The sequence below is a fragment of the Notamacropus eugenii genome, chromosome 3 (genome assembly GCF_028372415.1).
Source record: "Notamacropus eugenii isolate mMacEug1 chromosome 3, mMacEug1.pri_v2, whole genome shotgun sequence".
NCBI lineage: Eukaryota > Metazoa > Chordata > Mammalia > Diprotodontia > Macropodidae > Notamacropus > Notamacropus eugenii.
This window is the reverse complement of record NC_092874.1, coordinates 389,447,794-389,566,782: the sequence shown is the minus strand read 5'-3', so window position 1 is coordinate 389,566,782 and position 118,989 is coordinate 389,447,794. Positions and strand designations below refer to the sequence as shown.

The 118,989-nt window shown below is 39.1% G+C and overlaps 3 protein-coding genes across 6 annotated transcripts; 1 reads left to right on the top strand and 2 right to left on the bottom strand.

The window, feature by feature from the left end:
- Positions 1 to 12,492: 12,492 nt before the first annotated feature.
- LOC140497162 (uncharacterized) lies at positions 12,493 to 14,966 on the bottom strand. The gene has a single exon (XM_072597778.1). The coding sequence runs from the start codon at positions 14,873 to 14,875 to the stop codon at positions 12,932 to 12,934; it is 1,944 nt and encodes a 647-aa protein (XP_072453879.1). The 5' UTR covers positions 14,876 to 14,966; the 3' UTR covers positions 12,493 to 12,931.
- Positions 14,967 to 22,342: 7,376 nt separating this feature from the next.
- Positions 22,343 to 35,344, bottom strand: COX19 (cytochrome c oxidase assembly factor COX19). Its single transcript, XM_072597777.1, has 3 exons — positions 35,100 to 35,344; positions 31,625 to 31,736; positions 22,343 to 23,224 (listed from the first exon to the last, which is right to left on the bottom strand). The coding sequence occupies exons 1-3, from the start codon at positions 35,179 to 35,181 to the stop codon at positions 23,140 to 23,142; spliced, it is 279 nt and encodes a 92-aa protein (XP_072453878.1). The 5' UTR covers positions 35,182 to 35,344; the 3' UTR covers positions 22,343 to 23,139.
- A 258-nt stretch (positions 35,345 to 35,602) lies between these two features.
- On the top strand, positions 35,603 to 89,457 carry LOC140497160 (cytochrome P450 2K1-like). Of its 4 annotated transcripts, XM_072597772.1 has the most exons (11): positions 35,751 to 35,996; positions 51,609 to 51,698; positions 60,822 to 60,903; positions 64,768 to 64,930; positions 65,994 to 66,143; positions 67,849 to 68,009; positions 76,404 to 76,577; positions 78,438 to 78,579; positions 80,196 to 80,383; positions 81,726 to 81,867; positions 88,992 to 89,457. In XM_072597772.1, exons 3-11 carry the CDS (start codon positions 60,889 to 60,891, stop codon positions 89,192 to 89,194), a joined length of 1,338 nt encoding a protein of 445 aa, XP_072453873.1. In that variant the 5' UTR covers positions 35,751 to 35,996; positions 51,609 to 51,698; positions 60,822 to 60,888; the 3' UTR covers positions 89,195 to 89,457. The 4 variants fall into 4 exon arrangements, with proteins under 4 accessions (XP_072453876.1, XP_072453874.1, XP_072453873.1 ...); XM_072597773.1 differs by lacking the exon at positions 60,822 to 60,903 and having other exon boundaries at positions 35,749 to 35,996; XM_072597775.1 differs by lacking the exons at positions 35,751 to 35,996; positions 60,822 to 60,903; positions 64,768 to 64,930 and adding an exon at positions 35,603 to 35,690.
- Positions 89,458 to 118,989: the final 29,532 nt, after the last annotated feature.

Genomic DNA, 118,989 nt, shown 5'->3' with positions numbered 1-118,989 from the left:
TTTATCATCAGTGCAGTAGTTGATCTTAATGCCTATGGTGATCTCAATCACTCTGTGCTGATGGAGCCACAGTGATTAGTGATAAGGACATGATCCTAGAGAGATGGGCTGAACACTTCCATAGTGTTCTCAACAGATCATCATCAATCAACGCTGAGGCCATTGACTATCTCAGGTTGAAGTCAATCCCTCCCTAACTGAAGTTCCAACTGAAGAAGAAGTTTTGAGGGCCATTAGGCTCCTTTCATGTGGCAAAGCACCTAGTGCTGATTCTATTCCAGCTGAGATTTACAAGGTAGGGGGACTATTGCTCATACAAAAGCTGACTGAAATTTTCCAGTTTATATGGCAAGAGGAGGTTATCCCCCAGGAGTTCAAGGATGCCTCCATTGTCCATCACTATAAAGGTAAAGGAAATAGACTGTCCTGTGACAATCACAGGGGGATCTCTCTCTCTTAGCCATTGCCGGCAAAATTCTTGGCAGAGTCCTCCTTAATAGGCTGATCCCTCACCTGGAAGATGGGCCAGTGTGGCTTCAGGAAGAGGAACAGTTGATATGGTGCTTGCTGCCTGACACCTCCAGGAGAAATGCCAGGAGCAGAACAGAGGTCTGTATACAAAGTTTATAGATCTGACCAAGGTCTTTGATATTGTTAGTCATGAGGGCTTATGGAAAATTATGTCAAAATTTGGTTGCCCGGAGAAGTTCATCAGTATTGTACATCAATTTCATGATGACATGCTGGCCCGGGTTCTGGATAATGTACAATGCTCTCATGTCTACCCAGTCATAAATGGAGTGAAACAAGGCTGTGTGCTTGCTCTCCTGCTTTTTAGCATGACAGTTTCAGCCATGTTGTCAAATATCATTACTAGGGTAGTTTGAAAAAGCATACATAAAAAGAAGGCTTGGGGTTAAGTTGAATATAATGGGATGATCCTAAAAAATAAAATTAGGTAAGGAGAGGCAAAATGGAGCAATTATCTCATACAAATGAGATGTAAATGCAAGAACTGTTATAGTGGAGAGCAGGAGAGGGTGGAGGGCTGGTAGTGCTAGAACCTTGTTCTTATCAGAACTGCTTTAAAGAGGGACTAACATACACATCTAAAAAGGCATAAAAGTCTTCTTAATTTACAGAGAAATATGAGGGTGAGGGGATAGGATAAGGGAGGGACTTAGAAGGGTGTGCAGATTAAGAAATTAGAGTGCAAGGGGATAAGATAAAAGAGGGTAAGGGGGAGGCTTTCTTTAAAACGGTGAAGATTAGGGAGGCCATAGTCAGTAGCATCTCAGACCTTTGAGGACGGATAGGGTAAAAAAGAGAAGGGAAGGATAAACAGTGAGAAAAAAAGGGAGGTACATATACAAGTAATTATACCTTTGAATGTGAATGTCATGAACTTACCCATAAAACAGAAGCTAATAGCAGAGTAGATTAAAATCCAGAATCTGACAATAAGTTGTTTACAAAAACCACATTTTTAAAAATGAGAGATACACATAAAGTAAAAAATGAAGGGCTGGAGTAGAATTTATTATGCTTCAGTTGATGCAAAAAAAAAGCAAGGGTAGCAAATCATGATTTCAGACAAAATTAAAGCTAAACTAGATTTAGTTAAGAGGCAAACAAGGAAACTACATTATTATAAAAGATGCCATAGATAATGAAGTAGTACCAATATCTGTACCAAGTGCTAAAGCATCCAGATTTTTGAAGGAAAAGCTAGATGAATTATAGGTGGAAATAGATAACAAAACTATAGTAGTGGGGAACTTCAACCTTCCCCTCTCAAAACCAGATAAATCTAACCCAAAAATAAATAAGAAAGAAGACAAGGAGATAAATAGAATCTTAGATAAGCTAGATATGATGGCTATCTGGAGAGAACTGAATGGGAATAGAAAAGAATACACTTTTTCTCAGTGGTACATGGTACTTTTCACAAAAATTGACCATATACAGAGCACATAAACTTTATAGTTAAATGCAGAAAAGCAGAAATTTTAATTCATTTTTTTCAGATCATAATGCAATAAAAATTATATTTAATAAGGGACTTTGGAAACACACATTAAAAATTAATTGTAGGCTAAATAATCTAATTTTAAAGAACAAGGAGGTTAAAGAACAAATCATAGAAATAATAGTTTTATTAAAGATAATGGTAATAATAAGATAACATACCAAAATCTATAGGATGCAGCAAAAGCAGTGATCAGAGGAAAATATATGTCTAAGTGCTTACATTAATAAAATAGAGAAAGAGCAGACCAATGAATTGAATATGCAATTAAAAAACTAGTACAAGAACAAATTTTAAACACCAATTAAACATCGAACTAGAAATCCTAAAAATTAAAGGGGATATTAACAAAATTAAATGCAAAAAAAAATTGAATAAATAAAACTAGAAGTTTGTCTTTATGAAAAAACAATAAAATAGATAATAAACCATTGGTTAATATGATTTTTAAAAATGAAAAGAAAACCAAATCACTAGTATCAAAAATGAAAAGGGTGACTATACCATTAATACAGATGAAATCAAAGTAATTATTAGGAGTTATTTTGCCCAATTATGTGCCAATAAATTTAATAACTTAGATGAAATGGAAGAATACTTACAAAAACAGAAACTGCCTAGATTAACAGAAGAGGAAATAGAATATCTAAACAAACCTATTTTAGAAAAAAGAAATTGAACAGGCCATAAATGAGCTTCTTAATAAAAACACATTAGAACCAGATGGATTTAAAAGTGAATATTAGCAAACATTTAAAGACCAACTAATTCCAATATTAAATAAATTATGTGGAATAATAGGCAAAGAAGGAGTCCTACAAAACTACTACTATGGTGCTGACACCTAAACCAGAAAGAGAAAAGAACAGAGAAAAAAATTATAGAACAATGTCATTAACGAATGTGAATGCAAAAATTCTAAATAAAATACCTAGCAAGGAGACTATGACAATATACTGCAAAGATTATACATTGTGACCAAGTGAGACTAATACCAGAAAGGCAGAGATAGGTTAACATAAAGAAAACTATTAACATGATTGATTATATCGATAACAAAAGTAACAAAACTCATATGGCTATATCAATATGTGCAGGAAAAGCTTCGAAAGCATAGGTATAAATTGATTTTTTTCTTAAAATATTAAGACGCATCTACTTAAAACCATCAGCAAGCATTGTTTGTAATGGGAATAAACTAGAAGCATTCCCAATAAGATTAGGAGTGAAATAAGGATGCCCATTATCACCAATATTATTCAGTATCATGTTAGAAATCCTAGCAATAACAATAAGAGAAGAAAAAGAAACTGACGGAATCAGAATCAGCAATGAGGTAATAAAATTATCTCTTTTTGAAGATGTTCTAATGACATACTTAGAAAATCCTAGTCATTCAACTAAAAAGCTAGTTGAAATAATTAATAATTTAATCAAAATAACAGGACAAAAAATAAACCTACATAAATTATTAGCATTTCTGTATGTCACCAACAAAACTCTGAAAGAAGAGATAATAAGAGATACCTAATTTAAAATAATTGTAGACCACATGAAATACCTGGGAGCATACCTGCCAAGACAACCCCTGGATGGTATAATTATAAATTATACAAATAATGCTAGATTTAAATAACTGGAGAAATATTGTTTATGGGTGGGCAGAGTCAATATGATAAAATGACAATTCTACCTAAACTAATTTACTTATTCAATACCATCCCAGTTGTATTACCCCCGCCCCCAAAATGTATTGAGCTAGAAAAAAGAACAAAAGGTCAAGAATATAAAAAGAATTAATGAAAAAAAGTGTAAAGGAAGGAGGTTAACAGTACCAGATCTTAAACTATATTATAAGGTGGTTAACAATAAAAACTATCTGGTGCTGGTCAAGAAATACAAAGGTAGATCAGTGGAACTGAGTAGACATATGATATACAGTAGTAATTGATTATAATAACTTTTTGTTTGACAAATGGAAAAATTTAAGGTTTTTGGATAAGAATTCACTATTTGGTAAAAATTGTTGGGAAAACTGGAAAGCAGTCTGGCAGAAACTGGCTATAATCTAATATCTTACACCATTTACCAAGATAAGGTCAAAATGGGTACATGACCTAGATATAAAGGGAGATATCATAAGTAAATTAAAAGAGCATGGAACATATTACCTATAAGACTTATGGGTAAGAGAAGAATTTGTGAATAAAAAAGAGACAGAGAATATTGTAAGATGTAAAATGGAGGATTTTGCTTACATAAAAATAAAAAATTTTTGTGTGAATAAAAATCAATGTAGCCAAGATCAGAAGGAAAGCAGAAAATTGGGGGTGGGGGAATTTTACTAAATAGTTTCTCGGATAAAAGTCTCATATCTCAAATATGAGAGCACTTTGTCAAATTTATAAGAATGTGAGTCATTCCTCCATTGAAAAATGATCAAAGAATATGAAAAAGCAGTTTTTGGATGAAGAAATCAAAGCTAGATGTAATCATATGAAAAAATCCTCTAAATAATTATTGATTTGGGAAATGCAAATTAAAATAACTGAGATATCATCTCACACCTATCAGATTGGCTAAAATGATAGAAGGGGAAAATGACAAACGTTAGAGGGGATGTGAGAAAATTGGGACACTAATACATTGTTGGTAGAACTGTGAACCGATTCAGCTATTTTGGAGAGCAATCTGGAATTATGCCCAAAGAGTTATAAAACTGTATACCTAGCAATGTGTGGACTCAGCAATAACACTATTAAGTCTGTTTCTCAAGCTGATTAGGGAAAAAGGAAAAGAACCTATATTTTCTAAAATCTTTATAGCGGCTCTCTTTGTGGTGGCAAAGAACTAGGCACTGAGGGGATACCCATCGATTGGGGACTGGATGAACAAGTTGTGGCACATGATTGAGATGGAATATTACTATGCTGTAAGAAGTGACAAACTGGTTGATTTTAGAAAAACAATGGAAAGACTTGCGTGAAATAATGAAGAGTTAAATGAGCATAACCAAGAGAAAGTTGCAAACAGTAATAGCAATATTGTTTGAAGAAAAACTGTGAATGGCTGAGTTATTCTGCATATTACAAATGGTCAAACTAAAAGACCTATGATGGAAGATTCTGTCTACTTCCAGAGAAAGAACTAATAGAAGCATGCATAATATGGTTTTATATGTATATGTGTGTGTGCATACACATATGTACATACACTTTACATATGCATGCATTTGTGTGTGTGTCTGTGTTTATCTCTGTTAAATGGTGGCCTTTTCTAGTGCAGTGTGGGTAGGGAGAAAGTTTGGAACTTAAAATATAACAAAAAAATTAAATAAAAAAAGAAAATGAATTTACAGGGTATGGATTAGAGTAGTTACACATTTAGCAACCCTCCTACACACTCATCAGAATGATTCACAATTTCAAAGATTCTTATCAGGTATGAAAGACTACATTATATTTGCCATAATGTTCTTACTAAGTCAGGAAAGTAAATTAAACCATTTAAGAGGTGAAACAGAGTTTTCTTCATTAGCATAAATTAACAAGAAGATGCCCAAGCATTTAGGTAAATCAAGATAAAATACAGGAATTTAATTATATAACTGTGCTTCCAGAAGTCCAGTTGAATACATCTTTCAGCCCACTTTGAACCCTGTTCTACTCAAGTCTATTTTTTAAAGTTAGGACATTTTTGTAATTGGTTTTCTTTTTTTAAAGAAGTGCTTTAGTATTCTATGAGAGGGACTGTTCATTTGGATAGTGCAACAGATAGAAAAGGGATGATAGGATTCCAAATTTAAGAATTAGACATGACCCTAATGGCCGCTAGGTGGCACAAAGGATGGAACACTGGACCTGGAGTTAGAAAAATGCTACTTCAAATTTGACCTCAGGTACTTATAGCTGTGTGACCCTGGGTAAGTCACTCAACCTCTCTATGTCTCAGCTTCCTGAACTGCAAAACTGTGATAATAATAGCACCTACCTCCCCAGGATTCTTGTGAGGTGCAAATGGGATATTATCTGTAAAGTGTTTAGCACAGTAGCTGGCATATCAGTTTATTAAACACTTTCTATATGCCAGGCACATAGGAAACTAAGAAATCAAGGCAGACAAGTCACTTAAACTTTGTCTGCCTCAGTGTCCTCAGCTGTAAAATGGGGATAATAGCATGTACCTCCCAGGATTGTTATAAGGAAAAAATTATGTAATATTTGTAAAACACATAAGACAGCATCTGGCATATAATGGGAATTTCACAAATCTTTGTTCCTCAGCCTCCCCTCCCCCCCAGTCCTCGATTACTCACATCATTTGCCTCCCTTGTTCCTACACATACATATGAATGAAATGGGAGGAGATCGTGAAACCCAGCTGTTTGCATCCACTATAAATTTATGCTACATAATCCAACTGGACACTTACTACATTGCAAGGCAATTCTACAATTCCTCCTTAATTTATTCCCTGTCAGCTGTAAGTGGCTGTTCCAAACGTCTTCCCTCTTTAAGCCTTTCATGTCTGTCTGTCTGTCTCTCTCTCTCTCTTCCTCTCTCTCTCTCTCTCTCTCTCACACACACACACACACACACACACACACACACACACATTTGAGAATCTCCCATCATACTTCACCAAAAAAAGGTGAAGTCTTTCCCCTCAAACTTGCTCTTATCTCACATCCCTCTAACACATTTCTTCCTTCATTCCAATCTCTGATGATTAGCTATCCCTTCTGCTTGCCAAAGTTCACCCTTCTACATGCTCTCTTGATGCCATCCCTTCCTGTCTTCCCCAACAGATTGCCCCACCACCATCCCCATTCTCCTTCTACTCTTCAGCCTCTCCCTATCTATTGGCTCCTTCCCAGGTACCTGAAAATAGGTCCATGTCTCCCTTACCTTAAAACAACAACAAACCCCTAACTAGACCCCGCCATGCCTGAAAGCTATCATCCCCTTCCAATAAAATCTTGAAAAAACCATCTAGCCCTGGTGCCTCCATTCCCTCTCCTCTTACTCTCCTCTAAACCATTGTATTCTGGCTTCCCAGCTCACCATCAAAGTTACCAATGATGTCTTAATCATCAAATCGAATAGCTTTCTTACTTGACTTCTTGGCAGCATCTGATGCTACTGACCCATCTTCTTCTCTTCAGTAAATACTGTCTCTTCTCTGGGTTTTAATGCCTCTGTTTCTCAGTTCTTTTACCCGTCTGAGCCCTCTTAGTTTCTTTTCTGGATCTTCATTCATTTCATACCCACTGACTGTGGATGTCCCCTAAGGCTATCTTGTATTTTTTCTTTTGGTGATTTCTTTTTTAACTTTTTAAAATTTATTTTTTGTTTTCAACATTCACTTCCACAAGATCTTGAGTTCCAATTTTTCTCCCCATCTCTCTCCTCCCCTCAACCCAAGACTGTATGCATTCTGATTACTTCTTCCCCCAATCTGCCCTCCCTTCTATCATCCCCCCTCCCTTCTCCTATCCCCTTCCCCTCTATTTTCTTGTAGGGCAAGATAGATTTCTATACTCCATTGACTGTATATCTTATTTCCCAGTTGCATGTAAAAATAATTTTTAACATTCATTTTTAAAACTTTGAGTTCCACATTCTCTCCCTTCCTCCTTCCCCACCCCCACCGGCACTGAGAAGGCATTACTTGGTGATCCAATCAGTTTCCACAGCTTCACTTGTCATATCGATAGACTTGATGGCCACATCTATTTATCTTTTTCTTGTCTCTCTCCTGATCTCCAGTACCTCATCACCAACTGCCTAATGAGTTTTTCTTTTTTTTTTTAAATTTATTTATTTAACTTTTTTAACATTCATTTTCACAGAATTTTGGGTTCCAAATTTTCTCCCCCCTTATCCCCTCCCCCCACCCCAAAACACCGAGCATTCCAATTGCCCCCATCACCAATCTGCTCTCCTCTATCATCCCTCTCTGCCCTTGTCTCCATCCTCTCCTCTGTCCTGTAGGGCCAAATAACTTTCTAAACCCCTTTACCTGTATTTCTTTTTTCCTAGCGGCAAGAACAGTACTCGACAGTTGTTCCTAAAACTTTAAGTTCCAACTTCTTTTCCTCCCTCCCTCCTCACCCCCTCTCTTTGGAAGGCAAGCAATTCAATATAGGCCAAATCTGTGTAGTTTTGCAAATGACTTCCATAATAGTCGTGTTGTATAAGACTAACTATATTTCCCTCCATCCTATCCTGCCCCCAATTATTTCTATTCTCTCTTTTGATCCTGTCCTTCCCCATGAGTGTTGACTGCAAATTGCTCCCTCCTCCCCATGCCCTCCCTTCCATTGTCCCCCCCACCCTGTTTATCCCCTTATCTCCTACTTTCCTGTATTGTAAGATAGGTTTTCATACCAAAATGAGTGTGCATTTTATTCCTTCCCTTAGTGGAATGTGATGAGGGTAAACTTCATGTTTTTCTCTCACCTCCCTTCTTTTTCCCTAAACTAAAAAAGTCTTTTGCTTGCCTCTTTTATGATAATTTGCCCCATTCCATTTCTCCCTTTCTCCTCCCATATATTTCTCCCTCCTGTTTGATTTCATTTTTTTTTAAGATATGATCCCATCCTCTTCAATTCACTCTGCGTACTCTGTCTCTATGTGTGTGTGTGTGTGTAATCCCACCCAGTACCCAGATACTGAATAGTTTCAAGAGTTACAAATATTGTCTTTCTATGTAGGTATGTAAACAGTTCAACTTTTATAAGTCCCTTATGACTTCTCTTTGCTGTTTACCTTTTCACGCTTCTCTTCATTCTTGTGTTTGAAAGTCAAATTTTCTTTTCAGCTTTGGTCTTTTCATCAAGAATGCTTGAAAGTCCTCTATTTCATTGAAAGACCATTTTTTCCCCTGAAGTATTATACTCAGTTTTGCTGGGTAGGTGATTCTTGGTTTTAGTCCTAGTTCCTTTGCCTTCTGGAATATCCTATTCCACGCCCTTCGATCCCTTAATGTAGAAGCTGCTAGATCTTGTGTTATCCTGATTGTATTTCCACAATACTTGAATTGTTTCTTTCCAGCTGCTTGTAACATTTTCTCCTTGACCTGGGAATTCTGGAATTTGGCCACAATGTTCCTAGGAGTTTCTCTTTTTGGATCTTTTTCAGGTGGTGATCGGTGGATTCTTTCAATATTTATTTTGCCCTCTGGTTCTAGAATATTAGGGCAGTTTTCCTTGATAATTTCATGAAAGATGATGTCTAGGCTCTTTTTTTGATCATGGCTTTCAGGTAGTCCCATAATTTTTAAATTGTCTCTCCTGGATCTATTTTCCAGGTCAGTTGTTTTTCCAATGAGATATTTCACATTATCTTCCATTTTTTCATTCTTTTGGTTTTGTTTTGTGATTTCTTGGTTTCTCATAAAGTCATTAGCCTCCATCTGTTCCATTCTAATTTTGAAAGAACTATTTTCTTCAGTGAGCTTTTGAATCTCCTTTTCCATTTGGCTAATTCTGCTTTTGAAAGCATTCTTCTCCTCATTGGCTTTTTGAACCTCTTTTGCCAATTGAGTTAGCCTATTTTTCAGGGTGTTATTTTCTTCAGCATTTTTTGGGGTCTCCTTTAGCAGGGTGCTGACCTGCTGTTCATGCTTTGCTTGCATATCTCTCATTGCTCTTCCCAGTTTTTCCTCCATCTCTCTAACTTGATTTTCAAAATTTTTTGAGCTCTTTTTGAGCTCTTCCATGGTCTGAGCCCATTGAGTGGGCTGGGATACAGAAGCCTTGACTTCTGTGTCTTTCCCTGATGGTGAGCATTGTTCTTCCTCATCAGAAAGGGAGGGAGGAAATACCTGTTCACCAAGAAAGTAACCTTCTATAGTCTTGGTTTTTTTTCCTTTTCTGGGCATTTTCCCAGCCAGTGACTTGACTTCTGAATATCCTCTTCACACCCACTTCACCTCCAGATCCACCCAGCCAGTGCTTGGGGTCTGAGATTCAAATGCTGCTCCCCAGCCTCAGGGCTTTTGGTGGGGGCAGGGCTGCTAGTCAGTGTGAGATTAAGTTCAGCTGCTCAGGTGGGGCCAGGGCCACCTCCCGGGCTCAGTTCCCTCAGGGGGTTTATGCAGAAACCTTCAACAATGGATCCAGGCTCCTGGCTGCTTGGGGAGCCCAGGTCTGCTCCCACCTCTGCTGCTGCCTCCCAAGGGAGCCTGAGTTATGGGGGCACCCCACTCCCCTCTCGACCTGCCAAAGAGACCCTCTCACCGACCCTTGTCCCCTGTGGGTGGAGGGACCCACGTGGCTGTTGGAGATTCTGTCCCTGAAGCCTGCTCGGATCTGCTCCCTGCTCGGATCTGCTCCTCTTGGTGCTGCGCGGCCAATGCAGGGCTGGGCTCTGCTCCACGTCCGCGGCGCGAAGAACCTTTTGCGAGAGGTTTTCAGGCTCTCTGGAACAGAAATCTTGTCCGCTCCGCTGTTCTGTGGCTTCTGCTGCTCCAGAATTTATTGGCAGTTCTTTTTTACAGATGTTTTATGGGCTGTGGGTTCGGAGCTAGCGTATGTGTGTGTTTCTACTCCGCCATCTTGGCTCCGCCCCCCTAATGAGTTTTTCAGATGAGATACCCTACAGGTATCTCAAACTCAGCTTGTCCAAAACTGAACTCATCATCTTTTCCCCCAAACCTTCTGTCTTCCCAAATTTCCTGTTACTCTCAGGGTGCCACCATCCTCCTAGTCACCCAGGCTCCTAATCTCAGTGCCATCTTTGATTCTTAGTCTCTTGATCAACTTACATATTTAATCAGTTGCCAAATCTTGTAATTTATTTCCCTATAACACTTCTGTATTATGGAGATATATATATATATATATATATATATATATATATATATATATATATATATATACACACATATATATATATGCATGTGTATGTGCATCAGATATATACAGAATATGTGAGATATAGGAAATACATATGAACTATATGATACATATTAAAAAACTCACAGAATTACCACACTAGCTCAGGCCCCAATCATCTCCCACTGGGACTATTGCAACAGTCTTCTAATTGGTTTCCCTGATTGAAGTGTCTGCCTAATTCAATCTACTCAGCTGCCAAAATAATTGTCTTTCTTTCTTTTTGACTAATTAAAAATGATTTTTTTACCTATTCAATACTCATTTTTTAAAAATTTGAGTTCCCAATTTTCTCCTTCTCCTGTCCCTTCTGCACCCATTGAACAATGTGATATCAGTTATACATGTGAAGTCATGCCAAATAAATTTCCACATTAGTCAAAAAAAAAAAAGCAAAGACAAAGTCAAGAAATAAAAGTGAAAAAAGTATGCTGCAATCTGTACTTCAGCCTGAGTCCATCAGTTCTCTCTCTGTCTAGCATTTTTCACCATAGATCCTTTGTAATTATCTTAGGTTACTATCTTGATCAGAGTAGCTAAGTCAAAGTAATTTTCTTAAAGCAGAGGTCTGATCATATCACCCTCTCCCCCTGAATAAACTCCAATTGCTCCATATTACTCTAGGATTAAATATTTCACTTTGGTATTTGATTCTAATCACAACCTGGTCTCTTTCTACCAGTCCAGTCTTCTTACATTATTCTACCACCCATGTATCCTATAATTTAGCCATAGTGGCCTACTCGTTCCTCACACATGTTCCTCACACTCGTTCCTCACAATGTCATGACATGATATTTTCCATACCTATGCCCTAACACTGGCTATTACCCATGTCTGGAGTATTCTGTTCTCCTTCCTCACCTTCATCTCTTTGTTTCCCAGACTTTTTTCAAGACTTAGCCCAAATCCCACTTTCTGCAGGAGTCCTCAGCCCTCCTATGTCCCATCCCCTTAGGTTACCTTCTGTCTGCTCTTTTTGTATTTATCTTGGATCTTTTGGTTCTACTTGTTGTCTCTCCAAGTATTCTCTAAGCTCCTAAAGAGCAGATTATTTTTGCCTTTCCTTTTTTTATGCATCATAAATATTTTGTATTACAGTGAAAACAACTCTAACAAGATGAAATTTTGTAGTGAATAGTAAGAGGGCTAATCCTTATACTTTTCATTAGTAGGAAGATTCATGATATACTTCATACCATCCTCATGTTTCTGTTTCACATATGAACTGTTTAACCACTGTGGGATATCACAAATGAATGAACTTTTTCAAGATTTCTAGGTCTTTTTTCTGATTATACATGAAATAAGCTTGCTGAAATCACCCATGGGGTTGTAAATTTCCCAAAGCTTTCTTTCAACCATTTGTTAAACTCTAATAATTACCACTTTATAATATAATATGAGATCTGGTATGGCTAAGTCACTTTGCTTCACACTTTTTTTCATCAATTCCCTTGATATCCTTAACCTTTTGTTCTTCCAGATAAATTTTGTTATTATTTTTCCTATCTCTATAAAATAATTTTTGGTAGTTTGGTATGCCATGGAATAAATAGATTAATTTAGGTAGAATTGTCATTTTTATTGCATTGGCTCAGCTTACCCATGAGCAATTGATGTTTTCCCAGTTGTTTAGATCTGATTTTGTTCGTGTGAAGGGGTTTGCAGCTGTGTTCATACTGTTCCTGAGTTTGTTTTGGCAGGTAGACTCCCAAGTATTCCATATTGTTGACAGTTATTTTAAATGGAATTTCTTTTCCCACCTTTTGCTGCTGGACTTCGTTGGTAATATAGAGCAATGTTGATGACTTATGTGGGTCTATTCATTTGTTAAACTCGGGAGCAGTATTTGGTCTTGCAAGGTTTTTAAATGGGTATTGGTTATCATCTGGGCTTCTTTCCAGGTCCAACCTAGCTTTTTGCTTTTGCCTTTTCGAGATACTTAAATGAAGTCAAATGCAAATCTTCTTTATTATTTGAAGAGTCCTGGCTGGTGTCTACTAGGTGCTCCACCAAGTCCAAGTGCCAGGTATGCCATAGTAGTTGGTGTCCTCAGTCTTTTCTTCTTCTGCTTTATTCTTCTCACCTAATCCTTCCTTATACTTTTTCTTTTCCTCATACTTGTCTTTAGCTTCATCCAAGTTAGTATCTTCTTCAAACTTAGCTGTTTTTAGCAGATCTGCACTTGAGTGAAATTCTGTGGCTTCCTGCAAAATATTAAAGGAAACATGTGGGGAAAGATGCATCCTTGCGACTGCTTCAATGTCTTCTTTTAACTCCTGAAGAAATTCTGGGCTAATTTTGTTTTCATGTTTTAAAGTTTGCCTTTTTGTTTCTAATTCCAGTTGATCTGTGCTTTTCTTTTTTTTAAATGGACTTAAAACAATACTTTTCAACTTTGTTTCTGATTGAATTAAGTTTATTCTTCCTGGGCTTGGATGGCTTTGTGTTAGCTTTACATCTGGAGAAGCTGAGTTTATGTTCCATCTTCCTAACATTTCTCCTTTAGGTCCAGTGTTTTCAAATTCATCATCTCTTCCATCTATAGATTCTACCCAGGTTTCTTTTTCTCTTAATGAAACAGGAGGTAAAGGAGTACTTCGCTCAGGAGGAAAGCTTTCATTTTTTGTGTCAGCACCTTCTTGAACAATTAAACATGAATCTAGAAACCCTTCTCTCATTTCTGCCAGTGGCAGGCATTTCTTAGTTTCAAGTGTTTTGACGGGAAACTCGGACGGAAGAGGTTTATCCTCTTGCTTTTTTAGTGAGAATTCTGGTGACTGAGAGAAACTTGCTAGAGGTGGAGAATCACGCTTTAGAAATATGGCATCATTGCCATCAATATCGTTAGAGTTAGGAAATTCTTTCAGTTCTGATTTCACACGAAGAATTTGTTCCAAGTAATTAGATTTTTCTTCCCATGTTTTCAAATTTCTGTATTCTTTCTTCATTCTGTCAAGCCTATCTCGAGGTTGTTGCTGAAGTTTTTCAAGTCGTATGGGAGATGATGAATGAGTCTGTTTTTGTTGCGTTCCAACAGTAACATTCAAGTCTGGGGATAGGAACGCTGGATATTCTATTAGTTGTGGCGTGATAACATTTGTTAGAGGGTCTGTTCTTTCTACAGGTGGGGGGACATGCATAAACATGGATGGCTGAATCAACTTCTGAAGTGGTTTTAACTGATGTGAAAAGCCATAACCGAAGTTTCCATAGGAAAACATAAATTCCACTTCAACCTTGCAGACAACCAGGTTTCTAATCTTCATTAAAAATTCTTCTATGAAGCATCCCTTCTGAATTACTTCATAAAGATGTAAGCTAAAACTTCCCAGCACTACAGGGTATGCTTCCAAATGATCAAATTTCATTAGTTCCAAATAAATCAAATTCCTTCCATCATCTTGACGTCTTGGAACCTGCACAGAGAAGTATTTCACTTCTTCAAACTTAATTCCAGATCTCTTCTCATTATTCTTACAATTCAAGGAATGAGCTTTAGTGTATTTCATGATCTTGTTCACAGTGATGCGAATAAACACATTTGTGAAATGCTGTAAATTGATCCTAGGTGAAAAATGTCTGCATCTCCTTATATGAACAGCTAGGCAGCCGACCACATCACCAAATGGAACCAAAGCTGGCACGTCCTGTACTACATCCATTTCTTTAGTCTCACCTCCTTTAAGAGTTTTCCTCAGCATGTTCAACAGTTTTCGGCCTGTCCCCTCCTTGCTGCCTTCCCTAGACTGATCAATCGTCGCCGAGGGCTGCCGAGTGGAGGACGCCTGAGAGAGAGAGTCCAAGTTTCTTGTTTCAGCCGCATTGTCGTTAGCCCGGGTGTCGCTCGTGGGAAGAAAAGAAACTGCGGACAGCGAATGAACTTTGCTTCGCTGAGACTGATTAAGGTCCGAAACCTTCTTTTCCATATGGCTTGGCTCCATCCCGTCCCCCCCCCACCCCGGTCCCCTCAACCAACCGCTGTGGCTCGGGCCACCCTTGGCTGGGGAGCTCGCGCTGGGGACGCGGAGGGGAGGAGAAGGGGGAGCGGGGTGTCCTGGGAGCGACGCCCGCTCGCTGCTCCTAAGATCTTACTGGGGTGGGGGCTGGAGTTGGGGTGAACGAGTAGGTAGGCGCTTGTTGCTCTGAAGCAACAAAACTCTTTTCTTTTTACACTTAGCACTTTTGATTTTTTTTTTTAATTAAAGGGGCCACCCCTTGAGGAACTGCTTAAAAAAGCCTATTCACTGAATGGGTGTATCTCACTTAAAGTGAGAATGTGTTAAGACCTTAAGCCTGAAAGGGCTAGGGTCTCGCTTTGCATCCTGGGCCATCTCCAGCCCTCCTGATGAATATCAGGCCACTGGTCCCAGATAGCTCAGGAGAAGAAAGTGAGGTTGGTGACCTTGCACAACCCTCCTTCCTTCAAATCAAAGTCAACTGCAAGTCATGTCATCATTTTGATGTCATAATCCTTGTCAAGAAGGAAAGACAAACACAACAATATGTCTTATTAGTCTATAAGGCCCATGGGGAAAGGGCTCTTGTCTTATCCTTTTTAATTTCCCCAATGCCTTGGACATAAAAAATATTCCATAAATTTCTATAAATTAATGACCCTAGACAAGTGTATATCCTTGTATTTTTTTTTAATCTTGTTTCCTAGCCTGTATAAGAGGAGAGTTGGTCTCCGTCACAGATGATGAGGTATTAATGTGTTAAGAAAGTGTAAACATTCTACTATAAATTTAATATGTAATTTTCAAAACTATTTTAATCATATTTTCCTCATTCTTCCCGTTGTTCACTTTCATAACAATCACATAATGTATATGTTAACTTTTTTAGTAGAGGGAGGTAGGTGGTGCAGTGGATGGAGTGTTAGCCCTGGAGTAAAGAAGACCTGAGTTCAAAACTAGCCTCAGATACTTACTAGCTATATGACCCCAAACGAATCACTTAAAGCTCTGTCTCTCTCAGCTGTCTTATGTGTAAAATGGAGATAATTAATAGCATCTACCTTTCAGGGTTTTTATGAGGATAAATATTTAAATTTAAGAATATTTTAAGAGATATATGAAGATATTTGCATAGCATTTTGCCAATCTTAAAATGCTATATAAATGCTTTGTATCTTATTCAGCCCATCCATCCTGGCTTTCAGAATGGTCCCTCTGGGATTTATTCACTTCTTTAAAGCTGATACTTCTTCAGTGTGATGAATATATTTCCCAATGGATGGCCAGCATTTCTGGAAGATTCGTTAGGAGGAACTGCTCCCTGTCCAGAATCACCATCTATCACTCCACCTCTTGCTCTGCTCCATCAGATAAGTGCTCTGGGAGTTCAGAGAAGGGAGTGAGTTTTGCAAATCAGAATGATCTGGGAAGGCCTCACAGAGCAGCTAAAAAATTAATAAACTTTGGATATGGGTATGTAATGCCTCTTCTAAAGAGGGTGAGAATGGTCTGGACCTGCAAAGTGTTCTTGAGATTTGGAGATATTTACTCATCTCCTGAGGGGATGCTTTGGGATTGGGGTGGGACTAACAGGTGAGTCCCAGTTAAAGAAGGAGGGAGAACACCTGGAGAGGACTCCTGAACTTGGCAACTCATTGGGTTAGAATTAGTGTTTCTTTCTGAGAATATGATCATGAGCCATTCATATGTTTCATACACTAGTCTTCTTGATGTTCAAGATACCCAATACTCCATCTCCTGACTTGATGCTTCTTTACTGTTTCCATTGTCTACAATTCTCTCTCTGTCTCACTGTCTCTGACTTCTTTTCCCTCTCCCTCTCTCTCTTCCTCCCTCCCTCCTCCTTACCTCTTCTTCCTGGCCTCCTTCAAAACTTAACTTGTCTCAACTTCTGCCAGAGACCTTTCCCTATCCCCCTCAATGCCAGCACCTCTGAGATTGCCTCCAAGTTAATGTTTATGTATCTTGTGTGTGTGTGTGTGTGTGTGTGTGTGTGTGTGTATGTATAGGCACATATACATATATGTATGTTGTTTACTTGTTGTCAGCTCTATTAGAATCTGATGAACTCCTTGTTGGCAGTTCTGCTTTTGCCTTTCTTTGTATTCCCAGTGTGTTTAGCATAGTGCCTGGCACGTCATAATAAAGTTTAATATGTTAACTTATTTTAATAAATGCTTCTTCATCTTATTTTATTTGACAACTCTGAGAAAGATACCTCCAACTGTTGAATTATTTCTAACTTGAGCCTTTAAATCTTTCCCAGAAGACCAAAATCTTGTAGCGATCCCTAGTAAGTGCAGGTGTAACATGCCTCAGATTTTAAGCTTAGATAAACTATTCACAAAATTCAGAAACTCTTTAAGTCATTATCATCCTCCTCCCTCAAGGAGTTTACTTTGGACAAACCTCTGTTAGGTTTCCAAAAATATTGGATACAGGGCCCTCAACTCCCATATAAGCATTCAGAATGACAGTGCAAATGTCAGATTTAATACAATCTTTGTTTCACACCATTGGAAATGTAAAAGATCTATAAGCAAAGCAGAAAACCCATAAAGGCTTTACAAGAGTCCCCAAATAATCCATACGATTTTCCTCTCACTCCAGTTAGATCCCATTTCCGCCAAGGTACTTTGAACTCTTCCTGGAAGAAAAGCATACTTTTTTGCCACTACAAGGGCAAACTCTTTCTCCTCTGACTGACTGTATCAGAATAACAAAGAGCCATGAGACAGAGTGCCAGACCCTAACCTCATCTGTCTGTAATCACGGAACAGAATATCTATCACAGAACCTTAGAATAATAATAAATCTAATAACAATAGCAAGGCTGTTGGGAAGCTTAAAGGAGATAATGTATGTAAAATGCTCTGTAAATTTAAAGCATTCTTTAAATGTCAGTTATTGTTATTACTGAAAGGCAACAGAACATAGTAGAGAGAAAGTTGGCTTTAGAGACTAGAAAACCTGGGGTTCTAGTTCACCTCTGACACATAGTGGCTATGTGATCCTAGGCAAGTCACCTATCCTTTCAGTGATCTAGGCAAATCTCTAAGACAAGAAGTTGCAGAGAAGGTGCTGACCTGTATTGGTAGAGGGAATGTACTCCTCTGGGAGCTCCCTATATCAGTGAAATCACAGGTTAATTATCATCATCATCATCATTATGTAATTCCTATTTGAAGGCCTCTGGGTTAATATTTGTAAGAAAGTAGCTCTAGAAAAACCCACATTGGCATGTGTGAGTTTGCAAGAGAGTGCTTTTCTAGGCCTAGAACTAAGTAAAAGGTTTTGACTCTGGAGCTAAAATTATATTAACAGATGTTTTATCAACAACAACAAAAAATATTAACATTGTCCTGAATGATAAAGTCCTAAAAATTCACCACAATGCAAGCATTCCAGAAGGCTGGATTTTCTAGATTCTTTGACAAGAGATTGGAAAAGTTCTATATCTAAAGATGTTTTCGAATCTTAATGAAATTATGATGATCCTTTCTTTACTTTTTGCTTGTTTTATGACTTTAAATTATAATTTCCTTTTTTTAACATACTCATTTTTGCTTCAGAATAAAAATCTAAATATAGATGTAAAAATAGATGGCATCATGGAAAGTTTGGCGTTCTTACAATGGCCCCACATGTCTTTTACATAGCACATAAAGAATTTGACAAAAAAGATTTCTCTAATACAGATTGATTATGGATAAAAAGCTAAAATATACCAGGAACTAGGCAGTGTCATGCTTAATAAAATACATGTAAGCACCTAGTAGAATGTATAGGACATTGAACTTAAGAGTCAGAAACCTCTGAGTTCAAAGTATCCCTAGGACACTTCATAGATGTGTGACCCTGGGCAAGTTACTTAACCTAACAAACAGTGCATATAGGAGGTGCTTAAGAAATTTAAGTGACTATGACAACCTCTCAGTTCCTCAGTTTCCTTATTGGACTTGGTGGCCCCTAAGGCCCCTTTCAGGTCTGAAACCCATGATCCTCTATCTGTTCATGAAAGCTATGTGTTCCTGTCATGAAAGATGACCCACAGAAAGCCCAGATTGATGAGGGATTCCCATCAGGTGAGGTCATCCTGATACTGCTGTTCTCAGAAGATGCAATCCTGAGTGCATCAAAGCCCAGAATAGCACAGGGCCTCTTCAATGAGATATATGATAATTTGAAATGGTTGACCTAACAGTGCATATGGGACAAACTCAAATGGCTAAAAAATATGCTCACCATCCAGACTATGATATACAACTGGACAGGCAAAGCCCATCCATACATGGAGCTGAGGTAGACCGTTCAGACAGAAAATTTAATGAATTCAGAATTCAGTAGGGAGAAGAGAGTAGGCTTGATTGCATCTGGGAAAGTGTAAAACATTTTCAATATTCCCTGATACAAAACCCCATCTTTTTAAAACCAATATTTTTCTGTGATATGTGGTTGTGATATGTGTGGGTAAGAGGTGATGGAACCTGACTCACCTGGGTTTGACCCCAAGCACCCAGGATGTGTGTATGCTAAGGCTTACTGACTTGGAGACCAAGCATTCTGTCCAAGCCCATTCCTCCCCACACATGTTAAGCTTCTTGACTCCTTGCCCCTCATTCTTTATTAGGTGATTGGGAAAATACTCTCATTTTGGTGGTCCATTACCCCAAATGCCTCATCCTACTGGTAATGGGGCAGACTTGCATAAGTGACAAGGCAGCTGAGTCCTGAGAGGCTTTAGGTCTTCAATTAGAGTGGCTATCCAATCACTAACGTGGAAGGGACAATGGGGCCAGCACCTACCTCCTAAATATGCAGTTTAACTCAATTCAACCTAACAAACATATATTAAATATCTACTACGTAAGGAGCAATGCTAAATACTAGGGACACAAAGACAGAAGAAAAAAGACATTGCTCTCATAGAACTTACATCTCTGGAGTACAGGGGACTATACCATGTATACAAGATAGTGAATTCAAAGTAGATACAATGGAATTTCAAGAGGGAGAGCTCTAAAAAAGTCATCTATCGATTTAACCATCTGTCCAGCTATATTATAATCAGGGAGACTCCGCTACCATTGCTTTAGCCATCACCATGCTTACTTTCAACTTCCAATTTCTTGACTGGTAAACAGCAGGAGAGAAACCCAAGATTTTGTGCCACATTAAACTAGAAGGACCAGAAATTTAATAATACCTTCAAGTACCAAGCTGCATCAACTGATAGAAGTAGATATTTTTTTTTAAGTCCTTAGGATGAAACTTTTTATTTCAAAGTAAAATTGTAATATCTGATTGGAATTATTTGTAAAGTACATCTGCACTGAAAGGATAAGTTATACTAAATTATAAAAAAACCAAAATTTCATCAATTGACCTGCCTTGTCCTTTGTTTTCTTGATTGTTAGTTGATTGAGTGACATACCAAAGTGTCAAAGACTTGAAACTTGCAGACCAGGACACTAAAGATTTTCTAAGATTTTCATGCTCTCATCAGATATAAAGGACATATTTTAAGGTTTAAGCTGCCTGGGAGCCACAGAAACCTTATTTTATTGCACAATATCATTAAGAAACAGAATTTGTATTGGTCGTTTGTTTTTGAAGACCATGACATCAGAGAAATGATGACATGACTTGCACTTGACTTTGTTTTGAGTGAGGGAGGGTTGTGCAAGGTCACCAGCCTTACTTTCTCCTCCTGAGCCATCTGGATCCAGTGACCAGATTGTTCATCAGGATGACTGGAGATGGCCAGGAAACTCTAGAATGGGGTATTCCAAACTCCAGTTACCATTTGAGAAATAGAGACTTTATAGCTGAGAATAAATAAAAAAATTTCAAGCATCTCCATCTTCTTCTTGAGGCCATTCCTGATTCTCTTTCCCTTTCCTCCCTCACTCCCAATAATTAATTATCGCTTCTCCCTTTATTTTCTATTTATGTACTATACTTTGTATACAGTGTCTACTTTCTTTGGATTCCAGGGAATAAGATGGCCCCAGAACAAGCTGATCACCTGAAATCTTGTCATCATACTGATTAACTCAGGTTTGTATACTTAACATCTCCTCAACTTCCTCAGCCTTCTCTCCTCTCTGACTGGAGGGTAGAGCACCAAACTTCTACCAAAGCTTTCCTTTACGGAGGGCAGGGATCTGGACTTTGCAGTTAACTCTCCATCGGTAATTTTGCTGTGGTTTGGATTCCATGCAACATGATCCCCCTGGTCCTCCCCTACTCCCTCCAGCTTCCTCCAGATAGATAGCTCCTTAAGGGCAGGGATTGTTTTTCTTTTCTTTTACATTCCTAGCACTTAGCCCAGTCAGTGGATGGCATACCATAGACACTTAATAAATGTTTTCTGAATTGAGCTGAATGTGTGTGTATGTAGATTAGGAAATCTCTGATCAAGACTGTTCAACTTGATGAAAGTTCAGAATGCAAAGAAAAATGAAGTGTTATGGTAGTTGAGGCTGTCTCTTGTAAAGGGTGCACTGCTTTTGGTTTTTGAGTGGATCATTTTGTGGCTTGTAAAATGTGTAATTTTACAATTAATTCTCTCAATGTGAATAAATAATTCACATTGAGCAGCCTCTGTGCAGATAGTGAAGTGAAATGCAAAGAAGGTATTATACTTTGCTATGCCTCAATCCATTGGATAGAACTGTATGGTCAAAAGTCATTGGAAGGCTGAAGGATCTGTCAGCTTGTTTCTGTCTAAAATGCCAGTCAGTTTTGTGGAAAGGACATGGAGTCTGCTGCTGGGGCTAACATCTGCCAGTGGAGAAGAGAGCCAGCTATAGAAGAGCCCAGGTCTTTGAAGAGAATTGCTTTTCACCTTTTCTCTTGCAACTCTTCTGGAATTTTGTTTAGGGAGGTGGGAGAGGGGTGGAGGGATTGTTCTCTTCTCCTTCCACCATAAGTAAGGCACCACTGACACGATGAGCAGGGAGGAGAAAAAGTCCCTTCCCCTTCACCACTAGTACAGTATGCACTAAATTTAGGTACAGAAATAAACAAAGATTTCATCCAGTATTTCATGCAAAGTATATTTCATACAGCCTAAAACTGTTCAAATTCTAAGTCTATTCCCAAATTCCCATTCTTAGAGAAGGAGCATCTAGAAGTAGACCAATCAGTTAATGGGGCAAAATACTGCAATTAATCAAGTGCCATGGATATGTTGCCATGCATACTATATATGCTCATATGTACTGGTGAGGAGAAACATGAAAAGATGTTATCACTATTATAACATTTTGTCCTTGACAGAGAACTTGGATGTAACAATGCTGAAATATCAAGATTTACAGAAGTTTCTATAAAAAGTAAAACAATATGATTTATGGGTAATGAAAAGGCAGCTTGTGTTGATGAAATCCCAGATGTTCTGCTTTTCAAGAAGTGAAAACAGACAAGTTTTAAAATATTTGTCCAATTTTATAAAGGCCAAGACAAACAATAAGCTGAACTATTTAGAAACATACTTGGAATCTGCAAAGACCTGATTTGAAAAACATGGAGACACAAATATATCAGAAGTTACATTATTTCTCAATCGTTTTGTATTTTTTCATTTTATCATAAAAAGAAATTTAAGATACATATTTCTGAACTGTGAAGAAAATATTTTGTTGCTGAACAGCACTTTTATTTTTTGATAACACTGTATAAATAGACAACTTTATAGGCACTTAGTTAACTCAAAAATATTCATAGTACTCTATTAAAATTACACATTTACAGAAGATAAAAGCCATCTATTTACAAATATTTCTATCAAATTACATATAACATTCTTATTTCACATTATGGGTCTATAAATGAAATGAAGAAAAGCACACATATTGGCAAAAAAAAAAAATCCCTCAAACCCCATACACTTTTTAGGAAGGTCTCTAAAAAGAGATAATTACCAAATGATAACCCTGAAAGGTTAAATTTACTTTATAAAAGTAAGCATTTTCCCTAACTTTGGTTCATGTCAGGATTAGTCTCGTGGTAACAACATTTTTGATTTCTTGCTTCTTACTTCATTAAGGTGAATGTTGAAAAAAGGGAATCCTCCAAACAAAGTACCTTTCCTAAGTACGATTTTAATATCAATCAGGGTCAAATATTAATTTCTTACAAATGATGGAAACAATTAAAGGCTTATACAATATGTACCACTACAGAGGATTACTGTAAGAAACAATTCAATAGTCTTCTTCCCATTACAAGTTCTTTTTTGTTTCCGATTTTTCACTCATTAGATCTTTAAATCCCAGCTTTTCCAGTGATTCTTGTGCCATTAGCTGCCTAAAAAACAAACAAAAAGAGATTTTAAAAAAGCATCTTAAAAACTTTATTTATTTTTAGCTTACAGCATTCAGTTCTACAAGCTTTTGAGTTCCAAATTTTCTCCCCCTCCCTCCCTTCTCCCCTCCAAAAACTTTTTTAACGTAGGGATACACTGGTGTGTATTTGCTGGATGTAGTTCAAAATAATTTTATAAGGCCTGATAAATGATGAGTGCTGGGTTACGGCCAAGTAAAACTCATGTTTCCTCCCATTTTATGTTACTCAACCTACAGGAAATCTGGCAAATTAATTTGCAAGTAGTAGTTTTAGTCAGCTACCTAAACTTCTCTAAATGTCTCTGGAGTCTAAAGTGTGAGTTTGTTAATTTTTTTGTGTTGTTCAGTTGTTTCAGTCATGTCTGACCCTTCATGACCCCAACTGGGGCTTTCCTGGCAAAGGTACTGGAATGGTTTGTCATTTTCTTCTCCACCTCATCTTACAGATGAGGAAACTGAGCCAAACAGGGTTAAGTAACTTGCCCAGGGTCACACAGCTAGCAAGAGTATGAATCCAGGGCCAGCATTCTATCCACTCTGCCACCTAGCTGCCCTGTTATTCTTTAGGAGAAATATAGAAAGTGAAGGGGGTGGGGGGGGAGAGCCCAGATGGTGGAGTATTAGCACATACTTTCTAGAGTGCTGATCCCAAGCCCAGCCAAATACCTATAAAAAATGGCTCTATTAAAAAAGTTATGGAGCTGTAGAACCCACAGAATGATGGAGTGAAACAAATCTCCAGCCCAAGACAGCCTGGAAGGTCACTGGGAAGTGTCTATCATGCCATGCTTGGAGTAGAGTGTAGTCCAGTGTGGGGTGCACAAGCCCAGATAGGACATGAGCAGGCCTTGGGGAGACTGAATCTCTCACACCTGTGGTAGTTTCCAGACTTCATGACCCCAAAACACTGAGGAAAAATTGGAAGGTCAGTGGGAAAAGCCTGTGGGACCAGTGTAAGAGAGTGGAATGGTCTGGCCCCAGCCCCAGGGTGGCTGAGGGGGAAGAGGGCTGAGGAACCTGGCAGTCATAGCAGCAGCAGGGGCAGCTGCAGCCACTGTTTCTGGGGCTCTAGGCCCACATATTGTGGAGGGATCGGACAGCTGGCAGTATACCCCCAACCCCCACTGGAAGCAGAGAACTACCTTGACAAAGAGCTCAAAAGTCAAGTAAATGGCTGGGGAAATGAGCAAAAACTGGAAAAAGAATCAGGACTATAAAATCTTACTTTGGTGACAAGGAAGACAAAAGCATGTAAACAGAAAAAAACAAAGTCAAAGCTTCTTCATCAAAAGGCTTCAAGAAAAATATGAATTCATTTCAGGCCAAAGAAGAGCTCAAAAAGGATTTTGAAAATCACGTAAGAGAAGTAGAGCAAAAACTGGGAAGAGAAATGAGGGTGATGCAAGAAAATCATGAAAAATGAGTCAACTGCTTGCTAAAGGAAACCCAAAAAATGCTGAAGAAAATAACACTTTAAAAAATAGACTAACCCAAATGACAAAAGAGATCCAAAAGGCCAATGAGGAGAAGAATGTTGTAAAAAGCAGAATTGGCCAGATAGAAAAGGAGATCCGAAAGCTCACTGAAGAAAATAATTTCTTAAAGATAAAAATGGAGCAGATGGAAGCTAATGACTTTATGAAAAATCAAGAAATTATGAAACAAAACCAAAAGAGTGAAAAAAAATAGCAGACAATGAGAAATATCTCATTGGAAAAACAACTGACCTGGGAAACAGATCCAAGAGAGACAATTTAAAAATTATGGGACTACCTGAGAGTCATGATCAAAAAAAGAGCCTGGACATCATCTTTCATGAAATTATCAAGGAAAACTGCCCTAATATTCTAGAACTAGAAAGTAAAATAAATATTGAAAGAATCCACCAATTCCCTCCTGAAAGAGAACCGAAAAGAAAAACTCCTAGGAATATTGTAGCCAAATTCCAGAGTTCTTCTTGACCTGAGGGTCAAGGAGAAAATATTGCAAGCAGTCAGAAAGAAACAATACAAGTACTGTGGAAATACAATCAGGATAACACAAGATCTAGCAGCTTCTACATTAAGGGATTGAAGGGCTTGGAATATGATATTCCAGAAGTCAAAGGAGCTAGGATTAAAACCAAGAATCACCTACCCAGCAAAACTGAGTATAACACTTGAGGCGCAAAAATGGTCATTCAATGAAATAGAGGACTTTCAAGTATTCTTGATGACAAGACCAGAGTTGAATAGAAAATCTGATTTTCAAACACAAGAATTAAGAGAAGCATGAAAAGGTAAACAGGAAAAAGAAATCATAAGGGACTTACTAAAATTGAACTGTTTACATTCCCACATGAAAAGAAAATATATGTAACTCTTGAGACTTTTCTCAGTATTTGGGTAGTTGGAGGGATTATATACATATAGATAGAGGGCACAGGGTGAGTTGAATAGGACGGGATGATATCTAAAAAAATAAAATTAAGGGGTGAAAGAGGAATATATTGGGAGGAGAAAGGGAGAAATGGAATGGGGCCAATTATCTCTCATAAAAGAGTCAAGAAAAAACTTTTTCAATGGAGGGGAAAACGGGAGAGGTGAGACGGAAAAAGTAAAGCTTACTCTCATCAAATTTGGCTTAAAGAGGGAATAACATGGACACTCAATTTGGTATGAAAATCTATCTTACACTACAGGAAAGTAGAGGAGAAGGGAATAAGTGGGGCGAGGGGGGAATGATAGAAGGGAGGGCAAATGGGAGGAGGTGGTAATTAGAAGTAAACACTTTTGTGGAAGGACAAGGCCAAATAGAGAATAGAATGGGGGGCAGGATAGGATGGAGGGAAATATAGTTAGTCTTTCACAACATTACTTTTATGGAAGTTTTTTGCATAACTATACGTGTATAATCTCTATTGAATTGCTTGCCTTCTCAGTGGGGATGGGTGGGAAAGGAGGAAGGGAGAGAAGTTGGAACTCAAAGTTTTCTGCCTCTCTTGAGACCTGCGTTTGAAGACTGAATTTTCTATTGAGCTCTGCCTTTTCATCAGGAAGGTCTGGAAATCCTGTGTTTCACTGAATGTTCATCTCCTTGCCTGAAATATTATTCTCAACTTTGCTGGGTAATTGATCGTTGGTTATAGTCCCAGCTCCTTTGCCTTACAGAATATCATATTTCAATCCTTCCAATCTTTTAATGTAGAATCTGCAAGGTCCTGTGTGGTCCTGATTGTAGCTCCTCAATATCTGAATCATTTCTTTCTGGCTGCTTGCAGTATTTTCTCTTCAGTTGATAGCTGTGGAATTTGGCAACAATATTCCTTGTGTTTTTAGTTTGGGATCCCTTTCAGGAGGTGAATGGTGTATTCTTTCGATGACTATTTTGCCCTCTGGATTTAGGACTTCTGGGCAATTTTCTTTGATGATTTCTTGGAAGATATCATCCAGGTTCTTTTTTTCATCATGGCTTTCTGATAAGATCAATAATCCTTATATTTTTCTCTTCTGGATCTATTTTCCAGGTCAGTTGTTTTTTCAATTAGATATTTTAAATTTTCTTCTATTTTTTCACTCTTTAGATTCTGTTTGATTGATTCTTGATGTCTCATGGAGTCATTAGCTTCTACTTGCCTGATTCTAATTTTTACCAAATTGTTTTCTTCAATTAACTTTTGCATCTCCTTTTCCATCTGTCCAAATGTTCCTTTTAAGGAGTTATTTTCTCCAGTTAGGTTTTGTACTTCCTTTTCCATCTTTCCAATTTTCCTTTTAAATTCTTCTGTGATTTCTTTTTTCATATTTTAAAAGTCATTGGTCAGTTTTTCTTCTGTTTCTCTAATTTGGCTTTTAAAATCCTTCCTGAGCTCTGCCAAGAATGCTCTTTGTGCTTCAGATCATGAATCCCTTCTGAAGTTTCAGATGGCAGTACAGTCTTAATGCTGACCTTTTTAGTATTCATGTTTTGGTCCTTGCCCCCACAGAAAGATTCTATGGTTTTTTCTTTTCTGCTTTGCTTCTTACTCATGATGATCACTCTTTTCCTGGCTTTTAAAGTAGATCTCTGCTTCTGGGGCACAAGGGGCTCTGTCCCACAGTTCTTACACCTTGAACTTGAGGTTTAGTGTTTTGTGGCCTCTGGTTTGTTCAGCTAGAAGATAAAATGCTGCAGCTTACCCTGGTAGTGAGCAGGCTGGTATTAGAAAGCAGAGGCCAGGTGAAGTCTTTTGGGGTTTCCCTGGAGTTAGCTGTGTTAAGTGTGAGGCAGCGGTGGTCTGGCCACAGGAGGTCTCCTCTGCTGAGCTAGAGCATAGGTAAGTTCAGAGGTTGGTGATCTCGTCTGCACTCGTGTCTTCCTGATTTCCCTGGGGTGCTGAGGCATATCTGGGGTCCTGGTGATGGCGGTTGCAGGCTTCACTCCCATGGGGCTCAGGATCTTCTCTTGGTTTGCTGAGGTGGGGCTGTCTGGGACAGCTCTGGTCTTGTACTGGTCCCCTTCAGGCACAGGAAGAGGTACCCTCCTTAGAGATTTTCCTAGCTTCATGGGCTAACAGACTATTTACTCCTTCTGCTGCTCCCACTGTTCCAGGATTTTTCCTGGGGAGATATTCTCTGAGCTCTTCAGAGTCATCAAGGGGAAGGAGACAGCAATTACCCATCACACCACCATCTTGGCTCCCAGAAGTCCGGAACTCAAAGTTTTAAAAACAAATGTTAAAAATTGTTTTTGCATGCAACTGGGAAATAAGAAATACAGGTAGGAGTATAGAAATCTATCTTGCCCTATAAGAAAATAGAAGAGATAGGGATAAAAAAAGGGAGGGGTGTGATAGAATGGAGGGCAGATGGGGTAATCAGAATGCATGGTGTCTTGGGTTGGGGGAGGGGAGAGATGGGGAGAAAATTTGGAACTCAAAAACTTGTGGAAATGAATGCTGAAAACTAAAAATATATTAATTAATTAAAATATATATATATATATATATATATATATATATATATATATATATATATATATATATATATATATATATATATATATATATATATATATATATAAACTGAGACAGGTGATTAGTGTTGTGGAGAGAACTGGATTTGGAGTCAGAGGACTTCAAACCCCACCTTTGCTACCCCAGCTATGGTACCTGAGAAAGGAAAGAAAGAGTAGACTGGATATAATGACCTTTGAGATCCTTTCCATCCCTGAGTCTATGACTCTATGACATTGGGAAACTGGTTTATAATTGTGATTTACTCTGCAAAAATTGTAGTTCAATTTCTCAAACACAGAATTTACAATGTTGTGAGCCTCATCAAAGAAGTTTTCTTGGTAAAGATACTGAAATGGTTTATCATTTCCTTCTCTAGTTCATTTTACAGATAAGGAAACTAAGGCAGTCAGGGTTAAGTGATTTGCCTAAGGTCACGTAGCTAGGAAGTGTCTGAGGCCAAATTCGAACTGAGTCTTCCTGACTCCAGGAAGCTCTATCTACTGCGCCACCTAGCTGCCCATATTTAAAATTCCTACCAAGCTAGGTAAGTCAGCCAGTTAGTCAATAAACATGTATTAAGTGCCTATGATGTACCAGGCCGCTCAGCAACAGTGTTGTGTACCAGGACAGCCCAGCTAAGCTCAGAAGGCCTCATTAATAGGCTATTTATTTATTTTTGGCTGCAGCAACTCTATAGGACGGTTAAGCTAAACGTAGAGGGGCTGTGATTTATTTGGCATTCACACCAATGAAGGGATCCTAGAAGTCTCAAAGAACTACATCTAGGGATGTCACTTCGGAGCCCTGTATATTTACTGTGTTTAATACATTTAGTAGTAACAACATGCACTTACATAATGCTGGAAAGTTTACAAAGCACGCTCCTTGTAACAAAACTTTGAGGAAGGCAGTATAAGCATTATTAGCCCTACTCAACTGCTGAGAAAACAGATTCTCAGAAGTGAAATGACTTGCCCAGGATCACACAGTCCATAAGTACTCAGGTCAGGATTCAAACCCAGATCTCTTTACTCTCAGTCAGGTGCTCTCCTATACCACTCCATTTGCAGCATAATTTTCTTTTTAGTGATCACAGAGATTTATAATTGTGGACATATAGAGCACAGTCTGAAGCCCTGTGTCTAAATCCTATCTCTGCCACTTCCTAGCTTTGTGACCCAAGACAAGCCACTACACTGTCTCTCAGCTCGGTGCAAGCTTCTGAGATGATCCATGTAAGTAATCAGAGTCTGTGTAAATATAAGCTATTATCCTTGGTTAGGAACACAGTCCTTCATTTTAACACCACTCCTATGAGAAAGGACTCTGCAATTAACTGCTTTATGATATGGTTTCTATGTATGCAATAAGATAAAAGGTTAGGAGTGCCTAGTTCCCCAGACCAAAGTAATATGGCATGAGTTCTCAATGAAACAACTTTAAAAATTCAGGTGAGCCAGTGAAAAAATAAATTAAGCCATATGATCACAGATAACAAATCAAACTACTTAGCATCAAGTGGATAAAAAAGTCAAGTAAAATTAAATTTTTAAAATTTAAAAAAATTTTTCAACTGCTTAAAAATTTTCAACTGATGAACCATTTTTTCAACTGGCTGCTGTGGTGCTTCAGAAGCTTACATTATTTTAAAACTTCCATTTGAAAATGACAAGAATGAAGCCCAGGTACGCAAGCCAAGTATAAACACTCAGCTGGGTAGCATTTCCTTTATTACCCATTAGCACTTCCTGGCTGGTTTGAGGGAAAAAACCCCAACCTATTATGAGCTCACTTACATATAGTAATTTTACAGTTTGCAAAGAGCTTTTCTCATAAGAACTCTGAGGAGAAAGGTGATATAAAATATTATTATCTCCATATTACAGATGAGAAAGAGAGATTAAGTGACTTGGTTAAAATTCACCCGTGATAAGTAGGTAGAGCCTGAGCTGTAATTTACATCTTCTGGTGCCAAGTTCAATGCTCTTTCCATTAAACCACACTGACTAGGAAACATGGAAAAGCTCAGCAGTGAACCCACCACTGCAGTGGGGGAATGGATACTTGAAATATCGACTTTAGGTCATTCCTAAGAGTAAATGACTTTAGGAAAAAAGAAGAAAGCAACTTGATAGAAGATGGCCCCTCTGTACTATCTCCAGAGGCAAACAGATTACTATAAGATCCAGTATAATCTTTTGAGCAGTAATGAAATAGTTTATACTGGAAATATATCTATGTTGTGTGTATATAAAAATTTTAAAAAATGCAGCTTTGACCAAAAACATGCTATTTTTAAGAATGGCAGCAAAATTTGAGACATTTACATGACAGTTAATACACTTTTAATAATTTAAAATTATTAAAGCATTAATTAATTATTAAGCCAGATCTTTTCAAATTCAAGTTCTTTTGTTCATTTTGAGGACTAAAATCTACCGAAAGTTTAAAGTACAAAAAAAAAAAAATTTTAAAAGGTCTTCCAACTTTTAAAATCACCTAAAAGTCTTAAACTGTTTTGCTGACATTTCTTTCAAACACTTGTGTGAGGCCTGAAGAGAAATGTAATATATTTTAACCCTAAAGGAAATTTCTGAGTTTGTTATGGGAAACTGAAAAATAGGGTTTACAATGGATCGGCTTATATCACACTGTCACTGGCAGAGACAACCAAGTTTGAAGGCTGAATTCTTCAAGGAACTAATGGTGGGCTCAGGTTCAGTTAAAAAGCATAACTAAGTGTTGTTTTGGGGTTTTTTTAAACTAGCTGTTATAATTAGTAGCTGCATACTTTCCTTTCTCACTTTAGAGAGCCTAAAAGTAGCTCCTGTTTAAGTTAAAGCTCTAAGGATCATCTTTGGGTGGGAGGTTTGTTTTAAAAGCAAATTCTAGTGTATTTTGGTCAAGACAGAAAGAATCTCTCATCTTTCATCTCTTTCAAAATAAGCTATTGTCTTCTTCCTCACATACCAAAGAGCGCTAACTCTCAGTAGATCAAAACAATGGAATGTGTATTTTTACACTATGGGAATAAGACAAAAACTCTGTACCCACAATTTGCAAATCTTTCTGTGCTGTCAGCATTTTTTTAAAAAAGTACAATTTTAAAACCTGAATGACTAGTTAATAGCACTGTCCAAGTTTGGAAAGCAAACACAGTAAAGGAATGCAACCCCAAACCCCACATAATTCTATCATTCAATAAAATAGTCTCAGGATTGTTAAATATCCTTCAGTACAATTTAATACGATAATCCTCAATTTCATGGACAAACAATTCTATAGCTGTGGAATACTGTGAATACTGCCAAAGGCCTGGATTAGGTTCATTGCAATGAACTCCCAGAAAAAAAACATCCATGTGTAGAGAAAGTCGACTGTACTTACCTCTCCATTCTGCATTCTAAATATTCTTTTGATTCATTTCTGCACAAAGCATTTTCAAAATTATTATCATGAAGACACTTCATGAATTTTTCTTTAAAAGCTTTACATTCACCTAGAATAAAAAAAAAAATCGTTTAAAAAATGAAAACCTGTCACTATAAAATGAAATTATTCCTTGTGAAAAATTTCTCCCAGGAATAAATATACACAATGCTGAAAAAATTACTTACAAATGTATTTGTGAAGATTAAAATTCTATTCTTACCCACCCATTATTGAATACTCAAATTAGAACTCTAATCACAAACGTGTTTATTTTGGTAACATTTTTAAAGCTCGACTAAGTATATTGGAAGACTTCATTTTTCAGTCAGTCATTGTCCTATGAATTTTTTCATAATTAACAAAAATAATTATGTGTATGTCATTTCTCCAAAGAACTCAAGTTCCTAATTTAATTACCATTTCTAGGCAAGAAATCCCAGAATTCAGTCAACATAAAAATGACTAGAAGTCTGTACAAAGATGGGCTGTATGCTAGGCAATTATGACACATAGTAATTTGAAAAGATTATTCACAAAAAAGAAGCAAATATCACAAAATGAAGCAATGCCAAAATGAAAAGAGAGGCATGTATCCACTTTAAAGAAACCAATATGCAAAACTGATTAAAAAAAAGAGGCTGCCTGCATTATAAAATGATTCACAGCAAGTTTCCTTAACCACTAAGACTTAGTACATATTTGAATTATCTGATTTGTATACAGCTTTATGGTAATATATTATTAAAATATTAATATTCTTCAAATAAGATGCCCATACAAAAATTTTTCATAACTGTCCAATAAACTGTAAAAGAACTTCATAAACTTGATTATCCTATTCTATTTTTGTTAAATTTAATCTTGGGGAACTTGAAAAAAATTTCTAAGTATTAAAAGTTTAGTACTAGTTTATGCAAATGCTTTCCTAATTCACCCTAAGAGACTGACTAAAAAAAATTTGTGTCAATGCCCTAAATAATGAATAATTGTTTTACTACCTGTATCGATCTCAAAATATTTGCTGAAAATTCTAAAAATCCATTTTTTTTAGACTTTCTACATTACATTAGCTGTTCTTAAGGTCCTCTGTATGCTTGTACCTCTACACCATAAACATGTATACATAGGAGGACAAAGGATGAGAGATGGGTCACAGTCCCTGTAAATATCAAAGTTTCAAAATATTTCTTGAAGGGAAGTTTGGCTGTTTTTCTAAGATGGATTAGTAATTTAAAAAAATTTTTTGTATTAGTCTACATACTGTAGGTTCATTAAATCAAATTCCTGCTCATTTTATTCTTTCCTTCAACAAACACTTTACTGCTGTACACCATTCGAAAGCACAGCACTTCTAACACCAAGATTTTGAAAATTAAGGGTCAGGCTTTTAAAACCTGTTTCTCTTCCCCCCTCCCCCGTATTTTTGGCCTAACTATTAGGTAATAAACTGAACAACGTTCTTTTCAAAGGAACTGCAGACAGTATGTATTTTTCCTTTTCTGTTTAGAGGAAAAGACTTAAAAATAACTATAAGCAGACATTTAAAGTATTATATTATATAACAGTTGAGCCATGATATATGTGCCTCTGGTATCTTTTGATGACAAGGATAGATGTCTACCTTCCTAATTATGTTAAGAGGAAAAAGTATCATTTAAGGAAAGAATGTTGCCTTTAAGAGGGAAGATGTGTCTATTTTAAAGCTGAAACTTTGGTAAAATCACAATAGCATTAACAACCTATCATAAATACTTGCTGTATAGAGTATCCCAAAAGTCTTCGTATTCTAAGATTTTTGATCACCCTGTATTTTTCTCCTTATATGATTACACAAGTTTGTAAAGTATATTATTAAAAGATTCACTGATTACATCTTCTCCATAATCTAAAGCAGCATTTAAACTGTGGAACTCTGGGTTGTGTAGTAAAAGGAACAGGGATTCTGTGAGCATATACTGACATGGGTGACATTTTTCTAAAACATTAACTATAAAATTGTGTGAAAAGTACTTATTATAACATTTTCCTCCACCATCACTGAGAAGAAATGAAACCTACTTTAATCCAAGATTTTTCCCACCCCCATCTACCTAGGTACTCGTGAGGACATTTATGGGTTTTGTTAACATACTATAAGCCTGAAAGTGTTCTCTGGACAAAATAGTTTGGGATATACTTTTTCAATGCACTTAATATTAAAAACTGGATGTAGGGAGAAAAAGATGTAAAAAGAATCAGGAAACTAAAATTGTAACTACTCTTCACTGGGTTAAGGGGGAAAAAGAGCCTAAATTCTAACACCAGCCTTGGGTGGAGTACCTTTCAATCACCTTTACATCTGTTCATTTTAAGCCAATCACTCTTTGGAAATGGGTAAGAAACAAAATTGAAGCAAGATAACAATGGCCAAAGATCTAGTTGAAAATTAAAAGAGGATGTGAATCTTTGTGTTTGTCCTTTATTCTGGAAGAGGACCAGGGCATCAAGGTGATGGCATGACTTGCACTTGACTTTGGTTTGAGTGAGGGAGAGCTGTGCAGGTCAGCAGCCTCACTTCTCCTCCTGGGACATCTGGGTCCAGAGGCCTGAGGTGCCTCAGAATGACTGGAGGTGGCCAGAGATGGCCCAGGAGGCCATGGGAGACCCTGGTCTTTTCAGGCTTCATATGCTCACTTTGAGGGAGATACACCCATTCAATGAACGGACTTCTTTAAGTACTTACAGAAGGGATGGACCCTTTAATCAAATAAAAAGCCCCTCAGGGTTCCTGGATAAAAGAGAAACAGTTACTATTTAGTTATTAAGGGAAAGAAGAGAAGAGGGTGGTCATGAGAGAAGGGAGGGAAGGAAAGACTAGGACAAAGGAGGGAAGAGGGGGAGCAGAGGAAGAGAAGGGTTCAATGGTGGGAACAGGAGAAAGGAGAGGAAGAAGAGGGGGGCACAGAAGGGGAGGGAAGCAGGGGGTTGGGGGAGGGCATGGGCTGGAGGGGAATGGGGAGGGATAAAGGAGGAGGAGAGGGGGTCAGAGGAGGAAAGGGGCAGGGGACAGAGAAGTATTAAAGGGGGAGACTGAGGGAGGTGACGGGGAGGAGGGGGGAAGGAAAGGGAAAAGGGGAGGAAGAGGGGAGAGGGAACGGGGAGGAGGAAGAGAGAGGGGACAGGAGTGGGGGGAGGGGACTGAGAAAGGGGGGCGGGGAAAGGGAGGAGGAGGAGCTGCAGGAGGGGAGGGAGGGGGGAAAGGAGGGAGGGAGGAAAGGGAGGGGGAGGAGCTGCAGGAGGGGAGGGGAGGGAGGAGGGGGAGGGGAAGAAGGAGGGGGAGGGGAGGGAGAGGGGGCTCCCCACACTCACGCCCCGCTCCACAGATCCCTCCTTCCTCCACCCCACACCCTCCCCTCCCCGGCGGCAGCTGGCCACAAGGGCCGCTGCTCACCGAAGTGGTCCAGCGGGAAGCTGCCCTTATCTGGGGGCCGCGGCTGGAAGCTCTTGGTCCCGAAGTTCATGGCGGTAGACATGGCGGTGACGGGCTTCTAAGGCCAGGTCGGGAACGCCGTCAAACCGGCAGTGGAGCGCCGAGCCCCGAGCGGCCGGGCAGGCAGCCTCGGCCGAGCGCGGAGATGATCGAGCGGGGCCAATCCACGCCCGCCGCCCGTCCCCACCTTCTTCAGGCTCCGCCCCCACCTTCTTCAGGCTCCGCCCCTTTCGCCTCCCTCCCCTCCCCCACCCCTGAGCATTACTATTATTTTTTAGCTCCCCGGAGCGCTAGCGGGGCAGGCGAGGCCGCCCTCGGGTTCGGAGAAGCTCCCCCAAGTGCACTCCTCCTTCCCCTCTCCTCAGAGCAAGCCAAGAAACCATCCAAGCTGTGCTTGCAGTAATAGTCGGAGGAGGAGGCCAAGCCTCGCAGGTGGTGCCACTAGCCGGGGGGGTCCCACACCTGCCAAGTGTCCGAAGGGAGATTTGAACTCGAGCCTTCGTGACTCCGGGCTCCAATGAAAGCCCTCCGGCCCAGGGCCCTCCCTTCCAGGTACGCTCCACGTGGCTTCTGCGCGTGGTCCGAGCTTCTTGAGCGCAGGCACCTTGTGTGGGCCTTCCTGGGACTCCTGGCTTAGCCCAGGCTGACTTCCAGGCTGAAGCAGCAGGCCGCCTTAGGCAGTCCGCCCCCAAGGGGCGGGCCCTGAAGACAGAAAGACCAAAGGGTTACGGGGACCCCCAGAATTTCAGAAGATACCTACACAATAAATGTGAAGGGGTGGGGGGAGGAGAAGAAAAGTGAAGAGTGATCGTGGTGGAATAAAAAAGGCCTCTTGAGATAAGCGTCCTCCCCCAGTTGGTAAGTGGTCCAAGGATGAGAACACGCAGTTTTCAGGGGAAGAGATAAAAGCTATCTGTAGTCATATGAGGAATTGCTCTAAATCGCTTCTGATTAGAGAAATATAAATTAAAACAACTCCAAGGTACTGCCTCATACCTATCAGATGACAAAATATGGCAAATTGATTGATAAATTGATGATTGGCATAATATGACAAAAAAGGAAAATGATAAATGTTGGAGAAGATGTGAGAAAACTGGAACACTAATGTATTGTTGGTGAAGTTATGAACGGATCCAACCCCTTCTGGAGAACAATTTGGAACTATACGGGAAGGGCAATCAAACTGTCCATACTGTTTGATCCAGCAATACCACTAGTAGTTCTGTTTCCCAAAGAGATCATAAAAAAAGAGAAAAGGACTATGTGCAGAATTATTTATAGCAGTTCAATTAGGAAATGGCTGTACAAGTTGTGGTATATGAAAATAATGGAATATTATTGTGCTATAAGAAATGATGAGCAGATGGATTTCAGAAAAACCTAGATAGACATCTATGAATTGATGCAAAGTGAAATGAACAGAACCAGGAAAACTTTGTATACAGTAACAGCAACATTGTACGCTGATGAACTATGAATCATGTAGCTCTTCTCAGTGATACAAAGTTCCAAGACAATTACAAAGGACTCATGTTGGAAAATGCTTTCCACAACTAGAGAAAGAACTATGGTGGCAATGCAAATCGAAGCATAGTATTTTCACTTACTTTATTTTTTTCGTGGTTCTTTTTTTTTGTTCTATTTTTTCTTCCACATCTGTGACTAATATGGAAACATATTTTGCTTAATTACACACACACACATATATACATATATGTGTGTGTGTGTGTGTGTGTGTGTGTGTGTGTATATATATATATATATATATATATATATATATATATATATATATATATATATAAAACCTATATCAAATTGCTTACCTTTTTAGGAAGAGAAGAAGGGAGGAAGAAAAATTTGGAACTCAAAAGTCTTGGAAAAATGAATACTAAAAATTATCTTTACAAGTAATTGAAAAAATAGTGTTAAAAAAGGGGAAAAAAGGCCTCTTGAAGGTATTTGAACTGAGCTCTGAGAAGAACTAGGGGATTCTAAGAGGCTTAAATGAGGAGGGAATCCCATGATGGACAGGTACACAAAAGGAGGTTAGGAGGGCTGGAACAGTAAAAAGTTACATGTGTAAATAGCATGGAACAAAAGGCTAGAGCCAGATTTTGAGGGACTTTAAATACCAGGAAAAGGAATTTGTATCTTATCCTAGAGGCAACAGAACATTGCAGTTTCTTGAGACAGGGAGTAACAAGGTCAGACCTTCCCCCATCCCCAACCCCATCTCTCACCTTTAGGTCAACGTAATGACTTAGGATCATAGGTTTGTAGCTGGAAGGGCAATTATTTCCACTCCCTCTCCATTTTGCTGATGAGGAAACTGAGGCACAGAGAAGTTTAATGATTTACCCTGGAGTCTACTCTATGAATCTCTCAGTGTTTGCAAAAGTATTGTAAACCATAGACCTAGCTCCTCCTTCTCCTCTCCTCAAAACAAACAAATACAAAAACTTAATCAAAGTTGTGTTTCAAATAATAATGCTATAAGTAATAATGCATGCTAACTCTTGCCTAATCTGTTTCCATTGGGATAATTGTTCCAAGAGGAGGATGGGGAAGTGGTCCTGTGGCACTGGAAGGTCAGTAGTGACTCCAGGAGACCAATCAGGGAAAGAGGAGCAGAGTGAATTAGTCCTGAAGCAGTGTAGTATATTATGGAAACATCAACGGATTCAGTTAGAGAACCTGCCTTTAAATCCTTACACAGCTAAGTGAAACAAATTATTGCATTCTGGGCCTTTATTTTCTCATCTAAAAAATGAGGTAACTGGATACCTTTCCATATCTAAATTCTATGATTGTATATATATTATATAGTCAGTATATATATATATACATATATATATAACTCATATTCAGTGTATTATGTATGACATTTATAATATATATTATATTCAATATGGCAGCTAGGTGGTATAGTGGATAAATCGCTGGGCCTGAAGTCAGGAAAACTCATTTTCCTGAGCTCAAATCAGGCCTTACTAATTGTGTGACCCTGGGCAAGTCACTTAACCCTGTTTGCCTCAGTTTCCTCATCTGTAAAATGAGCTGGGAAAGGAAATGGCAAATCCCTACAGTATCTTTGCCAAGAAAACCCCTAATGGGGTCATGAAAAGTCTGAAATGACTGAGGAACAAGAATCAACATATATGATATGTAACATATTATATATATTTAGTGTACATAATATATAAAATATACTGATGCTGGGAGAACCTCAATGCGTGGACACTAGTTAGAAAGCTGTTACAATTATCTAGATAAGAGGTGATGAGGGTCTGAACTAAGGAGGTAGGTGAGAGACGAGATCAGACACAAGAAGTGTGAAGGTAGAAATAATGAAATTTGATCTCTGACTGGATATGTGGGGTGAATGAGAGTGAAGGCAACACCAAGGTTCCAAAAGGAAGAGTGAGTGGTGCCTTCAGCAAAAGTATGGAAGTTTGGAGGAAGGCTCCATTATTTGGGGAAGGGGGCAAGGAGATAATGAGTTCTTTTTCTGACCACCAAGCCATATCTTGCTAGGTATGTGTTAGGTGCCGGATTTTTACATCATGCAGTGACCCCTTGCACAATGTCTACCATTTCCTCTCATTTTCTACCTGTGTGGCTAAGTCTGGACTCCTTAAAGTTACTCCTTCTTTAATTTCATGCAGCAATGACCTGATCCTGAATTATCCACACAGAACCCTCCTGCATCCACAAAGACATCCTCATCATGACTCAGTCTTTTATTGCTTCTTTGTCAATGTGCTGTTGACCAAGCTCTTGCTGATGTCCTCCAGAGTTGGGGGTAAACAGTTCCTAATGATAGCAAACATGAAATATTAAAACTGAAGAGGCCCTTAAGAAATCTTTGTCCCCTCCTCTAGGCAGCATCCCATCTAAAACATTTCAAGCAACTAAGGACTTATTTCAAGAATATTCAAGATAGTGATTAGAAAACCTTCTTTAGGCACCTTTTTCTTTGTAACTGATAGAAAATTCTTCTTCCTATCTGAATTTTCTATTCTTCTATCAATCTGAATCCTGTAAATCATATATAAGAATTTACGTATATTTATATAAATTAAATAACATTATGTCACAAAATATTGATCATATACTAATGTACAGTAACAATATTAACAATGAATATGCTATGATATGTATAAACAATATTGATGCTGTATTATAATATATTAATGACATAATTAAATAATATTATATAAATATGTATTTGTGCTGTATCTGCAATTTCATCAATATGGTGAACTCCTAGCACAGAAGCTCTTTCCAATGATGTAGATCAACAACTTGTGTATAATTTATAATAATAACTATCTTTTATATAATGTTTTAATATTAACAAAACATTTTAAAAATCGTATCTCACATGATCCTCAAAACAACCCTGGGAGGTAGATTCTATTATTATCCTTATTTTACCGATGAAGAACTAAAGGCAAATAGCGGTTAAGTGACTTCCCTTGGGTCTCTCTCACATACATACCTCCTTTCTGGGTTCAAATCTGAATTTAGGCCTTCTCGACTGCAGGACAAGTGCTGTATTCTTTGTGCCACCTACCTGTTTTCTAGTCTCAGAGAGTCTCTCTGAGAAGTATCAGAGAGCCTAATTGCTGATATTTGTAAAGCTTGAACACTTGGTAAACTGAGGGACCTTCATGTGATCCTGACTGGTTGTGCAATCTACTTACTCCCTGTGTCTTTGGATCATTTTAATGTTCTGAGTCTTTAGTTTCTTTCTTTGTAAGGTGAGGGGGCTGGATTAAATGAACTCCAAGGTGATCCCCTGCTTTAATCCACGATCCTATGATCCTGAGTAGTTTGTAATTAAATAAATCACTTAATTTCCTAAGGTCTCTATTTCCTTCTCTGTAAAGTGAGAAGATTAGGCTAGAATAGATGATCTTTAAGATTGTGGAAAATGGTCTTAGTCCATACAAATAAAAGAATAATTCTGGCCTTGGGCAGCTTATGAGCTGGGTTGTCTGGAAAATAACCTTATGTGGAACAACTCGCTTTTTGCTGATGTGTGCCAATGTGATGTTGCTTTGGTATAAATAGGAGAGGGAGCAGTGAGATCCAGGGCAAGGGAGTAATTAGAGAGATAGTTAGCAAGGTAGGACCGTTGGAAACGTATGCAGGTCTCTTTAGGGTTAGGGACTATTTCATTTTTGTCTTTATAACTTCAGTGTCTAGCACTGTACCCAATACATAGTAGGTGTTTAATAAAGTCTTGTTGACTGAATTTGGAAGACACTGATCCTGGATTTGAGAGACAGAGAGATGCTTTACAATTTTAGTTTTTATTGCCATCTTTTGTTTTCATACCACCTTTATTTCCCACTCTCATCTTCTGCCAAGTAGTCCATCCCTTAAGAAAAAATTAAAAAATCAAGTCAATAAAATTAACCAACAGATCAACCTAAGCTAACAGTATATGTAATATTTCAGGTCCATAGGCCCACACGATCTTCAAAGAAGGGCCTGAGATTAGTACTGTGTAGATGTCCTAACTCAGGCAACTTTCTAAGGCCTCACAGGAGTGGGTCTGGAAAGAGAAGGGATGTATTGCTTTCTGTTCAGAGAATGAATTTGCAGGACCCATTTACAACCACAAATGGAAAATGATACCTTGTCTTTATTATATAAACAACTGTTTTACACAGCTTGAAATAAGAGTGTGAGCATCCTCTGTTTTATTCATTAATCTGTTTCCAGGGCTGTGAACAATAGATGTTTTATTATCAGGCAAATAAAATTTTTCCACTTGACTTCATTATACCACTTAGTAATAAAAACCACAAACCTCTTCCCCAAGAGGACGTATATACCAAACCCAGCTCCTCCTCCTCTGCCTCTTCCTCCTTCTCACCCTTAGAGGTGATGAATGATGAATTCAAGATCAAACAATGAAATAGGCCAGCTTTATCCGCATTGTTTTAGTGGAAACATCTGCTTCTATCCAAAGCACTTCAGTTTATTTGGTGCCTAGGACTGAATTTTAATCTGCATTTTACAGATGAAGAAACCTAGAAGGTGGGTAAAGGAATGAAGCCAAATGCATATAAACAACTATGGATCTAGAAATAAAATAGCTTGTCTCCCAAAACTCTCTAGTTTCCACTATATTTCTGTCCATGTAAAAAAATTTGCTCTTTTTTAATATCACAAACACAGAGACATATAGATACAGACACAGATATAGACACAGAAATAGACACCTACACCCACACCCCTCTACCCCAACAGCCACTTTAGACTATATATGTGCAACATCCCATACCCATTATCCCCACCTTTCCACTAAAGCAGGAAAATGCAATTTCTCATCTCTTCTCAGGGTCAACATTGGCTATTATAACTTCTCAGGGAAACATTATTGATATTATTAGGCATGTTGCTTTTTATTTATATATCTTGAGTAGTTTTGGTGATGATTTGGACTCAAGAAGATCTGAGCTCCAATCCTGCATGGAAAACTTGCTAGCTGTGTGCCAGTGGGACAAGTCCCTTAATTTCTCTTTGCCTCAGTTTCTTCCTTTGTAAAATAGAGATTGTAAAATAGCAACTACTTCCTAGGTTATTGTCAAAATCAAATGAGATAATGCTTGTAAAGTGCTTTGCAAATCTAAATTCATATTATATAAATGCTAGATATTATTACTCCTAGCTCTGAGAATCCCCTATCTTTGGTGAAGTATTCAGTAAATAATTTTTCATCTAGGCTACAATGGCCTGTGCTTTATTACATAACTCAATCAGTAAGTAAAACTGGTAAAAGATTAAATTGTTTGATTTTGACTCTTACTGACTCCATTTGGGGTTTTCTTGGCAAAGATATTGGAGTAGTTTGCCATTTCCTTCTTCAACTCATTTTATAGATGAAGGAAACTGAAGCACACAGGGCTAGATGACTTTGCTTAGGGTCACATAGATACTAAGTGTCAGAGATCAGATTTGAACTCATAGTATTTCACCCTAATCTCTATGGAATTATTTTTTTCTTTTGCACTTTGGACACCATTTAAACAAATTTGGTTATATCGCTGGAAAAGAAAATATTTATTTGGCTTTCCATGTCAAATCAGATTAAAGAATTAGGGAAGGGAGAAAATGATGAAGGGTGGGGCATCTGGGTCTTTGTTTCAGGTGAAAACATTGATATTGACCTTTTTTTTTTCCCCTTGGGGATACAATACCCAGTACTTGGTGAATTGTGCCCCCCATACACACAAGCCTCCCCCCGCATCTCGGACTAGTCATACTCTCCTCTTTGAAGTTCACTCAAAAGGCCAAAGTGCCCTCCCCTGAGGCAACCCCACTGGTGGAGAGAAGTACCTCCCACTGGCTAGAGACCCAGTCCTGTCACCAGACCTCCTCTTTAGGACCTTCTCCCACAGGGAGGAGTGAGGTCAGGAGAACAGTCCAGTTTCTGTTCTGGGAGGGGCTGTACCTTCATTCTATGAGAGGTATGGAGCTGGAAAGGACCTTTTTTTAGTCAGTCAGTAAACATTAATTTCACTCCTACTATGTGACAGGCACTGTGCTAAGGGCTGGAGATACAATTATAAAAAGAGAAAGACAGTTCTTGACCTCAAGAAGCTTATAATCTAATAGAGGAAGAAAAAACAAAAAGAAGCTGAACAGAGGGGAAGGAAAAGATAACTAAATTGGGGGATGGGGGTGGAAAGTCAGTTAGAGAAGTCCCCAAATAGTGCAACCAGGTGAGAAATAGATTTCTGAGTTGGGCTCTCTCCTTAAATGGAGGTTTGGAGCTCATGGCCCTATCCTCTAATTAGAGAAGCATGGGGGTGGGGGTTGGGGTGGGTTTGGGTGATGATGAGGTGGAGGAAATATGAAGAAATTGAGGATTGAGGAATGGAGATGAGGAATTGAGGGTAAGGAAAATGAGGATATTATAGATGAGGAAATTAAGACCCAAGGAATTAAAAAAGATTTCCTCATAGTCACAGAGGTAATAACCATCAGGGGCAGAATCTGAACCCAGGCTGACTCCAGAGTCTCTGTCTGTGTTCTTTCTCTTTTGTCTTCTAGTGTCTCTGTCTTTGTATGTCCCTTTCTGTCTTTCTCTCTGTCTCTGTCTTCCTCCTTTTCTATCTCTGTCCATGTTTGCCTTTGTCTATTTGACTTTTTCAATATCTGTACATATCTTTCCCTGTGTCTCTGTCTTGCCTTTGTCTGCCTACCTGTCTCCATCTGTCCCTTTTTATTGCTCTCTGTATCTTGGCATCCCCATCTCTGGTTTTCTATCTTTATCTCTGTAGGTCTTTCTCTTTTTTCCCTTCCCCTCCTCCTTCAGACTGTTTTTGCCCTAGGTTAAAAAAAAAATTTCTTCTTAAGCCTCTATGAGAAGGGTGGCTTTCTTTAGTGGGAGGACTTGTTTATCCTTGTTCTACTGGTAACTTGAAGCCAAAGCATTACACTTTTTCAGAGTCATAGACTGTTAGAACTGAGAGAGACCCTGGAGATCAGCTAGTCTGGCCCCCTTCATTTTGCCCATTAGAAACCTGAAGTCCATAGAGATAAAGAGTCACGTTAGGATTTAATGGCTGAGCAGGGACCAGAAGCCAAGTCTTGTGATTCTCTGTTCAGTGTTCTTAATTCTCCACTTTGTGAAACAAGCAAAATTTTCTTTTAAAAAAGAACATTTAAAAGAAAAACAATGCTAGGTTCTCTGCCTCTAGCAACCCCTATCTCCCTGCACTGCCCACACCAGAGGTGTCAAACTTGTAGAGAGTAGGGTGAGGAGTTGGAGGGGCACTGCTGCCAGCAATACTTACTGAGTGGGGTGTAGGGAGTGTTCAGAAAAAACTAGTACCCCTAGTGTGAGGACTGCTTTCCACCTTTGGTGTCCACCTGATCCACCTAGCTCTCACCTGTGGCTCCAAGAAGCTGTAGATGCACAGTGACTACATCCTAATAAACTATTTCAGCAGACAGGCTAAACCAGATTGAGAGTGAAGGGTCTCAAACTCATCCTCAAGTTTAGGAGGGGTATCACCCCAAGCATGTGCAGATTTCCCCGGGTGGAATGGACGGATGAGAACAGTTTGTTCCAATTGCCATGAAGGCAGCCGAAGCAAGGCACTGTGGAGTGCTTAGAGCTTGGTTAGACACTGAAGACACCAAAGTCATCCACTGCATCTTGAGCCATCACCAGTCACCTTGAGTCTGACTGTTCACCTTGAGTATGGCCTGCCACTGGACTGTGATGCCTCTGGAAGAGAGTGACTGATGACATCATGAAACTGTGCCTCACTTAAATCCAATTTATTCACGAATCAGAAGACATCACCCATAACATTTTACCACTTTACCTATCTCAAAATCCTGTGGTGACAAGCAAGTGATGAAGCAGCAGGTGCAAATACACTGGGAGCCATAGTCACAATCCTACACACAGGCGGCTTAGGCCATAGAGTTGTTTCTCACTGGAAGCAGTAGTGGGATTTGGCAGTCCCTGGGTGTCTGAGCAACCTTTTAAGGATCTCCCTACTCACCTCCTGGTGTGAGGAAGGGGCTAGAAAAATTGTCTGCTTACCCAGCCCTGGCCTGATTACCATGGCAGGTGGGGATTGAACCCTGTGGCTGAAACACACACACAAAAGTACAAAATTTTCTACAGAGGATTCCACTCATCATTGGAACATGCAGTGTGTGCACACTTACAGACAACACAAAATCCAGTAGACCTGAAAGATCTCAGCAAGTATCACATCCAAATAACAGCCCTGAGTCAAACAAGGCTGGCAAATGAAGGCCAGCTTATTGAAGTCGGAGTTGGATATACATACTTCAGGAGTGGTTGCAGTGAAGGGGAGCACTATGAAGTTGGTTTTTATAAACCTTTACAAAGGTTTTACACTCAAAACTAATCTAGTCAAGAAGCTGGCATGCCTACCAAAAGGAGTGAATGACAGGCTCATGACAATGCGATTGCCACTTGCAGGAAAAATGTCATGCCACCATCATCAGTGCCTATGCTCCCACCATGACAAACCCTGATGGGGTCAAAGAAAAGTTTTATGAAGACCTAGAGACCCTTATCATCAGTATGTCAAAAGAGGACAAGCTTATCATTCTGGGTGACTTTAATGCTAGAGTAGGCTCAGACTATCAGACTTGGCAGGGAGTCCTAGGGAGAAATGGAGTTGGAAACAGCAACGGCAATGGTCATTTATTGCCGAAGACTTGTGCATCTCATGACTAACATTGTTTAGCTAAATGCAATAAAACTTTGTGAATGCACCTTTGCAGCAATTATTGGTGTTTAATAGACTGTGATTGTAAGGAGAAGAGACAGACAGGACGTAAAAGCAATGAAGGCAATGTGTGGTATAGAGTGCTGGACTGATCATAGACTTATCCATTCCAACCTAAATATTTGCATTCAACAAAAGCAGCATCCCCAAGGCAAAATGACTACTAGAAGAATTAAAATCCCTTTTCTGAGAAGGAACAATTTGTTGCTAACTTGGAGGGAAAGTTGAGCTAACACACAGTTGGCAACAGTGAAGCAGAAAAGGAGTGGGCAGCTTCAGAGATTTAGTGTAGAGCACTGCATTGGCTCATCTGGACCAGAATGTTCACAAATACCAAGACTGGTTTGTCGAAAATGATGGGGAAATTCAGAAGCTGTTAAACGAAAAATGAGAACTCCACAGGATTTACCACCAGGAATGTTCATCCATCTCTCAGAAGGTATTTAATTCTATCAATAGTAAACTACAAACAAAGCTTAGAGAGATGCAGGATTTTTGGCTCAGTAAGAAGGCAGATGAAATTCAATTTTATGTTCATGGTAACTATCCAAAGTGCTTTTATGATGCACTGAAGGCGATTTATGGACCAAAGATGTATGATGTAACTCAACTACTCAGTGCTGATGGAGACACGTTGATTAGTGACAAGGACATGATCCTAGACAGATGGGCTGGACATTTCCATAGTGTTCTCAACAGATCATTATCAATCAATTCTGAAGCCATTGACTATTTACTTGAAGTCAACATAAAGTCAGTCCCTCCCTAGCTGAAGTTCTAACTGAAGAACACATTTTGAATGCCATTAGACTCCTTTCATGTGTCAAAGCACCTGGTGCTGATTCTATTACAGCTGAGAATTACAAGGTGGGGGATCCACTGCTCATATAAAAGTTGACTGAAATTTTCCAGGTTTTGTGAGAAGAGGAGGTTGAAGAATACCTCCATTGTTCATCTCTATAAAGGTAAAGGAAATAGATTGTCCAGGGACAATCACAGGGAGATTCTCACCAGAGTCCTCCTTAATAGGCTGATCCTTCACCTGGAAGATGGTCATCTATCTGAGAGCCAGTGTGGTTTCAGAAAGGGCCCAGGAACAGTCAATGTGGTGTTTGCTGCCCCACAACTCCAGGAGAAATGCCAAGAACAGAACAGAGGTTTCTATAAGGTGTTTGTAGATCTGACCAAGGCCTTTGATGTGAAGGCTTATGTAAAATTATGTCAAAATTTGGTTGCCCAAAGAAGCGATGGCATGTTTGCCAATGTTCTGGATAATGGATGATGCTCTCAAGCTTTCCCAGTCACCAGTGGAGTGAAACAAAGCTATGTGCGTGTTTCCAGCCACATCATCAAACATCTTCATCGAGGACAAATACACTACCAAGGTCAGCTATTGCACTGATGGTAAATTCTTTAACTTGAAAAGGTTACAAGCCAATATCAAAGTGGAGGGAGTGTTGGTGCATGATTTTCTGTTTGCAGATGATTGTGTACTCAGTGCAACCTCTGAAGCTGAGATGCAACAAAGTATGGATCAATTCTCTGCTGCTTTGCTAATTTGGCCTAACAATTAAACGCCAAGAAAACACAGGTAATCAGTCAGTACCACAACACCCACGAAGGACAGCAACCAACCAACTTACTGAGAACAGGCCAAACCACATTAAAATGTAACTGAGAAATATTTAAGAAAATAAATAAAATACAGTAAAACATAGATAATATTGATTTGTGGTTTTCTAAGTCAATATGCGGCTGGCAGAAATCTATACTTGTAGTTGAGTGGTCCCCAGCTTCTATTAGTTTGACACTACTGTTATATATCAGATAAATATATACTGTGGTATACAGATAGTACACTTCAGATAAAATCATCAGGGCTCAAAACTAACTACCCTGCTCTTTCCTTGAGGAGGAGGTAGTGGCTGCTTTCCTACTGAAAGGGAAAGATCATAGATTTAGAACTAGAAGGAATCCTGGAAGTCATCTAGCCCAATTCTCTCTTACATGGATGAGAAAATAGAGGCTCCGAGAGATAAAGTGTTTTTTTTCCCCTAAAGCAACATAGTAAAGATGTTGCAGAGCTAGATTTGAATGCAAGCCCTCTGATTCCAAATCCAGTCCTGTTCACTGAACTACACAGCTTGGCCACCTGAGTATGAAACTTTCAGCAGAGTCACAGTAGGGGCAACCTGATGTCTTCAGAGGATGCATGTGTTCTGTATAACAAATCAAATTCCTTCTTTCCTTCTTTCCTTTCTCCCTCCCTCTCTCTCTTTCTCTCTTCCTTCCTTCCTTTCTTTTTTCTTTCCTTCTCTTTCTTTCTCTTTCTTCATCTCTTCCTCCCTCCCTTCCCCTCTCCTTCCTTCCTTTCCTCCCTTCCTCCTTTCTTCTATTCCTCCCTCTTTCCTTTCTTCCTCTCTCCCTTCTCTTCTCCTTTCTTCCCTTTCTCCCTTTCTTTCATCCTTCTTTCCTTTTTTCTTTTCTATTTTTACACCAATATTACAGTTGAGGAAACTGAGGTTGACAGAAGCTACATGACTTGCCCAGGATCACATAGCCAATAAATGTCTGAGGCTGGATTTGAACTCAGGTCTCCCAGCTTGATGATAATATGGGGGTGGTGGGTAGCCCAGAACCAAGTGAGGAAGTGACTGTGGTTGCTCAGTCAAGGAAAAGGAGTGCTCAGCATATGCCTAGCAGGTCTCATGACTGTTGAGAGAAGGAAGTTTGCCCTCCCAGATACTGGTACCTTAGGACAAAGCCACCATCATCCTGCCCTAGTTATGACTCAGCCGTTCCTTCTCTTTCATTGTATTTGCTGCATTCAGTGCAGAATTTATAGTAGTAGGTGCCTAAACAATGGTTGTGGATGATTTTTTTTATAGTAAATTTGTTTCTTCTGGGATCTCAGTTCAAGCAAATCCTATAAAGAATCTAGAATTTCACTAAAATGGCAGTCCTGTTGTCAGGACTAAATTGTTATCCACAGTGTAACTGAACAATTGAGCCTAAGGGTTAGAATTTGTATTATCTTCGGAAGCACTTTACAATCTGATCGTTTATTGTTTGGATAGGATTTGGATTGCAGATTTCCTAATGACAGTGAAATAATATCTCAGCCCTCAATGTTCCATCAAGCTGTATCAATAGCATTGTGAGTGTTTTTGAAAATTTTTAAATGTTAACATAAAAGATCAGCCTACAATGACCAAGCGAATGGAGGGCTGAGTAATTAGGTGATGGATGGAGACAGCCCAAATGGCTACTTTTGGATAATTTGGATCCAAATCATTCTTGTCCAGTGCTTAGGAGAACCTACATTTATTGGGTAATTGGATGAATCATTTGCTTCACTTTAACTGCAGAGCCACCCTCTTTAAATTCCCAATTTAACTAACATCAGTTTACAAAAGTAAAGGTTAGAGTTAGAAATGGAAACAGAATTCGAAAGAAAATTAGAACTGGAACCAGGCTAGTCTGTTTACCACCTGCAGAACACTGACATGAAATAACATGCGTTATGATTGAAAGACAAATTCCATGGAAGAGACATCATTGCACCCCAGTTCAAACTAAACCAGGAGTCTCCTGTTTCTCTTTTGTTCTAAACTACCTGGTTCCACCTTGGACAGCAGAATTCCCAGTGAAATATCAAGGATTATTCCCAACCTCAGTCAATATACCTGTTTCTTGATCCCTTCTTCTGTAACAGCTTCTTTCTCCTAGAGGCCAAGTTGTTTTTCTCCAAGCTTCTATGGAGGCCTCACAGAGTTACAGATAAGAATTCTGAGCTAGAAAGCAAGGACAAGCAGGTCCTGCTGCTAACTTACTGCGTGATCTTTGGCAAAGTTGTTTACCTTCTTTGGGTCTCAGTTTCTTCCTCTGGAAAGTGAAAGGGTTGAAATAAATGATCTCTGAAATCCCTTCTGGCCTGTGATCCTTCAAGCAGAACTGTGGCAGCTCAATGAGAATACTTTCAGCCATGTGCTTCGTTTGTTTTTTTCGAAATGTGATACCTTGGGATGTGGCCTAAAATCATCCAAAAGGCCACAAAACTGAGTAGACAGCTCAAAAACCTAATGTCTCCTTTCATGGCCTCAGGTGATACTCAGCAAAGCAGTGCAGGTTTCTGGAAGAGGCTGGCATTTCTGCTAAATAGATCAGCCTATTACAAAGTCCGGAATTTATGGGCTTCAAAAGTCTGCCTGGCCCTGAAGGCTCTTGGTATTTTCAGCTACATCAGGCCTATAATGATCACATGGCAGTGTACAGGGCAGGAGGTTATGATAAATGGCTATTTCCCTATCCCATTTGTTTTTCTTACAATCACATCCATGCACCACCAGGTAGAACCATGATTGCAAATGCCTGTTACTGTGGTGTCAGGCTAGGGCTGTAAAATGCATGATTTATTCCTTTGATTTTTACTCCTTAAGAGAAAAAAAATTCTTTAAAGAGACTTATTTTACTTTTAAAATTAGAGGTTATGAGTGGCAGGTCCTGAAAGAGTTAGGGAGGCAAGGAAATATATATCCTCATCTTATGTTGGACTCCAGTGATCATAAATACTGAGATACAAAAGCAAGAGAACAGAGAAAGGAAGGGGAATGTTAAAAGCTATCCAGATTCATTGTCAGAGGCCCAGCTAGTGCTACAGAAGAGATGGGCTACAAACCCATTAGGGAACCCAATCCCTAATTTTACCAAACTGGATTAGTCAAATTTGGTGTTACAGGTTTTGGGAACTTTTTGGGAAAAGGGTAGAAACAGAGAAAATATATCTCTTTAGACACTAAATGAATCACTTCCATAAGACTGCATAGGCAAAATCATATGTAAATGAACACCTGCAGCTTTGGTACTATAAGAATGCAGATTAAGAACTGCATGGGACCTCAGAGGGACCTCATCTAGTTCAACCCCTTTACTTTACAGATGAGGGAACAGAGGCTCAGGGAGGCTAAGTGGTTCAGTCATAGAGATTGCACAGCTGGGAGAGGAACCCAGTCCTTCCACCTCCAAGTTCAGTCATCCTGTTTGACTAAAATGTAGTATAGCATGAGATTAGTGTAGAAAGATAAGATGGAGTCAGAATAAGAAGTTTTTACTTTATTCATCAGGCAGTGGGTTTTCCCTGAAGGTTTTTTAATAGATGGGATTTGTTTTTATATAGGAGTTAGACTAGTTTACCCTCTGAGGTCTATTACAACTCTGAGGTGCTATGATTCTAGAAGTAGTGGAATTAGATCAGTACATTAGGAAGACTTTGAAGGAAGCAGTGAGAAGGATAGATTGGGGAAGGGATAGACCAGAAATAGATAAGTTACTTGGGAAACTATTGTATTAGACTAACCAAGAAGAGATAGTAAAGGAAGCTAGTGAAAAGAGTAAAAAAAGAAAAAAGGTAATAAGGGTAATTAGTGAAAAAAGACAGAAGTGATAAGAAAGGAAATATTTCTAAAATAAAATCAAAAGGACTTAATGTTGAGGAGAGGGACATGTCCAAGATGACTAGGAGGTTCTGAGCTTACAAGACCAGAATAATCATGGCTCCTTCAGCAGAAGTAGAGGTGTTCAGAGGAGGTGGAGAAGGAGCAAGTTTTGGAGGGAAGGTAATGAGTTCAGAGGGTTACAGATTTAGAGCTGAAAGGAACCTTGGGTACCACCAAGTCCAACCATTCACTTTAAAGTTGAGGAAACTGAGGTCCAGAGAGGTTAAATGACTTATGTGATTAGTTTCTTCATCTATAAAGTGAGGTTAATGAGTGAGTATCACACAGGATGAAAAGGCACAGAGGGGTTGTAGAGGAAGTGATCACACACAGGAGCACCTGCCTCACTTGCCCAGAATTACATAGTTAGTAGATAGTCTGAGGCAGGATTGAAATCCAGGTCATCTTTGCACTATGTCTAGCACTCTACACTACCTCTGTTTAGTAAATATTGAGCTTGTTATGCCAACAAAACATCCAGACAAATATGCCCATCAGGCATTTGGAAATACAGGACCAGAACTATGGGGAGAGATTGGGGAAAGAGACATAAATATGGATGTAATTCAGTCAATAAACGGTTATCATTATATATTATTGTTATATTATTGTTTTCTATTTTCCCCTTATGTAGCTTGTTTGTACTTATTTGTTTGCTCATTGTCTCCCCTCAGTAGAAGAAGAGTTGGACATAACTGAAACTACTCAACCACAACAACAAAAGATCATAGTGCTCCAAGAGTCACTGTCACATGGCCTCACTGGTGAGTACTGGTATTAATATTAGTGTTAATGAGATGAGCTTTTGTAGCGACATTCAGGCAATAAGGCAATCAACAAGCATTTATAAGGACTGACTATATACTGGCCGCTATTCTAGGTACTAGGGAATACAAAGACAAAAATAAAGAATGAAATAGTCTTTGCTCTCAAGGAAATTAATTTTTTTCTTTTTTTTCTTTTCTTTTCTTTTTCATTTTTAACACAGTTCATCTTGCATAAAACAATTCTAACTTTTGGGCAGTTGATACTTCTTTTTAAAGCATTTACAATATAGACCACAAAAGAATATTTCTTTTAGACATTAACCAACTGAGACACAAATAATACTTATGTATTCTAACTTCACAAGCCCTTGACCTAATTGTCTCCACAGTAATACTAAGAGTTAAAGGACCCTAACTTACTGTTGTTGGTCTAAAGTCCTAAGCCTAATAGCTTAATTTTAGACTTAACCTTGGATGTTCCCCTACCAACAATCTATAATTTAATAGATCTTGTATTAAGCTTACAAACTTTTTGACTATAGAAAATTGCCACTAAGAGGAGGGACATTGCAGGGAACCAATATGTCCCCAACTTCATGTCAATTCCAGGTAGGAGTAGATTGTCAACTTGCATTCAGTCAGGCTTGAAGTCTGCCAGGTGTCAGTGGGGAAATTGAGTTGGGAGAATCCTACCTCAGCCCAGGCTGAACAGCTGCTCTCCCACCCTTCCCATGAGATCAGCTTTTGCAGTTCATACCAGCATCTCACAGGCTTACTGGCATCATGGATTGGAGACTCAGAGTGCCTTTCTTGCTTTTCATACCTGGAGTTAGACTCAGAAGAACAATCACTTAATAGTCCCATAGCATCTTAAAATAGCAAGTTCCCATAACCAGGTTTCAAATATGACTATAATTTCACTTTGGCTAAGGAACACCTTTTGAGGCAAGTCTTAAGTGGCTTATATGCATTTCTATACATCTTCTAGTTCCTGATTAAATAGCAATCATAAAATCAAATTCACCAGTAAAACCTTAACTTTTCCATCAATGCCAAATTTTACCTGAGGTTACCTTCCTCAAGGAAATTTAGACTAAAATTCTTCTCCCCAAACTAAAGATGTCTTTGATTTATTCTCAGTAATTAATTCAGTCAATTGTTTTAATACTAATTGCTTTTACATCACTTTGTAACATGTCCAATTTTTCTCCCCATCACTCCTCTCCCCCTGGTTCCTAATACCTTGCATTCTGATTACTCCTTCCCTCAATGTACCCTCCCTTCTATCACACCCCACCCTTCCCTTATTCCCATCTTCTCTCTTTTTCTTGTAGGGCAAGATAAATTTCTATATCCCATTCCCTGTATTTCTTATTTCCTGGTTATATTCAATAAAAATTCTCAATATTCATTATTAATACTTAGAATTCCAACTTCTCTCCCTCCCTCCCTCCCTACCCATCCCCACTGAGAAGGCAAGCAATTCAATACAGACTAAATATGTGTCATTTTGCAAGACTTCCATAATAATCATGTTGTATAATACTAACTATATTGCCCTCTATCCTACTCTATACCCCCTTATTTTTTTAATTTTTTTATTCCCTCATTTGACCTTGTCCCTTCCCAAAAGTGTTTATTTCTAGTTACTCCCTTCTCCCATTTGCCCTCCCTTCTATCATTCCTCTCACCCCACTTGTCGCCTCCTCCCCTGCTTTCCTTTAGTGTAAGATACATTTTCATATCAAATTTAGTGAGCATGTTATTTCCTCCTTAAGCCATATGTGGAGAGAATAGCTTCACTTTTCCCCTCTCCCCTTCTCCCTTTTCTTCTCCATTGAACAAGATTTTTCTTATCTCTTTTATGAGTTATAGTCTGCTCCATTCCATTTCTCCCTTTCTCCTCCCAGTATTTTCCTCCCTCACCCCTCAATTTTTATTTTATATTTTTGTGTGTGGATATCATCTCTTCTGATTCAACACAACCTGTATTCTCTGTCTATACGTGTGTGTGTGTGTGTGTGTATGTACAATCCCTCCACCTACCCAAATACTGAGAAAAGATTCAAGAGTTATAAATATTTTCGTTCCATGTAGGAATGTAAACAGTTCAGCTTTAGAAAGTCTTTTATGATTTTTCTTTCCTGTTTATCTTTTCATGCTTCTCTTGATTCTTGTATTGGAAAGTCAAATTTTCTATACAGTTCTGGTCTTTTCCTCAATATGAATACTTCAAAGTCTTTTATGTCATTGAATGACCATTTATTCCCTTGAAGTATTATACTCAGTTTTGCTGGGTAGGTGATTATTGGTTTTAATTCCAGTTTCTTTGACTTCTGGAATATCCTATTCCAAGCCTTTCGATCCCTTAGTGTTGAAGGTGCCAGATCCTATGTTATCCTGATTGTATTTCCACAGTTCTTGAATTGTTTCTTTCTAGCTGCTTGTAGCATTTTCTCCTTGATCTGGAAACTCTGAAATTTGGCCACAATATTCCTAGGAGTTTCTCTGTTCAGGTCTCTTTCAGGAGATGATAGGTGGATTCTTTCAATATTTATTTTGCCCTCTGGTTCTAGAATATCAGGGCAATTTTCCTTGATAATTTCATGGAAGATATTGTTCAGGCTCTTTTTTTTTATCATGGCTCTCAGGTAGTCTCATAATTTTTAAATTGTTTCCCCTGGATCTATTTTCCAGGTCACTTGTTCTTCCAATGAGATATTTCACATTATCTTCCATTTTTTCATTCTTTTGGTTTTGTTTTGTGATTTCTTGGTTTCTCATAAAGTCATTAGCCTCCATCTATTCCATTCTAATTTTGAAAGAAGTATTTTCTTTGGTGAGCTTTTGAACCTCCTTTTCCATTTGGCTAATTCTGTTTTTTAAAGCTTTCTTCTCCTCATTGGCTTTTTGGACCTCTTTTTCCAATTGAGTTAGCCTCTTTTTAAAGGTGTTATTTTCCTCAGCATTTTTTTGGTTCTCCTTTAATAAGCTGCTAACTCACTTTTCAAGTTCTTTTATTGTCTGAGCCCAATTTAAGTTCCCTTTGGAGGCCCTGGAGGCAGGGTTCGTGACTTCCTGTGACAGTATGCCTTGTTCTTTCTCATCTGAAAGGATGGGAGGAGACACCTGTTCACCAAGAAAATAACCTTCTATGGTCTTATTTTTTTCTCCCTTTTTGGGGATTTTCTCAGCAAGTTACTTGACTTCTGAGTTTCCTCTCCACAACCACCTCGCCTCCAGTTCTGCCAAGCCAGCACTGGGGGCTGAGATTCAGATGAGCTGCTCCGATCCCCTAGGGGCTTTAGGCAGGGGCTGGGGCTCTATTCAGTGTGAGACTAAGATCAGCTGCTCAGGTTGGGGCAGGGCCACCACACAGGGCTCAGTTCCCTCAAGGGCTTTACAATGAGGCCTTCAAAAATGGATGTGGGCTATTGCCTGCCTTGTGAGTCCCGGTCCATTGCTGCCTCTGCTGCTGCCACCTGAGGAGGCCTAAGTTATGGGCACACCCTGCTCCCTTCTCTGCCCACTGAAAAAAACCCCTCACTGACCTTTAGTGCCTGTGGGTTGAGGGATCTGCGCTGCTGCTGGAGATTCTGTCCCTGAAACCTGCTCAGTCCTGCTCCTCCCGGTGCAGTGCCCAAACTTGGGCTGGGCTCTGCACCGAGTCCAGTGTGATAGACCTTTCCCGTTGGTAGTTCAGGTCACTCTGGGCTTGAAATCTCCTCCACTCCATTGTTCTGTGGCTTCTGCTGCTCTAGAATTTGTTGAGAGTCCTTTTTCACAGGTATTTTAAGGGCTATGGGGGAAGAACTACTGTATGTGTGTCTTCTACCCCACCATCTTGGCTCCACCCCTGGAAATTATTTTTTAAAATAACTTTTAAAAATTTTGAAAATGTGTATACACATACACATATATATCTATATCTATATCTATATGTAGAATTAATTCATCAGGTCACTTTCAAGGTAGGTCTGTCTATTTTCTTTTAACCTTCTTTCTGTTTTCTTCTATGCATCTGAACAAATGTTTTGATGATTTTCTTCTCTTTTTCTTTTTGGTAACCCTTAGGTAACTCCCTCAGCTTCCCATGATCCTGTCACATTAAAATAAAAGAAAAATAATATGTAGAAGTTGCAGAAGGGGAGATTTAAGCACAAAGTAGGAAAAAGCTGGCAAAAAGAGTTCCCCAAAAGTGGGATGAACTATCTTGATTTGCTGAATTTCTCATTCGAATTCACGTGAGAGCTGAATGACTCTTCCTTGGGAATGTTATAGTAGGAATTCTTGGTCAGCTAAAGGTTGGAGTAGATAGTCACTAAGGTGCCTTTCAGTTCTCTGATTCTGTGAAGTCCTTTCATCCCCAGGAATCTGGGAGGGTTATCCAATGCTTCTCATTATCAGAAACAGAATAACCTAGGAGACAGGACCAACCATTCAACATCAATGGCAGTCATTATACTCCACCTAAAAGACTTCAGCTTTTCATCTGAAAAATGAGGAAATTGGCTTAGATAATCTTCAAGGTCCCTTTAGACACTAATATTGGATGATTCTAAGTCAGTAAATGGGAGTCTTCACAATGATGTCACTCATGCATTTATTTTCCTTTCCAATGAAACCTTGGTTAATAATCACATATCATAATCTTGGGAATAGTTAGTCCCAGAAATGTTCTTACCGTGTATTTCAGAGGGAAGGAGAGGTGTTAAGACAGGAGAGCTTTGATTCCCCAAATATGGCATGATAGGCATGTCTATAACCCAAGACATCTAAAGATTAACCCTTTACCAGGGAATTGAATCATGGGATGTTAAATAGAAGGAGACAACAATGTTTGAGATCTGGTCAGGCCTGGGATTTGCCTATAATAATAATGCTTGGTCATGAAATTGGCATTGAATGGCAATTTGGTTTTCTTTATTTGAAGGAGAGAGGCACTTTGCTGAAGTGTATATCAGCTTTTGAAACAGACAGCTTCCTGGTGGAAATAAAGGTCTTAAAATACTGGGAAACAAATCTGCTGAATTGATTACCTTCTTATGAACACTTTCTGTTTTCTTACAACAGTGGCCTCCAAATTTATTTTGTTTGTGCACCCTTAATAGTAACACATTTTTTGAGCACAAATCTCCAATATACAAATATTTATTTTTTTATAAATGATCCTACTTAGAATCAGGAAGACCTCAGTTCAAATCCCACTTCAGACACTTACTGACTGTATGATCCTGGTCAAGCCACCTCACCTCTCTGGGCCTCTGCTTCTTCATCTCGAAAATTAGGGGGTTGGACTCAATGTCTTCTAAGGTCTGTTCTAGCTCTCAGTCTCTGATCCTACCCGTGTATTACCATGGAAAAAGATGTCTTCCCCAAATTTATCAGTCACTGACATTGTAGAATTGGAGGAGGGGTTTTTAACCTTCTCTCAGTCATGGATCCATTTGACAGTCTGGTGAAGTCTGTGGATGGTCCCCTTCTCAGAAGCACGCTTTTAAGTGAATACAATAAAACACATAGAATTACAAAGGAAACCAATTATATTGAAATATTTTTATCAAAATATGAAAAAAGGAAAACAAGCTGACATACCTCAGGTTAAGAACCTAGAGGATGAAGTATCTGGGATTGTTTACAAAGAATGTGGAGAGAAAGATACTGGAAAGGAAGCAGTAAAGATATAGGTTAGGAGTGTGTGAAGTGGCCTTCATCTTGGCACCATATGGGAGACTCTAGGGACCTAGGTATTTTGACCCTTTCAGTCTTACATGTGGGTGTTCTTTTCTAAGGAATATAAATTTTGATCTCTTATAAATTGCAAGGTATCTTCAGATTTAGGGGCTATGTACTTTTCTTCCCTACTTATTTATCCTATCATTTTTTTTTTCATACTGGGGCAATTAACTCTTTTGTCTCACGTAGTTTTCATTATGATTTCTTGAAATAAAGCTCTGTAAAACCAGATTTTGATAAAGCCCATTGGGATTCAAATGGAGCTTCCTGATTAGTCTTTAAATCCAAATTGCTCTAGCCCTCACTGATTGGCCAGTTATAGACTCCAGACCAAGCTTACTTTCTCATTGTTTGAGTTTTTACACTCAGAGTGAGCGTAAACAGCAATTGTTTCTGTTCTAGCCAGAAATTCTGAGGGTCTTCCTCTCCCAGACTGATTCTTTATGAAGGCAAATGAGGCCATATTTTGCCTCAATTCTTACTTAGCCTTTAACTACTTAATGGGCGTTTCCTCAGACAAACTGAGACCTGGTAAAGACCTTAGCTTAAAAAGACCACTGCATCTTGGACCATCACCAGTCGTTCTGACCTATGTCTTGCCATTACATTCTGATGACTCTAGAGGACAGAGTAAGGCTGGTGATTCTGCACAGCTCTGCCTCACTTAAATCCAATTCACTTGCAAGTCATGGCACCACCCTCCTGACATCATTGGTCCTCTTCCAGAATGAAAGATGAATGACAACAATCCCCAATTCCCAGCTCTTTCCTTCAAAGAGAATAGGATGGGTTGTAACACTAATAAAGGCAATGATTGATGAGCCAGCTTAAGTGTTCTTCACAGACATAATTGTCTGTCTAATTCCCAGTAGGAAAAAGACATCACCTCTCTAATTGAGAAATTCGTCTGAGATTTATTTCACCCTCCTGGCATGGGCAATGGGGTGGGGAGAAGAAATATAATTAGAAAATCAGTTTTTGTTCAGTACCTGCTGGCTGCTGTATAGCTAACAAATTACCTCACTTTCATGCTTTTATCCTCTTCCCTGCTACTACATTGTAGTCTATACCCTGTAAAAAAAAATTAGTGATTTCTGACCTTCACTTGGAATTTGATGTAAGTCAAGTGAGTAGATGTTGGAGGAGGGATTGAGGAGAGAGGGCACTGGTCCATCTGAAATCGTCTCCACTTCAGGAAACAATGAAAGACAAAAGAAAGTTATTACCTTCAAAGAGGTCACATTCCAAAGCAAACATGCAATAATTTGCATGAAACAATACAAATAACTATGTACAACTAAGATACATATAGGAGAGGTTTGGAAATCATCTTAGAGGGTAGTCAGTGACATTAGGAAGATTCTGGAAAGTCTTCTTGCAGAAGGTGGGATTTTCACTGAGATTTGAAAGAAGCCAGGGAAGCCAGTAGATGGAGAGGAGGAGGGAGATGGGGTGGGGAAGGACTGAAAACAGCAGGGTGTTAATAATATTGTCCATGCTGGGAGTAGAAATCACAAGCTCTTGGGCTCTGCTCTGCTCTAGCCTTCCTAAGCCAGTTCAAGGTGATAAAGAGTAGTAAGTAGAGGCAGAGAGATTTCTAATCTGAAGTACCACAAACCACTAAGCTACAGTTGAATCAGACCTCTACAGGAGATGGGGTGGAGTTCTATTAGATCCTCTTACCTGATACACACCTGAATCTTCCGTATTATACCTACCTCCCCTGGAATTCTTATGTTGTCTCTCTAGGAGACCAGTTCATGCAAACTTTACAGGTGGAGGAAGTGGAAGTGGAGCTGGGGAGGTAATAGAGACCAAAACCTAATCTTTTAATCTTCCATTTTGTTTTACACATGGGAAATCAGATCCTACTTATCCCTTAATTCTTTTTTTAAAATATATTTTATTTCCCCCCCAATTACATGTAAAAGACTATTCCTTAATTCTTATCACATAGGTACAACTGTGCAACTCACTCTGTCCAACCCAAAACAGAAACTTGCAGGTGTCCCATGGGTCTCTTGTCCATATTCTCTGCCCCAAGAATGCTGAAAGGAATTTGGCAGCCATCCCCCTGGAGCTGCTGCTGTGGATGCTTGGAGACTAGTCAGGTTATAACTGTCCTGAGGGGCTGACAACTGACTCAGAAAGGGGTAGTTTGGGAGCTTATACCAGAGGAGGAGAGGACCTAATGGGGGAGCGTGAGGGTAATGGGGCATTGATAGGTATGATCAAGGGGCAACTAGGTGGGACAGTGGAGAGAGTGCCTGGCCTGGAGTCAGGAAGACTTTGTGAAACTCTGCCTCACTTAAATCCAATTCATGCTCCAGTAAATACAGAACCTTGTGTTATTGCTGATCCAGTTGAAGGACAAAAACATAACAGCAGAAGCAGCAAGTGCAGGGAAACTGAATATGAGCAAAAAGGAAGAAGTCCCTGATCTCAAAGTACTTATTTACAATCAGAGGAAGATAACACATAAACAGAGGAGCTGAAAAGTGGGGCAGATATCCATGGAGGTTTGGTGGTAAAATCCAGAGAATGCAGAATGGTTGGTCTGGGGCCATTGATCAACATGGAGATTCTGGGACGAAGTCACCAATGAGAAAAGGCAGCTGAAGCATGGTAGCCAACAATGAACAGGGAATCATGGAAGGTCTGAGACTTTTCTCCAAATGGTTATAACTAACCAACTGAGAAGAGTGTCGGGGTGGAGAGAGAAATGGAAGGTAAGTTGTTGGTGTTATCATTATCATTACGCAGAACAAAAGACTAAGAATTGGTGACCATGAATTTTAGTTGACTTTGACTCTAGGTTGATGTTTTCTCTCCTTTTATCAGAAATGGAAGATCATGGACTGAAAAACAATTGAAATAGCAATCTACTGAGGATAACTAAATAAATCACATATTGAATCCTTAGCTCTTAATTCTCCACTTAGAATTCAGTTTTCTGGACCAGTAGTTTTCCAGCTGTTTCTACCTCAAAAAAAAATGCCTTTAAAATATCAAAACAAAACTATTCTAGTGCAAATATATATGCTAGACAATATCTTGGGAAGATCTAGGGGTTTCCAGGGCCCATCCTAATTGGTACAGGTGAGGTACAGGGCAAATTACAGTTAATATCAATTGTCTTTCACATCATAAGTGTCTAGAAAAATTTCTTCCTTGGGGGTTAGTAGTGGTTTCTCTCCCTCCTGCCTCTGATGCCCACTTTTGCATAACTTGCTATTTGATTCCAATTGAACTCTTATGAGATTAGATTTAGTTTTCTGGTGGGTAGTCACCTTGATGATTAAAGAAACAAACACATTAAGAAATTAGATCTCCAGTTAAAAGACACCAATATAATCCGCACTTTCTGTACTGGAAATGTTTCAGCTGGTTGTTTTCCAAAGCCATGGATATGGATACCAGCTGAAGGCACCAGAGACAAGGGGATTTGAACATGCCTCCAGGAGAGGTGAGAATCTTTCTATAAAGGCAGCGCCTTTGGCTCTCTCCACCTCCAGATGCTACTGTGTAGGGAAAGCTAACTGAAGGAAGATGACAGCATACAAAGTTTTGCTACAGGGCCTGACGGTCTCATCTTTGGTCTATGGGGCACTGGGTTTGGTGGCTATTTTTTATTTGATAACTTTGCTTGAGAGGTACACGAGCAAGTTGCCTCCTGGACCCCTTCCCATGCCCCTTATAGGCAACCTGAATTTGGTGGATCTGAACCAGCAGTACATATCCCTGACAAAGGTAGGGTTTTGTATTTGTAAGGGGTTGGTGGTGGTAGTACGTTGATTGATGAGGATACAGTCCTGAAGTGTGCATGTTTGGTGAGTTGGTGAGTTGGCTTCTGTACCTTCACTATGTTTGTGGGCCCATGGCCTTTTGGGGTAGGTGGGCTGATATTCTCAAATACCATGAACTTAAAACAGAAGAGAGAAGGCCACAGTTAAACATGCAATAGGAGTCCAGAAAAGATCCACTCATGGTTAAGAAACATCTGCTTTCGAAAGATATTGGTCAAATTACTTAGATTCAAAATTAGTTAAACTAATTGGGCAGGTCTAGAATCAGAACTAAAATTCCCTGTCCTTTTAGGGAAAGTTCCTTTCCACTGCATGGTGAGGAGGCTTATGCTTATTCTGAGTTTAGAGAAACGTGTTCAATTGGAACTTCTTGGATTCAGAACCTCATTTTCTTTTCTTTTCTTTGCATATAGCTTTTCTACCTCTTCTCCCTGCTGCTAATAGAAATGAGGGTCAAAAAAGTCATTTCTTCAGTTGGTTTTCTAGATTTCTGAAGACTTTGTTCATGTGCCAGGTTATTTCTTTGCTTGCTAGTCTCCTAGAGGATGAGGATAAAGGGAGAAGAGAAAGGAATGAGTGCTAGAAACCACACGACAGTCTCCATGGTATATGGTTAGTAAATGTTTTGTAACTCACATAGAAGAGTAATTCGAAAAAAACATGAGTAGTTGGATGGTAAAAAGGAGTCATGATGACCTATAAAAAATCAAGGGTAGGGACAGTTAGGTGATACAGCAGATAGAGCACTATCTCTGGAGTCAGGAGAACCTGAGTTCAAGTCTGATCTCAGACATTTGACACTTATTAGCATGCGTGAACTTGGGTAAGTCACCAAACCCTGACTGTTCCCTAAAACCAAAACATAAAAATCATTAAGGCTAAAATGAGTGAATCTTGTTGGTATAAAAAAATTTTCAGGTGCAGAACACAAGTTCAGAACATCACTTGGAGGCAGAACATACTTAAAATGTGTTGTTAAAAAGATGATTGTCCCATCCTGGTATTCTCTTGTTTATTCCAACTTTAATTCCTCTAATCATCCTTAGGCCTGGGGATAAAAAGGAAGGCGGGAAACCTAGAACCAACAAAAGACAAAATATGAGTGGCTTGTAGAACCCTTACTGTTTAGAGGAAGAAAAGGTTGTGATACTTTATCTTTAGTGTAGGAACCAAGCCTCATAAAAAAAAAATGGGTCTGGGAGGGACGACCCTCAGGGTTTCTGACCAAAGGAGACACAATTGAAAAGTTCAAGGTCCCCCACTGCATCCTGGGCCATCTCCAGTTGTCCTGATCTATATCAGGCCACTGGACCCAGATGACTCCTGAGGAGAGAATGAGTCTAGTGACTTTGCATAGCTCTCCCTCACTTAAATCCAATTCACTTGCATGTCATGATATCATCTCCCTGATGTCATGGTCCTCTTTGAGAGGAGAAGCCGAGCAGAACTCTAAGAATTTTTGTGCCAGGATATGAGTGAGGATAAAGGAGGAGAGTTCACTTGGAATGGGGACGCTGAAAGAGTTTCTATGCTGCTGAAGAAATGGCTATTAACAGTAGGAGGAATGGGTAGATGTGGTTGGGGTACTGAGGAAGCATGAAACAGGACAAGGTTACCAACCTGTAGGAGAGGGCCAGGAAGGGAGGAACTCATGTGGTATGTGTGTGTGTACATGTGTACGTGTGTGAGTGTGTATGATATAGAAATCACATCCCCAAAAATATGCTGTCGGCATATTCTAATTTTCAACACCCTTGGACAAAACCCCAGGCACCTTATTATGGTTAAAACTCTGGGGTCCAGGGTTATATCCCTCGGTGGGCATGGGGCCAAGGCAAATCACTTTTGAATTTCAAAAGGACATTTTTCATGTTCCTTTGGGGCTGGACTCAACTTTAGGCAGTCAGTTATTGTCTACAGTGTGATCAGCGAAACTTTAGGAAGTGTCCCTAACCAAAAGCCCTTCCCCCACAGGTTTAGTGCAGATACCTGAAATTCCTTATTAGTGATTCTATCCCTTTGGAAATTGAATTATCCTCCACTATTCCATCCTAAAAATGTAAATGTATCTGGAATAATAACACATTAGGCCATTATCTACTATTGATGACTTAGTTCAAACCAGTTCATGGAGATTTCCAAAGAGCCTGTTTTCATGAGAGACAAGGTGAAAATTAGATCATTGGGACACTACTTTTTTCTTTTCCCTTCAATTCAACAGACATTTATTGAGCATATTCTGTGTGTCAGATACTGAATTGGACATAGGCAAAATGGAATGGTTACCACATAAACAATTTTCTTTTCCTCTTGAGATTGTTTTTTTTTTCAATTAACAAGCATTTATTTTTTCTTCTTCCCATGTTCCCCACTAGGGGAAAAACAAACAAACCAAACCTCTTGTAACAAATGTGCATAATCAAAGAAAACAAATTCCCACATTAGTCATGTCCAAAAATGTATTTCTCATTCTGTGTCTTGAATCTATCACCTCTCTATCAGGGGGTGCAAGTAATATGCTTCATCAATGGTCCTTGAAATCATGGTTGGTCATTGCATTGATTAGAGTTCTTAAATCTTTCAAGGTTACCTTTGCAATGTCATTGCTATAATGTAAGTCATTCTCTGGTTCTGCTCTCTTCACCCTGTATCAGCTCATACAAGTCTTCTCAGGTTTCTCTGAAATCATACTTTCATTTCTTTCATTATATTCATATGTCATAATTTGTTCAGTCATTCCTCAACTGATAGGTATCTTTTAGGTTTCTAGTTCTTTGCTGCTACAAAAAGAGCTTCTATAAAGGCTTTGCATATGTATACACACATATACTTATGTGTACCTTTCCTCTTTCTTTGTTTTCTTAGTAGTGCTATCATTGGGTCAAAAGGTATATGCAGTTTAGTGACTTTTAGGGCATAGTTCTCAATTGTTTTCCACTATAACCATACCAGTTCACAGCTTCAGCAGTGCCTTAATATACATGAATTCCTACAACCTCTCAAACATTTGCCATTTTCCTTTTTTTGGTCATATTTGCCAGTCTGATTTGTATGAGATGGAAACTCATACTCAAATTAAAATTTTACATTTCTTGACTTACTAGTGTTTTGAAGCAGTTTTTTGGGTTTTTTTTAGTATGGCTAGTGATAATTCAGATGTCTTCCTCTGAGAACTGACTATTCATATCCCTTGACCATTTGCCAATGGGGGAATGGTTCTTTTTCTGATATGTTTGAATCAATGCCATACATATTTTAGAAATGGAACCTTTATCAGAGAAACTTGTTGAAAAGACTTTTTCCCTTGTAAAACTATCTCATAAGAACATCCCTTAGGACAGGGGTCTTGTGGAAAGTAGAAGGTGATATCTGCTGTGCCACTGGGAAGCACTGGAGACAGTCTATCTCAATGCTAAAAACATCATCGGGAAAGGAGGTGGGAGGGCAGCAAAAACCAGGAACTGCTTAGTTTTGTCTTGCGTACTCTCCTTGTTAATGTTTTTTTCCCTCTATATACTTTATAGCTGTCCAAGATTTATGGGGAGATGTTCACCGTATGGCTGGGTCCCAAGAAAAAAGTGGTACTTGTGGGTTATGATGTCATAAAAGAAGCCCTTTTAAACCACAGCGAAGAGTTTGGAAACAGGCCAGAAACACCAATATTTAAAAAGATAGGGGATGGACATGGTAATTCATTTTTTTTCCTTCCATATCCTGGGTCCCTTCCAAAGGGAACCACTTTTTCGTGTGTGTGCATGTGTGTATGTATCTATATGTATATATGTACATATGTATATATGTGAGTGTGTGTATGTATGCGTGTGGAGAGAGAGAGAGAGAGAGTATTCTACTGCCTGGTTAAAGGTTCCCCATCATTTACCTGTGTAACTTTTAGAAAATTTCCTCACTTTTCCTGTGCTTCAAAATTCTCAAAATATAAAATCATAGAACATTGAATTCTTTCCCTGACAGGAATCTCACAGGTCACCTAGACCAACTCTTAATTGTACCATAACACCTGAAAGCTCGTTATGGATCCATAGGTTATGGAGATTCACAGTTTACAAACTGGTTTCCTCATAATAGCTCCTGGGGTAATTGTATATTATTACTGCCATTTAAAAATGAGGAAAGTGATGTTCAGAAAAATTAAGTGACTTTGCTGCAGTCACATACCTAATGAATGGGGGAATGACATTTAACCTCAGGTTAAGTGAGATTTCTGTCATTGGGCCATATGAATTTCTTTTGAGTCTCCAATGGTGAAGGGCACATTTTATCATGACTACAAGATCTTCCCACTGTGAATTTCACTTGCAAGAATATCATAATCATTTAGAGCTGGGAGGAACCTCAGAGATCATCCAACTCCTTCATTTTTTAAGGGAGGAAATTTGGAGAGAAAGGGAGAGAAGGGGAGTGACTTGATTAAGGTCTCAAAGCTAGGGCTAAGATTGAGGTCCTCTAATTCATGGTCGTGTATTCTTTCCATTATGCTACTCTACTTCCCTTCCTAATTTCCACCCTAGCTTCCCCCTTCTCCCTCCACTATTTACACCTTCTCCCACCCCGACTCCTACCCCTCCTCCCCCCACAATGAATCAAGACTCCCTGAGTTCTGTTCCATTGATAGAAATGCTTTCTGGAAGACTAGCTCATATAAGCAGTTGGGATTTATTAAGCATTGAGACTGAATCAGGGGTTACATTTGGGGACATAATTCTAACTCTTAGTTATGCTTTTTTATTAGGTGTTATTTTTAGTAATGGAGAAAAATGGAAAATAATGAGAAGATTTGCTTTACATAATCTCCGTGATTTTGGAATGGGGAAAAAACTCATAGAACTCAAGATTCAAGATGAACTACATTACCTTATTATGTATTTTGGATCTCACAAAGGTTAGTACTGGGGGCTCTAATGATGAAATTAATAGCAACTATAAATTGGACAAATGAGCAATGTAGCACCAGGTTTTCCTCAACATCAAACTCAGCTCCCAAATGACAGCATTTTTTTTTTTTTAGAGTTGAGAGTTTCTACCCCATGGGGATGCCCTCCACCAACACAGATCATAGCTTCGAATACTGCCTTTTCAAGTTGTGGTTAGAAAAAAATCATCACATCATGCCCAGTCTCCTGGGAATATAATAACTAGGATGGTCCTTGGATCACAAAGCCAGAGTACATTGCTGAGCGAATTCTCAGAACCTTTCTGGTTGGTGGTGGGATCATCCTATAGATGCTACTTGCAAAATGGTTTCCCAAACAGGGCACACAGTTTTCTGTTTTGTTTGGTCTTTTAATTGATCAGTCCTGTGGATTCAATGGGTTTATACTACTCTACCTAACTTCGCAGGAAGGATGGGCTACTCTGAGCAGTCACATCTTGCTGATTCGCCTTTGTTACCAGCTGCATAATAAGATAATATGAAATGGCTAGGGTTCTAGCTGACCTTCATCAAGTAGAACTTGGGTGGCAGCATCTGAATACTCAGAGGCTCTCAAGCATCTTAGAAATAGATGGGGCCCTAGGGGGTCATCTAGTCAATCATAGATTTAGACCTGGAAGAAAGGTCATCTAACTCAAGATCACATCCAAGACATTTCAGACATATTCATGAGATAGCAGAACAATAGATTTGGACCTATAGGTATTGAACTTGCAGCCCTGGATTACAAGGAACCTACAAAACTCCCTAGTGGCTCCCAAACCACATTAATATATAATTGAGAAATGTTGAACAAAATAAGTAGAAATACAATGCAGCATACAATGTTAATTTGTGGTTTTCTAAGTCTATGTATGGCCTTGGGGTGGAGGGGATCCATTTGTATTTGAGTTTGACGTCACTGAGTCCAGTGTTCTCATTTTACAGAAGAGGAAACTGAAGTCAGGAGAGGGAAGGTGACTTGCCCAAGGTCATACATTTAGTGAGAGGCAAGGCCAGGACTCAAAACCAAGTCTTTTGACCCTCAGTTCAAAAGGGCTTAGGGGATATTTGGTAAATATTTATACTATCCTACTGACATATTCTAAAAGTCATAGTGGTCATGAAAATACATGTGAATAAGCTGATACCATCTTTCACAGTATTACAATAAGTATAGCAGATCAAGGAAATTCTCTGTTAGACCCTTCTGCCTATTTTTTGTATTGGTATTGAATTCTTAGTGCCTGATCCCTGTCCCTAGCACTTGATTAATCCCTTTATCTTGGTACTGATCTGGCGCAACTAGAAAAAGAAATTCATTGAGATCTTCAGGGCCATGAAGACATAATCACACACATTATCCCAAATCTTGACATACTGTGTGACAATTATGTGCCTTTGGTGACCAAGAGGTGGTGGAGACTAGTGGTGAAGAAGTGATAGAAATCAGTGAAAATTCATCCTTAGTTTTGGAGAAACCATGTAAAGCCCGTGACCTATGGTGGGGTGTAACTAATTCATCATTTCTGACCATATGGACTGGAGGATCCCTGTTGGGTGTGCTAGAGTGGGAATTGGCTGCTACCAATGTCCCTTCCAACTCTCCAGTTTTGTAACTTCATTCTTCCAATCATGACATCTTTGTTTTTCTCTTTAATGACTTGGGATATAGGTAAACCCTTTGACACATCACTCATCTTTAAACATGCTAGTTCAAATATCATCTGCTCCATACTTTTTGGCAACAGATATGAATATGATGATTCTGAATTTCAGCATTTGTTGAAGCTCTTGGAAGAAAATGTCAAACTAAGTGGCTCTGCCATGGTTGAGGTAATGTTGTGTTATCTCTCATCCTTTCTTTTCTCACTATTCTTGTCTGATGCTCAGTTTCCTAACTGTCCAGTTAATGTAACTCATGTAGAGTGCTCTTATGGGATTCTAGGAAAGGCACCATGGTAAAGTGGGAAGATTGCTAGACTTGGAATCCAAAGAAACTTGAGGCTAAATCCTCCTTCTGACTTAGCCTTAGGACCTGAAAAGTCACTTAACCTTCTCTGCTTGCTGATATGTGAATTGAGAATAATACCTGCAAGGACAGCTTAGATGGTGCAGTGGATAGAGTGCTAGGTCTGGAGTCAGGACTCTCTTCATGAGTTCCAATCTGGCCTTAGACACTAGCTGCGTGACCCTGGGCAAGTCACTTAACCTTGTTTGCCTCAGTTTCCTCATTGTAAAATGAGCTGGAGAAGAAAATGGCAAATCACTCCAATATTTTTGCTAGAAAAATCCCAAATGGGGTGAGGATGAGTTGGACATGACTGGACACCATAATAGTAACACCAATGAGACAGGATGATGTAGCTTTTTTCCCCACATACCCCAATCATTTGTGTATTTCATGTACTCCTCAACATTGACCAGGAGAGTCCCTGCTAGCACTGGTCTATATAGATGTTCAGAAATATTTTTGTGTGGCAAGATGGAAAAAGAACAGTGACAGACAATTTTGGACTGTAGGGCTTTGATGGGGGTGGGGGGTGAAAGGGGGAGAGACACTTTGGAGAGAGGTAGGAGAAGTGGAGTGACAGAACTGGGAACAAAACAGAATTAAAGAAAGGGATAGAGATTAAGTAAATTTTCCTAAAGCCATATTCTAGCAATTAGAAAGTTTGGAGAGAGATGTGTGTTTGTGGGGAAATAATCACTGACAAGTCCTTTAAAACAGACTTATCTCAGTGGAGCCTCATAATTATGTGAAGGGGCTTTTAGCTATTATTCCAGATAAGGAAACCAGGAGTCAGAGGAGTTAGGTCCTTGATCATGCTTCTCGTATATGTTAGAGCTGAGATTTGAGCGCAGGTTTCCTTGACTCAAACCCAGTGTTCTGTTAGCCTCTCAACTGCCTTTGGGTACTGGGAAAGCTGCCTAGACTCTCTCTTCAACCTGAATCTGGGAATTGTGTTTGGAGATCCATGCAGAAAAGACCTTTTACCTGTGGTGTAAAAGAGTTCTGATTGGCCTTTAGTTACCAATGGGCAGAAAGTGTGTGTGTGTGTGTGTGTGTGTGTGTGTGTGTGTGTGTGTATGTGTGTGTGTGAGTGTGTATGTACTAGAGTTCCTGCACACACTCCAAACATCAGCAGTTTTATGCATGGAGCAAAACTCTTCCCACCAATAGACCTTGTCGAATCCATCTCCCGTTGTACTGGTTCCCCAGCTAGTCTCACCATGGTACATGGAAACTAATTGTCCCTATTAGCTCATCTCTTTTCTAGTTGGTTCTTCTCTCTAGAGCCACTCTTACCATGTCCTTTTTATGCATGTTTACAAATTCTTACTATTTTCTCAACAACTTTTCAACTAACATTCATTCTACCTCCTTACTGTTTAACTGAAACCTGGCTTTTCCTGGAGGTCACCATCTCTCTTGGCATTTAGGTAGCACAGTGGATAGAGCCCAGAACCTGGAATCAGGAAGACCCTGAGTTCAAATCCAGCTTCAGACACTAACAAGTGTCTAATTCTTTACCTCCTTTTCCTCATCTGTAAAATGAGCTGGAGGAAACGGCAAACCACTTCAGCTGCCAAGAAAATGACTGAAAAACAACAAATACCACAAAATTTCTTGCAAGTGTTTCTGCTAAAGGCCACTCTTCCCAACTCACAAGGAACAAGAGGAGGAATTAGTATAATCCTTGGTTTCCACTGCATTGTTGTTGTTCAGTTGTTTTGGTTGTGCCTCCATTTGGGATTTTCTTTTTTTTTAATAGTATTTTATTTTTTTTCCAATTACATGTAAAGATAGTTTCCAACATTCATTTTTTTAAATAAGATTCTGAGTTCCAAATTTTTCCCTCTGTCCCCTTCCCTCTCCTCAAGACAGCAAGCAATACACATGCGATCATGTTAAGCACATTCCACATTAGTCATGTTGTGAAAGAAGAAACACAACAAAAGGGAAAAGCCATGAAAAAAACAAAGAGAGAATATGTGAAAATAGTCTGCTTGGATCTGCATACAGACTTCATAGTTCTCTCTCTAGATATAGACAGAATTCTCCATCATGAGCTCTTTGTATTGTCTTGGATCATTGTATTGCTGAGAAAAGCTAAGCCAGTCATAGCTGATCATCACACAATGTTGCTGTGTACAGTATTCTCCTGGTTCTGTTTACTTCACCCAGCATTAATTCATGTAAATCTTCCCAGGTTTTTCTAAAGTCCTCCTGTTCATCATTTCTTATAACACAAAGCATTTCATTCCATTCATATACCACGACTTGTTCAGCCCTTCCTCAAATGATGGGCATTCATTCAATTTCCATCTCTTTGCCTCCACCAAAAAAGCTACTATAAATATTTTTGTACATGTGTTTCCTTTCCCCCTTTTCATGATCTCTTTGGGATGTAGACCTAGTAGTGGTATTGCTGGATCAAAAAGAATGCAGTTTTATAGCCCTTTGGGCATAGTTTCAAATTGCTCCAGAATGGTTGGATCAGTTCACAATTCCATCAGCAATGCATTAGCTTCCATTTGGGATTTTCTTGACAAAGATACTGGAATGATTTGCCATTTCCTTTTCCAGCTCATCTTACAGATGAGGAAACTGAGGGAAACAGGGTTAAGTGACTTGCTCGGGGTCACACAGCTAACAAGTTTCTTGCGCTGGATTTGGACTCAGGAAGATGAGTCTTCCTGACTCCAGACCAGACATTTTATCCATTATACCACTTAACTGCCCATCACAACACTCCTAAGAGGGAAGCTATTATTATCTGCATTTACAGATGAGGAAGCTGAGCATAATATCAGTTGGGGGAGTAAGTAGATGATAGATAGCCAAAGATAGAAGGATCTAGGTTATGAAGGGGCTGAATGTAGTATATACTTACATTGTAACTGTAATATTTCTACCTGTATGGTTCTGGCAGGCAGTTGGGTGGGCCCCCCAATGTGTTTTTAAATAGTTAATATTGTGATCAGCATTTTATGTCAATTTCTATTCTGTTTGTAAGGATATTTCTTAACTGAAAGAATATCTGAAATTGTTGCTAGGAGCAACCTGGCAAAGCAGGTTGTTAAAAAAAAAAAAGTTAAGGTCAGTTTCAGTATGCAAATTAAGTTAAAATTAACTAAGTTAAAATTTTTTTTACAGTGAAAAATTGCCTGAAGTGAGAAAGAAGGGTATTATTCAATTCATCTTCTAGATAAAAACCTCCTACTATGGGGGGATATTAGAGGATCAGATGACTAGAAGCAAGATGAGACCTGTCCCAAAAGGACTACCTATATATTAAATTCTTTATTATTTTGAAATAAATTAATTTCATATGAATTTATAATATCTTTTTTATTTCTTCTACCCCCTGAAAACACACATACACACAACCCTAAAAGCAAAATGTAATCATAAACATATATTATTGTTCAGTCACATCTAATTCTTTGTGGCCCTATTTGGGGTTTTTTTGGCAAAGATGCTGGAGGGGTTTGCCATTTCCTTCTTCATCTCATTTTACAGATGAAGAAACTGAGGCAAACAAGGTTAAGTGGCTTGCCCAGCATCACATGGCAAGTAAGTGTCAGAGGTGGGATTTGATCTAGGGTTTTCCTGACTCCAGGCATGGTACTCTATCTATGCGCCATCTTGCTACCCTGATAAAGATGCATGTAATCTAGTAAAACAAATTCCCACATTGTCCAGGCCCCAAAATGTATGTCTCTCCCTCTGACCTTGAAGCTCCTCACCTTTCTGGCAAGAGTGAATGGTGCATGCACATGGTTTCTTAGAGAGAAGATAGGCACATTTAAATGACAGGCAGCAAAGAAAACTCTAGACTGAAAGTGGGGAGTCGTGTGCCCTTGAAAGTGCTGGTTCTGCTACTTCTACTAGCAGGATTTTCAGTCAAAAGACCTGAATTCAAATCCCATGTAACTTTGAGCAAGTCACTTAAACGTTCTGGGCCTCAGTTTCCTCGTCTGTAAAATGAGGGGGTTGATCTCGATCATTTTTACAGCCCTACACAACTAAATCTGTGATCTGTTTCAAAGGTTTCATCGTTGTTATTTCTTCCTACTCTAAAGGGAAAGGAATGATAATGATAGCACTTATATAACACCTACTGTGTGCTTTATATGTGCATCATTTTATTTATATATTTCATTATTATTTACATATAATTTGTATTCTATTTTATTATTATGACTAATTTATTATTATCTGGTTTTTATCCTCACAATGACCCTGGAAGATAGGTGATAGTATTGCCATTTTATAGATGAAGAAACTCAGGCAAACAGGGTCAAGTGACTTGCCCAGGATCACACAGCTACTAAGTCTCTGAGGTCGGATCTGAACTCAGGTCTTCCAGACTCCAGGCCCAGTTCTCCATCTACTGTACCATTTAGGCATGGGAGATATTTATTGTCTTATCCTAAATATTTGTTGTCTTATTCTAATTTCTAAATGAATTCGTATTCTAAATAAATTCTTATTCTAAACATTATCTTATTCTAAATATTTATTATCTTATTCTAAATAAACTCACAATTGCTCTGAAGAGGGAAAAAGAGTGACCAAAGCTTAATGACCCTGGTTTGCTGCCTTCCTCAGGCATCAGTGCTGGTTTTTGCTGACTGAAGCAAACCCTTTGTGAAGAAGCGATATATTACAGTGGGTAGAATATTGGAGCTAAAATCAAGTAGATCTGGGTTCAAATCAAATCAAAGATACTTGATGGCTGTGTGACCATGGGCAAGTTGCTTGGCCTCTCTAAGCTTCAGTTTCTTTGTCAGTACTGGGAGAGATTATAGTAGCCCTCAACTCATAGGGTTGTTGTAAGGTTAATGAACTCATATATGTAAAGTACCTTACAAATCTTACAATGCTAAATAAATACAAGCACCTTTCATTACACCACATTATTGTCAGCCTAGATGGCTTGGAGGACAGAGTGATGCTGACTAGAAAGAGAGGCTGCCTGAGGGTTGGTAGTTAATACCATCTCATCTGGAGCATCTATGGGCCCTGGTTTGGAACTTAAGGTTGGTGGGCTTGAGAATGCTAACTAGATTGCCTTAGAAGGTAAAGGAACTTGAAGGAATAACAGCAGGGGACCCAAGAAATGCCTCAGTTATCCAGCTGGTGACCAGGCTGACATATGGCATCATCAGAAGGATGGGTATTGATATAGCCAGGAACAACCTTTGAGGTAGAATGGCACCTCGCTAATTGAGTGTATGAATGAAAGATACTAGGACTCAATGCCAAATGTTATATGGTATGTACCTTCATGGCAGTTAGGTAGCGTCATAGTGCACAGCATGCCAAGTCTGAAGTCAGGAAGACTCAATCTCCCTGAATTGAAATTTGGCCTCAGACACCTCCTAGCTGTGTGACCTTGGGCAAGTCACTTAACTCTGTTTGCCTCAGTTTCCTCCTCTGTAAAATGATCTGGAAAAGGAAATGGTAAACCATTCCAATACCTTTGCCAAGAAAACCTTAAATGGAGTCATGAAATGTTGAACACAACCGAAATGACTCAACCACAATAATGTAGCTCTATATGATTTATTTATTTGGTCTACTCTGAGTAATTAATATTTGCTGTTGTATAGTATATACTTGCATAGCCTACTATACATGATCCTATTATATCATGTTGAAAAATATGTATGTTGCATATCACTATGTATGTAATGTGTTTGTGAACTTGTTAGAATTTGCAAGTCCTACAATTTCTTTAACTTGGCAGACAAGGTAGAAGGCCTGTGAGGTATCATAGATTTAGTGCTGGAAGGAACCTTCCAGATCATTGAGTCCAACCTCCTTGTTGTATAGATCAGGAAACTGAGACCCTTGAGACAGTAAATGACTTAAGTGAAGGTCATGCAGATTATAAAATTATAAGACAATTTTACCAGGTTCTCTAACTTCCAAACAATTGCTCCGAACTTTTCCTCCTTTCCTTCTTTTCTCTTTGGAAGAGAAGGGTGATTGTTGATTGGAGGGAAACAAATACTGCATTTCCTAGAATGCTGTGCGCTCAGCGTCCATGGAAGAATGCAGATAGCTGGCACTGAGTAGAGACTTCTGGGAGCAAGAAGGCCATTGGAGAACAGAGTCTGAAAATAATGGCAGCCACTGGCTGAGGTACTGTTGGGTCAGGGTCAGATGCAGGATCTCTGGATATCACTGTGATGTGTTTGGAGTGTGCAGATGTTCAAGACCTGACAAATGCTGACCCAGCCTTTGGAAATGCAATGAAGCAAGACTCAGGACTCTAAGGGGAAACAATAGGCAGGAGGGGACTTGGTGGTGGTCTTCACTGGAGACATTTCTAACTCCTCCCATTTAGCAGTGGTTTCTTTATTGATATTGTGAGTTTGCTCCTTGCTTCAGGACTTGGGTCTAAGTCTTATTTATGTCTCTTTATGTTTTGGAATATGCACCATAATTAAATGTCCCTAAGTAGCCTTGGTTGCTTATGGGTGTCATGATAGTTAATATCCCCAGGAAAGAGCTCACATTAGTTAGATTCTGATGTTCTCAGATTTGTCTGGATGAGGGTCAGAACACAAGACAAACAGTGTATTTCTTATTGAAAAGCTTCTGAGATAGGAAATCTCAGGTCTGTGTGAGTCCAGATCTGTACTGGGCCACAGGCTACCCAACAAGAAGCTGTAGCATAACCATTGGTCACAGCCTGGTAAACCATTTCAGCAGATGGGCTAACCCAGGTTGAGGGTAACTGACAGGTCTCAAACCCATTGGTGAGTTACGAGAGTGTCTTCCCCTGGTAGAATGGGTGGATGAGAACAATATGTTCTGATGACCAAGAAGGTGGTGTAGGGCTTGGACCTCAGTCAGATATTAAAGATGCCGAGGTCATCCATTGTATCCTGGGACATCACTAGTCATCTTGACTTTTGTCCTGCCACTGGACTTTGATGACTCTGGAAGAGAGGGTGAGGCTGCCAATTTTGTGCAGTTCTGTCTCACTTAAATCCAATTCATGGTCAAGTCAAGATATCATCTTGTGATGTCATTGGTCCACTTTGAAAATTAAGGATGAACAACAGCACGCAACGATACAAGAGATGTCACAAGTCAGTTCATCATTTCTTACCAAAAGAGTGGTATAAATAGGGAATGCTATGTAAGGGCAAAGGAGAGAGAAATCCCTTTGGGTTGGAGTTGGTCCATGTAAGCTTCATACAGAAGAAGGTATTTGAGTAGTAGGATGGGTAAGATTTGCATTAATCAGTCCATCAACAAGCATTCATAAATACCAACCACATTCCAGGTGCTGTGCTGGGCTTTGGAGAGGAATGGAATGGCCCCTGCTCTCAATGAAGGATAGGGGTGGGAAGTAGGGAAGCGACAACACACCCACAGTTAAGTACATACAAAATATGGGATGTCTCAAAAGTCTTAATGGATTTTAAAGCTTTAAGGGCTTTAAATTTGCAAAGACTTTTGGGACACTCTATACAGAAAATGAAAGGAAGTTAATTTGTTGAGGGGTAGATATTGGTGGGGAGGCACTAGCAACCAGTCTGATCAGGAAAGACTTCATCTGGAAGGTGATGGTTGAATGGGGATTTGAAAGAAACTGGGGATACATGAGGAGAAGTGTGGGCAGTATTTCAGGAGGAGAAAGCCCCATGCTCCCAGGTAGGTAAAAAGCATGGGGCATGATTAGAAATAGCAGATACTAGGCCTTTGATAGGGCAGCAGATTCCCTTGGAACAATAAAAGGTGTGCATCTGAGAAACTTGAATTTGTGTAAACTTGAATACATACTTTGGAAAGCATATTTCAGCATGCCCAAGCATATTTTATTAGTCACTATCAAGGCCATCACTTCAAACACATATTGGTCTAATGAGATTCAAGTGAGCATTTTTTTAAGGAGAACATTAGCAGATATTCATTCTCAATTCTTTCAAAAATTCTTCGTAACAAAAAAAAAAGGAGCATTAATAAGGGCTCATGTGGCTGGGTCCTGTAAGTGGTGGGGAGGGGAAGGGGGAAGGAAAGAGACACATAATAAAATGTGTTAAGGTAGGATCGTGAGGATTGTCAGCCCTTCTGTGAAGAGGAAGTACTTTATGCAAAAAATATAAGCAGGTTTCATTCTGTTCTCCCAGATGGCAGCTATTAATCTATAGTCATCAGTATGTTTGCAATAACTACCTTTTTTCTCATTTTTTTCTGCCTAGATATATAATTACTATCCTTTTCTGGGATTCATGATTGGAGCCCACAAGACGATACTACGGAATGTTCAGAAGATAAGCAATTTCTTAGGCAAGATATTTGAGGAGCATGCCCTTCATCTTAATGTCAGTCATTTAACTGGCTTTGTGGATTCCTTTTTGTTAAAACAGCAGCAGGTAAACAGAGTCTCTATGTTAACTGCAAAGTCCCTCCATGACCCTCCACTACTTTGAGCTCCGTCAATTTTCTTGGAAAATTTTCATACCGAGTTTTATAATGTCAATGTTGTGAATTCCACAAAAATAACAGCTCCCACTTATATAGCAGTTTGATGTTTTCAAAGTACTGTGCACACATTCAACTTTCCTATGAGGTAGACACTATTGTTATCTGCATCTTACAGGTAAAGGAACTGAGTTTCAGAGAAGTCAAATGATTTGCTCAGTCACACAGCTAGTAAGTATCCAAGGCTGGAATTGGATGCAAGACTTTTCACATGGTGATTACATGATCGCATGATGATGGAGTCATCACGGAGTCTGAGTTAGAAGGATTTTCCGAAGTCATCTAGTTCAATTTGGAGAAGCAATCCCTTCTACGAAATTCTCTATAGCTAGTCATCCAGCCTCAGTGACTAGGGAGCTCTCTACCAAGGCTTTCCATCCCATCTTTACACAGCTCTCAGTGTTCAGAAGTCTCTTTTATTATTGCCTCCCTGTAATTTCCACTTACTCATTCAATTATTAATGAATGTTAGACACTATACTGTGAGAGATACAAACAGAGTTGTAAGAGATACAAATAGAACAATTCTTCACCCTCAAGGAGTACATTTTAGTTAGGTCAGAGAATCTCAGCATTTAGAGCTAGAAAATTCTATAGAGCTCATCTTGTCCAATTCCTCAATTCATTCTATGGGTCTTTAAATTCTTCAAGTCACTGTCACATGGGTTATGTCTTTTGACCCTCTTAAGAAATCCATATGATGGACCCAATATTATTATCTCTATTTATCAGATAAGGAAACTGTTCCCAGGGTTTGAGTTATTGAAGTTTTCTGAGCCTGGATCCAGGAATCAGGAAGACTCCTCTTCCTGAGTTCAAATCTGGGTTAGGACACTTACTAGCTGTGTCACCCTGGGCAAGTCACTTACCCCTGATTGCCTCATTTTCTTGCTTGTGAAATGAACTGGAGAAGGAAATGGCAAACTAGTTTAGCATCTTTGACAAGAAAACCCCAAATGAGGTCATGGAGAGCTGGATGTGACTGGAGTGACTGAACAATAGTAGCAACCTGGAGGAAGCTAGGTGGTGCAGAGGATAGAGAACTAGGCCTGGAGTTAGGAAGACCTAAGTTCAGATCCAGCCTCAGGTACTTGCTAGCTATGTGATCCTGAGCAAGTCAACTTCTGTCTGACTCAGTTTCCTCAGCTGTAAAATGGGGATAATAAAAGCACCAACCTACCAGAGTTATTGTAAAGCCCAAATGAGATAATATTTGTAAAGCAGTTAGAATAGCACACAGCAAGTCTTTAATGAATGCTTATTTCCTATCTCTTTCCTTCATCTTTCTAATACCCAGGCACTTCTACTAAATATAATAGCACTAAGCCAAGTCTTCTTGCCATAGAAATCTATGGAATCTCTATCATGAGCATTCTACTGGAATTTTTGTCCCTTGATGGCAAGCCTGAAAAATCTATTTTTTGCTACTGGACCTCAGAGAAGTAGCATCCATTTTCCTTAAAGGTCAGAACCACAAAATCAGAGGTGTCCTGGAGCCAGCCCATCTGGGCTTGCAAGCCAAAGTGTCCAATTTTCAACGTGAGCATTTTCATTTTGGAAATCCGTGGATGCTGTAACTTAGATAGCAGTGTTTTGTTGATTGTCTAGATTTAAGAAGGTGATGGAGAATGCATATTAATGCCTATTAAAATTTAAAGTGTGTCCTATGTACACTCCCCACCCCCCTCCCTAGCACTCATTGTTAAATATTTGCCAACAGAGCAACAGTGAACATGATGTATGTATTGTAGGAAACTCAAAATCCAAAGACTGAATTCCACAAGAAAAACTTACTCTTTAGCACAATGGATTTGTTTAGTGCTGGGACAGAGACCACGTCAACAACACTTTGCTGGGGCCTTCTTCTGATGATGAAATATCCTGAGGTTCAAAGTAAGAATCTTTAAATGTTACAGCTTGAAAGAATCTTGAAATTCATCTAGTCAAACTCTTCATTTTATAGATTGATCAATCAATCAGCAATCATTCAATTACTTAATTTGTGGTTTATTTATGTATTTCTGGAGGCTGGGTCTCTCTGTCCTGCCCAAGCTGTAAGTGCAGTGGTCATTCACAGACCCATACCAATATTAATCAGCATGGTAGCTTTAATCTGCTCCATTTTTCCAACCTGGGTTGGTCTGTCCCTCCTTTGGCAGCCTGGTATCCTCCCAGCGCTAAGGGCTCACACTAATTGACTCAGTACTGCTACTGCTCAGAACTCCTGTGCTCAAGCAATCTACCAGACTCAGTCTTCCCCAGAAGCAGGATTATAACAGGTGTCACCACACCCTAAATAATAAATATTTTTAGTGCCTACAATGTGTCAGGTATTGTACTAGATATTGAAATACAGTAGTACAAATGGAATAATCCCTGACTTCAAGGATTTCATGTTCTATTGGGGGTGTGGTGGAAGAGGATACACCATGTACACTTATAAGCTTTTATAAAATATATACAAATAATAAGGAAACAGGCTCAGAGTGACCTAAGGTTACAGAGTTCATTAGTAGCAGAGCTGGGCAGTATGGTACAGTGGCTAGAGTGCTGGACTTGAAGTTGGGAAGTCCTGTGTTTGAATCCCACCTCAGATAACTTATTACCCGTGTGATTGTGGTCAACCTCTCTGAGCCTCAGTTTATTCATTTGTAAATTGAAGGGGTTCAATTCAATGACCTCAAAGTTCCTTTCCAGTTTTAAATTTATGATTCAATCAATCCTGGTGTCCTGACCCTACACAGTCACCCTTCTGATACATCCCCACTGTCTCAACAGTTTCCTATTCACCACAAAATCCATAGCCAATTAATCAATCAATATTTAATAAATACCTACTATGTTCCAGGGACTGTGCCAAACTCTGGGGATACAAAAACAAGTAAGATAGTCCCTGCCCTCATAGTATTAAACACTAACCAACAAAATAATTACATAGTAAAAATGTAGCATCTGAATAAAGAGCTTGACCAAGAATAAGGAGGTCTTTAGTCATGTCTGACTTTTCATGACCCCATTTGGGTTTTTCTTGGCAGAGATACTGGAATGGTTTTCCATTTCCTTGTCCAGTTCATTTTTACAGATGAAGAGACTGAGGCAAACTGGGTTAAGTGACTTGCCCAGGGTCACACAGCTAGTAAGTGCCTCAGGTCAGATTTAAACTTGGGTTAATGAGTTTTCCTGACTCCAGGCCTGGTGCCTATTCACTTCCTCATCCAATTGCCCTAAGAAAGAACAGGGTAAAGAATCCTAAACAAGTACAGTAATTTACTTTAAAAAAAAAGGCTACTTTCCCAAATTTTCAGGCTAATTAATCACTGAGTTATGCAATTCAATTGTTTCTAATTCTTCTTTGTGTAGTCTAAGCCATGGATCTACTTTATTTTTTTTTTAAACTAGTACTAGTAGTTTTAATGAAGACTACTTTATGATATAATTTGATATCTACATGTTCTACCTTCCTTTCATTCTCTTCACTTTTTTTGGTTGGTTGTTACGTTTTTTTCAAGGAAAGGTCCAAGCTGAAATCAATAAAGCCATTAGTTTCGGACGAGACCCTCGGATGCAAGATCAAAAAAACATGCCATACACAGAAGCAGTGATACACGAAATTCAGAGATTTTCCAACATTGTGCCGATGGGTGTGTCCCGAAGTGTTCATGCTGATACAAAATTTCGGGGATACATAATTCCTAAGGTGCATATTGTTAGAATAAAATTATGGAATTTGGTTCTTTGAAAATGAAACCTTCTCTCCTTGGATTCCTGATGTTGAAGTTGTCAGTGGGAGACATTGATGTGGCCACAGGAGGGTTTTCAGTCTGTCAATGTTTTACATTTTATCAAGGTGTTTGGGCCTCAGGAAACTTCCTAGGGCTGCCTTGTTACTGCTGTTTATGCTTTGATCTCAAAGAGGACATCAGCATAAGTGTAACTTCTTGACTTGTGCAAAGTCATCAGCCTCACTCTCTCCTCCAGAGTTATCAAAGTCCAGCGGCAAAGGCAAAGGTTAAGATGACTGATGATGGCCCTGGGTGCAGTGGTGGCCTAGGATTAGAAGTGAGCTTAGGGAGCTTCTGACTCCAGAATCTCAGTTAGAAAGGACCCAAGAGGTCACCTAATTCAAGGTTGGCTTGACAAAAAAATCCCTTTTTTGACACCTTGGCAAGTCTCTGTCCAACATACACTTGGTAACAAGATTTCTTACCCCTCCCCCAAACTCCCAAAGTTGGGGAAAACTTACTGCCTGTCTCTGGAGGCAGCCCATCCTAATTGTGAGCAGTGCTAATAGTTAGGGAGTTCTACCTTATATTGAACTGTCATCAGACTTGTGGCAATTTTAATTTAATTTAGTTCCTATTTATGCCTTTCGGAGTCAAATAGAATAAGTTCTTTTTGTTGTCATTATTCAGACCTTTCAGTTATCTCTGAGTCTTCATGATCCCCATTAGGGTTTTCTTGGCAAAGATGCTGGAGTAGTTTGCTTTTTCTTCTCCAGATAATTTTACAGACGAGGCAGATAGATTTAAGTGACTTGCCCAAGGTCACATGGCTAGTCCATGTCTGAGGCTAGATTTGAACTCAGGAAGATGAGTCTTCCTGACTCCAGACCCAGCACTCTATCCACTGCACCACCTAGCTGCCCTTGTTATTTTTACATCCCCTTCATTTAAAACTATATCTCCCATCTCCTACCCAGCAAGCCATCTCTTGTAATAAAGAATTTTAAAAGATAAAAATAAAGCAGTTTGGCAAAACCAGGCAACATATCATATGATAAACTTTTAAAAAATGTTTTTAAAAGTTTTGTTGCTATCTTTTGTTTTTAAATAATAGTCATTTCTGGATCTATTACCCCCACTATCCCTACTACCCAATGAGCTTTCCCTTGCAACAAAGGAAAATAGTAAAGCAAAGCCAATTGCCATAGTGACCACCTCTGACAGCGAGTACAATGTTCCATCCTACTGGTCTATCACATCTTCAGGGAAAAGGAGGGAGGGAAGTGTGTTTGAAAGAAATATTTTCTCTCCTTTCAGGGAACAGAGGTGATTCCCCTGTTATCCTCTGTCTTCAAGGATGAAACACTGTGGGAGACACCTCACCAATTCAACCCTGCTCACTTCCTTGATGCCAATGGAAACTTTGTCAAGAAAGATTGCTTCATTCCGTTTGGCCTAGGTAAAAAAAAAATTAAAGAGATTCCAGGAACGTTTTTTAATAGTTGTCACAAATTATGATATAGGTGTTTAAAAAGAAACAGATTATGGATCTCGGATTGAGAGCTAGAAGTGACCTCAGAGTACTTTGCCTAATCAAAGTGATTTGCCTAAGGTCCCATGGGCAATATGTGGCAGGGCTAGACTTGTCTCCAAAGGAAGACCTTTCATCTATTCTATCATGTTATCTTCATCTTTATTCTTTCTGGCTTAGGCTTAAAAAGCGGGGGAGGGAATTCTATTAACGTCTATAATTATTGCCACAGATTGTAGGATAGATATTAAGAGCACAGTGCCTAGCACATAGTAGGTGCTTAATAAATGTTTATTGATTGATTAACTGAAGAGGGCACCTTTTCCTAAGGTAGAGGCCACCCTCTTAGAACTAGTTTACTTCTGCCCCTTTATCATAGAAGTAGAATTAGGAGCTGAAGGATTCATTAGGAATTCTCTAAACCAGTCCCCTCATTTTACAGATGGAGGGAACACATTGATTGAAGCTGGTGATGGTAAAGGTTGCCAGCTGCACATGGCCTTTTTCAGTCTTGTTCCCAAACTAATTTACATCTGCACTAAAGGCATTCTGGGTGGGGAGAGATGAAAAGAATTTCTTTTGCTGTAGGGGCTCCCAGACGTTTTGAAGTTTTTCTAAGTAGATTCCCTGGGATGATTTGAATGGGATGCAGGCAAGCAAATCACTAAGGAGAAATCAAGGTGGAAAGGTTGAAGGAAGGGAATATGCATTTATTAAGTGCCTACTATATTCCAGGAACTGTCCTTGGGGCTTTACAAATATTATCTCATCTGATCTAATTTGATCCTCACAACGACACTAGAAATTGGGTGCTATTATTATCATTTTACAGTTGAGGAAACTGAGGCAAAGAGAGGTTAAGTGATTCACCCAGAGTCATATAGTAAGTATCTGAGGTAAAATTTAGACTTGGGTCTTCCTGACACCAAGTCCAGAGCTCCACCCACCGTACCACCTTGCTGCCTGGGTGAAAGGACCTAAGGCGAACAAGTGGAATAACTTTTGTCCAGCAACCAACATGCAAGCAAACAAATGTTCCAAGCAAACAAAAGCTCAGCATAGCTTAATTAGGTGATGCCGACCTTTTTCTAACCTCTGAAATCATTTCCAGTAGTAGTAGTATCAGCAGTAATAGCAGCAGTAGTAGTAGTAGTAGTAGTAGTAGTATCAGCAGTAGTAGCAGTAGTAGTAGTAGTAGTAGTAGCAGTAGGAGTAATGGTGATGATGATAGTGATAACTGTAAAGTAAGAAGCAAAGGATGGAAGGGAATAAGCATTTATTAAATTCATTAAATTATTTAATTTCTTAAATGCCTATTATATAGCAGGCAGCGTGCTAAGGGCTTTACAAATATTATCTCATTTAATCCTCAGAATAACCCTGAGAGGCCAGTGCTAATGTTATCTTCCTCTTAAAGTTGAGGAAACCGAGGCAGATAGAGGTTAGGTAACTTACCCAGGGGAACACAGCTGGGAAGTGCTTGAGACCTATCATGTCTTCCTGATGCCAGGCCCAGCACTGTGTTCACTGCACCACCTAAGCAGCTTCTCAGAAGTATAAGAATTATTATCCTCATTTTATAGATGTGGAAACTAAGGGTCAGAAATATTAAGTCATTTCTCCAGGGTCACCCAGTACAAAAGTGTCAAGACCAGGCTCAGAACCTCGGTCAGTGGACTCCCAGGCCAATGCTTCTGCCACTATATCCCATTAGTTAGCCATATTGAATATGCTCTGAGTTCCAACACACTTTTTTTTAACCAACATTCTTATTACTATAACCTAGTATACTGAATTGCAATTCCTTTGCCTCTGTTAAAGACGCTTGTTACTGTAGCTTTTGTAGTCTTTTATTTAGAGTAGATTCTAGTAATAAGCATGTTGGTTAAAAAAATGAGGATAATAATTCTTATACTTCTGAGAAGCTGCTTAGGTGGAATATGGGGAGGTAGAATTAGTGTCACCTCAGTTCCTCCCCATTATAGCATCATTGAGAGATGGAATGAGCTCTCAGGTCATGGGAGTAGCCCACAGGAGATGGAAGTAGTCTGCAGGAGAGGGATTAATCCTAAAGGGACTTTACCCTCTCCTATAGGCTGACTGAGCACAGTACTCAAAGGTTCAGCAAGGTTAAAACATGGAGGGTCCCTCAGGCTGACTGTCCCAATGGCTGACTTTGCACAGTTCCCACTTTGGGGCTCACCATTCTCATAGTGCAGTGCCACATTCAGTCTATGTCATTCTTCTGTCTTCAGCTGCATCATCCTAATCTCTGCTGCTGCTGCCGAATCAATTTGAGTAAGCATTAGTGGCAATAAACTAGGGGATTTAAATTTACAACAGGAAACAATTGTACTGCGGCTATGAATATTACAAGAATCATAATCCTATGCTTTCTTCAAAGTCATAAAAGTTAAACTTAGTTTAACAGAGTTATATATATATATATATATCCTTAAGGAGACAAACCTTGTGAAATAGGCTGTATAGGTTAACTAAGTCAAATTATGAATTAAAGCACATAGAGGGCTCACCATGTACTAATTTGAGAGGAGAGGTTTACATATCACCAAGGTCACCAAGAAAACTCAGTAAATATGAAACAAAATCATGAAACAAACAAACAAGAAGTTGAAGAAATACAATTGTTGTTGAATCATTTCTTTTTTCAGTCATTTTCCATTCTTCTTGATCCTCTTTGGAGATTTCTTGGCAAAGATATTGGAATGGTCTGCCAGTTCCTTTTCCAGCTCATTTTTTACAGATGAGAAACTTAGGCAAACAGTTAAATGACTTACACAGGGTCACACAGCTTGTTAGTGTCTGAGGGTGGATTTGAACTCATGTAGATGAGCCTTCCTGATTCTAAATCCAGTGCTCTATCCACTGCATCATCTAGCTGCCCTTGAAGTAATGCAGTAATGATCATTAGTATTAAATGACACGAAATCTCCTTATAACTTGGTAACCTAATCTTGATGTTCATTTAAACAGCACATTTCATCTTGAGTCCCAGATGTGTCCATGTAGTCATCTGGTCCCTAGAAACATCTTCTCTTGGACGTTGTAGAATCAGCCTGGTTCTCAGGGCAGATCTGAAGGGAGCTCCTCCTAGTAGATCTGCTTTTATGGTTTCAAGTCACTTTTAGATATTCCTAAGTAATTTAGCTAAAACTTGTTAGTAACTCATATATACACCCATGCACACACACATGTACATGTGTCTATATACATATAAGATGTATAAGCACACACATCTATGCATGTATATGTGTGTATACATACATGCATATAGATACACATATGTGTGTGTTTGTGTATGTTCCTCATTTGAAGGAATGAGATACTTTAAAGATTTATTCTTATACACAAATATATAACTATTAGCAAGGGGATGATAAGCCTAAGAACTCATTTACTTAGTCACTTATGATATGGATTTGACCATAAATTCAGATTAAAATGGAAAGAGCTTTCATAATAGCATCCTATTATAGTAACTCAGATGTTCCAGTATTAATCTATTAGTTAATAGGTTTAGTAGAGCAATAACAAAACTTCTACTTTCCACCTGCCTTGAGTATAGAAATTTGTTATAAAAAGAAAAAGGAGGGATATGATTAGGACAATATCAGGATTGTCCCTTCAAGCACAAAAACTGGCCAGGCTGGAGATTGCAGAGATAAATGACAGACAAGAAAAGGCAGGAAATCTTTTCCCTGGTTTGTAGAAATTTATGGCATTACAAATTAATTAGAGACAAAAATTATAACTAATACATATAATTTTCACTATAAATTTCCAAATTAGGTAACTGCTGAAACCCTTTAGTGGATTTCGGAAGTTTGTAGGTAGGATCAAGATTAAGTGCAAATAGCACTTTCTCCTTGGAGGGTGATACATTTTTCACCCATCTCCAGAATAAGCAGAACTGAAGATAGTATGAAATGATTCCACAGAATTCAATTGTTTAGCTAAATTAGTAACAAAGTAACCTAGACTGAAATAGACCAAGCAGTGAAATAACTAGAGTGTAATTTCTAGAGCATAATTAAGGAATAAGATTAAAATGGACTTAAGAAAATAGTGAAGGTAAAAGGAAGTGAGAAATCAGCTTATGTTAAAAAAAAATTATCTCACATGGAAAATCTAAATCGTGAGAGTAAATCCCTGCTTAATAGTAGGGATAGCTGGGAGAGATGTTTGTAGGCTTCATCAGTCTTCCCTTCCCTTCTGAGCACCCTTTATATGCTGTCTCACTTCAGCTTATTGTGGGTGACAAAGTATTCCCCTTCTCTAAGTAAAGCTGGAATTCTCCAAGGTAAAATGACCTTGTACGTACAAACCCCACCAAGCCTACTTCATTGCTTTCAAAGCTGCCTTCCTGGGGCCTGCCAAAATATTTGCTTTCTTCTTCTGATTTTTCCCTAGAAAAGTGGTTTCTTAAGGGTACCATTGTCTTTGAGAAATCCAGGTTTTATGGAGGTTCTTTGTGGACTGGCACCTCTAGTGGACATGGTAATGAGAGGCAGTCTTGGTTAGAAAATTCAATCCTACAGCATCAATTTACCTGGGATCTAATTCTTCAGTTTTGTTTTGTTTTGTTTTTTTAGCACACACAGCTGAAAATAATCAAAGGTTCTGTTTTTATCTGGCCAAATTTGCTTTTATGTACCCATTCCAGTTTGAACTGAACTCTACTGCTCCAATTTTGGACATTCTCAGTTGAATGGGCAGTTTTCTTTTGCCGTGTGTTAGCCTAGGGTACCTAGTATTGGACAAGACATCTACAAAGTCTTTTTTTTTCTGTGTATGCTGTTCCTTTTCTCTGTGCACAAATGAGAAAGAATCAGTTTTTGACTCAGGACTTATTTCTTCTTGCCTTTGGGGAGTTTAATTCTCCAACTACTTCACAGCTGACTAAACACTGAGAAAGTCCCCTCCAATACACAATCAGACAAAAGTCTGAGTGCCAGCTGCAAGTTAGACAGTGGACTCTCCCAGTGATAAGCAAAGGATCCCTTCATGATCTCCATGACTGTTAAAAGAAATCTTGGTTTGGGCATTGCTCTGGTCGATTAAAGCAAACTCAGGAAATAAGACCAAGGCATCAACCAGTTGGTGTGGAGTTGCCTTCCTCCATCCCAACCTCCACTGCCTTTCAGTGACTATAATAATAATGCACATTTATATAATGCTCTTAACTCATCAAAATGGTCCAAGCTAGGCTGGCAGGGAGCTCATACTATGCTCTAACTTTTGCAGCGGGCATAGGGTAACTGGGGTCAATCAACTACAACAGACACAAATGCAGATTATTTTGACATAAAACTAGAGCTGGGCTTAAAAAGGTGGATGGAAATGCCCCCTGAAAGTCAAAGGCTTATTCTAGAAGCCTCTCTCAGGGAAGTGGGTGGGGTTAAATCCTATCTTCTAGGACCAATCATAGATCTACCCAAAATCTTGTGTGTTTCTCCTTTATTCCATGCCTAGAGTATAGCCTGGTGAATACCCAGGACACTTAGGTAATAGGCATCTATGAACTAAAGACCCATTGTACTTTGAAACTTACATGGCACAAAATTTTCACCTGAGTGGACTGCATAGCCTATCAGAAAAATGACTAGGTTTTAGCTCTGTCTCTATTCTAAATTGACTGTGTAAACTTAGCTAAGTCAATTAATCTCTTCATGTGTTAGTCATTATTCCATCTGTGAAACTGGGACAGAAAAAAATTTTGTATATCATGATTACATTTGATATAGGTATTCCCAGTGAGGAAATTCTCTCCATTGATACAACTGTTCTGCAATAAATAGTCTTAAAAAAATTGCCCAGGGCACTAAAAGGCTTCAAGGTTTCCATGGCACCTTCTTCATAACAATCCTTTGAAAAAAGTACTGCAAGCATTATTATTCCCATTTTTTGCGGTTGTTCGGTTTTATCTGATTCTTTGTGACCCCATTTGGGGTTTTCTTTGCACAAAATGGTTTTCCATTTCTTTCTCCAGTTTATTTTACAGATGAGAGAACTGAGGCAAGCAGGGCTAAGTGACTTGCCCAGGGTCACACAGCTACTAAGTATCTGGGGTCAAATTTGAACTCAGGTTGATGAGTCTTCCCATCTGCAGGCCCATCCCTCTATTCACTGCACCACCTAGTAGCCTTCAGGACATGTTATCCTCAAGGATCTTACAATTTAATAAATGCCCTTCTTCACTCCATTTTATCTGGGATCCATCAATCAATTAATCAGCAAATATTTATGTTTAGGTACTGTGCTAGGCTCTGGGGATACAAATTCATAAGTGAAACAATCCCTGCCCTCAAGGAGTTTATGTTCTATTAAAGGAAATCTTGTATGCAAGTAAGTATATACAAAATACAGGGTGCCTCAAAAGTATTAATGTGGTTGTAAACTCATTAATGATCGTACTCTACTAAAACTTGGGGGACATCTTGTGTATACAACATCCATGCAAGCTAATTTTTTGAGGAGGATGGTAGGCAGTAGCAAGTGGGGAAATCTGGAAAGGTCTCAAGTAAGAAGCGATATCTGGGGGGCAGTTAGGTGGCGCAGTGTATACAGCACTGGCCCTGGAGTCAGGAGGATCTGAGTTCAAATTTAGCCTCAGATACTTACTAGCTGTGTGACCCTGGGCAAGTCACTTAACTTCAATTGCCATATTATATATCTATATGTACTCACACCCATACATATGTATGTGTGTATACATGTATGTATATATGTGTGTGGTATGTGTATTGTCTGAAATGAGAATTGAAGATGACTAAGGGCAGAAAATAGAACACTGAGTCTGGCATCAGGAACAACTGGGTTCATATCCCACCCCAGACACTACGTGTGTGACCAGGGCAGGTCACTTAATTTTAGCTTCCACATCTATAAAATGGAAATAACAGCACCTATAATGAGATAATTGTAAAGTGCTTTGCAGGACTTAAAAGCTATAGAAATACTAGTTTTTGTTATTTCAAAACCCATCGGTATAACTGCTCACTACAGAGTTTCTTGCTTTCTTCCTTATCCAGGGCGCCGGGTTTGTATTGGAGAGTCTCTAGCCAGGATGGAGCTCTTTCTGATCTTTGTAGGCTTACTGCAGAAATTTACATTTAAGCCTGCTCCAGGGATGGAGCCAGCAGACCTTGACCTCACGGCTGAAGTCGGCTTCACATTGACCCCAGTGCCTCACCTGGTGTGTGCAGTTCCCCGGGAGGAAGTCCATGACTCTTAATGTGGGAGAGCTGCACTCAGACTACCACATCCAAGATGGTAGCAAAAGAAATCAGGCTTTTGACCATATGTACACATTTCCTCCCTGGTGAAGATCCAGGTGGTCTGCAGGAGCACACCTATCACAGTTACATTTATTAAGCATTCATATCTTGTTACATGCTCGACCAAACAGATAATCTACCCATTTTCTGATCTTGAGAAATAGATATTATTATACAAATGTAATATTTAGCTTGCATAGTAAATAGTTGTCTTAGCTCAGTGTTCTGCAGAAAAGTTGTTATTGTTCAGTTGTGTCTGATTCATTGTGACCCCATTTGAGATTTTCTTAGCAAAGATACTGGAGTGCTTTGCCATGTCCTTTTCCAGCTCATTTTATAGATGAAGAAACTGAGGCAAACAGGTGACTTGCCCAGGGTCACAGAGCTAGTAAGTGCCTCCGGGAGACATGAGCTCTGATCCTCCTGACTTCAGGGCCATTGTTCTATCCACCGTGTCACCTTGCTCCCCGCTTGCTGAGTTAGGGCAAAGTAAACTTGTTAATGGTTGATTATTTGCAAGTGCCTCATTTCACCCATCTCCAAATCAAACCTGAATTAAGGAAACAGCACCTCTAATGTTACCCTGTGGGGAGAAGACAGACCCCAAGACATCCCTGCATCTGAGGTCATTAATATATTAATTGTGTCCTCAGCACTTAGTACAATGCCTGGCACATAGTAGGCACTTAATAAGTGTTGATTGGATTGGATTGAATCAGGTTATTACTGTGAGGATCAATCTGATCCTCTTCTGGGATGGAGCCAAGTAAGGGAGGAAAAAATTGACTCTCTGGGACTTTCCTGCCTTAATCAGTTGTTCTTACTAACCAGGTGCTTAACTCAATTGTTTCTACCAACCAAAGGAATAAATGTAAGTGTTGTCAGAGCCCTCTAGGTTTCAGTGCTTTGGCAAAAGCCCCAGTCTCTCTACCTTAGTTACATCTCTAGATCTGGCCCTGGAACCCAAGTCTCCTGATTTCTTGATCAGCACTCTTTTGACATTCTGCCTTTTCATTTTTTAATTTAATTCATTTTATTTTCATTTGCTTAAAGTGAAGCCTTTTGTTTAGCACAGTGCCTAGTAAATAATAAATGCTTAATAAATGCTTTTTTCTTTCTTTGCATTAGCATTTATTAGAACCTATAGGACAGGTAGGTGGTGCAATGGATAGTGCACTGAACTTGGAATCAGGAAGACTCCTCTTTATGTGTTCAAATCCAGTCTCAGAGACTTACTAGCTGTATGACCCTTGACAAGGTACTTAACCCTATTTGCCTCAGCATCCTCATCCGTAAAATGAGTTGGAGAGGGAAGTGGCAAACCACTCCAGTATCTTTGCCAAGGAAATCCCACATGGAGTCATGGTTGGACACAACTAAAAAGACACAAATAGCAACAGGACCTTCTGGTAAATAATAATATACTTGAATTCTCACAATTGTGTTTGAAATTTTCAAAATAAGGACAGCAAGTCAACTACAGTTTTCACAGGATACTATATACACATACATACACACACGAAAGCACCAAAGACAAAATAAAAAAATGTGCTTCAGTCTGTACTCAGATTTCATTAGTTTTGTCTTTGGAAATGAAGAGCGTTTTTTATCATAAGACCTTTGGAACTTTCATGGATCCTTGCCTTGATGATCAGAGTAGCTAAGTCTTTTACAGTGGATCATCTTTACAATTTTGCTGTTACTGTGTACAAGGTGCTTTTAGTTCTCCTGTTCTCCTAGATACAAAATTCATTTTATATTAGTGCATAGAAATCTTTCCAGATTTTTCTAAAACTGTCATGTTTGTCCTTTAGCACTTAGTAAATACTTAAATAAATGATTATGTTTCACAGCAGAACTTGACTAGACCTCACCACTCCACTCTTCACAGCAAATAGAATTCAGTAGCTTTGTATAGAGTTAGGCTGTATATGAGGCAGTTAGGTGAAGTAGGGAACACAGTACAAATGCAATTCTATAATTTAGAACAGGCTATAAAATATGGTGCTACCACTGAGCCTTCCCAAGCCTTTTATAAAATGGTGATGAAAGAAATTCTCCCTTTTTCAGGTAACCCATTGTCCAGAACCAGAGCTTTGGAGTCTACATGGACTCTGTTCAATCTGAGAGACTTCTTTCTCACTGAGTCACTCCCTTTTCGTTTTCCCCATCCAAAACTTTCCCAGAGTACATCAGAATTTGGTTTATGCTCCATCCATTCCAAAAAAAAGAAAAGGAAAAAAGAGAGACCATATCTCCCACGCAAGCATTCAAGCTAACAATATAGAACAAAAAGATAAAGGACCTACTGATAAGTCACTAATACATAAAGATAATTCTCCTTTCCTCTCTGGTGATGCCTCCCTCCCCCAGGGACCTATATTGTCTAGTCTTACCCTATTTTACCCTGTGTAGGACTCTTCACCAAGGACAAAATACTTGAGGTTGAGAACAAATCAAGTACTCCATCCTCTTTGCTACGCCCTGACTCCTAAGCCCTTCAGACTTAAAGTACAACGTTGGGTTTTTCCTTCACTGTGCAAAAGAAGAAAGAACTGAGGATGCTAAAAAGAAATTCAAACATCTAACTGCAACCTCATTGAAATAAACTCTTAACACTTCTCTTTTGTGGTGGTTCCAGTGTGGAACCTGCTTGAGATGAAGAGTCACTGTAGCTGACTTGGGCATTTCTAGACTTGAAAGCACTTTGCCAAAAAGACCTTATAAATGACCTTCTACTGCGTTTAATCTCACATGGCTAGTTAATGCTCAGTTCTTACTAACCAAGTAATTTCTCTCTGCTTTTATGGGTCAGTCAGCCAGTGAACATTTACATTTATCAAACATTTACCAAGCACATACTATATATCAGGCATGTGCTAAATACTGGGGAGTCAAAGAATGGCAAAAAACCAGAACCTGCCCTCCAGGAGATGACAGTCTAATGAGGGGAGACAATACATGAACAATTATGTTTTAACAGACTGTATATGGCACAAAAATGAAGTAATCCACAGATGGAAGGCACTGGAATTAAAGAAGATCAAAAAAGGTTTTTCTATAGATAGTGGGATTTTAGCTGGGATTTGAAGGAAGCCAGGAGGCAGACATGAGAAGAGAGAGCAGCTCAGGCTTGGGAGACTGTCAGAGAAAATGCCCAGAGTGGAGAGACTGAATGTCTTCCTTGAAGAAAAGCAAGGAATCCAGTGTCCCCAGACTGAAGAGTATGTGGGGGTGGCAGCAGGGGTGTGTACATGGACAGTGTAAGTTGTAAGAAGACAGAGTCGAGGGGAGACCCTGCAGCTAGGTTTTGAAAGGCTTTGAATATCAAACAGAGGATTTTATATTTGATCCTGGAGGCAATAGAGAGCCTCTACAGTTTATTGTCCCAGGGGATAGCACCATAGGCTTGGAATCAGGAAGATTCATCTTTGTGTGGTGGGGATGAGTTATAAGAAGACAATGACAAATCTTGCATTAGGAAAATCATTTTTGGAGGCTGAATGGAGTTGGGAGAGACTTGTGAGTAAAGAGGATCAACTTTCTGCATCTTTCCTTTTCCTGTATCAGGAAAGAGAAAAGGAATAAAAAAAAATCAGTTATGTGTGTGCTTTGTTTCCCTATCATGGCTCTTTTTCCATTCGAGATTTTTTTTTCTTCCTCTGACCTGATTCTCCTGCTTAATTTTTTACCCTTTGATGGCATCATTGGAAAACCAATTTCCATGGAATACTAAAAATTACCTATTAACTACCCCCAGAAGACCATCAGTTCCCTCTCAGCCTGCTTCTAATTGTTCTAAAGGGATAAGACCCCTTTTCCAGAACACATGATTTTTAAAAACATGATCAGAATAGTTCTTAGTTTCTAAAGACAGTTGCAACGTGGTTTCTTTCACAATACATGAAGGAGTTAAAGGGAACGATCATTTCAAAGAAAGTAGCAGTACTTTGTATCTAAATACAAAATAACACAGCTGAATAAATTGTTGGAAATTTCCTATAAGCACATCTGCTGATAAAACCATAGCTAGAGGCTGGTGGAAAATGCCTTGTTAAACTGTGTCTGATCATAAGATGAGGTTGAAAGCTTATGATCTAATCACTGGTATCTGAATTAGAAGTAAGGCATATACACACATGCAGATACATTTTGTATGCACACATATACACATGCAAGTATATACACAATACACATACATTCATGCATATACACAGCTAGGAAATATGCAGAATTGTACACATATACATGTATGTACACACATGCACCTGCATAACACAATATGTACATGTATACCTACACACATGTGTGTATATGTATACACATATGCATATATATATACATGGAAAGGAGGACAGAGGGGAGGGGAGAAGGAAGGGAGGAAACAAGGAAGAAAAGAAAGATAAAAGGAAAAAAGGAAAGAAGGAAGGAAAGAAGAAAGTGAGGAAGAAAAAAGGAAGGAAAGGAGGAAAGAAAGAAGGAAAGAAGGAATAAAAGGCAGTTATAAAATAGTCTCTGCTCTTAGGAACTCACACTCTAATAGGGAGAGACCAACTACATCTGATGAAAGGACCCCAAGCTCTAGGGCATAGCTTTATATGGTAATATATCTTTATGTTCTTTAACGCCACTTCCATTAATAAAACCACATCACTTTCTGATGTTGAACGTCTCACAGGGCCGGCAGCTCTGGTGGCCAGAACTTTCTTGGGTCTGTTGTAACTGTGCTGAGTCTGTACCAGGTCACATCTCCACCAGGAGAACTTCCCTTGATTGTGGTTGTGGCTGCTGGACACAGGGCATGTGGCACAGGCAGTACTGCTGTTTCCAGGACTTGGGTTCAGCTGCCCATCAGTAACGGTTGGCTTTGGTGGTGGTCTTCCTCTTCCAGGAGGCGGATCTCTTGTCCATGAGGACATCCATCAGTGATATAAGTATTTCCTAATTCTTGCTTCAAAACCTGGAAGACTTGGGTTCAAATCCTGTCCTTATCACATATCAGCTTTGTGGCCTTGGACAAGTTATTTTTAATAGTTGAGTCAGTTCTCTAAGATTATAAATTGCATGAAAGGTGGAGATCTGCATTGGTACAGGGAGTTTCCTCACCTGGGAATTCCCTCTAACACTAAAATTACAGTTCTAGTTCATATTTTATTTACATATATTTTCCTATTATGTATAATAGTTCCTGTTATATCTATTTATATAATATAAATGTGTATCACACACATACACACACATATACGTATTTCTTGTTGTTCAGTCATTTTCAGTCACGTTCAATTCTTTGTGACCCCATTGTGGGGTTTTCTTGGCAAAGATATTGGAGTGGTTTGTCATCTCCTCAGCTAGCTTATTTTACAGGCAAGGAAACTGAGGCAAACAGGGTTCATTGGTTTGCCCACAGTCCCACAGATTGAACTCAGGAAGATGAGTCTTCCTGACTCCAAGACTGCCACTCTATCCACTGTGCCCATCTAAATATAAAATTTGGTTTGGCTTGCAGGTGCAATGAATAGATATCTGATCTGGGGTCTGGTCCACCCCTCCTTCAAGGAAGATTACTATGTCTATCTTTGTGGGGAACAGGAAGAGAGTTCCATCTGGGCACCAGCTCCTTTCCTCACCTGTCTACAAGAAGGGTCTGAGGCTAGAATTCACTCTATCCACCACACCTCAAATATTGATACACTTGGGGTGTAATATTCTGAGGGGGCAGGGGAGGATCAATGCTATTTTCTCTTAAATTATCAGTTTAGCTCACTCCTACCAATACTGGTGGCACAAAAGATCGTCATGGCTATCTAGTATACCTATTACAGTAAATAACAAACAGAAGTTAGGGAAGTTACACAGATTAGAACAGACCAAAAATTACATGAGTAACGAACCCCAACCAGTCCCAATCTAATTGTACATTTTTCTTTTTTTCTTACCTAGCCTTTATCACTGAATGGGTGTTACCTCAATCAAACTGAAACCTGGAAAAGACCTTAGCTTCAAAAGGCCAAGGTCTCCCACTGCATCCTAGGCCATCTCTAGTTGTACTGGATACTGGACCCAGATGGTTCTGGAGGAGAAAGTGAAGTGACGACTTTGCACAGCCCTCCCTCACTTATATCCAATTCACTTGCATGTCATGGCATCACCTCCTGATGTCATGGTCCTCTCTGAGAATGAAGGACAATCAACAAACAAACAAACAAACAACAAATGAGAAGAGAGATAAAACACCTCAGCTAAAGATGAGAGAATTATCACACTGGGGGAAGTCATTTACTTTCAGTGGTCTCAAGGATTACAAGTTGGGGCAGCTAGGTTTCACAGTGTATAGAGTGCCAAGCCTGGAGTCAGGAGGACTCATCTTCCTGAGTTCAAATCTGGCCTCAGACACTTACTAGCTCTGTGACCCTGGGCAAGTCACTTTACCCTGCTGGCCTCAGTTTCCTCATCTGTAAAATGAGCTAGAGAAGGAATCCTTGCCAAGAAAATCCTAAATGGGGTCATGGAGAGTTGGATATGACTGAAAAATGACTCAGCGTCAAGAAGGGTTACACACATTGGAAGTCAAGAGACAGGTTAGGGTTCCAGCTCCAGGGGCTTCTGTTGGGCGTTCAGAAGTCTGTGCTGTTCTCTCACAGAAGCTTCTCTCTAAGGCTTTTAACGATCTCTACAGAAGAAAATCCTTCTCTACCCATGCAGTGTCTTGGCTCAGCATTCTCTCAAGCAGGAGTAATCTTCTACTGCTTAGCAGAATTCCAGACATAAGGCTGTCCTTGCCAAAAATACTTCAGGCTTAAGTGGCAGTAGGGTAACATATGTGTGTGTCCTCACTCCTTCCTGTCTCCATCCTGTAACATATAGACATACACACAAATATGAAGATATATGCATGTACTTATAAACACACATAAGTATACACACTATGTGTGTATATACATATGTACACATTTGCACATTTATACATCTTTCCCAGTATACATATACAGTCATCCCTTCCATATTGCAAGGATTGCAGTGCCCCCAAGATCTGGAAAATTCATGTAAAATCTTTTGGCCCTCCCTTCACTCCAGAGGAGAAGTCTAAATTTTTTTCTTTTTCTTTTATGAGGTGTTTACAGTACTTTAAAAGGTAAAATATGTTGATATTATGTAATACTATATACATACATATATATATTATGCAGTTCTGAGTTTCTAAACGTTTTCTGTGTCATTGACTGGCCCTGACATGTCATCTGCAACTTTCGCAAAACTTCCCCCAAATTCCCATTTAATTTCTTATGCCAACCTACAATTTATCAAAACTGTGATGGGGAAAATTGTAATGTAGAAGAGATAACTGTATACATACACACATACACATATACATACATATATTACACATACACACACATAACTAACTAGAAGGAAATGAGCCACAAACTTTGTTCCTTCTAGTGATATGAGGGACCACCAGACTTAAGTATGTGCTCTACCACTGCTTCCTAAGATCCACAATCTTACCATTTGCTCTGTCTCTGTGCCCTGTAGATCCTAGGCATTGTCATCTGACCTTTGGATGTAGCCCAAAGGATCCCTGGACTTTGCCATCTGTCTGAACCCTTAGGACTTTCTGGCCTGCCCACTTTCTTTGATATGTCTCTTCCAATGAAATGTCAGCTTCTTGAGAACAGCTTTAATCTCACCTTTTCCATTTATATCCCCATAGTGCTTAGCACTTTTAAGTGCTTCATTTATTTCTTCACTATTACAAAACACTTTTAGAATACAGCTCACCATTTGGTGCTCACAGCATCAACCCTATGACGTTGGTTGTTCAAATATTATCATTCCCATTTTACAAAAGAGAACTAAGGCCCGGAGAGTAAAAGTGTAAGTATTGTTCAAGCAAGTTCACTATTGAATAGGGCTTCTGTCTTCCAGTTTGATTGATGGCAGAACCAATATTTCCATAAAGAGAACCCAAGTTGGATAGAGGGATATGTACTACAGCTAGATGAAAATGGACAGAAGAAGGAAGGATTTGGATTTCAAGGCTTGTCTTAGCAACTGGGGAGTATCTTCTGAAGCTCATAGATCTGGCTGTCCCTATGGCTTCCGAGTTCAACCTGAAGCGATCTGTCAGGTAAATGATCTCGGGGCCAGTGTAGCTCTGTTCATTGAGTCTTAGAAGTGTGACGTTTCCAAGTATTCAGGCCAACTTGATGGATAGGTGAAGATTGTGTCTATAAGATGATTTCAGGGATCCCAGTCAAGCCTTGATCTCCATCATAAAAGTAAAGTCAGATCGAGACATGGTAGCTCTTTTCCAGTATTTGAAGGATTGTCATGTGGAGGAACAACTAGACATATTCTACCTAACCTCAGATGGCAGATCCAGAAGCAATGGATGGAAGCTGTAACGGGAAATTTAGACTCAATTTTGGGGAAAGCTTCTTAACAATTAACTGTTCAAAAGTGTTGTCTGGAGAGTCAGGGGCTTCTCTCCTCCTTGGAAAACTTTAAGAAAAAGTTTGACAACCATTTACCGAGTATATTATAATGAAGATGTTTTTGCGGGGAGGCATCCTAATCAACTTTCTTTTCAATGAACAAAAATTGATCTTTTTCTTCTACTATTACCCCATTGGAGAAAAGGAAAGGAAAGGAAAACCCTTGTAACAAATATACATAGTAATGCAAAACAAATTCTTATACTGGCCACATTCAAAAAAAAAAGTATATTTTATTCTATAGGCTAAGTCTATTATCTTTCTATCAGAAGGCAGGTAACATGCTATATCATTAATCCTCTGGAATCATAGTTAGCTATTGCATTGATCAGAGTTGTTAAATCTTTCAAAGTTGTTTATTTTTACATTGCTATTGTTTTTGTATAACAAACTGTATAAATTGTTCTTGTTTTGCTGACTCCACTCTGCATCAGTTGATACAAATCTTTCCAGGCTTCACTGAAACCTTGTGGGAATTCCTTTTCATGCATGGGTTGAACTTGAAGTTGTTGAAATCCCTCTCAACTCTTCAATTCTGTGATTCTGGAAGGGACTTTATCAACCATCTAGCCCAACCTTACTCTTTTTTTAATTGAGGAAACTGAGACCAGGAGATGCATACTGGGCCAGGTCTGACTCAGGCTAGCCCCCTGGTAGATTAAGTCCAATACTGGAATGAAATGAAGCATTCATACATCACTCAACATTAGTGAAAGGGGATTTACTTAGCCATTGCTGGGGAAGGATATTTAATAAGTATTTGCATGGAGTTGATTTAGTTGGGTGCAATTCCCCTGCTTCTGAGTTGCCTCTAGTAGTCCACTGGTCAAGCATCAGAGAGTGGCAGGAGCTCCTCATGTATGGTTTTATACTCAAGTGATGTCAGGTGATGTTTTGTACTCAAGCAAGTGATGTCAACAGCTCAAGCCTTTAGGTCTCCTTAGTCAACCAAGTCTTCAAGATGGTTTCAAAACCTTTTAAGGAAAAACCAACCTAACTTTCGAGGGGGTAGGGTTTAGGTTTTTGCTGCGTCCACAGAGGTTAAGTAACTTGTCCAAAGTTACACAGATAGTGTCGAAGGTAGGATATCAGCCCAACTGAGCTGACCCTTTTGTCAATCTGGTGGCTACAGAATCAGTTCACTTTTCACTGAACCATGCTGCCTGCTTAAGAGTTGTATCTTAGAAAACTTAAAGCCTAAAGCATTGCACCCCTGTGAAAATACAATTTACCTCTATCTGGGCAAGTATTATCAGTTCTTTACATTTGAGTGACAGCACCAAGGTACTGATGCATGCTTAGTAACTTAGCTAGAGACATGGTGTGAATAAGGGATTTAAGAACAGTTTTGGTAGACAAGGGGGATGAAGAGAGAGCATGTAAACACTATGGGTCAGCAAAGCTGAGGGTACCCCCGGGGCACTGTGGGTGGGAGAGGGTAAGAGAAACGAAAGGGTTGGTAGAGAGAAGAGAAAGTCTCAGAATAGGGAAGATAGAGGCTCTGAAGTTAAATGTCATAGATCTAGAGCTGTAGGAACTCTAGGAGTCAGATAGTCTATCACCTTCATTTTGCTGATAGGGAAACTGAGGCTCATAGAGATTAAGGGACTTGCCTAAGGTCACACAGATAGTAAGTGTCAAAGGCAGGGTATAAACTTCAGTAACTTCCCTCTTTTGCAGAAGGCTGCTTTTTCCAAGGTCCAAGGAGGCAACCCCAGGGTTTCCCTCAACTGTACATGCTACATTATCTTCTATTTTTTTTTAAAATGATGCTTTTTGCTTTGACATCATCCTCATGATGTCATGGGTCCTTTCAGAGAACAAGGACAAACAACGACATTCATTCCAAATATTTTGCGTTCCCTTTTTCTACCCAGAGAGCAAAACCAAGATGTGCAATAAGAAATGACTAAGTGAACAGCATTTTCTGATGCAGGAAAGAGATGTGGGGGAAACTCCCAGGAGAAACCTGGCCAATTCAAAATTTTCTCAAGGGCTACTATTTGTTAGAGGGAAGACTTGAACACAGGTTACCTTGACCCTGAGGCCAGTTTATCCACTGAGTCATGTTGCCTCATATTATTGTTACTGCCATTATTCTGCATTTTAAAAATACTTTAGAGTTTGCGAAGCACATGACATACATTATCTCATCTGATCCTCACAACTACCCTGGCTGGCAGATATGATAATCATCTCCATTTTATAGATGACAAGGGGCTCAGAGTGATTCATTGATTTGCCTGGGTTCATATGGCAAGTAAGAGAGTGACATGGAATTTCAAGGCAGGTCATCTCAAATGCGAGTCCAGAACTTGGTGGTTGGATTTTTAAAAGGTTTACATGGGGGACAGATTGATACATTCCTGGTGAGGCATGTGTTTACTACTGGTGAATTCACAGAAGTCAAGAACAGAGTGCCTGATCATCCTGCACAAAAAGCAAGGTTATAGAAAGGCTCTGCTCTGAAAATTGAGAAGTCTGATTTGAAAATTTAGAACACTCATAGAGGATAGTTGAGAAAATTTGCTACCACTCCCCACCCCCTGCCTGAGGTGGGCAACTATGAGTGTGGAATTTGGCAAATGCACTTGATGTGTTGACAGGTTTTGCTGAATTACTTTCTTCTCTCTTTTTTTAAAATTTGGCTCAGGGAGGGAAGAGTGATAAATTAAAAAAATAAAAATGATTCTACCTCCAGATTGAGAACTAATAGATTCAGAGTACAGATTTTTTTCCTCTTTCTTTTTTTTCCTTTTTTTTGGGGGGGGCGTAGCTAATGTGAAAATTTGTTTTCCATGACTTCATATTTGTAATGGGCTTGTATTTCTTGCCTTTTCAATAGGTGGAGGAAGGGAAAGAATTTGGAACTAAAAATAAAATGATATTGAGTTTAAAAAATGATGGTGATATGAAAAGAAAGTAATAAAAATCTGAGTTAAAGAAAATTAATAGCACAAGGAAATGTTACATAGGGTCTCACCCTTTTAGAGATGATTGTTGGTGGGCACTGAAGTCATGGGAGGTCAACCTGCTTTCAGAAGAAAAGCCTCCCTCACATAAATGGGCACAGTTCCTCTTACAGCAGAGAAGCAAGACCAGGTTTCTGTCTTTCAAAAGACATATGGTCGCCTCTTTAAAGGAAAATGTTCTGACAAATTTTGAATTAGCAAAGTTTCTTCTTGGAGTTTTCCTGCATTCCTTTCTTGCCCCAATTTCAGCCACTTAGTGCAATGTTATCTACATTTTACAAATGAGTAAACTGAGTCTCATAGAAGTTAGATGGCTTGCTCAAAGTCCCACAAATAGGCAATGGCTTGTGTGTAGTGCTTTCCCCCACAAAACCATGCTTTGCTTTTGTGTAAAATAATGTCTAGTCAATGTCTAATCTAACCATTGCATGAAATTGCATCTGTATAGATTATCTCCCTTTTTGCAGTTAGCTTTTCTCTTCTGGACTTTTTAATTACCATGTTAATACAAAATTATTTGATTCTTTCCTTCTAACTCCTATTGGAAGAAACTTTGAAGGAGATAAGAAAGCCTTAAGGTTCTCAAGTCCAAAGTAGTCAAAGTCTCCCACCTGTGGACATCCATTGAAAGTTTCCCTTGGAAATCTGTCTTTGGACTTGTTAGAGACTCAGGCTGAGTCATCTAAGACTATCCAGGTCCCGACTATATTTATCATTCATGCCACACAAAGCCTTCTGCATAAGGAAAAATTCCTTTAGAGTTCAATTAATGGGTTGATAAGATTTTGGTGAATTGCCTTTTTTCCCCCTTTCTTTTTAGTTTTTGTTATAAGGTTTAAATATTTGCCAAATATTTGTTTTAGAAAAGGAAATGCCAGATGATGAAAGTCCTTTGTTAGCAAAGAACCTCTTTTAACAAATGCTGGAAAACAGCTACAGAGCAGGGAGAGAAATTTAAACGGGGGGTCAGGAGAGCTGAGTTAGTTCTCTTATCATTCAATAACTGGGACTTTGGAAAGGCCACTTCCCGCTCTAGGATTTAATCCCTCCCTTCTCAATGGAGGTGGAGGTAGGGGTGGGGGAAGATGGGACTAGATCAGAGAGAGGGATACTTAGCCTTTGTATATGTGCCAAGGCAGAGGGCAGCTATGTGGTGCAGTCGATAGAATGCTTAGCCTGGAATCAGACTCATCTTCCTGAATTCAAATCCAGTCTCAAAACACTTGGTAGCTATATGAGCCTGGGCAAGTCACTTAATCCTATTGGAGAAGGAAATGGCAAAAAACTCTTAAGATCTGTCAGGAAAACCCCAAATGGAGTCATGACTGAATGACAGCAAAATACGTCATAGACCACTTTGGCAATGTGGTGAAACCTACAGACTCCTTCTGAGAATGTTTTAAACGAACAAATAAAACACTAAGATTACAAAGACAACGATTATATTGAAATACAGTTATCAAAATATGAAAATTAAAAAACCAAATTCCTGCTCAGAAACCTTGGACTAGAGGTAAACATTATCTCTATACCGGATCGGGGTTGGGGGGCGGGGGTGGGGAGGAGTCAGAGGATATCTAGTTCAGCCTCCTCATTGGAGAGATGAGAAAACTAAACCCCAGAGAGAAAGAAGCAGGATTGAATTCCTGTGGTCTCTGTCCAGTCAGGACCCTTTCCATTATACTGAAGCTGTCTTGCATACAAGCTTATCTAATCTTCCAACACAGAGCCTGTGGATATGACTAAGAAATGTAAACAGAGGAGAACCCCAGGTGTGGGGGGACAATATGATTGGAACAGACAAGAAATTCCAAAAGGACCAATATATCATAAGACATGAATCTGATCAGAAGATTCCCAAGAGGGAAAGAAACCTCCAAAGCTCTGAACCTCTAGTATGTGGGTTCATTTAAATCCAAGAATCTGCTGAAGGTGTCAGCTGGAAAATTCAGGGGCAGTCACATCCCACAACATGTCAGGGCAAAGCAAGCTTAAAGCAGGACTGGCAGCTTCCGATGCCAAAAAGATAATCTCTTAATTTAGGCTATTATTTTGCCATGATGCTGTTATACCTTCTTTAGATACCACAACCCTCTCCCCATACCCCCATCTCCACCCTTATTTCTACTTCTCCCAGATGTTAATACTTTACAAGGTCAAAATTGGAGACAAGAATCCACTGTTTCATAAAAACACAACCTACCCAAAGCCTTGTGGTCCCGGGGAAGTAGACTCTTTAACCTTCCCTCTCCACATACATTCTCAGAAGAAAAGACTGCTGTAGTCTCAGTGTAGGCTTTGGTTTCTATCATCTCTTCTGGATGAGGTCAAACAGTAACAGTAAATAACTAACACTGATCTAGTCCCTTAATCTCTGCTTGCCTCAGTTTCCTCATGTGGAAAAATGGGAGAGATTATAGCACTTTCCCCCCAGAGTTGTGATAAAATAAGATAATACTTGTACTTTGCACATTTTAAATTGCTGTATAAATATTAGCCGTATTATATAATATTTTAAAGTTTGCAAAGCACATTACATATGCAATCTCATTTGATCTTTACAGCAGTTCTGGGAATTAGGTGCTATTAATATCTTCAGTTTACAGATGGGGAAGTAAGGCTGAGACAGGTTAAGAAACTTTCCCAGGATTACACAACAAGCAAGTATCTGAGACAGGATTGGAACTCAAGTCTTCTTGACTTCAACACTCGACTCTATACACTGCATCAAATACCCAGCTGTCTCCCAGGACCCAGATTCCCTTACCTTTGATCTGAAGAAGTATTTCTCAGAAACTCTCAGAAAAAGGGGCAGAGATACAGTTAGTGACATAAAGAGTTTGAGGACCCTGAGTCCTCAAACCAATCAATTCATCCCCTATAGATGAGACTCTTAGAATCATCCTCAATGAGGTATGAATGGGTCAACCCAAGAGAGTCCTTAATCTTCTCAAGAGGTACCAATGGGCATATCCACACTTTAGAGGCAGGTCCCAGACTGAGGCTTGTCATTGTCAAGTCATTTTTTAGTTGTGTCCAATTCTTTGTGACCCTATTTGGAGTTTTCTTGGCAGAGATACTGGGGTGGTTTGCCATTTCCTTCTCCAGCACATTTTGCAGATGAGGAAACTGAGGCAAACAGGGTTAAATGACTTCCCCAGGGTCACACAGCTAGTAAGTGTCTAAGGCCAGATTTGAACTGAAAGGAGAGAAAGAGTGGAAGGGAGGGAGGGAGAGAGACAGAGAGACAGAGATAGAGACAGAGACACAGAAACAGACAGAGAATCTTGTGCTAGAAACAAGACCAAGGTCATTGGATCATAGAGTACATGAAGGGGAGGGATTTAGGTGTAAGAAGTCTGGAAAGATAGGAAGAGGCCATATTATATAGTGCTTTAAAGGCCAAACAGAGGAGTTTCTATCTGATCCTGAAGTGAATAGGGAGCCACTGGAGTTTCCTGAATAGGCAGACACAATGTGGTCAGACCTGCATTTTAAGAAGATCAAAGTCAAGGAAATGGAATGTCATGGCCAGGGAAGAGGACCAATTTGACTGGCAAGGAGAGTATAGTATAGGAGAGTATTAGAGAATAATGTACAATAAGCCTGTAAAGATATCCAGGAACCAAATTGTGAAGAGCTTTAAAAGCCACCCAGGGGAAGTTGTATTTTGCATGAGGGGAAAGAGGGAGCCACTGAAGTTTCTTAAGCAGAGAAGTGACGTTGTCACTCTTGTGCTTCAGGAGTATCCATTTGGCCACTATGAGAGGAATGGTTTAGAGTGGGGCAGGCATGTAGCTGTATTCAAATATCTGCAGAGTTGTCATTTAGAAGAAAGAACAGACATATTCTTATAGTTCTACAGAGAGAATTAACCCAATGGGTAGATGTAGGTACATTTCATCTCCTTACAAGACAAGATTTTTAAATGACTCACTCACAAGTCATCATGATGGATGTTTTTGATTTGTGAGCATCAGAAAAGTTACAAAGGTGCAGTGCGGGAGGGGATGTAATTTTTTCTCAACAAAGAGGACCACTCATGGTTGAGTTTAATGACAAAAACACATTTACTCTACAGAGCACCCCCAAAGCCTTAGCCTAGTTTTTCTGGCATTAAAAACTCAAAATTGCACTGACACCTTGTACTCAGAGGCATTCCAGTCATATACCAATGTCTAAGTAGAGAGAAGGAATCAAAGGCTATAATTCCCAGGAAACTTCAGACTTGGGCGATGTCTCAGAGGGAGCTGTCCCAAGAACCTTAAGACTTGGGCAATATCTTTTTCTTGAGAAGTCACTCTCCAGGGCCTCCCTCCTGCTCTAGGGTTGCATCAGTCAACTATGTCTCTGATAGAGCGTAGGCTTTGGGCAGGTGGGAGCCTGTGCTCTGGAGTGTGATCCACCCAGACACCCTAGTTTCTCCCTTTAATATACTGGAGTAAACAATCTCTATATAAGGTCATAGGTAGAATCTGAGGTCCCCATTGGCCAACTGACTTAAAATGCATTTTCCTTCCTCACTCACTTCCATCCTTATTCCAGCAGCTCTGTTTTCCCATACAGTTGCTAGACACATATTATTCAAAACAAACTGGGCAGGGGACCCATGAGATGAACAGGTAGTTCTGACTGTTTGATCCAAAGGGAACAAGTCTTCTCTTATCATACTTAACAGGAAGTTAGACCAAATGATCTCTAAGCCCTCTTTTAATTCTAAAACTCTGCAGTTTCTTCCCTGGCTTCCACCTTGATTAGACCTATAACTCTCAGCTTCTACATCTTCACTCAATATAACCAGAAAGCACCTAAGGGCCTTTGGACATTATAAATGTCTTTCTTACCCTCTGGTGTGTTTCTCACTTGCAATTACCCTTATAATTGGCATGTTAGAACCCTAAAGTATTAAAAGGGCTAGAAAGCACCTTAGAAAGATCACCTGATTGATCCAACTCCTTCACTTTTAAACATGAGGAAACTGAAGTGCAGAGGGAAGTGATTTTTCCCAGCTAGTGATAGAGCCAGAGACTAGACTAGGGGTGGGAAACCTGCAACCTTCAGGCCACATGTGGCCTTCTAGGTCCTTAAGTGTGGCCTTTGGACTGAATCTAAATCTTATAGAACAAATCCTTGAATTCAGTCAAAAAATCACACTTAAGGACCTAGAAGGCCACAAGTAGACTGAAAGCCACAGGTTCCCCACCCCTGGACTAGACCTTAGAGCTCCAGACTTAGATTGCATTCTACCTGAAGGCTTTCTTCATACTCCCAATTTCTAGTGACCTCCCCACACAATCACTCTTGTATTGAACTCTGAGATTCTGTGAAATCACTTCACTGAACCTCAGTTTCATTTGCTGAGGTAGCTGGGTGGTGCAGTGGATAGAGCACTGGGCCTGGAGTCAGGAAGACCTGAGTTTAAGCCCAGTCTCAGATGTTATACAAGGATGGGGTGTTGAGGGAGGACTAGAACCTCTAGTGTGAAGGCTTGCTGAACCCTTCTCAGGGTTGAATTTAGTAACAAAAATGCATTTACTGTATAGAACACCCCCAAAGCCTCAGCATAGTTTTTCTGGCATTAAAAACTCAAAACTGCACTGACACCTTGTTCTCAAAGGCCACACTTAAGTCATTCCAGTCACATACCAGTGTCTAAGTATTGTCTTTGCTCATCTTTTCACCTAATTCTCTCTTCTGGCTCCAAGAACCAGTTGCATGGGCAATGGCCACACCCTAGTAAAGTGTCTCTAACCACTAGCCTTCAAACTCATCCGTGAGGTGATAGCACATGAAGACTTCCCCTTGTGGACTGGGTGATTGAGAACAATGTGTTGCAAGGGTTATGAAGGCACCTGAAGTAAGTGCTTAGAGCTTGGTCAGACATTGAAGATGCCAAAATAATCCATTGAGTCCTGGACCAGTGTTGGTCATCCTGTCTTTTGTCCTGCCACTGGACATCGATGATTCAGGAAGAGAGAGTGAAGCTAATGGCTTTGTGCAACCCTGCCTCACTTAAATCCAATTCACACTCCAATCAAGACATCACACGTGATTGGTCCTCTTTGAAAACGAAGGACTAACAATGATGACAAGAATAGCTGACGTTTATGTAATTCTTTAAAGGTTGCAAAGTGCTCTTATATTATCTCATCTGAGAAGGCCAAACAACAATGAACTAGGGACTCAGGGAAAAATCACCTTTCTCTGGCCCTCAGTTTCTTCCACCCACCTCAGTTTCCTCATCTGTAAAATGGGGATAATAATAGCACCTAGCTCCTAGCATTACTGTGATGATCAAATTAATGTCAAGTTCTAAGCTTATTAAAGTCAAGATGGTAAGCTAAATTACACAGCCAACTATACCAAGAACAATGAAAAATGGTTAGCACAGTGCTTGGCACTGAATAAATGCTTGTCTTTTTATAATTAGTATTTATTAAATTTGTATTTAAGCTATTTATGTGGGGTGTCCCCCAAATTCCCAGCACAATGTCTTGTGCTTAAGTCGAGGCTTTATACATGTGTGTCAAATTAAGTTTAATTGGATGGGGACTCTGGACCATCTTGGAATGTGCATCTACACTCGGCATGTCCATCTGAACCCAGGTCGTGTGCCTTCTGGATTTCATCTTGGGTTCCCCTGTGCACAATGAGTCATTCCAACACCTTGAGCAGGCAGGGGTTTAATGACTCCCAGGTGTTGGGGCTGGCGGCCCCTTTGTTTGCTCAGGGAGCACCTGGCAGGGACTCTGGCTGAATTAAAAAAAAAAATAGTTGTTTAGTTCTGGCTCAGCTCAGCTAATATTTTGATGTTCCAGTTCAATAGTTTTAATCAAGATGGTGATTGCTATAACAACTCCCATTCCCCGACTGCTTTATTCTTCGGTTAAAGAGATTTCAAATGCGTGATCTCCTGAAATCCTTGCAATGACCTTATAAAGTTAGCATTAGTATTAGTGAATCCAGGAATTTCAGGCCTGGGAAGGATGTTCAACATGGAAGGGAGGAAGAAGAAATTTCTGACTCTAGAGTAAGAGGACCTGGGTTCAGATTCTACCTCTGAGACCTATAGTGTGAGCCTTGGGCAAGTTGCCACTCCTATGAGTCTGTTTTCTAAATCTGTAAAATTTGAGAGTTGGACTTGATGGCTTCCGGACCTTTCTGACTGGATCTATGATGAGCCTTGTCATTGTACAGGTGAAGAAACTGAGTTTTGGGGAGAGAAAGTGACCTACTCAAGAACGTACTGCTTTTTAGTCTTAATTTCTGGTCGCTTCTTACCCAGAGGCTCACCTACTGTTTCGAGTTTCTGGGTGATGGAGAATTCAGTAACAAAGTTGGAAAGTGTTCCGCGTTCAGTGGTTTTTCAGTTGTGTCCAACCCTTCGTGACCCCATTTGGGGTTTTCTTGGCAGAGATATTGGAGAGATTTGCCATTTCATCACCTTATTTTACAGATGAAGAAACTGAGGCAAACAGGGTGTTGTTTGTGTGGAAAGAATGCAGGATAGGAGACCTGAGTTTGAATTCCACTCTTGACACTTGCTGACCATGTGACTTTTGACAAGTGACTTCTCTCAATTTCAGTTTCCTCATTTGCAAAATGGGGATAATAATACTTGCATTACCTACCAAATCAGGTTTTTGTGTAGAAAGTACTTAGCAAACCATAAAGGTTATTGCCTGAGGTAGCTAGGTAGAAAACCTGAGTTCAGATTGGGCCTCAGACATTGTGACCAGGGCAAGTTGCTTAGCCTCTGTTGGCCTCAGTTTCCTCAACTGTAAAATGAGGATAATAAGAGCACCTAATTCTCAGGGTTGTTGTAAGTATCAAATGAAATGATCGTAAAGTGTTTAGCACTGTTCCTGGCAATAGGAGATGCTATAAAAATGCTTGCTTCTCTCTTTCCTGCCTTAAAGCGCTAAATAAGCTTGAGCCTTAAAAGCCTGACTTGAGTTAGCAATGGCATATGGCCACTGAAAGTTATATGAGTTATATTTTTGGATCTGACTTGTGATTTTGTTAGTGTAAGGAGCTCCTAGTTTGGCTGCTAGGTGGCGCCATGGTGCACAGAGAACCACTGAGTACAAATCCAGCCTCAGACATTTCCTAGCTGTGTGACCCTGGGCAAGTCACTTAACTCTGCCTCAGTTTCCTCATCTGTAAAATGGGCTGGAGAAGGAAATGGAAAATCAGTACAGTATCTTAGCCAAGAAAACCCCAAATGGGGTCACAAGGGAAAAGAGACACAACCTCAGAAGCTGTGTGGGTGACTGCATTATTCAATTTAAGATCTTAGCAGACAGCACCAATTGGTAGCGTTTGCTGCTGTCCAGGGTGTAAACATTCATTCTGAAAATTTAACAGCCAGTTCTTGTGAGCCAGTTTGAGTTGGGTTCAGTACAGTCCTACACACAATGATCATCAGGGATGAGACTCCTAGGTGAGGGGAAAGACTGATCCAATGGGGAAAAATAGCAAGGAAGCATATTTTTGCTCTTTAGAAGAAAAACCTTGCTAATAATTGGTGTTGTCCCCAAATAGAACGAGTTACTTTGTCTGATAGTGTTCGGGTTGAGTTTGGAGGATCTTTGGTTGGGGTATTTTAGAAGGACTAACTGCATGGGTAGGTCAGGCTTGACTTCTCAGGTCTCCTTCCATTTAAAAATTCTATAATTCTCGGCAACCCTCAGCCTAAACTATCAGCTGTTTTTTCCTTCTCTGTTATGTTGTTCATGTTTAGTCATTGGTCAGTCTTGATTAACTCTTTGTGATCCCATTTTTGGGGGTTTTCTTGGCAAAGATACTAGAGTGGTTTGTGTCATTTTCTTTTCCAGTCCATTTTACAGATAAAGAAACTGAGAGCAAGAAAGTTTAAATAACTGGGTCAAGGTCATATAGTTAGCAGACAGCAGAGACAGGATTTGAAGCCAGACTCAGTACTATTTTTCCCAATTAAGCCAAAATGTTTTTTCATATACATAATAATATCATGTGCTTATTTCCTTGGTGATAACACATTTAAAGTGGAGTATGTTTAAGCTGCACCCACCCAAAAAACAAAAAACCCCATAAAACATCTTTCCCAGGTTTCCAGGAATGGCTACGGTATCATTGCTCAGGTTTTCAAACTCCTATTTGATACAGGATCTACTGAACAGGGAACAGGTGAGCAGGTAAGCCCGTCACCTGGACACAGTCCGAGAAACACCTGGACAAAATCTCCTTAAAGCCAAACCAATAGCCATATGCTGACAGGGTAAGATGCAGTTCAAGCCCTTCAAATGACAAAGGATATCAAGGTAAACCCTCAGAGAAAATGAGGAAAGAAATACTCAGGCAGCTGAAGGGAAGAAGCTGTCGGATGAATGTCTGTCCACCTCACAATTGGAAGGTAAGGTATTTAAAAACCAAGCACCATGACAGAGACGGGTCATCAAGCGATCAAGGATCAGGGCGAAGGCTGGTCACCCCACGCTCAATGTCGTAGTTACTAATTAGTCATTTATTCCAAAATCACTGTGATTAGCTGCAACGAGGGGTGGGGGGGAATTTAATCTGAACTCTTGAAAAAGGCAGTCTAAGAAGCAATTATGGTTAATCTCTCTCACTAATTATTACTTTTAAATGGCTCTCATATTAAAAGAGGGAGCACAAATTAAGTTTACTAGTGCAGGGCTTAATCACATAATGATCCTGGGAATGTGGAAATCATATTAGTAATTCTACACCTGGCACCCTTTCCCCCTTGGCCCTCCAGATAATGAAACAGAGATGAAAAAAGGTCCATCCTTGACTGCGGAGGATTTCCTAGAACTGGGGATGAATTGCTTTGCTGACTCAGAGTGTCCATGACTTCAACTCTCAGGATGGAACTAGCAGATGTCCATCATGGTTGCTGAAGATAACTTCAAGTTGGGAAGTAAATAGTTGAAGCCCTCGTTACTTCTTACCTGCACTATGAAATCACAATAGCCGCCTATTTTTAGTTCACCTGAATCATAATAGATTTTGCTTTAGTGCTTTATTTTAACTTTGTTTGAATCTTTACGTTTCAAATATATGTCTTATCAAAAATGTATTGTTGAATGCTGTGTTCTAATCCATTCTGATACCCTCTTTTGTTTTATTAGTGATTTTGCCCCATTTATGTTCGCAATTTATGATTGTTAATTGTATATTTTCTTCCATTCTAGTTTTTTGTGCTTTTTGTTCTCCCCTTGCTTACAAAGAAGTTAGCGAAAAAGGATTATAATTCCAAAAGACTGATGATGAAGGATGCTACTCACCTCCTGACAGAGGTGATGGACTAAAATACGGGAATTTGTTTTGCTTTATTATGCATATTGCAAGGTTTACTTTTTTTCCCTCTTTTTCCTGGGAAGGAGAAGAAAAAACTGAATGCTTAATAACTGAAAATAAATAATTAAAAACAAGAAAGGATGATGCTTAACATTTATGTTTTATAATTGAAGCAATCTGCTTGTATGCCACTGCCCTGCTCTTTTAACTATCAACCAACCTTCCAACCACACATTCTTATTTTTTCTTTTTTTTCCTTTTAATTTGCCCTTCATCATCCATGCTTAGATGTTGGAGTCTGCTGTGCTTATGACTTACCACTCAAGGATTTTACCTTCCCCCTTAAGCTTCTCTCTTCCTTCTTCCTGTCCCTGTTTATTTCCCTGTTGATTTTAATGTATTTTTTTACACTGAACTCTTTGTGTGTCTCTGTGTGTATGTATGTAAGTATGTTCATAAGTGTGTTCACTCCTCTTTTGTCTGGTTCACGTGAAAGGGAGGTTCATGTGATGACCATTCCCTCACCTTTTCTTCCGTGTTGGCACGTTCTTCATCCCATATACCTCAATTATGTGAGAAGGTAAATTCCTTCTCCTTCCTCCTCGTTTCTTCCCTAATCTGTTCCTTTTTGCTTCTCTTTCTTTCTTCTTAAAGAAATCACAATGGACAAAGCTATGACCAGGTCATCTGTTTGTCTTAATAACTCCCTCTATGATAGTCATAATGACAATAGCTAACATTTATATTGTCCCTAGTATGTGTTAGACACTGACAATGTGCACTTTACCAAGATTATCTCATTTGATCCTCACAGAGGTAGGTGCTGTTATTATCCCCATTTTATAGATGAGGAAACTGAGACAAACAGATTAAGTGACTTACCCAGGGTGATATGAGGTAAGCATGAGCGGTATCAGAGTTCAGAGCTAATGTTCTTTTAACTATAAGCACTTTATTCTTTAGCCCCTTCTAAGTGACTAAATGTTTTTTACATTTCTACTTGAAAAGTTTTGGGGGTGGCTGTGACTAAAACAAAAAATGGATCACCTAACAATTGTCAACTTTCTGGTGATATCTTTCTGCATGTAACCAGGCTAAGATGGTAGCCATATTTAGTCACCAGGATCATACCAGAAGTCTTTACACTTTGATAGGACTTGTTAGACTTTACGCTTCCATGGCCTCACTTTAAAGAATCCCCCAAAAGTGGGTTCCAAAACATGGTGAAGCACTGGAGTAGGACTCAGACAATAAACTGGGCAAAGAATTGAATAGGAGGCGGAGACCAATCTGGGTTGCATTTGAAAATTTTGTAGTGTTTTTAGTGACATTAAATTGCTTTTTTCTGCAAAATCCTATCTCATTAAGACACATATTCTCTTGGTGACATTATGTGGCTGTGATTCGTGGAACACTGTGGAAGAATCAAAACAACAGGTGACCTAAAAGTCATGGAAAGATCCATGGGGTGAAGGTAGGGGCAGAGCAATAATAGGTATGATATATACTAATAACTATAGCATACCAAATTACTCTCAGAATGGTTGGATCAGTTCACAACTCCATCAACAAGTAATTTAGTATTCCAGTTTTCCCACATCTTCTCCAACATTTACCATTTTCCTTTTCTATCATAATAGCCAATCTCATAGATGGGAAGTAATACCTTAGAGTTGTTTTAATTTGCATTTCTCTAATTAATGATAATTTAGAACATTTTTATATGACTATATATATTCTCAGTCTTTTCATCCGAAAACTGTTTGTGTCCTTTGACCATTTGTCAATTGGGAGATGATTTTTAAACATATTTTTGTAAATTTGACTCAATTCTTCATACGTTTGAAAAATGAAGCTTTTATCAAAGACACTTGCTATAAAAATTATTTCCCAGTCTTCTGCTTTTCTTCTGATCTTGGTTGCATTGGTTTTGTTTGAGAAATTTAAAAAAAAATTAATGTAATCAAAATTATCCATTTTACTTCCTGTAATGCTTTCTGTCTCTTGTTTTGTCATAAATGTCTCTCTTATCCATAGATTTGACAGGTAAGATATTTATGTTCCTCTAATTTGTTTATGATATCCACCTTAATGTTTAAATCATGTACTCATTTGGATCTTATCTTGGTGTATGGTGTGAGATGTTAGCCTATATCTAGTTTCTGCTAGAAACTGAGTTTTTTCAATAGTTTTTGTCAAATAGTGAGTTCTCATCCCCAAAGTTTAGTTATTTGGGTCTATCAAACACTAGATTACTATAGTATTTACTATTGTGTCTTGTGTCCCTCATCCATTGCACTGACTCACCATTCTATTTCTTAGCTACTACCAGATTGTTTTCATGATTACCACTTTCTAATACAGTTTGAAATCTGGTACAGGTAAGCCACCTTCCTTTACATTTTTTCATTAATTCCCTTGATATTCTTGACCTTTTGCTCTTCCAAATGAATTTTATTATTTTTCTAGTTTAATAACATAACTTGTAATAGTTTGACAGGTAATAGTTTAAATAAGTAAACTAATTTAGGTTAAGGTGACATTTTTATCATTTCCTCAGCCTACCCATGAGCAATTGATATTTTTTCACTTGTTTAGATTTTATTTTACTTGTGTGAAAAGTGTTTTATAATTTTGTTCATATAGCTCCTCAATTTGTCTTGGCAGGCAGACTCCCAAGTATTTTATATTGTCTACATGTATTTTAAAGGGAATTTTTCTATCTTTTGCTACTGGACTTTGTTGATAAGATATAGAATTGCTGATGGTTTATGTGGGTTTATTGTATATCCTCCAACTTAGCTAAAGTTGTTAATTATTTTAACTTTTAGTTGCTTGTCTAGGATTCTCTAAGTATCCCGTCATATCCTCTGCAAAGAGCGATAGTTTTGTTCCCTCATCACCTGTTCTAATTCCTTCAATTTCTTTTTCTTCTCTTATTTCGATAGTTAACATTTCTGGAACAATAATAGTGGTGATAATGGGCATCCTTGCTTCACCTCAATCTTACTTCTAGCTTATCTCTATTACACATAATGATTGCTGATGGTTTTAGATAGATACCACTTCTCATATTAAGGAAAATTCCATTTATTCCTAGGTTCTCTAGGGTTTATATAGGAATGGGTGTTGTATTTTGTCAAAAGCTTTTTCTACATCTATTGAGATAATAATATGATTTCTGTTAGTTTTGTTGTTGATACGGTCAATTATGTTGATAATTTTCCCATTATTGAACTAGCCCTATATTTCCATATAAGTCCTATCTTGTCATAGTGTATGATCTTTGTGATATATTACTGTAATTTACTTGCCAGTATTTTATTTTAAAAATTTTCATCAATATTTACTAAACAAACTGGTCTATAGTTTTCTTTCTGTGTTTCAACTCTTTAACTTCCTGATCTAGGTATCAGCACCATATTTGTGTCACCAAAGAAATAGGCAACTCCTTTGTCCATTTTTCTAAATAGTTTCTATGGTATTAGAATTAATTATTCTTTAAATGTTTGGTAGAATTCACTTGAGAATCCATCTGGCCCTGGGGATTTTTATCTTAGAGAGCTCATTGATGGCATGTTTAATTTTTTTTCTAAGATAGGGATATTAAAGTATTTTATTTCCTTTTCTGCTAATCTGGAAAATTTACATTTTATAAATATTCATCCATTTCAATTAGTGTCAGATTTATTGGCATATAATTGGTCTCCAAATAATTACTTTAATTTCCATTACCTTGGTAGTGAATTCACCATTTTGGATACTGGTAATTTGGCTATCTTCTTTCTTTTTCTCTTTTTAAATCAAATTAACCAATGGTTTATCCATTTTAGTGTTATCTCCCACCCCCACCCCATAAAACCAGCTCTTACTTTTATTTTTTAGTTCAATGGTTTTTTTACTTTCAATTTTATTCATTTCTCCTTGAATTGATCTTCAGGGTATCCAAGCTGGTATTTAATTAGGCATTTGTAATTTATTCTTTTTCTAGTTTTTTTAGTTGTATGCCCAATTCATTGATCTGCTCTTTCTCTATTTTATTGAAGGACACTTTTAGAGATATAAATTTTCCCTTAAGTTTTGCTTTGGCTGCATCCCGTACATTTTGGTATGTTGTCTCATTGTTGTTATTCTCTTTAATTAAATGATTGATTGTTTCTATGATTTGTTCTTTGACCCACTCATTCTTTGGGGTTAGATTATTTAGTTTACAATTAATTTTAAATTTATCTTTCTATGGCCCTTTATTGAATGTAATTTTTACTACATTATGATCTGAAAAGGATACACTTAATATTTCTGCCTTGCTGCATTTGGCTGTGAGATTTTTATGCCTTAATACATGGTCTATATTTATGTAGGTGCCATATACCACTGAGACAAAAGTATATTCCTTTCTATCCCCATTCAATTTTCTCCAGAGGTCTATCATGTCTAACTTTTCTAAAATTCTACTCACCTCCTTAACTTCTTTCTTATTTATTTTGAGGTTAGATTTATCTAGTTCTGAGACAGGAAAGTTGAGGCCCTCCACTAGCATAGTTTTACTGTCTATTTCTTTCTGTAACTCATTTAATTTCTCCTTTAAAAATTTGGATGCTATATCATTTGATGCCTACTTGTTTAGCATTGATATGACTTCCTTGTTTATTCCTTTTAGCAATGTGTAGTTTTCTTCTATTTCTCTTTTAATTAGATTCACTTCTGCTTTTGCTTTGTCAGAGATCATGATAGTTACCCCTGCTTTTTTTCCCCTTTACTTCAGCCCCTTGCCTTTACCCTGTGTGTATCTCTCTGCTTCAAATGTGTTTCTTGTAAGCAACATATTGTAGGATTTTGATTTTTAATCCACTCTGCTATCTGCTTCTGTTTTATGGATGAATCATCCCATTCACATTCACAGTTATAATTACTAACTCTGTATTTTCCTCCATCCCATTTCCCCCATTTATCTTTCTTTCTTTCCATCTCTGTCTGTCTCTTTCTCTCTCTGTATGTGTCTCTATGTCTCCTTTCACTCTGTTCCTCCTCACACGTGTTTTGCTTCTGATCACCTCCCCCAATCCACCCTCCCTTATATTGGTTCTCCCTTTCTCTTATTCTCCTCCCCTCCTACTTTTCTATAGGGCAAGACAGATTTCTATACCCAACTTAGGGTATATCTTATTCCCTCTTTGAGTCCATTCTGATGAGTAAACTTCAGGCAATGTCCACTTTCACCTCCCCCTCCATCTTTCTCACCACTGTAAAAGGTCTTTGGTGTCTCTTCAAGTGAAATAATTTACCCTATATTACTCTTCTCCCAGTGCAATTTTCTTTCTTATTCCTTAATTTTTTTTAATGCCATTCCATCAAAGTCAATTTATACTTCTATCCTCTCTCTATGTATATGCATTCTAACTGCCCTAATAGTAATAAAGTTCTTAGGAGTTACAAATATCATCTTCCCCTGTAGGGATGTAAACGGTTTAACCTTATTAAATTCCTTATGTTTTCTCTTTCCTGCTTACCTTTTTATGCTTCTCTTGAGTCTTATATTTAAAAATCAAATTTTCTGTTCAGCTCTGGTCTTTTAATCAGAAATGCTTGACAGTCCTCTCTTTCACTGAATATACATTTTTCCCCTTGAATGATTGTGCTCAGTTTCACTGAGTAGGTGATTTTTTATTGTAATCCTAGTTCCTTTGCTTTCTGGAATATCATATTCCAACCCCTCTGATCCCTTTAAATAGAAGCTGCTAAATCTTGTATAATCCTAACTAGGCTCCATGATATTTTGAACAGTTTTCTAGCTGTTTCTAATATCTTCTCTATGACCTAGGAGTTCTGGAATTTGGCTATAATATTTCTGGGAATTTTCATTTTGGGATATTTTTATCAGGAAGTAATTGGTGGATTTTTTTCAATTTCTATTTTACTCTTTGGTTCTAGGACATCAGGGCAGTTTTCCTTGATAATTTCTTGAAAGATGATGTGCAGGCTCTTTTTTTTGATCATGGCTTCCAGGTAGCTCAATAATTCTTAACTCTTCTCTCCTTGATCCATTTTCAAGGTCAGTTGTTTTTCTAATGAGATATTTCACATTTTCTTCTCTTTTTTCTTGTTTTGATTTTGATTGACTGATTCTTGATGTCTCATGGAGTTATTAACTTCCACTTCCCCAATTCTAATTTTTAAGGAATTATTTTCTTCAATTAGCTTTTGTACCTTCTTTTCAATTTGGCCAATTCTATTTTTTACAAAGTTGTTTTCTTCAGTGAATTCTTGTACATCTTTCCCCCTTTTTTGTGTTTCCTTTCCCAGGGTTTTGACTAGTTTTTCATGATTCTCTTATATCATTCTAATTTATTTCCCCAAATTTTCTTCTATCTCTCTTATCTGATTTTTTAAATTCTTCTTGAGATCTTTTGGGAATTCTTTTGGGCTTGAGACCAATTCACACCTTTCTTTGAGGCTTCACATATAGGCATTTTGACATTGTTGCCCTCTTCTGAGTTTGTGTTTTGATTTTCCCTGTTACCATAGTAACTTTCTATGTTCAGAATTCTTCATTTTTTTGCTCATTTTCCAGCCTATTTGAGGACTTTTAAAGTTGGGTTCTGTCCTGGGGCACAGGGGGGAACTGTCCCAAACTTTTTGCCACAGAACAAAGGAGTGGAGGAGATTTCTGTTCCAGAGAGACGTGAAAAACCAATAGGAAAGGTCTGTCGTGCACCAGACCCGGAGCAGAGCCCAGCCCTGCCTTGGCCACATGGCACTGAGAGGAGCAGATCCGAACAGGCTTCAGGGACAGAATCTCCAGCAGCAGTGCAGGTCCCTCCACCCACAGATGCCAAAGGTCAATGAGAGGGTCTTTTCAGCTCGCCAAGAGGGGAGTGGGGTGTCTCCATAACTCAGGCCCCCTTGGGAGGCAGCAGTGGAGGCAGCAGCAGACAGGGGCTCCCACAGCAGGCAGGAGCTTGGATCCATTGTTAAAGGTCTGTACATAAACCCACCTGAGCACCTGAACTTAATCTCACACTGAATAGCAGCCCTGCCCCCACCAAAAGCCCTGAGGCTGGAAAGCAGTATTTGAATCTCAGCCCCCAAGTGCTAGCTGAGTGGATCTGGTGATGAGGTGGGTGTGGAAAGGAAACTCAGAAGTCAAGTAACTGGCTGGGAAAATGCCCAGAAAAGGGAAAAAAAATAAGACCATAGAAGGTTACTTTCTTGGTGAACAGATATCTCCTCCCTTCCTTTCTGATGAGGAAGAACAATGCTTACCATCAGGGAAAGACATAGAATTCAAGGCTTCTGTATCCCAGACATCCAAAATAAATATTCAATGGGTTCAGGCCATGGAAGAGCTCAAAAAGGATTTTGAAAATCAAGTTAGAGAGGTGGAGGAAAAACTGGGAAGAGAAATGAGAGAGATGCAAGAAAAGCATGAAAAGCAGGTCCACACCTTGCTAAAGGAAACCCAAAAAAATGCTGAAGAAAATAACACCTTGAAAAATAGGCTAACTCAATTGGCAAAAGAGGGTCAAAAAGCCAATGAGAAGAAGAATGCTTTCAAAAGCAGAATTAGCCAAATGGAAAAGGAGGTCCAAAAGCTCACTGAAGAAAATAGTTCTTTAAAAATTAGAATGGAATAGATGGAGGCTAATGACTTTATGAGAAACCAAGAAATCACAAACAAAACCAAAAGAATGAAAAATTCAACATTATGTGAAATATCTCATTGGAAAAACAACTGACCTGGAAAATAGATCCAGGAGAGACAATTTAAAAATTATGGGACTACCTGAAAGCCATGATCAAAAAAAAAAAAGAGCCTAGACATCATCTTTCATGAAATTATCAAGGAAAACTGCCCTGATATTCTAGAGCCAGAGGGCAAAATAAGTATTCAAGGAATCCACTGATCACCACCTGAAAGAGATCCAAAACGAGAAACTCCTAGGAACATTGTGGCCAAATTCCAGAGTTCCCAGGTCAAGGAAA

Coding starts and splice junctions, on each gene's coding strand:
- COX19 (XM_072597777.1), bottom strand. CDS start 35,181: ATGTCTACCGCCATGAACTTCGGGACCAAGAGCTTCCAGCCGCGGCCC. Junction 31,737..35,099: donor CTTCCCGCTGGACCACTTCG/GTGAGCAGCGGC, acceptor TTTTTATTCTAG/GTGAATGTAAAGCTTTTAAA. Junction 23,225..31,624: donor TTAGAATGCAGAATGGAGAG/GTAAGTACAGTC, acceptor TTTGTTTTTTAG/GCAGCTAATGGCACAAGAAT.
- LOC140497162 (XM_072597778.1), bottom strand. CDS start 14,875: ATGGAGCCAAGCCATATGGAAAAGAAGGTTTCGGACCTTAATCAGTCT.
- LOC140497160 (XM_072597772.1), top strand. Junction 68,010..76,403: donor GTGGCTCTGCCATGGTTGAG/GTAATGTTGTGT, acceptor TTTTCTGCCTAG/ATATATAATTACTATCCTTT. Junction 78,580..80,195: donor GAAATATCCTGAGGTTCAAA/GTAAGAATCTTT, acceptor GTTTTTTTCAAG/GAAAGGTCCAAGCTGAAATC.